The sequence below is a fragment of the Leptodactylus fuscus genome, chromosome 3 (genome assembly GCF_031893055.1).
Source record: "Leptodactylus fuscus isolate aLepFus1 chromosome 3, aLepFus1.hap2, whole genome shotgun sequence".
In the NCBI taxonomy this organism is placed as follows: domain Eukaryota; kingdom Metazoa; phylum Chordata; class Amphibia; order Anura; family Leptodactylidae; genus Leptodactylus; species Leptodactylus fuscus.
In genome coordinates this window covers 160,573,938-160,718,116 of record NC_134267.1, presented here as the reverse complement: position 1 = coordinate 160,718,116, position 144,179 = coordinate 160,573,938, and positions in this window count along the sequence as shown.

Sequence of the window (144,179 nt, the reverse complement as noted above, 5' to 3'; positions counted from 1 at the left end):
TGAACATATAATTCGAATAACTTAATATATAAGGGCTAGTTCAAACGGGGCAAAATGGTCAGGATTTTGTGCTTTGTTTAGGGTAAGTTCACACTGGGTTTTTTGGACCATAACCTGAGGTGGTACAAAATACGGATAGCTGCGACTGGATGCCGGCGAAATGCACCGGCATCCAGTTGCGCACTCTGCTCCGGATTAGGCCCAAATGAATGAGCCTAGTTGGGAGGGAGTGTCTTCAGGCGGATGCTGCAAGGCGAAATTCCCTGAAGAATGAACATTTTGCTTCTTTTTCCAGGAGTCGGAACAAAACGGCTCCCGGAAAAAAGAACTGACCGGCTCCCATTGATTTAAATGGGAGCCATCTTTTTGGTCAGGATTTTGAGGCGGATACGGCCTCAAAATCTTGACCAAAAAACCCCATGTGAACTTACCCTTAGGCCGGGGCCCCACGGACATGGCGCGATTACAGTACTTGCAAAGTGGATGGGATTCATGCGAATCCCATCCCCACTTTGCAGAAGAAATTGCAGCGCGGACACGCTGCGATTTCCAAAACCGTTGAGCTTTGAAAATTGCAGCATGTCAATTATATCTACGGAAACACCAGTGGCTTCCCCGTAGATATAATTGTAACAGAAAGTCTGCAGAGGAAAACTTAGTGAACTTTCTGTTCTAAGTGCTGTGGGAAGAACCGCGATGCGTTCACACCACAGTTGTTCCCACAGCACTTTAGTGCTCTGTTTCCAGCCCGTGCTTTAAAGTCATAGCAAATGCCAGATGGATTTGGAATGGCAGACGCTTAAAATTGAAGAGCATTTCACTTGGAAGCAACACCTGACACTGATAAGAGATATAATAGGACGAATAATATATACAGAGCAGCCCTCACACAGTATTAGGGTCCACTCACATGGAGGAAAATGACGCTGTATTTGGCGCTGAATTTTCAGAGCTGAAAAAAAGCCTCCCATTGATTTCAATGGGTTTGGCTAGCTTTTTTTCCATTTACATAATTTTGCGCTACCTGAAAATTCAGCGCCATTTTCCTTTTTTGGGCACTGATGCTGAATCCACGTCATAATCCACATGGAATAAACACCTTCCCATAGAGCTCTATGGGTTCCACTTGCTTTATTTCTCCACTTGCAGAAAAAAAAGCTTCCTTCAGGTGGATTCTGCCTGCAAAAATCAATACAGTCAATGGGTGGCGTAAAATCCACATTGTGGATTTGGGCGTAGAATTGGCAAAAACCGTGCTAGCGTTTTTTCAGGGCCTATGCATTGTGCTGAAGGAAAAAAAATGCTCCACAAATCTCTTAGAAAAAACATTTCTCAATTCCTGAAGCAGATTTTTTCCTCACCAAAAAACTCAGTTCTAGCAGAAAAAAGAAACCATTGAAGTCAATGGGAGGCTTTTTTTTCAGCGCTGAAATTTCACACCAAATTCCTCACCATTTTCCTCTGTGTGAGTGGACACATACAGTACTATGACCTGAAGGAGCTGACATCTCAGTAATGAAAACAACCTCACAGGCAGACTTGTGTAGTTGCCCATAGCAACCAATCTGAGCTCAGCTTTCGATTTACCTCAGCAGCTTCAGTGATGAAAACTCCCTGTATAGTCAGCAATAATGACAGTCTTACTATCTGGCAGTTTTGTTTTTTTTCACAGGTCTCTGGGCTGTGGACTCTGCAGCTCCATAGACTTCTATAGAGCTGCAAAATTCACAGCTTTGTGCACACAGAAGTCTATGGAACCGCCAAATCCATGGCCCGGAGGCCCATGAAAAATACTGTAGTGTGCAAGCAGCCACTAAGAATACCAGGCATGTTTTGTTAGTGCATGTGTGTATGTGTGCACGCACGTGTGTGGTCCGTGTTTGTGTCTGTGCATGCATGTGATCCATGGGTACGTATGCATCTGTGCATACACGTGTGGTCCATGTACGTGTATGCATGTATGTGCACGTGTGATCCATGTATTTGTGTGTGTGCAGTGCAAGTGTCTATGCGTGCAGTAGTTGTGTGTGCTCTGTTCGTCCGTGTGTATAGTGTGCAGCCATCCGAGTGTGTTTGCATGCATGCGTGTGTGGTGTGCATGTGTTGTTTATGGGGTGGTGTTGTGGTATTTGTGGGGTGGTGTTTGTGGGCTGTTTGTGTGATGTTTATATGGTGTTTGTGTGTTGTGTGTGGTGGTGCGGCCCCTTTAGCAGCGACTCAGGCGCCGTCGCTATAATCCGCCCCTGTCAGTCACAACTGTTGTTTTCCCCTCAGCACTTTCACATTTCCCCATTATATGTATAGGGACTAACTTCGGGGGCCCAAATCTCATGACGGGGAGACGCTAGTGATATGTAACGTGCACAGTATTCTGCTCCTGTGGGTGGAGAGGGGGCGTGCCAAATTTCACCCAAATCAGGCGAGAACTGTGGATTTGTATAGAGCAGACTACAATAGAATTTGAGTTTTATATATATAGATTTCAGCAGTTATGTGAAATGTTATCACTTATAGATGAGTCTTTAATATTTAATATTAAATAAATTTAATTATACTTGTTCATGATTTAATAAAAATACAGTTTGATCAATGGAGAAATTTTCTATCTTCAGTGGGATTGAAGCAATGGTTAAGAACCTTCAATTTTTTTTAAAAGTGACTGTCCACCTTTTAGTACAATATTGTTTTTATATCCTACGTTTTATGTTGATTAAAGTCTTTATATACTCATCAGTCATAAAAAGAAAACCAATAAACCAATCACCAGTGAATAAAATAACGGATTATGTTGTGGTAACGGTACCTTTTAAGAGATGGGATATATTAAGCAGCAATGTGAACAGTGAGTTTTTGCAGTTGACGTGTTAAATGCAGAAAAAAATAGGCAAGAATAAGGATCTCAATGACTTTGACAAGGGTCAGATTGTGGTGACCAAGTAAGAGGTTCAGAGCATCGTTTGTGGTATTCCTTGAATGCAATGGTTAGTACATACCTCAAAAAGTCTATGGAAGAGACAAAAGGGCACTGGTGACTGAGATGTGTATGCTCAAGGCAAGGAAGCAAAAACTAGCTTGTCTACACAATCCCGAAGAAGAGATATTGTATAGAGATGAGCGAGTAGTGAAATACTCGAGATTTGAATATTCGATTCGAGTAGTCCTAAATAGAGATGAGCAAACACTAAAATGTCTGAGGTTCGATATCCGATTCGAACAGCCGCACACTGTTCGGCTGTTCGAACGGATTTCGAACCCCATTATAGTCTATGGGGGGAAATGCTCGTTTCAGGGGTAGGCAAAATTCGATACAATTATACTTACCAAGTCCACGAGTAACGGTCGGGCTGCATTCCCCTTGAAGTCTTCTCCCGGCGTCTTCCGGCTGGAATTCACTCTGCCTAGGCATCAGGGCCTAGGCAGAGCCGACTGCGCATGCGTGGTCGGCTCTGCCCAGCCCGACGCCTGAGCAGAGCCGACTGCGCATGCGAGGGCATGCCCGCGCATGCGCTGTCAGCTCTGCCTATGCCGGATGCCTAGGCAGAGTGAATTCCACCCGGAAGAAGACACAGCGCGGAGAAGACTTCGGAAAGGTAAGAGAAGAACCAGCGTTGATTGGCAGAATGTATAGCATTCTGCCAATCAATGCTGGTTCTGCATCGAACCTTAAACTTTGAACAGCTAATAGTGTTCGATCAAGTACGAGTATCTCGAATACCGTAGTATTCGATCGAACACCTACTCGATCGAACACTACTCGCTCATCTCTAGTCCTAAATATTCGACTACTCAATCGAATATCGAATCCATTATAGTCTATAGGAATAAAATGCTTGTTTCAGGGAAACCAAAATTAAACAAATGTGAGTCACCAAGTCCACGAGTAGCAGAGAGTGTTGAGGAGGAGCAAAGGAGAGTGCGGTACTTGAGCAGTCAGTACCGGGAACTATTTAGGGTGAGTAAAAGCAAAGCGGAAGGAGTCCAGGACCACATACAGAGAAAGAACCATACAAAGCAAGACACTGGCGTGGGGAGAATGATAGACCCGCAGGATAGTATTTTACCTTTGAGTAGTCATCTCCAGCATCCCTCCTGCAGAACCAGCGTTGATTGGCTGAATGCTATACAGTGTATAGCATTCGGCCAATCAACGCTGGTTCTGCAGGAGGCTTGTCTTTGACGATCAGAGTCTAAGATCGGACCACAATGAAGACTGCTCTAATGTTAGATATGTAGCCTTCATTATGGTCCAATCTTAGACTCCTCCTCGTCAAACCCGGCACCTTAGACTCCGCCTCATCAGCACATGGCACGGGGATACTGATAGACCCACAGGATAGTATTTTACCATTGAGTAGTAATCCCCAGCATCCCTCCTGCAGAACCAGCATTGATTGGCTGAATGCTATACAGTGTATAGCATTCGGCCAATCAATGCTGGTTCTGCAGGAGGCTCATCTTTGATGTGGCGGGGTCTAAGATCGGATCACAATGAAGACTGCTCTAATGTTAAATATGCAGTCCTCATTGTGCTCCAATCAAAGATGAGCCTCCTGCAGTACTATGCTTTGGATTGCTACTAAAAGGTAAAATACTATCCTGCGGGTCTATCATTGTCCCCACGCCGAGTCCTGCTCTGTATGGTTCTCTCTCTGTATGTGGGCCCGGACTCCTTCTGCTTTGCTTTTACTCATCCTGCAGAACCGGTGTTGATTGGCCGAATGCTATTCACTGTATAGCATTTGACCAATCAACGCTGGTTCTGAATTGAATAGCGAGTGGTATTCGATCGAGTATGAGTATTTCGAATACCGTAATATTCGATCGAATACCTACTCGATCGATTACTGCTCACTGATCTCTAATACTGTGGCATAAATTACTGAAAAGTTAATGCTAGTGATGAATGAAAGGTGACGCAAGAGTCTGCTCAGTATGGTGCTGCATAGCCACAGAAGGTCACAATGCCCATGGTGACCCCTATCCACCATCAAAAGTACCTACAATGGGCATATAAGCTTTACTAGTACTCTGAAAGAAGGTGTCCTGATCTAGTGAATTACTACTAGAAAAGAATGGCTCTTGGAGGGCACAAACAGACATAATCCATGTGTCATGTGTGCTGGTTTTCTCATAGACCCAACAAAGCAAACATTCATCTGCATGAAGAAATGGACTTTTGTTTTAAGTCTGATCAATATATATCTGCATAATGGTTGGAACTTCATTTCTCTATGAAGAGATCCACACACATTTTTTTCCCCATTAGAGGTGTTTTGTTTTTTCTAACTGCAACCACTACCAGGGAGAACTTACTAGTCTACTATACTGTATACTGCTTTATTATTGAGTTCAGTATATAACTGTATCCAGTACGTTCTCAGGTTTCACCTAGTGAAGGTTGAAGGCATCTGACATTATAATATTTATATCTATTGTATGTCTATGAAGGAGCGGCTCCTTTCCAAAATTAAGTTTCAACATCTATGGCTGTGGTTCTCAACCTTTCTAATGCCGTGACCCCGCAATACAGTTCCTCATGTTGCGGTGACCTCATTCAGTTTGGAACACGCATCCATAACGCTGTGCGTTCCAGCTGAATAGCGCTGCTGCAGACAGTAGCGCGGCTTCTCAGTGGCTAAAGCCATTAGAAATATGTATTTTCCGATGGCTTTAGGCATACCTCCCAACTTTTGAAGATTAGCAAGAGGGACAAAATATGCGAATTTAGCTCCGCCCACTTTTATTTTGACCCCACCCATTCTCATTCATTTTTCATGTGCTCCCACACAGTATAATCCTCCTACAGTTACACGTACATTATATGTCCCCCCCACCATCTCTCCCCAGTTTCATATAACCCCTTCATCTGCTCCCAGTTTCATGTCCCCCCTCCATCTCTGCCCCCAGTTTCATGTCCCCCCATCTCTGCCCCCAGTTTCATGTCCCCCATCTCTTCCCCAATTTCATGTCCCCCCCATCTCTGCCTCCAGTGTCAAGCCATACCCCCCTTCATCTGCCCACAGTTTCATGTCCGCCATCTGTTCCCCCAGTTTCATGTCCCCATCTGTTCCCCAGTTTCATGTTCCCCCATCTCTGCTCAGAGCTTCATGTCCCTCTATCTCTGCTCCCAGTGTCATGCCATCCCCCCCTTCATCTGCCCACAGTTTCATGTCCCTCCATCTCTGCCCCCAGTGTCATGCCGTCCCCCCTTCATCTGCCCACAGTTTCATGTCCCTCCATCTCTGCCCCAGTGTCATGCCGTTCCCCCCTTCATCTGCCCACAGTTTCATGTCCCTCCATCTCTGCCCCCAGTGTCATGCCACCCCCCCCCTTCATCTGCCCCTTCATTATGTTCCATCTTAATGTTTAAAACAAAAAAAACCACTTACACTCACCTTCCAACGCTCCACGCTCCTCGCTCACTCATATAGTTGTAGCCGTGATGTGACGTCATCACATCGCAGCTACACATACAGAAGCCGCAGCACAGCGTTAAAGCAGGAGCTGGCTGTGACAAATCCTGCTTTAATCACCTGTGTTTTCAACTCATCGGCGTCCTCCGGGCGCCGATCAGTTGAAACCGGGACATACCTCCCACCGACCGGGACGGTTGGGAGGTATGTGGCGACCCCTGTGTTTTGGTCGTTCGACCCCCGTCAGGGTCGCAACCCACAGATTGAGAACCGCTGATCTATGGGCATATACAATATCGTAAAATTCCCATAATCAGCACTGAATTTTGTAGACATTTATTTATTTATTTATAAAATCATTAATTTCTGGATATAATTTCAAACCTGTTTTTTTTTAAGAAATGGAGAAAGGGTCATAGATTATTATTAATATAGAATTATTTTTAATTGAATATTTAGTAATAAAAATCTGCATTTCTTTTCCCTTAAATGAGTATTTTTTTACATGATAGGTAACATTGCATCAAGCAATACAACCAAAGCATACAACTGAAAATAACATCCTGCAGTGAAAATCTGTAAAATGTCAGTGACTCGAAACCACATGCTGTACATCTTTCCATGTTCAACTCAAATCTTATGTTTCAAGTGTCAAGGGAATAAGAAACGTTTAGGAAAAAGTGAGTGGTCCATAAAATCAAGGGCTGCCAAAGAACCATGCAAAATGAGACAAGAGCAGTGGCTTTGGGATTTAGTAAGGTGGAGGTCATAGAATACTCTGGTGATGGCTCTTTTAGCTCACTGAGAAGGGTGAAATTCTCACTAGTAAGGTCTGTCTGTACATAGCCTATATGGTGGAAAAAGCCATCAACTAGGAAACAACACATAGTAAACCAATATTACAACAAGCTAGCGATGACCAAGGTGATGGATGATATCAAATTGTATGGCCAGAGCTCTAGAGAACATGTTTTTTGCTGTAAAAATACACAATTTACAATGTTATTCATATCAAAATAAAATCCAGACATTTACAGTATTCTTTTGACCTAATGAATGTGCCTGTTCCCAAAGGTTTAGATTTTATGTTCATGAATTCTGCAATGATTTATGACTATAGCAACATATAATGAGCACCGGGCCACAACCGAGGTCATTATGGTGCTTACTGGACCTGTAATGACAGAACTGACATGTCTGTCACATAGTAATACAGCCTGGGGGATTATCTGTTTACATATTTTATGAAGCAATGGAACACCAAGCTACCATCCAAACCAATTCATTTCTATAAAATACTGAGTTTGGAATGTTTATTTACTGTGAGTTTTATAAGTCATCTCAGCCCAATAACAATTGAGTAGCCAATATGGGTCATAAAAAAATCAATGCAAGTAACGCAAGATTTATTGTTTAAAGCATAACTAAACTTTGATTTTTTTTTTATTTTCTGGCAGCATTTGTATCAATCATTTTTTTAATATATTCTTTTAACAGATTTTGGTTTCTGTCTGTAAAATTCTACAGTTTTTTGTTCTTTCCCTGGGTTCTTTATTGAGAACTATACACTTCTTTCACTAGGAGTAAGGTGGTGGGCTCTTTGCAATGGAAGGAAGGTGTGGATGGGGGATATCTCAGGCACTATCAAACCTAGAACATATTCTGCTTGCTTTATTTCCAAAGATATCACCGACGTTTTATTCAACTGGTGATCCCTTCTTTATATGTCACAGCTAGAAAAGGTGCCATATAAAAGTAGAGAGTCTGATCGTTCTTATGATACATAGAAGCATTGTTCTATGTTTTAACCCCTTCCTAACATGTGTCATAGTAGTAAGATGCTGCTTGGTAGGACTACCATAGTAATAGTGCAGCGTGGTGGGTAAGGGTCACCATACCAACAGCAGACCTTATTTACTCATCACCAAGCAAGAAGGGGGGGGGAGGGGGCGGGGGCTCAACCTACCCTGCATGTTTAATCGCTGCAAAGGGCTCTCTTCAATTCAGACTAGTCATTCGCAATATAGGGATTACATTACACTACAGATCTACTAAAGCAGCTAATGTGGGGCTCTGGGGCGTCAAGTGAAGGTGACTGCTGTACTCTAACAGCATGTCACCATTAGGTGCCCCACATCGACTTGGGGGTACTGTGGGGGCTGAGGGAGACTTTTGGGGAGTCAGCTAATGGTGAGTGCTGTACCCTAACAGCATATCAACTTTAGTTGACCTCTAATAGACGATTGCTGTGATTTGTCTTCAGGTTTTGTTGGATTTTTTTTAAACACAAGCTGCCTCATAGAATTCTCTTTCTCTCTTGCTATATATATATGTATATAGAAATATATATCTCTTATATATCTCCTTGACCTCTGATTAGTGACACGCATCACTGATTGCTGTTCGTGAATAATTTTTGGCACACGGTTTTTGTTTTGTAACGAAATAATCTAAGGCTAAGGCCTCACGTAGCAGAAATGCAGCTTTTTTGTTGGGGTTTTTCAAGCCAAAGACAAGAGTGGATTGAGCAGAAGTTATAAGTATAAGTAAAAAAATATATATATATATATATATATATATATATATATATATATATATATATATATAATTCCTCTTGTAGACATTCTTGGCTTTGGCTAAAGAAAAAAGCAACAAAATCTGCAACAAAAAAGCTGCACTTCTACTACGTGGGGCCTTAGCCTTAGATTGGTTAGCAGCAGTTAGATAAAGATAGATAGATAGATAGATAGATAGATAGATAGATAGATAGATAGATAAAGAAATATATATATATATTATGCATGACAATCATGTGTGAGTGCCCAACCTGTTTTATTTAAGACTTTCCCATCTGTTAGGTTTAAGTATACAGCCTGGACCCGGATTAAATGCCATCACTCAGTGCCACACTAAACATGGGCATTAATCCTCTCAATGCTTTAGTCAAAGATGACTGAGGTACCATCTTTCTGGTGATGCATGGATACTGCCATTTTGCCATCCATTGCAACAACAGCCAAATCTTTTAGGCTTTTCAGCAATAAAAGTCTATTACAGGTCTGTAGTAGAAGTATAGCAATGTTATAATGCATTGCAATGCATAATCATTGTAGTATATTGTATTAGTGAACAGTCGCCTTAGAGTTCAAGCTTCTAAGGGGTCTTAAAAAAAAATCTTCAATTGTTGGCCTAGATAGGTCAACAATTATTAAGCTTGGAAAACTTCCATATTATTTCCAAATTTGCACAAGTATCAGGGGGTTACCTCTAGTTTATATACAGAACCTTTATGATTATTATGTGTTAAATTGGTTCACAAAAGGATCTTCCAGGGGGCCCAGACTCCAGATTGAAGTGTACTATAGACTATTTCCTTTGTTGGTGGATGGTCCCCCAAAATCATTTCATCTTCTGGACCAAAGAAACCTCAGTCTAGAACTGATCATTCTATTCTAATCTTATAAACCAAAGACTTGACTTCTGACCAATCCTTAGTTTAGGGCTACACAGAGACATTAGTAGCTTTATTGATTGATTTTAACTATTGGATCTATAATGACTTCATCATGTCAATATCTTTGAATGTGTTTCATTATACTGTATATCAAGTTCAGATGCATGCACTCACATGTTGGTATGCAGCATTCGGGATCAAATTTGTAAGTCGAAATCTTTTAACTTTAAATTCTGGTATCATCCCTCAGCATGTCGAAATGGTTAAAAGTTTCATTTATAGCATCTTATTCAATAGTGTATTTGTTTATTTCATAAAACATAAAAGGAATAAAATCTACAAATTGATTCTGCTGAGCTCTTGGGTTGTAATACATTCGTGAATTTTCACAAATGCATTATGAATTTTTATGGGGACCTTTCATAAGTGATCTCCTTGAGATGAAGACAAAGTTTTTCACAGGATATTCCTTGAGGACAAACTGCATAAAATATTATCATGAATGATGGAACCATCATATTGATTTATTGCTGTATGCACTGGCATTAAGCAAAATGTAGGTTACAGCAAGTGATGGAAAAACTTTCATTAATCAAAGGCATATGAGTGAAAGTAAGTGGATTTCTATGATTGCCCCATCAATTGTATACAGATATGTAAAAATATACTATGAAGAGTGCAACAACTAAAATGACTGACTCTAACATTGCCTGGTATAATAGTACAGCATACAACACATAACTAAAGTAACATCAAAGAAGACTATAATATACTAAAATTATGTTCTATTATACTAGACTGTGTACAAGTGTTAGGCAATTGTAGATAATATGCTACAAAGTAAAATTGCTTTCAAAAGTAGACGTGTTAAAGCTGCTCTATCGTTGGGAAAAGTTATTGTTAACTAATCACATCGTTGCATAGCCTTTAGAAAGGCTATTCCACACCTACCTTTTGTATGTAAATCACCTCAGTGGTTTTTGAATGAGCCCCCTTTTATACATATGCAAATTAGCCCCTTGGTGCACCCCGGAAGTCTCATCATGCACCCCTCTGCACTCATCAATATTTGGTGTGACCACCCTTTGCCTTCTTATCAGCACCCGTTCTTCAAGGTACACTTGCGCACAGATTTTGAGGGAACTTGGAAGGGAAATTGTTCCATACATCTTGGAGAAGAAAGCACAGATATTCTGTAGATGTAGGCTTACTCAAATCTGTCTGTAATATAATTCCAGACAAACTCAACCGGACTCATCACTTCCGGGATTCTTCCTCCAAAGGGGGAGATTTTGATTTACTTTTTGTTTATTTACTTCATTTTGCTGATTGACAAAAATAAACTATTAACAGTTCTACTTTTTACAGCATTACTACTTAGCAGTAGAGATGAGCGAGTACCACTCACTATTCGAATGGAAAAGTTCGATGCAGAACCAGCATTGATTGGCCGAATGCTATACAGTCGGCCAAACAACGCTGGTTCTTCTCCTACCTTTAGAAGTCTTCTCCGTGCAGCTTTCCCGCGGCGTCTTCCGGCTCTGAATTCACTCTGCCAGGCATCGGGCCTGGGCAGAGCCGACTGCGCATGTCTGCTTGTAGTGCGGGCATGCGTAGTCGGCTCTGCCCAGGCCCGATGCTTGGCAGAGTGAATTCAGAGCCAGAAGACGCCGCGGGGACGCTGCACGGAGAAGACTTCTCGGAGGATACAGCCAGACCCTCACTCGTGGACTTGGTAAGTATGATTTTATCGAACGTTGCCTACCCCTGAAACGAGCATTTTCCCCCATAGACTATAATGGGGTTCAATATTTGATTCGAGTAGTCAAATGTTGAGGGGCTACTCGAAACAAATATCGAATCTTGAACATTTTACTGTTCACTCATCTCTACTTAGCAGCATTTTCTCCATTACATGCCTAAAACATTTGCACAATACTGTAGTTATCATGAGTAACAGACTTTTGTGTTCTACTTAACTCCTAAATTTCACATTAAAATTGGAAAATTCATCCCCTAAAATTTTAATAAGTCACATTCATAGCAGTAAGTATTAAGAAGGAGAATATACTGTCAATTCATGATCTTGGTGGTAGAACACGTTAGTATACAACTGATCTTGTCAGAGCAATTATGGCCAAGTATTTCTCGCTTACAGCTAGAGATAGTGTATGATGTAAACATGGAAGAGGTTACGGTGCTCAAAGAATCATTGCAACCTCTTCAAAGAACTGATCAGCAGGGTTCTTGTGTATTGGACCCTCACTGATCTTTTATTGATGACCCTTTTTGAGGATAGTTGATCAAAATAAAAATAAACTGGATGACCCCTTTAATAAGCCATTAACTATAGGTAAGATCAGGGATAATGTAAAAGGTTAGGGCTGATTATTATTTTCCCTGCTGTTCATACTCACAGTAGTAACCTTATTCCAATCAATACACCAAAAACATAGAACTGAAAGATCTAGGTTTAACTTGTAGAATTTTCTAATGTTCTATAACCAGTTATTTCTCTGTGATAAGCTTTTATGTCAGGGGGAGTCACTGGTTCCTGCAACATGACGTATTATTATGTTGGAAAGATGGTTGTCCGGAGCTGAACTGGTGCCATTGGGACAGAAGTTCTGATGCAACATACAATTGACATCATGCTCTAATGGCTGTGAGTGGTGAAAACACTGTGGTTGTTTAACCCCATAGACTCTGGTTACTAATGACTGTGACGTCTAAGGGTCCATTTACATGGAGGAAAATGGTGAGGAATTTGGTGTGGAATTTCAGCGCTGAAAAAAAAAAGCCTCCCATTGACTTCACTGGGTTCCTTTTTTTCTGCTAAAAAACAAGCTTTGTGGAGCAGTATGTTGATGAAAGCACAAAAACAAATGATCTTGTAAAATAAAATATATTTATTATCCAAAACTAGTTCTAATAAAAATAAATAGGCCATTTCAATTTGATATCGATGCAATCGTAACTCATAGAATAAAGATAATATTTTATTTACCTTGACCACATAATCAATGCCTTAAAAATAAGTCCAACAAACAATGGTAAAATTGCTGTTTCTACTATTCCTCTCAAAAACTAATACTTTTTCAATATGTTTATTGCAAACAAATGATACCATTAAAGGTGTTTCCCAAGCTAAAAATATTGATGATCTGTCCTAAGGGTTAGTCATCATCACCAGATCCGTGGGGATCCAAAGTTTAGCACCCCCATCGATCACCTGTTTCCAGAATATGGAGCAAAAAGCAAGACTTCATAGAGCTACGTACTTCAATAGAAGAATAAAAAAATATATAAATTTGTAATGTGCAAATATAAGAACAAAACATGCCCTAAACCCCTTCTCACATTATCACATACATGTACATCACAAGATAGGGGGCACAGAAGCTGTGCCTGTCAATGACATCTTCCCTCCAGTACAAATGGCTCAGAAAATTCAGATCTCAGGATCTCACCCTTTCTGCAACACAATCTATGCAGATGACAAATTGAAACATAGAACAGATTCTGCCTCTTGCCGACCACTATGATAACCTTGAATTTTTTTTATTTTATTTTTTTGCAGGCAGCCATATTATCAAGTTCATACATTGATGGATACTGACATCTGAAACTGTAATTTAGAACTACTGAATACTAGTATTTAGCATTTTATTTTATGCACTGTTTCCGTCAAATGATACAATTATGATTTCCGAGTACACTTGAAGGGATGGACTCATTTGCATTTTTCATGGAAATGCAATTATGTTGTCTAATTGGGGTAGTAGAAATTATAAAACTATATAATTGATGCTTGTCTTTTCTCATGTAAAGATCATTACCGTTGAGAGTTTTTTGTGACACTTAGAAAATACATCATCATAGTGTTTGTATGACATTCAATTTTCTGCATCTGTAATTTGAAATCAGAAGGACTTTAAAGTAGACATTTACTTCACAGAATTTCCATATGGAACACTTTTAACTCGCCGTATAATACATTAAATGAGGATTTCTTCTGAATTACGTTCTGAGATTAGAAAGTAGCGTGCTTAATCTATAAGAGTTTAATATATGTATTTTAGTCTGCTTAATTTTGTTTAATTTATTTTGTATTGTTTCATTACAATAAAGCTTCACTGGTAAAAACTTCCAAAGTCTGAAATAGGTTGTGAAGTATTGGTTTTACTGATGTTTAGATTCGGTTTTATTCCATACCCTGAAATCTGGAGGTTCTTCTATACGGTTTCCTTTTTTATTTTTAGGGTCAGTGCACACAGAGTTTTTTGGCGCTGATTTTGATGCCAAAGAAACAAATTATGAATTGGAAAAAAGTTGAGTTTTATTTTTATTACATTTACTGTGCTGTTACCTTCATTCTGTAGGTCAGGATGCATACAGTGATAGCAAATTTTTACTTTTTTTTAATTGTGTTTTTAATACCTCTAGGGAGTTCAGTGTTTTTTGGAATGTAACACCATTTTGGTCACTTTGTATTCAATTTTCTTTGTGGTCAGAAAAAAAGGCAATTTGGGCATTTTGATTATAATAATTAAATAATTATTTATTTCTCTAAATTTCACAATATGGGGTAAATAGTTTTAGATTTTAATATTCTGGTATTTTTCGATATGATGATCCATAATACAGATACGACTAAATTTAACACTAGATAGACAAACCTACGGGGATTAAACGTGCATCCTTAGATTGTACATGCCATAGACTACAATACTATAGTATCGCAGTATGTGTGTTAGGGAATGGCAGACGATAATTCCCCAGAAGCTGCTGGTGAACCCTGGAGGGAGGGGCACAAGGGACAGTGAGCCCTAAACTGAAGCCCCCCGCTTTCCCTTCCTATTGTCAGACCCTATTCTAGGTAATAGGCGACAATCCCTCCCTGAATACGTGAAACACAAAACGCAGACAAGACGAACAACAACAAAGGGAGGTCAGCCAGTCAGGGTTCGGTAACAGGAGAGCGATGCAGTGCCAAAACGGAGTCCAAAAGAATTGTCAGTAGGGAAGCCAGAGGTCAAGGATTAGAATACAAGTAATATAACAGCAAGAAAAACCAGAAAGCTAGAGGCAATAACCGGCACCAGTGTGACTGTGAGCAAAGACTAAATAGGGGAGGAAGAACCCGCCCTGAACCTGATAGGAAGGAAAGCTGTCAATCACTGAATGGACAGAGGGAACAAGGGCAGAAGACGGGTGCGGTGCAAATCCAATTAGAACACTAGAGCCGTGTTCACACAGTGCAACTAAAAACTTTAAGCAGATTATCAAACTGCACACGCCACCTGCGCCGCAGCACGCGAGCAGAGGGTGGCGCAGAGGCCCGAACAGGCAGAGATGTTACAATGTGGTAAAATCACCAGGATACTATTAAGCCTTGCTACTAGCAGGACTTAATGGTAAGTTGGCATTGGCAGGTTTAAAAGCCTTCACAAGGTTTCTGGCTGTTATAGCAACCAAACAGTTTCCACAGTCTCACCCCAGGGAAAGTCTTTGACACTGTTGTATCCTCCTTAGTGTGTGTAAATGGGACGTTATACTGTTTTTTGTCAGGAAAAAGAGTGCTATGCTGTAGGAGGGAGCATGTCAAAAGTTTGCTATGGGTCCCAGTCTTTGCTAGTTACACCCCTGCCACTGAGAATATAATGGCGGATGCAGATGCGCCGCTGCTAAATTAATTGAAATGGGAGTGCATGAGATAGCTGAGTGCTGTACTATGACTATTTCCAGATGGATCCAGAGAATTGCTATGATTTTATCTCTGATAGCAGCTGTAACATATTTCTCTTCTCTTCTGTTGTCAGTGCAGTAATAGTTCAATACTGTGTGCTATTACTGAAGCTGTTGTTATGGAATAAGAGAACGGTGACAGTAGGTATAGTACACGAGAGGGCAGCAAGTTACTGCAGGCACTGAGTGTGGTGCAGGTGACGCTCTAGCACAGGGCCTTCTGATGCCCATAAGTAACTTTTGTCTTTATGCAGTTACCTCATTGTTTAAAATTCCCCTATACTGTGTATTCATGTACTATTGGTAAGGTTTACATGTTTCTAATAAGAAAAAGAAACTACACTTGAATGCATAGAATCAGATCTTAGGATCATACAATGTTTAATATACTTTGTTTCAATTCCTCAGCATTCTCTGGATACAGTCATATGAAAAAGTTTGGGCACCCCTATTAATCTTAATCATTTTTAGTTCTAAATATTTTGGTGTTGGCAACAGCCATTTCAGTTTGATATATCTAATAACTGATGGACACAGTAATATTTCAGGATTGAAATGAGGTTTATTGTACTAACAGAAAATGTGCAATATGCATTAAACCAAAATTTGACCAGTGCAAAAGTATGGGCACCTCAACAGAAAAGTGACATTAATATTTAGTAGATCCTCCTTTTGCAAAGATAACAGCCTCTAGTCGCTTCCTGTAGCTTTTAATCAGTTCCTGGATCCTGGATGAAGGGATTTTGGACCATTCCTCTTTACAAAACAATTCAAGTTCAGTTAAGTTAGATGGTCGCCGAGCATGGACAGCCCACTTCAAATCATCCCACAGATGTTCAATGATATTCAGGTCTGGGGACTGGGATGGCCCTTCCAGAACATTGTAATTGTTCCTCTACATGAATGCCTGAGTCGATTTGGAGCGGTGTTTTGGATAATTGTCTTACTGATATATCCATCCCCGGCGTAACTTCAACTTCGTCACTGATTCTTGAACATTATTCTCAAAAATCTGCTAATACTGAGTGGAATCCATGCGACCCTCAACTTTAACAAGATTCCCAGTGCCGGCATTGGCCACACAGCTCCAAAGCATGATGGAACCTCCACCAAATTTTACAGTGGGTAGCAAGTGTTTTTCTTGGAATGCTGTTTTTTTGGACGCCATGCATAAAGCCTTTTTGTATGACCAAACAACTCAATCTTTGTTTCATCAGTCCACAGGACCTTCTTCCAAAATGAAGCTGGCTTGTCCAAATGTGCTTTTGCATACCTCAGGCGACTCTGTTTGTGGCATGCTTGCAGAAACGGCTTCTTTCTCATCACTCTCCCATACAGCTTCTCCTTGTGCAAAGTGCGCTGTATTGTTGACCGATGCACAGTGACACCATCTGCAGCAAGATGATGCTGCAGCTCTTTGGAGGTGGTCTGTGGATTGTCCTTGACTCTTCTCACCATTCTTCTTCTCTGCCTTTCTGATATTTTTCTTGGCCTGCCACTTCTGGGCTTAACAAGAACTGTCCCCGTGGTCTTCCATTTCCTTACTATGTTCCTCAGTGGAAACTGACAGGTTAAATCTTTGAGACAACTTTTTGTATCCTTCCCCTGAACAACTATGTTGAACAATCTTTGTTTTCAGATCATTTGAGAGCGGGCTGTCCATGCTCGGTGACCATCAAACTTAACTGAACTTGAATTGTTTTGTAAAGAGGAATGGTCCAAAATACCTTCATCCAGGATCCAGGAACTGATTAAAAGCTACAGGAAGCGACTAGAGGCCGTTATCTTTGCAAAAGGAGGATCTACTAAATATTAAGGTCACTTTTCTGTTGAGGTGCCCATACTTTTGCACCAGTCAAATTTTGGTTTAATGCATATTGCATATTTTCTGTTAGTACAATAAACCTCATTTCAATCCTGAAATATTACTGTGTCCATCAGTTATTAGATATATCATACTGACATGGCTGCTGCAAACACCAAAATATTTAGAACTAAAAATGATTAAGATTAATAGGGGTGCCCAAACTTTTTCATAGGACTGTAGTTATTTGCTACAGATTAAGTCAAGATCAATCTAGCATACATTGACATGCCACATAGGCTTATATACTCAGTCTTGCCTAAACTGGATACCACTATATCCATTTTCCAGAAGAGAACAGAACGAGCTATATAAAAATGTGTTAAACCCATTAATGGAAACAAAAAAGTTTCTACTCCGCCTACACCGCTCTTCACCACGCTTTGTCCATTTTCACAAAAAGTTGCAAAGGATGTGGAACAAGAAAAGTCTGTGGACCAAAGTTGTAGCATGTTAACACCCCTGTACTCATTGAGGGGTTAATAAATCCCCTTCATTGTCAAAAAAAAGCCTATAAATAAGTTTAATATAAATCCTATATTATTTTTTGGTGATTAATGTTGTGTATAAACAAGAAGATGCCATGAGATTCAAACCATGGGTTACATGAAAAAGTGCTGCGGGAAAATCTGTGATGCGTTGCTGTCATGGTTTTTCTCGCAGCGCTTTTTTGTTGCGGCCTGCTACGTGGGGGCCTTAGCCTAAAACGGCCCTTTGTACTGGGAGAGGGGGTGTTGATATTTTATACTATTTTTAAACTGCATGAGTCACCTAACAAGTTCCATTTAAAACAATCTTATATGTTGTCCTTAATAGTATCTAAAACATACAAAAAATCCTGAGGGATAAACACAAATAAAATTACCTTCAGTAAAAAATTTGGTAAAAAAGTGTTAAGTTGACATGGAAGTTCAGACTTACCATTTCATGAATAATCATAACAATGAATATTAATATAGCAATATAGATAAAAATAATTTACAATAACTTAAGCATTATAACACTGCATAAAAAGGAGCATTAGACTGCAAAATTACATATAACAGTGCACTAAAATGAAAATTAATTCAGCACAATAAATGAGCATTGATACTACACAGTAAGATTAATTAGCATGATAAAACGAGAATTAATAGTGCATAATAAAGACATTATTAATACCGAACAATACAAGGAGTATCTATAACATACACATATATTAGGTAACATGAACATGAATACTGTACAATTATATTACTGGATTATTAATACTTCATAACACAATAAGCTTTAATATTGCACAAAACAATATACTGTATTGTAAAAGAAGCTTTACTATCAGACAATTAATACTACATACATGTTTATACGATATTATAAAGACCAAGAATTTATTTTATAAGGGAATTGGCTACATGCTACGTAAACATATATACACGATATAGCAGAAGTATTGGACGCTTACTGTACACATTACACATTTTTTTATATCCTACTCTAAATCCCTAGGCAATATTCTAAAGCTGGTTTACTTTTTACAGCCCAAATCAGACTTTCTACAAGATTTTGGAGTATGTCTGTGGGAAAGTTTGCTTATTCATCCAGAAGAGCATTTGTGAAGTCAGACACTGACTTTTGGCGAGAGGGCCTGGCTCACTTCCCAAAGGTGTTTAGTTCGTCCATTAGTGTATTTGATATGGTTATGGTCAGAGCTCTGTGCAGGCTAGTCAATATTTTCCAGATCAAACTCACCCAGTCATGCCTTAATGGATCTTATATGTGTATTTTTTACTATTAAAAAAAAAAAAAAAAACTCTACTGGAATTTCCCTGTAATAACTTTCTAATTTAGAGAGATTGTCCAGTTTTAAAACAATAAAGCTGGCTGCACACGACTGTGTGCTAACCAGCTGCAGTAAATTGCACGGTGGCACATGGGGGACACATGGAAGCCAAGCTTCCTCAGCCCCTTTTCATTCAATGAATAAGAGCTGCGGACAGGAATAGGATCTGTTCCATATTTTGCGGCCTGGACCATCAGTCGCAAATGTGACCGTGTAATTCATGGTCATGTGCACGGGCTCATAATAGTCCAGATATATCAGCCCCAGGTTTCTGACATATGTGTGGTCCAGGGTGGATCTGGAGTAGGCCTAAGCACAGGTGTAGATCCTTCATTACTGAGCCAGAAAAAGGGTGCAGCTCCTGCATTTCAGGGCAGTTCCATGAAGTGAAAGGAGGTGTATGGTTCTGTCCTGTAACCCTGAGTCCGGTGAGACAATATTGCATTTGTTTTGTTCGTGTGGCTGGAAGTAAGCCACATGTATAGTTAGGTTATGAGTTCTGTTTAGTTAGTTGCTCACAGGTACTGTGAGGTATATATTTTGTTTTTGCCTGAAGTTAAGGTTGTATTTTGTTTTGTTTATTTATTTATGTGCCTGAAGTGAAGATTTATTTTTTTTCCTTTTTTTTTCTAAATAAACTAGCGTGCAGCACATTTTGTGTCCCTGCCTTGACTATTTGGGTCTGCACCATTACTTCTACTGATCTATATTCCTCACACTGGATAAAAAACGCTGTGTCTTTTCTAATTCTGAGCAGCTACTTTGACCACTTGGAGACAATAGAAACAAAGTAGAAGTTTTAAAATGTTGACACACATAACATTTAGACATCTGTAAATGAAAGGTTTCGGAAACTAGGGCTACTTTTCCAGTAATGGCACAGTGCAAATCCCAGTGAAAGGAACTTATCAGATCAAAAATGAGCTTTTCTGGCTAAACATTGGTCCTACAGCTATAATTAATACATACAGTTATCCAGATGAATGATCCAAGAAACTAAATCTGATTACATTTCATTGTGTCCCAATGTCCCGTGGTTCTACTAATAATGGGTTGGTGTCTATGAGAAAAAGAAGGAAAACAGAATGTTCCTTAATAGTTAAATTTGTTTTTTTGTTTTTTTTAACTAGATTGTTTCTAAGGGTTTAAGTGTTTGATAAGGGATCTTTATGTGATTATTATCATTCTAAATAGCTAAGGAGCAATAAATCGAGTTTTGTGTAGTAATATCTCAACAGCTCAAGTTAAAGATCAGGCAGCGCTCACCACTGACGGAATGATCTACGTTGTATGTGGGGTGCATTAGATTATTATTGACATGTATTTCACGTAAAGATGGAGTGTCACAAATAGTGTATGCCTGCACTGACAATGCAGTAACACCTCAGTGATTCATCCATCATAACAGAGCTCTCATTACAGTCACTCAGCCATATCTTGTATATATGAGAGACTCTTCATTATTTCCTGTTTAGCAGTGACTGCAATTGGATGAACCAATCATTCAGGCAATCTGTGTAGTGTGATATTCTGAAATATGTGTCCATAAATAGTGCACATACTTCATTTTTGCCTTTAGGCTCTTTATTAAAACACATTTTTGTCGATGTGATGATCTTGTGACATCATGTCACACATGCAACACTGATCTTGAGTTTTCTATTTCAATATTCTATCCATTTACAAATGTACAATTGTGTATTTGACTAGTTGGTATGCAGAGCTAGTAGTGTTAGATATACAGTCAGAAGCCAGTTGGTGCAAAATGCGAGATGCTGTGGGCCTTGCCTATCACCCACTATTAATCACTACTGGGCACCCAACATACTGCTACTTCTCAGCCAATGCCAAAGACAACATGCATGGTATAAATGACTGAAGAACACATTGAAGATTGAGATTATAAAAAGGTTAAAAGTAAGCAGTAGTCGCTTAAAGGAAATGTTCATCTTCGCAACCATTCTTATGCTCCAATGCATCTACAATAGAAAATAGTAATAAATAAATGTGTCAAATTTGCTAATAGTCTTGATTATTAATATTTTACCCTTTTCTGTTTACAGACTTATACGGCCCCTAGAAATAATCATCCCAATACTTAGGCCTTGTTCACACGTCAGCATGTTAGTCATTGTTTTGTCTTAGGAACTGTATGCTAAAAACCAGGATCAGGTGCAAAACAAAGATCAGGTGCAAATATTTCAAGTCTAAGGGTCCTTGCATACGGCAAGTTCTGTTCATGAGATCCCAAAAAGCCTGATTGCTAGAGTAATGAACTGATATGGCTGATCAATCCACTCAAGAGATCACTGTATCATAACTTGACTATGATGCAGTAACTACTATGCATAGAGCAGAGTTCAGTTCGGGTACTACAGCCCATGCACGGACGGTATTCCACAGACAGGATTCGTCATATGAAAAGACCCTAAAGGCTTATTCACACATTCCTGAAAAACACACATGTAATGCATATTTTTGCGACATACCTCACACATCCATTTTGACAACACATTCAATCCAATGTGTCTATTTACATGTCCATTTTTTTGACTGTCCGTTTTTCATGGCTGTCAAAAAAACTGACATGTGAACAACCCATTGAGTTTCATGGGTTCTACAATGTCTATGTCATGGCAGTTTCACATTGTGACATGGCCATTATTTATTACCATATGGATACGTTCTGTCTGTGCACTTACATGGACAGACACGTCCATTTTATTATGGACGTTAGGTCAGTGAAAAATGGCAAGGCCATGTGCCTAAGGCCGAAGCAATCTCTACTACTATTCTTAATATTCAAAAGAGCAAGGTCATCATTTGGTTTTGGTGCACTCTGCCTACAAGTTGTGCTCTAAAGCTGGCCATGTGAATAGCCTGTTTGGTGACATACTGAGTACCTAAGGAAGAAACACATACTGTTTATGGAATGACCTATGTTCCGTTCCTGCATACTATGAAGACATAGCTGCTGATGTCACCCAGGAGATTGGAAAACGGATGGAAAATAGACCAGGCAACGCAGTGGAGCTGTGAAGATGTGCGGAAGTTGTTTATGAGATGTTTATTATTTTTCCGCAACTTCCCAGGGCTTCTGATTATTTTACTCTGGGGTCTAAAGAGATATAAATAACACTTCTGGTTCAGCCCGAACTGAAACTTGCAGGCAAACCTCATGAATATTTGTAAGATGAATCTCAAAAGGTTAGCTCATCATTAATAGAAAAACAGTTTGGTGTAGCTGAAGCCATGATTCTTAGGTTGGTAATATTTTACCACAGTGCAAAAGGTGTAGCAAGGTTTAACTGATATTACAGGCATATCATGCTTCAGTATGAGCTTATCAAAGAACCAGTGGAAAGCTACATCTGTACAATATTGTTTATATTAAAAGGGGTTTAAAGTTAGTACCTGGACCCCCACAGATGAACTTGCTGAAGCGCCTGCGGTGCTCAGTTGGGTGACACTTCCCCTTCACAGACCAGTGCCAGCATGTTTATTCATCGTGTATGTTCAGGAGTGAAAGTAGCTGAGCTACAATTTCTAAACTAAATAACCCTAAGGGTCCATTCACATGGAGGAAAATGGTGAGGAATTTGTTGTGGAATATCAGCGCTGAAAAAAAGCCTCCCATTGACTTTAATGGGAAGCTTTTTCTGGTTGCAGAAAAAGGAACCCATTAGGGTCCATTCACATGGAGTAAACGTGCGCTCATTTTGGTACAATACACGTGTAAAGAATACATGTGTAAAAATAAGACTCCCATTGACTTCAACAAAAATTTTTACATGTGTAAAAAAGGCCCCAGAAAACGCAGCGCAATTCATTACTCCGTGTGAATGGACCCTTAAAGTCAATGAGAGGCTTTTTTTCAGTGCTGAAATTCCACACCAAATTCCTTACCACTTTCCTCTGTGTGAATGGACCCTAAGGCTAGATGAACAAGACTGCGGTGCAAAATGGCCATGGAAATATCCATTTTTCAAGGTCTTATTACAAAATGGCCCTAGAAATATCAAATTTTCAAGGTTGTATTGCAAAATGGTCATGGAAATATAAATTTTTCATGCTTGTATTGCACCCGTGGTGCAGCCATTTACATGGATCCCCCATACATTTCAGTGTATGGAGGGATCTGTGAAAACAGCAGAAAAAAAGGACATGGCCTAAATTTTGTTGGTCTGTCACCATGGATCGTCAAAATAACGGTCATGACAATAGCTCCCTTTCACTGATATTAATACTGCCATGTCACGTCGATTAGAAAAATGGACTTCACACTTCCGTTTTCACTGTCGTGTGAATCCTTAGGCACACAACAGTGACGTTTTTGATGGATCTAACGTGTTTTGTTTTTTTTATGGTTTGCATCAATTTTACATCAGTTCCTTTCCATTTTTCCATTTTTGATGGCTGAGTGTCTTCAGTTTTGCATCGGTTTTTAATAGAGATGAGCGAACAGTAAAATGTTCAACGTTCCTTATTCGTTTCAAGTAGCCCCTTAATATTCGACTACTCGAATCGAATATCGAACCCTATTATAGTCTATGGGGGGAAAATGCTTGTTTCAGGAGTAGGCAACGTTTGATCAAATTATACTTACCAAGTCCACGAGTGAGGGTTGGGCTGGATCCTCCGAGCAGTCTTCTCCTTGCAGCGTCCCTACGGCATCTTCTGGCTCTTCATTCACTCTGCAAGGCATCGGGCCTGGGCAGAGCCGACTGCGCATACCCGCACTACAAGCGGACATGCGCAGTCGGCTTTGCGCAGGCCCGATGCCTGGCAGAGTGAATGAAGAGCCGGAAGACGCCGCGGGGAATCTGCACGTAGAAGACTTCTAAAGGTAGGAGAAGAACCAGCGTTGATTGGCCGACTGTATAGCATTCGGCCAATCAATGCTGGTTCTACATCGAACTTTTACATTCGAACAGCGAGTGGTACTCGATCGAGTACGAGTATTTCGAATACCGCAGTATTCGATCAAATACCTACTCGATCGAGTACTACTCGCTCATCTCTAGTTTTAACTGTAAGTAAAACGCCAGATGAATTTTATTGGTCTTTCTATTGGGTCCATGTCCATGAAAACAGACAAAGATAGTCAAGGTTAGCTTTTTGACGGCCAATAAAAACTGAACAATAGAATGACGTGAATGAAGATTTTACTATTAAGTACATAATTATAATTATACATTTTATTACTTCAACCAAAACTGATAAACTTACATTTGTCTGCCTTCAACTTAATTTACCAAAATTCTGCATATGCTGTTTTCCTGTTATTTCTAAATACATTGATTCTAACCATTCTTCTTGTCAAAGGAATGTGTTCCCACGCAGTCTTGTACTGTGAGCATCGATGGGATACAGCTTTGACTGGTAATACCCACTTGCCAATTTATTAATACATTTCTAAGGTGAATAACACAGGAATGGCACAGGGCTGAGTGATACAAATGCTGCTCTGGAATTGTAATTTCTTGGGGAATATGATGACTTGGTATATACTAAGACATGTCAAGAAAGGTGACAGATGCTCTTTAATGCTATACTTGTTTCTCTTAACTTTTGACATATCAGAACTTTGCTAGTGGTGAATTACTACAATATATTACTATTCAATGCAATTAAGATATTTAAATATGATGACGCAGATGTCAAAATTGTGATTTGTAAATGATATCTTCCTGCGGGCTTCAAACATACAATTATGTAATATCAATGATAAAAATATTCCATAAGCAATACAATAGATTAAAGCATTTAGGGCAGGTAATTTAATGCATATGAGAAATGTTTAATATTTGTGAATAGGGAAACATAGTACCTATATTATTTTCTTGTTGCATTAGAGCTGTACATGGGGCCAATATGGATGCACACAGAGTTTATATAGCAGAGCAGCTCACATAGACAATGGAAACATACTGTAAGCTCTCTATAAGCAACTGCATGGTCACTCTGGATGATATTGTGTTACATAAACTGCTGCACTCCCTTTATTTTAGCAATCTGTACACAGAGTGTTTAGGTGAATGCATTTTTAAGGTACATTGGTAGTATAACTTACTTTATGCATCAAACGTAAAGCCACTTTTAGGCCAGGGCTGCGTTTTCAATTACCTGCAATATGGATAGGATTCCCACAATCCACGCATTGCAGAAAAAAATCTGCCGCAGAAATGCTGCAGTTAAAAAAAACTATTGGAAATTGCAGTATGTCAATTATACCTACGGAATTGCTAGCTTTTCCGCATAGGTATAATATTGGCAGAAAGTCCGCAGAGCTTTTCTCCAGGGCCGCACCTCTAATGAGGTGGAGTGAGGCGGCCGCCTCAGGTGGCACTTTCAGAGTTTTTACTTAAACTAGTCCAGACCAGGGACGCTCTGAAAACAAACCGAGTGGTCCTATCCTGCGCTAGTTTGGACCTCTGCATCTGAGCGCAAGTGGTGTCATAACGCTGCCTGCGCTCATACACTGACATTTTTTGCCGAGTGAAGAGGAGGCGGTGCAGAAGCAGCAGCAGCAAGGGATCGCAAAGTTAGGTAAATAAGAATACTTTAGGTTTTTTTTATTTAATAGGCTGGATTATCCACGGCAGGTAGTGACCTATTTACCTACCTCCCCAGGCCTGCTCATGACTGGCCTCCCACTTCCCCTTCTGCTAAAGGATGTGGAGGGCGGCTGTAAGAAGGCCCAGACCGCGATCCCCAACCACCGCTTATCAGACCCCCAAGTATAATAATCAGAGCCCCTGGGGAGGGGAGGGAACATAATAAACAGTGTTACTCACCTCGCCTTGATCTGGTGTTAATCCTAGCAGGCTTCAGGCCCATATGGTTATGTACCAGATCACGTGATGTCTGAGACATTACCATAAAAGCCCGAAGCCAGCTAGGAGTAACTGGCTGTTACTGCTAGCACAGGCTTCCGGCCTCTATGGTAATGTCCCAGATGTCACGTGGTCTGGGACATTACCATACAGGCCCGAAGCCTGCTAGGAGTAACACTGGATCCCCAAGAGGTAAGTGACACTGTTTATTATGTTACTTCACCTCCTAGGGGTCTCTGATTATTATACTTGGGAGTTTGAAAGACCCCTGAGTATAATAATAGTTCAGGGGTGGGCCACTGTGTGGCATAATAGAGTTGGGTGGGCAATTTTGGGGCATAATACAGGTTGCAGGGGCCACTGTGGTCCCTGCCTGTTGTAGACGATCAAAAGAAAAACCATATCAACTGAAGACCAGGGGGGAAAGCGTCTTTGGATCTGGGGGGCTAGGTTCACCACTGCTTTCCTCTGCAATTTTTGTGAAAAACACTGAGGAAAAAAAACACAATGCATTTCCACCGCAGTCCCTTCTGCAGCGTTTTTGCAGCAGCTTGCTCTGCTACATGGGGCCTTAGCGTTAGACAGTAATTTATGATTATGGAAGCATACCTTAATTCTCAATCCCTACAATAAAATAACATACAGGATGTCAATAAAACCTATAGAAATGCTGTTGGTTTCCCTATAGGAATAATTGAAGCAGAAAGTCTGCAGATGACTTTCTGTGAAAAGCACTACATGAAAAACCATGATGCGTTTCCGCCACAGTTTTTCCCGCAGTGCTTTTCTTCTGTGGCCTGCTCCGTGGGGCCTTAGCCTCATATACCATTGATACTACTTAAAAGAATGTACTTAAAGTGGACCTTTCACTACCCGCACCAACTCCAACTAGAGATGAGCGAACACTAAAATGTTCGAGGTTCGAAATTCGATTCGAACAGCTGCTCAATGTTCGTGTGTTCGAACGGGTTTCGAACCCCATTATAGTCTATGGGGAACAGATACTCGTTAAGGGGGAAACCCAAATCCGTGTCTGGAGGGTCACCAAGTCCACTATGACACCCCAGGAAATGATGCCAACACCTCTGGAATGACACTGGGACAGCAGGGGAAGCATGCCTGGGGGCATCTAACACACCAAAGACCCTCTATTACCCCAACATCACTGCCTAACAACTACACACTTTCCACATTCAAAAAAACCTCTATCAAAGTGGGAAAATACCTGGAAACCTTCTTTACTCCCCAAATGGATGGACACAAACCCCAATTTAAGCTCAACAAACAGTAACAACCACCCCTTTAAATCACGTTCCCCATGACAACCACAAATGGAATAGGCAATGGGAATTCCAAAAGCCCTCACCCTTAACTGTCATTTTGAGTGTGTGTGTGTGTGTGTGTGTGTGTGTGTGTGTGTGTGTGTGATGTGGTAAGACCTTCCAAAATTCACTTTTCTAGCCCTTAACATGAGCCCTTCCAAACAAAGTTACATGACCTTAAGCTGAGCTACCAGCAGAGATTGAGGCCCTTGGCATGAGTAGAGCCTTGCACCAGCAGTGTTTTTGGCACTTAGGGTGAGTTGAGCCTTGTACCAGCGTGTGTCCCTTAACATCAGGCGGGCCCTAAGTTCTGCGCTTTGCACAAAAGTTCCACATTAACTAGGCTGAATGGTACAAAGATTAGTAGGCCCGAGAACCAGGAACAGGTCTTGCAATGGCTGTCGGATAACGCTTAAAGCACATTGTCCACCAGCCAGTCAGCCTCTACCTCCTCTTACCCAACAGTCTTGTCCTCCTTCCACCCAAAATTCCCAATCTTCTCAGAACAATAACCCCAACTGTCCCTGCTCCCCAGAGCTGTTCTCCCTTCCTTTGACTGTACCGCAACCTGCCCCTCCATTTCGCGATTCCACGGACCTAACAGACGAGTATCTGTGTCCAGATGCTCAAACACTAGAGTCTCCTCCATTCCATCTCCGGTCGATTTGGTGGCGGATGACCAGCAACCCACCCTCATCGACGACGATGAGACGCAGTTGCTGTCAGGGCAGCCAGTTGACATGCGCATTGTGCAGGAGGAGGAGGCGAGACAGGAGTTGGAAGAGGAGGTGGTGGACGACGAGGACACCGACCCCACCTGGACAAGGCAGATGTCAAGCTGGGAAAGTAGTGTGGATGTTGAGGCAGGTGCAGCACCAAAAAGGGTAGCTAGAGGCAGAGACATGTCCAGAGGCAGAGGTCAGCTGCTTTGCCGAAGCCAGGCCAGACCCGGAATGTCCGAAGATGTTCCCTTTTGTACCCAGCCCAGAAAAACTCCCCCATCGAGGGCACGTTTCTTGAAGGTGTAGAGTTTTTTCAAGGAATGCGCCGAGGACAGATATAGTGTCGTCTACACAATTTGCCTCTCGAAATCGAGTAGGGGCCCTGAGAAGAGCAACCTGTCCACCACTTCAATGCACCGTCATTTGGAATCCAAGCAATGGAATCAGTGGCAGGCAGCAACGGCAGGACAAACGTCGCCCGCCGTTCATGCCACTGCCTCTGCTCACAGTGCTGGCGATGCACTCCAGAGGACGAGCCAGGACATCACTTCATCTGCCTCCGCCACTTTGTTGACTTCTCCCTCATCCTCCCCTGTTTCTGTCTTATCTCCTTCTCCTGCACCATCAAAGGCACCATCAGGCGCTTCTTTACAACAACCCACCATCTCTCAGACATTGGAGCGCCGGCAGAAATACACCGCTAACCACCCACCCACGCAAGCCTAGAACGCCAACATCGCTAAACTGCTGGCCCAGGAGAGGTTGGCGTTCCGGCTTGTTGAAACTCCCGCCTTCCCGGACCTGATGGCAACTGTGGCACCTCACTATGCCGTCCCTAGCCGTCTCAACTTCTCCCGGTGTGGCGTCCCCGCCTTGCACCAGCACGTGTCACTCAACATCAGGTGGGCCCTTAGTTCCGCGCTTTGCTGCAAGGTCCACTTGACCACCGACACTTGGACAAGCGCCTGTGGTCAGGGATGCTGCAGTGCTTATCTTTAATGACAGGCAGGGTGAATGTGGTGGAGTCTGTTCCTCGGGTGCAAACTGGGGTGGCCTATCTCCTCTCCCAGGCCAAAATTCATGGCAGGAGTAGACTGAAACCCTACGACGCTGCAACCTCCACCACAGCTACTAGCGGCAAACGCTAAAACACTGGTGTGGGGAGACGTCAGCAGGCGGTGCTGAAGCTCATCAGCTTGGGGGACAGACAGCACAGTGCCTCCGAGGTCAGGGATGCCATCCTGGCTGAGATGGCATTTTTTTTTCCCTGCTACACCTGGGGCCTGGCATTTTTACGCCTGTGATAATGGCTGGAACCTGGTAGCGGCTCTGGAGCTTGCCAGCCTCCAACACGTTCCATGTTTGGCCCACGTCTAACCTAGTGGTGCAAAGTTTTTTAAAAACATACCCAAATGTACCGAAGCTACTGTTGAAAATGCGGCGCTTGTGCGCCCACTTTTGCAAGTGCACAGGAGTCGCTGCTAGCCTAAAAACACTCTAGCAAGGCCTACATCTGTCCAAACACAGGCTGTTGTCCGTCATTCACACACGCTGAAACCCTACAATACCATATCTTGAGCAGGGTGTGTGAGCTGCACAGACCTTTGATGGAGTTCCATCTACAAAACCCAAGGGTTCCTCAAAGTCAGCAACCAAAGTTTCTGCACCATGAGTTTCCAGGGGTGGCAGAGTTATGGCTAGGGGAAGAGGCATGGATAGGGATGATGTCTAGGGGCAAAAGCAGTGTGGATGTGGAGGCAAGCTAAGCAGGAAAAACTGGGGGTACAAGCTAAGGCATGGACTGGGGTGATGTCTAGGGGCAAAAGCAGTGTGGATGTGGAGGCAAGCTAAGCAGGAAAAACTGGGGATACAAGCTAAGGCATGGACTGGGGTGATGTCTAGGGGCAAAAGCAGTGTGGATGTGGAGGCAAGCTAAGCAGGAAAAACTGGGGGTACAAGCTAAGGCATGGACTGGGGTGATGTCTAGGGGCAAAAGCAGTGTGGATGTGGAGGCAAGCAAAGCAGGGAAAATGGTGGCTAGAGGCAAAGGGATGTCCATAGGCAGCAAGGGCAAAGATGCAAAACTCTCCCGTTTCAAGAATTTTCCTGACTTGTTTCCCCACAAAACATTCCTGGGAGGAGGGCTGAAACACCACCCTCCTCCTCCTCCGCTGTTAGATTTACCCCAGCTACGAGCTGAAAACGCTGCAACACTGGTGTGGGGAGACGTCAGCAGGCTGGGCTGAAGCTCATCAGCTTGGGAGACGGACAGCACACTGCCTCTGAGGTCAGGGATGCCATCCTGGATGAGATGGCAATTTGTTTATCCCCGCTGCCCCTGGGGCCAGGTTTTTTAGCTTGTTGGAGGGCTCTGGAGCTTGCCAGCCTCCAACACGTTCCATGCCTGGCCCACATGTTCAATGTAGTGGTGCAATGATTTTTAAAAACATACCCCAAATTAGCTGAGCTAAGGGTGAAAGTGCGGCACTTGGACACCCACTTTCCCAAGTCTACAGTACCTGGAGCTAGCCGCAATACACTCCAGCAAGGCCTACATCTGCCTGAAGCACCTACTGTTGTGCGAGGTCACCACACGCTCTAACCCTAGATACCGTATGTTCAGCAGGGTGTGTGAGCAGCAGAGACCTTTGATGGAGTACCAGCTACAAAACCCAAGGGTTCCTCAGAGTCAGCTCCCTCACTTTCTGCACCATGAGTTTCCATGGGTGGCAGACTTATGGCTAGAGGCACAGGCATGGATAGGGGTGATGTGTAGGGGCAAAAGCAGTGTGGATGTGGAGGCAAGCTAAGCAGCAAAAACTGGGGGTACAAGCAGCCGGTGACATCATCACTGACAAGCACAGCTGTCTGTCAGCTGACAGGCTGACTTTCACCAAAATGAACAGACAATGGATAGACTCATCATATACATGTCAGTTACATGACAAATTTAGTGCAATTTGCAAGTCCAAGATGGTTTGGAGATCTGCGGAGAGGAATCTCACCACCTCTTGCGGGTGCCGTCATTTGGAAGGCAAGCCCTGGGCTCAGTGGGTGAGAGCAAGCGCAGGATAATCGTCGTTTGGCCTGGCGGCCACTGCCTCTTCCACTGTTGACAGGGCTGGCGCTGCAGTCCAGACCAGGAGCCAGGACACCTCCACATCTGCCTCTGACACTTTGGGGAGTTCACCCTTATCCTCACCTTTTCCTGCCATTTCTCCTTTTGCCCGCGCCATCATGCGCCTCTTCCCAGCAACTCCCCATCTCCCAAGCCTTTCATTTCATGCTAAAGTACAGCGCAACCCACCCACATGCCCAAGGCTTCAACGGCCTCATCTCAAGAAATCTGGCCCAGGAGATGTTGGAATCCCGGCTGGGGGACACTCTGCCCTTTTTGGGCAGAGTGTCTACTGCGCCACCGCACTGTGCCGTCCACACCAGCACTTTCCCCCAAACATGAGGCGGTCCCTAAATTCAGCGCTTAGCCCTAAAGTTCCATGTGACCAGTTACGAATGGACAAGTGCATGCGGACAGGGACGCTACCTTTCAATTTGGGCACAGTGGTTGAATGTAGTTGAGGCGTGGACCGGGTCGCAAAATGTGGTGGCCTGACTTGTCTCCCCACACAACATTCCTGGGAGGAGGGCTGAAACACCACCCTCCTCCGCTGTTAAATTGACCCCAGCTACGAGCTGGAAACGCTGCAACACTGGTGTGGGGAGACGTCAGCGGGCCGTGCTGAAGCTCATCAGCTTGGGGGCCAGACAGCACACTGCCTACAAAGTGAGTCATGCCATCCTCGATGAGACGGCAATGTGGTTTTTGCCACTGCACCTGGGCCCAGGCATGTTGTCATGTGTGATAATGGCCGTAACCTGGGATTGGCTCTGTAGCTTGGCAGCCTGCAACATATTCCATGCCTGGGCCACGTTTTTAACTCATTGCTGCTAATCTTTTGAAAAAGGTACCCCAATGTTCCTGAGCTACTGGTGAAAGTGTGGCGCTTGTGCGGATAGTTTTTAAAGTGTATAGTTGCCGCTGCTAGCCTCTATGCACTCCTACAACGCCTGTACCTGCTGGAACAACGGCTGTTGTGCGACGTCTCCACACTGCTGGCACTAAACATATCATGTGTTGAGCAGAGTGTGTGAGCAGCACAGACCTTTGATGTAGTTCCAACTCCAAAACCCTCGGGTTCGTCAAAGTCAACTCCCTCAGTTGCTCAACCATGAGTGGCCATGGGTGGCAGACTTATGTGAAATCCCATCCCATCCATTGCACTGGACACGAAACATTAGCATGCGCTCAGCACAACTTCGGATATGGCAGATGCGTTAAGCAGGGTGCAGGGTACAACACAGACCAGGCCCGAGCACCAGGAACAGGTGTTAGAAATACTGCAGCATCTGCCATTTCCTTCCAATTTTGGGGTTTTGGACCCGCCACCGACTTGTCTGGACCTAAGTGGGGATCATGAGACACAGTTGCCATCAAGGCAAGCTGTGGTCATGTGCGGTTTGCAGTAAGGGGGCAGTGCGCAATTGGAAGAGGAGTTGGTGGATGACGAGGCCACCGACCCCACATGGACAGGGGTGATGTCTAGGGGCTAAAGCAGTGTAGATGTAGAGGGAAGCTAAATCAACAAAAAACCTGGGTAGAAGCAAAGGCATAAACTGGGGTGATGTTTAGGGGTGAAAGCAGAGTAGATGTGGAGGGAAGCTAAGCAGCAAAAACAGTGGGTAGAAGCAAAGGCATGCAAAACTCTACCCTGTTGGAAGACTTATTCCTAGGTCTGGAACACGTTAATGGCCCCCCTGGACAAATTACTGCCACTCAGGGGCCTAGTGTCACCAGGAGGGACAAGTATAGGCGCATGTTGTGGGAATACCTGGCCGACACCAGCTCTGTCCTCTCTGATCCCTCTGTGCTCTACAGCCTAAACTTATTTTCTCATCTTTTTTTCTGAACTGCACATCTCTTGCCTGCTTCCTTTGGGATCTTAGAAATGGTGGTCCACTTCCACAGATGGTAACTTCAATAGACAGTGTAACGGGAGTAGCTGAGGGATCGCTGTCTTAACCACTTTTTGGCACAAAATTAACTTCCAAAGCCAAATATGGTGCAAGTATATGATGCAAGGACACCTACACACCTATCTCTGACACATTGGGGAGTTCACCCTCATGCGCCCTTTTGGCCTGCACCATCATGCGCCTCTTCCCAGCCACTCCACATTTCCCAAGCTTTTCATTGCAGGCAGAAGTACAATACAACCCACCCCCATGCCCAAGCCTGTAACAGCCTCATCGATAAACTGCTGGCCCTGGAGATGTTGGTGTTTGTTTATGCTTCTGGAGACCCAGGCCTTCCGTCAGCAGATGGCAGCTGGGGCACCTCCCTATGCTGGGCCTAGCCGTTACTACTTCTCTTGGTGTGCTGTCTCTGCCTTGCGCCTGCATGTGTCCCATAACATCAGTCGGGCCCAGAGCTCTGCGCTTTGCTGCAAGGTCCACTTGACCACCGACACATGGACAAGCGCCTGTGGTCAGGGATGCTGCAGTGCTTATCTTTAATGACAGGCAGGGTGAATGTGGTGGAGTCTGTTCCCCGGGTGCAAACTGGGGTGGCCTATCTCCTCTCCCAGGCCATGGCAGGAGTAGACTGAAACCCTACGAAGCTGCAACCTCCACCCCAGCTACTAGCGGAAAACACTGTAACACTGGCATGGGGAGATGTCAGTAGGCCGTGCTGAAACTGATCAGCTTGGGGGACAGACAGCACAGTGCCTCCGAGGTCAGGGATGCCATCCTGGCTGAGATGGCATTTTTTTTTCCCTGCTACACCTGGGGCCTGGCATTTTTGCGCCTGTGATAATGGCTGGAACCTGGTAGCAGATCTGGAGCTTGCCAGACTCAAACACGGTCCACGCATGGCCCACGTTTTCCAACTTGTTGGTGCCATGTTTCTTTGAAACCTACACCATTGTGCCTGATATACAGGTCAAAGTGGGGCCATTTTCGTAAGTGAGAACTAGCCTCTGCTAGGCAGAAAACATTCAGAGCACACTCCTCTCATCTTTGCACCGTTGGCTGGCGGAGGAAGACGAGGGGGTTGGAGTGGCATCTGATGTCCCTATCCCACACGAGGCTAGAGGGTGCACTTCAGTGCATCCCATTGCTTCACCACAAATGGTGTGAAGGGGAGTGGAAAATGGAGGAAATGGAGAGTGACCCTTACAGTTGGGGCCAGCAAAGGCATGCCAAGTAACACACTGGCACACATGGCTGACTTCATCTTGGGTTGCTTTTCAACACATATTTCACATCATGAAGAACAAATAATACTGGATTTTTTCAAGCCTCGAACCCCGGTCTAGGTCTAATGTCTGTTCCTTTCTTATATTAGGGGAGAGGGAAAAAAAATTACTTCAGTGATACGTTTAGCGTACATAGACTGACTATTAATGTGTATCCCACTTAGTGTTGTTAGGGTTACACACCGTCACAACCTGGCTAAAGCTTCTATAGCTGTTAATAAAGTCAACATAACTTTACGGTATCCAAAAAGACAGCTGGTACCGACAGAGAGCAAGACAAATGTCACCCAAAGCTGTGAGCTCTGAACACCCACAGTGACTTTGGCGTCATCATCATTATAAGGGAGTGGGTGGTAATAAATAACTTGGCAGTGCCTAAAACCCAAAAAGCTTATACAACTATATTTACATTAAGATACACAAATGAAACTTTTTAGTAGCAGGTCATGAGACAAGCTGATAAGCTCTTCCTTTGTGCAGTGCTATTTGAAAGTTAAACGCTGCCTTTATTTTAATTCTGGAGAAGGTGCAGACATTAGATTTAGAACATGTTGTCTTCATTGTCCAAATCCTCTATATAGGTAACGCGTTTTTCGGGCCGAGCTGTCTGGGAACGAGCTGGTGCAGCACTGACAACCTGGGTGAATATGGCAAGAGCCTGAGATGTAGGGTGAATGAATCCCCAAATTATTTGTGGAATTCCCAGTGAGACAATGGCACTGTATACCAGTAGTAAAAATTGTGGGTGCACATAACCCCCATATATTCTTTGAATTCCCAGTCAGACAATGGCACTGTATACCAGTATTAAAAATTGTGGGTGCACGTAACCCCCATATATTCTTTGAATTCCCAGTCAGACAATGGCACTGTATACCAGTAGTAAAAATTGTGGGTGCACATAACCCCCATATATTCTTTGAATTCCCAGTCAGACAATGGCACTGTATACCAGTATTAAAAATTGTGGGTGCACATAACCCCCATATATTCTTTGAATTCCCAGTCAGACAATGGCACTGTATACCAGTAGTAAAAATTGTGGGTGCACATAACCCCCATATATTCTTTGAATTCCCAGTCAGACAATGGCACTGTATACCAGTATTAAAAATTGTGGGTGCACATAACCCCCATATATTCTTTGAATTCCCAGTCAGACAATGGCACTGTATACCAGTAGTAAAAATTGTGGGTGCACATAACCCCCATATATTCTTTGAATTCCCAGTCAGACAATGGCACTGTATACCAGTATTAAAAATTGTGGGTGCACATAACCCCCATATATTCTTTGAATTCCCAGTCAGACAATGGCACTGTATACCAGTATTAAAAATTGTGGGTGCACATAACCCCCATATATTCTTTGAATTCCCAGTGAGACAAAGGAACTGTATAGCAGTATTAAAAATTGTGGGTGCACGTAACCCCCATATATTCTTTGAATTCCCAGTCAGACAATGGCACTGTATACCAGTAGTAAAAATTGTGGGTGCACATAACCCCCATATATTCTTTGAATTCCCAGTCAGACAATGGCACTGTATACCAGTATTAAAAATTGTGGGTGCACATAACCCCCATATATTCTTTGAATTCCCAGTCAGACAATGGCACTGTATACCAGTATTAAAAATTGTGGGTGCACATAACCCCCATATATTCTTTGAATTCCCAGTGAGACAAAGGAACTGTATAGCAGTATTAAAAATTGTGGGTGCACGTAACCCCCATATATTCTTTGAATTCCCAGTCAGACAATGGCACTGTATACCAGTAGTAAAAATTGTGGGTGCACATAACCCCCATATATTCTTTGAATTCCCAGTCAGACAATGGCACTGTATACCAGTATTAAAAATTGTGGGTGCACATAACCCCCATATATTCTTTGAATTCCCAGTCAGACAATGGCACTGTATACCAGTATTAAAAATTGTGGGTGCACATAACCCCCATATATTCTTTGAATTCCCAGTGAGACAAAGGAACTGTATAGCAGTATTAAAAATTGTGGGTGCACGTAACCCCCATATATTCTTTGAATTCCCAGTCAGACAATGGCACTGTATACCAGTATTAAAAATTGTGGGTGCACGTAACCCCCATATATTCTTTGAATTCCCAGTCAGACAATGGCACTATATACCAGTATTAAAAATTGTGGGTGCACATAACCCCCATATATTCTTTGAATTCCCAGTCAGACAATGGCACTGTATAGCAGTATTAAAAATTGTGGGTGCACATAACCCCCATATATTCTTTGAATTCCCAGTGAGACAATGGCACTGTATACCAGTAGCAAAAATTGTGGGTGTATATAGCCCCAATTCTATTGCTAGGGGACTTGCAGGGTATTTCTGAGGTGAAGGTGGGGGGGCACACCGTTGGAACGGGGATTTGGGGTGTATATATGGGGTATACGGGAATACACTGTCAGTGTGTTCCATTCAGGATCCTGGGAAAGCTGGGTTGCGGCGATTGAGCCCGTCAGTGCCACGTTACACTGACAAGCTTCTCCCTGGAATTGAAGTTATATGTAAGCCCAATATATTCTTTGAATTCCCAGTGAGACAATGGCACTATATGGCAGTAGCAAAAATAGTGGGTGTATATAGCCCCAATTCTATTGCTAGGGGACTTGCAGGGTATTTCTGGGGTGAAGGTGGGGGGGCACACCGTTGGAACGGGTATCGGGGGTATATATCGGGTATACGGGAATACACTGACAGTGTATTCCATTCAGGATCCTGGGAAAGCTGGGTTGCGGCGATTGAGCCCGTCAGTGCCACGTTACACTGACAAGCTTCTCCCTGGAATTTAGCTCTTATAAGAGCTGTTGGTTGTCTTCTCCTTCCTATCCTAGCCTGTCCCTGCCTACCCAGAATCTAAGCCCTAGCTAGCTGGACGGAAACCTCCGTCCTCGGTGAATTGCAAGCTCAGAATGACGCGAAGCTGGGCGTCGCTGTTCTTTTAAATTAGAGGTCACATGTTTTCGGCAGCCAATGGGTTTTGCCTACTTTTTTCAACGTCACCGGTGTCGTAGTTCCTGTCCCACCTACCCTGCGCTGTTATTGGAGCAAAAAAGGCGCCAGGGAAGGTGGGAGGGGAATCGAGTAATGGCGCACTTTACCACGCGGTGTTCGATTCGATTCGAACATGCCGAACAGCCTAATATCCGATCGAACATGAGTTCGATAGAACACTGTTCGCTCATCTCTAACTCCAACTCTTTGAATCCTTCAATCTGTGAAACTCGCCATTCTGGAGTAGTTGGATATTGTTTTTTTTCTCTAGCTCTTACCATCCCTAAGAAATCAATGCTGTTAGCTTCAGTACAATTATGCTCTTTCCCATCAACCCAAGATCGCTCACCTGACAGTTAAGCGTCTTATTGCAGTGATTGCTTGGGAATTGGGAGGGCTAGAAAAAAATTCCAGCTGTGACAAAATCAGTGGCACAATGCCTGTTAAAGAATGTAAAGCATTTGGGGAAGTGGTGAAAGGTCTTTATAAAGGCAACTTAAATCCTGCCATAAATCCTTTGTATCACTTTGCCCCTGAATAATTTAGCTTTCTTATTTTTAAATCCATCCACCCATTGAAAAGATATGGCACATAGAAGCTTATATATAAACTAACTATGATTCTTCAAGTGGGCGGTAAGCGTTTATTCTCTCAGAGAAATACACAAGATTACTTCCCACTTAGAAAATCAGAGCCAGCTTACAGATAAGCTTCTATAGACCATGTATTTTGAATGGATAAACAGATTTAAAAAGAAAAAAAAACCTCTAAATTGTTCAGGGACACAGCAAGTCAATGATGTAACACATTTAACAATTTGTACTTGGTGACAAGTCCCTTTAACTCCTTTCAGTTAAGCCATTTTTTTTTTCATTTTTATACCCCCACACACACACACACACACACACACACACACACCTTCCAAAAGACATAACTTTTTTTTTTTATTTTTTTTTTATTTTTTTTTTTTTTTTATAGATCCACATAGGCGTTTATTTATTATGGAACAAATTGTACTTTATAATTTTACCATCTAATATTCCCTAAGGTGTAGTAGGAAGCTGGAATTTTTTTTTAGAATGGAATTGGAAAAGGCTGCAATTGCACTATTTTCTTATAGGTTTTATTTTTACATTGTTTACTAGGCAGCAAAAAGACCATGTCACCTCAATTCTGTGAGTCGGTACAATAATGGCAATACCAAATATATTTAAGATTTTATAGGTTTTAATTAGAGATGAGCGAACACTAAAATGTTCGAGGTTCGAAATTCGATTCGAACAGCCGCTCAATGTTCGTGTGTTCGAACGGGTTTCGAACCCCATTATAGTCTATGGGGAACAGATACTCGTTAAGGGGGAAACCCAAATCCGTGTCTGGAGGGTCACCAAGTCCACTATGACACCCCAGGAAATGATGCCAACACCTCTGGAATGACACTGGGACAGCAGGGGAAGCATGTCTGGGGGCATCTAACACACCAAAGACCCTCTATTACCCCAACATCACTGCCTAACAACTACACACTTTACACACTCAATACCACCTCTCTGACAGTAGGAAAACACCTTGAAACATGTGTATTTGGCACTTGCAGTGAGGAGAGCTTGTCACCAGCAGTGAATTTGGCCCTTGTAGTAAGTTGAGGTTGGCACCAACATTTGTTTTGAAAATCAGGGTGGATTGAGCCTCTAACCAGCAGAGTTTGGGCAAATTCATGGTGGAGGGAGCCTCTAAAAACCCCAGTTTGGACCAATTCATGGTGGAGGGAGCCTCTAAAAACCCCAGTTTGGACCAATTCATGGTGGAGGGAGACTCTAAAAACCCCAGTTTGGACCAATTCATGGTGGAGGGAGCCTCTAACCAGCCCAGTTTGGACCAATTCATGGTGGAGGGAGCCTCTAAAAAACCCAGTTTGGACCAATTCATGGTGGAGGGAGCCTCTAACCAGCCCAGTTTGGACCAATTCATGATGGAGGGAGCCTCTAAGCAGTCCAGTTTGGGCAAATTCATGGTGGAGGAAGCCTCTAACCAGCCCAGTTTGGGCAAATTCATGGTGGAGGGAGTCTCTAAAAAACCCATTTTGGACCAATTCATGGTGGAGGGAGCCTCTAAAACCCCAGTTTGGACCAATTCATGATGGAGGGAGCCTCTAAACAGCCCAGTTTGGGCAAATTCATGGTGGAGGGAGCCTCTAACCAGCCCAGTTTGGGCAAATTCATGGTGGAGGGAGCCTCTAACCAGCCAGTTTGGACCAATTCATGGTGGAGGGAGCCTCTAACCAGCCCAGTTTGGACCAATTCATGGTGGAGGGAGCCTCTAACCAGCCCAGTTTGGACCAATTCATGGTGGAGGGAGCCTCTAGAAAACCCAGTTTGGACCAATTCATGGTGGAGGGAGCCTCTAAAAACCCCAGTTTGGACCAATTCATGATGGAGGGAGCCTCTAAACAGCCCAGTTTGGGCAAATTCATGGTGGAGGGAGCCTCTAACCAGCCCAGTTTGGGCAAATTCATGGTGGAGGGAGCCTCTAACCAGCCAGTTTGGACCAATTCATGGTGGAGGGAGCCTCTAACCAGCCCAGTTTGGACCAATTCATGGTGGAGGGAGCCTCTAAAACCCCCAGTTTGGACCAATTCCTGGTGGAGGGAGCCTCTAAACAGCCCAGTTTGGGCAAATTCATGGTGGAGGGAGCCTCTAACCAGCCCAGTTTGGGCAAATTTATGGTGGAGAGAGCCTCTAACCAGCCCAGTTTGGACCAATTCATGGTGGAGGGAGCCTCTAACCAGCCCAGTTTGGATCAATTCATGGTGGAGGGAGCCTCTAAAAAACCCAGTTTGGACCAATTCATGGTGGAGGGAGCCTCTAGAAAACCCAGTTTGGACCAATTCATGGTGGAGGGAGCCTCTAAAAACCCCAGTTTGGACCAATTCATGATGGAGGGAGCCTCTAAACAGCCCAGTTTGGGCAAATTCATGGTGGAGGGAGCCTCTAACCAGCCCAGTTTGGGCAAATTCATGGTGGAGGGAGCCTCTAAAAACCCCAGTTTGGACCAATTCATGGTGGAGGGAGCCTCTAACCAGCCCAGTTTGGACCAATTCATGATGGAGGGAGCCTCTAAACAGCCCAGTTTGGGCAAATTCATGGTGGAGGGAGCCTCTAAAAACCCCAGTTTGGACCAATTCATGATGGAGGGAGCCTCTAAAAACCCCCAGTTTGGACCAATTCATGGTGGAGGGAGCCTCTAAAAACCCCAGTTTGGACCAATTCCTGGTGGAGGGAGCCTCTAAACAGCCCAGTTTGGGCAAATTCATGGTGGAGGGAGCCTCTAAACAGCCCAGTTTGGGCAAATTCATGGTGGAGGGAGCCTCTAACCAGCCCAGTTTGGGCAAATTCATGGTGGAGAGAGCCTCTAACCAGCAGAGTTTGTGGAAATCAGGGTGGAGGGAGCCTCTAACCAGCAGAGTTGTGGGAAAGCAGGGTGGAGGGAGCCTCTAACCAGCAGAGTTGGTGGAAATCAGGGTGGAGGGAGCCTCTAACCAGCAGAGTTGTGGGAAAGCAGGGTGGAGGGAGCCTCTAACCAGCAGAGTTGTGGGAAAGCAGGGTGGAGGGAGCCTCTAACCAGCAGAGTTGGTGGAAATCAGGGTGGAGGGAGCCTCTAACCAGCAGAGTTGGGGGAAATCAGGGTGGAGGGAGCCTAGTATTAGCAGAATTGTGCAACGCTTATGGTGGATGAGTATGAGGATGCGGAGGAATTGGAGAGGTTGAGTACAGACATGGAGTTTCATGTTGGGGTGCTTTACACAGGTGGGCACAAAAATGAAGGCTCTATCCAGTGGTGGTTCATTTTTATCAAAGTGAGCCGGTCGGCACTCTCAGCTGACAGACGGGTGCGCTTGTCAGTGATGATGCCACCGGCTGCACTGAACACCCTCTCAGATAGGACGCTGGCGGCAGGACAGGACAGCACCTCCAAGGCATATAGGGCAAGTTCAAGCCACAGGTCCAACTTCGACACCCAATACGTGTAGGGCGCAGAGGGGTCGGAGAGGACAGGGCTGTGGTCGGAAAGGTATTCCCGCAACATGCGCCTATACTTCTCACGCCTGGTGACACTAGGACCCTCCGTGGCGGCACTTTGGCGAGGGGGTGCCATCAAGGTGTCCCAGACCTTAGACAGTGTGCCCCTCGTTTGTGTGGACCGGTGAGAACTTGGTTGCCTACTGGAGGAACTGCCCTCCCTGCCGCCAACATCACATGCTGGAAACATCTCCATCATATTCTGCACCAATTGCCTGTGGCAAGCATTGATGCGATTGGCCCTCCCCTCTACCGGAATAAAAGACGAGATGTTGTTTTTATACCGGGGGTCAAGGATAGCAAAGATCCAGTACTGGTTGTCCTCCATGATTTTGACAATACGCTTGTCGGTTGTAAAGCACCCCAACATGAACTCAGCCATGTCTGCCACAGTGTTAGTTGGCATGACTCCTCTGGCCCCACCGGAAAGTTCAATCTCCATTTCCTCCTCATCCTCCATGTCTACCCATCCGCGCTGCAACAATGGGACGATTCGAAGTTGCCCGGAAGCCTCCTGTATCACCATCACATCATCGGACAACTCTTCTTCCTCCTCCTCCTCCTCCTCCTCCTCCTCCTCCTCCTCCTCCTCCATTAAACGCGATGAAGCGGCCAGATGTGTGGATCTACTCTCCAGCTGTGACGGATCGGATGCTATCCCTAACTCCTCTGTGTGATCTGAGTTATCCCTGATGTCAATCAGGGATTCTCTCAGAACACACAAGAGCGGGATTGTAAGGCTCACCATCGCATCCTCAGAGCTCACCCTCCTTGTGGACTCCTCAAAGACCCGTAGGATGTCACAAAGGTCTCTCATCCATGGCCACTCATGGATGTGAAACTGAGGCAGCTGACTTTGTGGCACCCTAGGGTTTTGTAGCTGGTATTCCATCAAAGGTCTCTGCTGCTCAACCACTCTATTCAACATCTGAAACGTTGAGTTCCAGCGTGTGGGAACGTCGCACAAAAGCCGGTGTTGTGGCACATGCAGGCGTTGCTGGAGAGATTTTAAGCTAGCAGCGGCTACTGTCGACTTGCGAAAGTGGGCGCACATGCGCCGCACTTTCACCAGTAGCTCTGGAACATTGGGGTAGCTCTTTAGGAAACGTTGCACCACTAGGTTGAAGACGTGGGCCAGGCATGGAACATGTTGGAGTCCGGCAAGCTCCAGAGCTGCTACCAGGTTCCGGCCGTTATCACAAACGACCATGCCTGGGCCCAGGTGCAGCGGCTCAAACCATATTGCCGTCTCATCGAGGAGGGCATCCCTCACCTCGGAGGCAGTGTGCTGTCTGTCCCCCAAGCTGATCAGCTTCAGCACAGCCTGCTGACGTCTAACTGGGGGTCAATCTAACAGCGCCTGCTGGGGTCAATCTAACAGCGGAGGAGGAGGAGGCGGTGGCGGAGGAGGAGGCGGGTGGCGGAGGAGGAGGCGGTAGAGGAGGAGGAGGGGGGTGTTCTTCTCGTGTCCCTGCCAGGAATGTTAGGCGGGGAGACGAGGTACACCGGGCCAGTTTGGGAAGCAGTCCCAGCCTCAACTACATTCACCCAGTGTGCCGTCAGTGAAATGTAGCGTCCCTGTCCGCATGCACTTGTCCACGCGTCGGTGGTCAAGTGGACCTTTGTGCAAAGCGCGGAACTAAGGGCCCGCCTGATGTTGAGTGACACGTGCTGGTGCAAGGCGGGGACGGCACACCGGGAGAAGTAGTGACGGCTAGGGACGGCATAGCGAGGTGCCGCAGTTGCCATCAGGTCCAGGAAGGCGGGAGTTTCAACAAGCCGGAACGCCAACATCTCCTGGGCCAGCAGTTTAGCGATGTTGGCGTTCAAGGCTTGCGCGTGTGGGTGGTTAGCAGTGTATTTCTGCCGCCGCTCCAATGTCTGAGAGATGGTGGGTTGTTGTAAAGAAGCATCTGATGGTGCCTTTGATGGTGCAAGAGAAGGAAATAAGACAGGAACAGGGGAGGATGAGGGAGAAGTCAACAAAGTGGCGGAGGCAGATGAAGTGGTGTCCTGGCTCGTCCTCTGGAGTGCATCGTCAGCACAGTCAGCAGTGGCAGTGGCAGAGGCAGAGGCAGTGGCAGAGGCAGTGGCAGTGGCGTGAACGGCAGGCGGCCTTTGTCCTGTCGTTGCTGCCTGCCACTGATTCCAGTGCTTGGATTCCAAATGACGGCGCATTGAAGTGGTGGACAGGTTGCTCTTCTCAGAGCCCCTAATCAATTTCGAGAGGCAAATTGTGCAGACAACACTATATCTGTCCTCGGCGCATTCCTTGAAAAAACTCCACACCTTCGAGAAACGTGCCCTCGAGGTAGGAGTTTTTCGGGGCTGGGTACGAACTGGAACATCTTGGGAGATTCCAGGTGTGGCCTGGCTTCGCCTAAGCTGCTGACCTCTGCCTCTGCCTCTAGCTACCCTTTTTGGTGCTGCACCTGCCTCAACATCCACATTACTTTCCCCGCTTGACATCCCCCCCTGTCCAGGTCGGGTCAGTGTCCTCATCATCCACCACTTCCTCTTCCAACTCCTGTCTCATCTCCTCCTCCCGCACAATGCGCCGGTCAACTGGATGCCCTGACGGCAACTGTGTCACATCATCGTCGATGAGGGTGGGTTGCTGGTCATCCACCACCAAATCGAACGGAGATGGAGGAGACTCTAGTGTTTGAGCATCTGGACACAGATGCTCCTCTGTTAGGTTCGTGGAATCGTGACGTGGAGAGGCAGGTTGAGGGACAATGAAAGGAGCGGAGAACAGCTCTGGGGAGCAGGGACAGTTGGGGTTATTGTTCTGTGAAGCTTGGGAATTTTGGGAGGAAGGAGGACAAGACTGTTGGGTAATAGGAGGAGAGGAGGCAGAGTCTGACTGGCTGCTGGACAATGTGCTGTAAGCGTTCTCTGACAGCCATTGCAAGACCTGTTCCTGGTTCTCGGGCCTACTAAGGTTTGTACCCTGCAGTTTAGTTAATGTGGCAAGCAACCCTGGCACTGTGGAGTGGCACAATGCTTGCTGCCCCACAGGAGTAGGCACGGGACGCCCTGTGGCTTCACTGCTACCTTGCTCCCCAGAACCATTCCCCCGACCTCGCCCACGGCCTCATCCACGTCCCTTTCCGGGAGCCTTGCGCATTTTGAATTCCCAGTTAGAAATTGGCACTATATACCAGTAGCAAAAATTGTGGGTGCACGTAACCCCAATATATTCTTTGAATTACCAGTCAGAAACTGGCACTATATGGCAGTAGCAAGAAATGAGGGTATTTGTAACCCCAATATATTCTTTGAATTCCCAGTCAGAAACTGGCACTATATGGCAGTAGCAAGAAATGAGGGTATTTGTAACCCCAATATATTCTTTGAATTCCCAGTCAGACAATGGCACTATATACCAGTAGCAAGAAATGAGGGTATTTGTAACCCCAATATATTCTTTGAATTCCCAGTCAGACAATGGCATTATATACCAGTAGCAAGAAATGAGGGTATTTATAACCCCAATATATTCTTTGAATTCCCAGTCAGACAATGGCACTATATGGCAGTAGCAAGAAATGAGGGTATTTATAACCCCAATATATTCTTTGAATTACCAGTCAGAAACTGGCACTATATGGCAGTAGCAAGAAATGAGGGTATTTGTAACCCCAATATATTCTTTGAATTCCCAGTCAGACAATGGCACTATGTACCAGTAGCAAGAAATGAGGGTATTTATAACCCCAATATATTCTTTGAATTCCCAGTCAGACAATGGCACTATATACCAGTAGCAAGAAATGAGGGTATTTGTAACCCCAATATATTCTTTGAATTCCCAGTCAGACAATGGCACTATATACCAGTAGCAAGAAATGAGGGTATTTATAACCCCAATATATTCTTTGAATTCCCAGTCAGACAATGGCACTATATACCAGTAGCAAGAAATGAGGGTATTTATAACCCCAATATATTCTTTGAATTCCCAGTCAGAAACTGGCACTATATGGCAGTAGCAAGAAATGAGGGTATTTGTAACCCCAATATATTCTTTGAATTCCCAGTCAGACAATGGCACTATGTACCAGTAGCAAGAAATGAGGGTATTTATAACCCCAATATATTCTTTGAATTCCCAGTCAGACAATGGCACTATATACCAGTAGCAAGAAATGAGGGTATTTGTAACCCCAATATATTCTTTGAATTCCCAGTCAGACAATGGCACTATATACCAGTAGCAAGAAATGAGGGTATTTATAACCCCAATATATTCTTTGAATTCCCAGTCAGACAATGGCACTATATACCAGTAGCAAGAAATGAGGGTATTTATAACCCCAATATATTCTTTGAATTCCCAGTCAGAAACTGGCACTATATGGCAGTAGCAAGAAATGAGGGTATTTATAACCCCAATATATTCTTTGAATTCCCAGTCAGACAATGGCACTATATACCAGTAGCAAGAAATGAGGGTATTTATAACCCCAATATATTCTTTGAATTCCCAGTCAGAAACTGGCACTATATGGCAGTAGCAAGAAATGAGGGTATTTATAACCCCAATATATTCTTTGAATTACCAGTCAGAAACTGGCACTATATGGCAGTAGCAAGAAATGAGGGTATTTGTAACCCCAATATATTCTTTGAATTCCCAGTCAGACAATGGCACTATATACCAGTAGCAAAAATTGTGGGTGCACGTAACCCCAATATATTCTTTGAATTACCAGTCAGAAACTGGCACTATATGGCAGTAGCAAGAAATGAGGGTATTTGTAACCCCAATATATTCTTTGAATTCCCAGTCAGACAATGGCACTATATGGCAGTAGCAAGAAATGAGGGTATTTATAACCCCAATATATTCTTTGAATTACCAGTCAGAAACTGGCACTATATGGCAGTAGCAAGAAATGAGGGTATTTGTAACCCCAATATATTCTTTGAATTCCCAGTCAGACAATGGCACTATATACCAGTAGCAAGAAATGAGGGTATTTATAACCCCAATATATTCTTTGAATTCCCAGTCAGACAATGGCACTATATACCAGTAGCAAGAAATGAGGGTATTTATAACCCCAATATATTCTTTGAATTCCCAGTCAGAAACTGGCACTATATGGCAGTAGCAAGAAATGAGGGTATTTATAACCCCAATATATTCTTTGAATTACCAGTCAGAAACTGGCACTATATGGCAGTAGCAAGAAATGAGGGTATTTGTAACCCCAATATATTCTTTGAATTCCCAGTCAGACAATGGCACTATATACCAGTAGCAAAAATTGTGGGTGCACGTAACCCCAATATATTCTTTGAATTACCAGTCAGAAACTGGCACTATATGGCAGTAGCAAGAAATGAGGGTATTTGTAACCCCAATATATTCTTTGAATTCCCAGTCAGACAATGGCACTATATACCAGTAGCAGGAAATGAGGGTATTTGTAACCCCAATATATTCTTTGAATTCCCAGTCAGACAATGGCACTATATGGCAGTAGCAAAAATAGTGGGTGTATATAGCCCCAATTCTATTGCTAGGGGACTTGCAGTGTATTTCTGGGGTGAAGGTGGGGGGGCACACCGTTGGAACGGGTATCGGGGGTATATATCGGGTATACGGGAATACACTGTCAGTGTATTCCATTCAGGATCTGGGGAAAGCTGGGTTGCGGCGATTGAGCCCGTCAGTGCCACGTTACACTGACAAGCTTCTCCCTGGAATTTAGCTCTTACAAGAGCTGTTGTGGTTGTCTTCTCCTTCCTATCCTAGCCTGTCCCTGCCTACCCAGAATCTAAGCCCTAGCTAGCTGGACGGAAACCTCCGTCCCCGGTGAATTGCAAGCTCAGAATGACGCGAAGCTGGGCGTCGCTGTTCTTTTAAATTAGAGGTCACATGTTTTCGGCAGCCAATGGGTTTTGCCTACTTTTTTCAACGTCACCGGTGTCGTAGTTCCTGTCCCACCTACCCTGCGCTGTTATTGGAGCAAAAAAGGCGCCAGGGAAGGTGGGAGGGGAATCGAGTAATGGCGCACTTTACCACGCAGTGTTCGATTCGATTCGAACATGCCGAACAGCCTAATATCCGATCGAACATGAGTTCGATAGAACACTGTTCGCTCATCTCTAATTTTAATGCCTTTACAAAAGTTCCAAATTTTGGAATAATAAATATTTGAGTTGCCATATTCTTACATCCATAAGTATAGGATAAATCTTTTTATATATTCATAGGTAGTGGATTTCTCAACGCAGGGATACCTAATGTGTTTCTATATTTTATGTCTAATATTATATATAGTGTTTTTTTGAATGTTTATCTTTATGCCCCCTAGAGGACTTTAATTCAATACAATATATTGCAATGGCAATGCTAATGTATTGCAGTATATTGTAAAATCCACTGACTGCCTATGGCAATGTGCAATAAAAGCACAGTTATGGCAGACCTAGGAGCCTACAATAATTTTACAGTTGTCATGTTGATAGAGCATCGACCCCCAATTTAATTCCAGGGGATGGCGATACCATTCAATATAACTGTACCTGCATACCCGGGTTTTTCAGATGCCTCATACATTTGTGTTCAGTGAAATGAAGATTCCCATTGTGCACCAGAATTGCGCCAGCCCAAGCCTCTTAATAATTCTGGTGTGTTTAGTGCGGTGGCGGAATGAACTAAGACTTAGGCCCGGTTAACATCTGCATTTGGTAATCAGTTCAAGGAATCTGCATAGGGACCCCCAAATGGACTACTGAACGCATTGGCAAGCGGTGAGCAGTGAAAGCACACAGACCTCAGAGACTAGAACGGGGTCCGTGTGCTCACCACGCAGAAAGCACATGGACCCCATTCTAGTGTATGGGGTCTGTGTGCTTTCACTGCTCACTGCTTGCAATGCGTTCGGTAGTCTGTTCGGGGGTCCCCATGCGGACTCCTCGAACGCAGATGTGAACCAGGCCTTAGTGTTGGAAATACCCTGAACTGTATTTGTTTTCAGAACAGTATTTTTTTTGTTTAGCAGAAACATTTCTATTAATATATTTTCTTTACATGGTGCGATAGTTTGTCTGTTCCTTCTGTTGAGGTTAGTACATGGATTTGCTAGAGCACACATTTCTACAGCAACACAGAACCATTTAAAATTAAAGACAGAGTAAAACTCCTACTTTGAATTCTTCCTCATCCATATGTATTCTCCACGTCTGATGTGAGAACTTCATGGAGAGTAATTAATTCAAGATATTTACTTTGGATTGCTGTTTATGTTACCCTGTTTTATTGTGCATTATGTTTGCCAACATATGGACATGATGCTGGCACTATTTAGAAGTGCAGCTCTCTTTTTAATAGCTTGAGTTTGATGGCGATGCATAATTTGCTTGCCATTTTATGACTTTCATGAAATTCCTTGCTATAAAATTTCTTGACAAATAAACACAGTCATTTCAATGATGACCATAAATAATTATCTTAATCAATGGAAATTATGTTGAAACTAGGCAAATAAAGTTGTAAAAAGCTGCTCTTTTCAGAAGTGAAATGTCATAGTCTCTTCTGCAAAACAATGGACAGCTGCCTAAAATAAAAGATTCGGTATTAGGAGGGGGATAGTTTATATGTTTTTGCATTTTCTAAAGATTATATTGTAGACTTGCGTTGGGTATTATAAATTATTAGAGATGAGCGAACAGTGTTCTATCGAACTCATGTTCGATCGGATATTAGGCTGTTCGGCATGTTCGAATCGAATCGAACACCGCGTGGTAAAGTGCGCCATTACTCGATTCCCCTCCCACCTTCCCTGGCGCCTTTTTTGCTCCAATAACAGCGCAGGGTAGGTGGGACAGGAACTACGACACCGGTGACGTTGAAAAAAGTAGGCAAAACCCATTGGCTGCCGAAAACATGTGACCTCTAATTTAAAAGAACAGCGACGCCCAGCTTCGCGTCATTCTGAGCTTGCAATTCACCGAGGACGGAGGTTTCCGTCCAGCTAGCTAGGGCTTAGATTCTGGGTAGGCAGGGACAGGCTAGGATAGGAAGGAGAAGACAACCAACAGCTCTTGTAAGAGCTAAATTCCAGGGAGAAGCTTGTCAGTGTAACGTGGCACTGACGGGCTCAATCGCCGCAACCCAGCTTTCCCAGGATCCTGAATGGAATACACTGTCAGTGTATTCCCGTATACCCGATATATACCCCGATACCCGTTCCAACGGTGTGCCCCCCCACCTTCACCCCAGAAATACCCTGCAAGTCCCCTAGCAATAGAATTGGGGCTATATACACCCACAATTTTTACTACTGGTATACAGTGCCATTGTCTGACTGGGAATTCAAAGAATATATTGGGAATACAAATACCCTCATTTCTTGCTACTGCCATATAGTGCCAGTTTCTGACTGGTAATTCAAAGAATATATTGGGGTTACGTGCACCCACAATTTTTACTACTGGTATACAGTGCCATTGTCTGACTGGGAATTCAAAGAATATATTGGGAATACAAATACCCTCATTTCTTGCTACTGCCATATAGTGCCAGTGTCTGACTGGGAATTCAAAGAATATATTGGGGTTACGTGCACCCACAATTTTTACTACTGGTATACAGTGCCATTGTCTGACTGGGAATTCAAAGAATATATTGGGAATACAAATACCCTCATTTCTTGCTACTGCCATATAGTGCCAGTGTCTGACTGGGAATTCAAAGAATATATTGGGGTTACGTGCACCCACAATTTTTACTACTGGTATACAGTGCCATTGTCTGACTGGGAATTCAAAGAATATATTGGGAATACAAATACCCTCATTTCTTGCTACTGCCATATAGTGCCAGTGTCTGACTGGGAATTCAAAGAATATATTGGGGTTACGTGCACCCACAATTTTTACTACTGGTATACAGTGCCATTGTCTGACTGGGAATTCAAAGAATATATTGGGAATACAAATACCCTCATTTCTTGCTACTGCCATATAGTGCCAGTGTCTGACTGGGAATTCAAAGAATATATTGGGGTTACGTGCACCCACAATTTTTACTACTGGTATACAGTGCCATTGTCTGACTGGGAATTCAAAGAATATATTGGGAATACAAATACCCTCATTTCTTGCTACTGCCATGTAGTGCCAGTGTCTGACTGGGAATTCAAAGAATATATTGGGGTTACGTGCACCCACAATTTTTACTACTGGTATACAGTGCCATTGTCTGACTGGGAATTCAAAGAATATATTGGGAATACAAATACCCTCATTTCTTGCTACTGCCATATAGTGCCAGTGTCTGACTGGGAATTCAAAGAATATATTGGGGTTACGTGCACCCACAATTTTTACTACTGGTATACAGTGCCATTGTCTGACTGGGAATTCAAAGAATATATTGGGAATACAAATACCCTCATTTCTTGCTACTGCCATATAGTGCCAGTGTCTGACTGGGAATTCAAAGAATATATTGGGAATACAAATACCCTCATTTCTTGCTACTGCCATATAGTGCCAGTGTCTGACTGGGAATTCAAAGAATATATTGGGGTTACGTGCACCCACAATTTTTACTACTGGTATACAGTGCCATTGTCTGACTGGGAATTCAAAGAATATATTGGGGTTATAAATACCCTCATTTCTTGCTACTGCCATATAGTGCCAGTTTCTGACTGGTAATTCAAAGAATATATTGGGGTTACGTGCACCCACAATTTTTACTACTGGTATACAGTGCCATTGTCTGACTGGGAATTCAAAGAGTATATTGGGAATACAAATACCCTCATTTCTTGCTACTGCCATATAGTGCCAGTTTCTGACTGGTAATTCAAAGAATATATTGGGGTTACGTGCACCCACAATTTTTACTACTGGTATACAGTGCCATTGTCTGACTGGGAATTCAAAGAGTATATTGGGAATACAAATACCCTCATTTCTTGCTACTGCCATATAGTGCCAGTTTCTGACTGGTAATTCAAAGAATATATTGGGGTTACGTGCACCCACAATTTTTACTACTGGTATACAGTGCCATTGTCTGACTGGGAATTCAAAGAATATATTGGGAATACAAATACCCTCATTTCTTGCTACTGCCATATAGTGCCAGTGTCCGACTGGGAATTCAAAGAATATATTGGGGTTACGTGCACCCACAATTTTTACTACTGGTATACAGTGCCATTGTCTGACTGGGAATTCAAAGAGTATATTGGGAATACAAATACCCTCATTTCTTGCTACTGCCATATAGTGCCAGTTTCTGACTGGTAATTCAAAGAATATATTGGGGTTAAGTGCACCCACAATTTTTACTACTGGTATACAGTGCCATTGTCTGACTGGGAATTCAAAGAGTATATTGGGAATACAAATACCCTCATTTCTTGCTACTGCCATATAGTGCCAGTTTCTGACTGGTAATTCAAAGAATATATTGGGGTTACGTGCACCCACAATTTTTACTACTGGTATACAGTGCCATTGTCTGACTGGAAATTCAAAGAATATATTGGGAATACAAATACCCTCATTTCTTGCTACTGCCATATAGTGCCAGTGTCTGACTGGGAATTCAAAGAATATATTGGGGTTACGTGCACCCACAATTTTTACTACTGGTATACAGTGCCATTGTCTGACTGGGAATTCAAAGAATATATTGGGGTTATAAATACCCTCATTTCTTGCTACTGCCATATAGTGCCAGTTTCTGACTGGTAATTCAAAGAATATATTGGGGTTACGTGCACCCACAATTTTTACTACTGGTATACAGTGCCATTGTCTGACTGGGAATTCAAAGAGTATATTGGGAATACAAATACCCTCATTTCTTGCTACTGCCATATAGTGCCAGTTTCTGACTGGTAATTCAAAGAATATATTGGGGTTACGTGCACCCACAATTTTTACTACTGGTATACAGTGCCATTGTCTGACTGGGAATTCAAAGAATATATTGGGAATACAAATACCCTCATTTCTTGCTACTGCCATATAGTGCCAGTGTCTGACTGGGAATTCAAAGAATATATTGGGGTTACGTGCACCCACAATTTTTACTACTGGTATACAGTGCCATTGTCTGACTGGGAATTCAAAGAATATATTGGGAATACAAATACCCTCATTTCTTGCTACTGCCATATAGTGCCAGTGTCTGACTGGGAATTCAAAGAATATATTGGGGTTACGTGCACCCACAATTTTTACTACTGGTATACAGTGCCATTGTCTGACTGGGAATTCAAAGAATATATTGGGAATACAAATACCCTCATTTCTTGCTACTGCCATATAGTGCCAGTGTCTGACTGGGAATTCAAAGAATATATTGGGGTTACGTGCACCCACAATTTTTACTACTGGTATACAGTGCCATTGTCTGACTGGGAATTCAAAGAATATATTGGGAATACAAATACCCTCATTTCTTGCTACTGCCATATAGTGCCAGTGTCTGACTGGGAATTCAAAGAATATATTGGGGTTACGTGCACCCACAATTTTTACTACTGGTATACAGTGCCATTGTCTGACTGGGAATTCAAAGAATATATTGGGAATACAAATACCCTCATTTCTTGCTACTGCCATATAGTGCCAGTGTCTGACTGGGAATTCAAAGAATATATTGGGGTTACGTGCACCCACAATTTTTACTACTGGTATACAGTGCCATTGTCTGACTGGGAATTCAAAGAATATATTGGGAATACAAATACCCTCATTTCTTGCTACTGCCATATAGTGCCAGTGTCTGACTGGGAATTCAAAGAATATATTGGGAATACAAATACCCTCATTTCTTGCTACTGCCATATAGTGCCAGTGTCTGACTGGGAATTCAAAGAATATATTGGGGTTACGTGCACCCACAATTTTTACTACTGGTATACAGTGCCATTGTCTGACTGGGAATTCAAAGAATATATTGGGAATACAAATACCCTCATTTCTTGCTACTGCCATATAGTGCCAGTGTCTGACTGGGAATTCAAAGAATATATTGGGGTTACGTGCACCCACAATTTTTACTACTGGTATACAGTGCCATTGTCTGACTGGGAATTCAAAGAATATATTGGGAATACAAATACCCTCATTTCTTGCTACTGCCATATAGTGCCAGTGTCTGACTGGGAATTCAAAGAATATATTGGGGTTACGTGCACCCACAATTTTTACTACTGATATACAGTGCCATTGTCTGACTGGGAATTCAAAGAATATATTGGGGTTATAAATACCCTCATTTCTTGCTACTGCCATATAGTGCCAGTTTCTGACTGGTAATTCAAAGAATATATTGGGGTTACGTGCACCCACAATTTTTACTACTGGTATACAGTGCCATTGTCTGACTGGGAATTCAAAGAATATATTGGGAATACAAATACCCTCATTTCTTGCTACTGCCATATAGTGCCAGTGTCTGACTGGGAATTCAAAGAATATATTGGGGTTACGTGCACCCACAATTTTTACTACTGGTATACAGTGCCAATTTCTAACTAGGAATTCAAAATGCGCAAGGCTCCCGGAAAGGGACGTGGACGAGGCCGTGGGCGAGGTCGGGGGAATGGTTCTGGGGAGCAAGGTAGCAGTGAAGCCACAGGGCGTCCCGTGCCTACTCCTGTGGGGCAGCAAGCATTGCGCCACTCCACAGTGCCAGGGTTGCTTGCCACATTAACTAAACTGCAGGGTACAAACCTTAGTAGGCCCGAGAACCAGGAACAGGTCTTGCAATGGCTGTCAGAGAACGCTTACAGCACATTGTCCAGCAGCCAGTCAGACTCTGCCTCCTCTCCTCCTATTACCCAACAGTCTTGTCTTCCTTCCTCCCAAAATTCCGAAGCTTTACAGAACAATAACCCAAACTGTCCCTGCTCCCCAGAGCTGTTCTCCGCTCCTTTCATTGTCCCTCAACCTGCCTCTCCACGTCACGATTCCACGAACCTAACAGAGGAGCATCTGTGTCCAGATGCTCAAACACTAGAGTCTCCTCCATCTCCGTTCGATTTGGTGGTGGATGACCAGCAACCCACCCTCATCGACGATGATGTGACGCAGTTGCCGTCAGGGCATCCAGTTGACTGGCGCATTGTGCGGGAGGAGGAGATGAGACAGGAGTTGGAAGAGGAAGTGGTGGATGATGAGGACACTGACCCGACCTGGACAGGGGGGATGTCAAGCGGGGAAAGTAGTGTGGATGTTGAGGCAGGTGCAGCACCAAAAAGGGTAGCTAGAGGCAGAGGCAGAGGTCAGCAGCTTAGGCGAAGCCAGGCCACACCCGGAATCTCCCAAGATGTTCCAGTTCGTACCCAGCCCCGAAAAACTCCCACCTCGAGGGCACGTTTCTCGAAGGTGTGGAGTTTTTTCAAGGAATGCGCCGAGGACAGATATAGTGTTGTCTGCACAATTTGCCTCTCGAAATTGATTAGGGGCTCTGAGAAGAGCAACCTGTCCACCACTTCAATGCGCCGTCATTTGGAATCCAAGCACTGGAATCAGTGGCAGGCAGCAACGGCAGGACAAAGGCCGCCTGCCGTTCACGCCACTGCCACTGCCTCTGCCTCTGCCACTGCCACTGCTGACTGTGCTGGCGATGCACTCCAGAGGACGAGCCAGGACACCACTTCATCTGCCTCCGCCACTTTGTTGACTTCTACCTCATCCTCCCCTGGTCCTGTCTTATCTCCTTCTCCTGCACCATCAAAGGCACCATCAGGCGTTTCTTTACAACAACCCACCATCTCTCAGACATTGGAGCGGCGGCAGAAATACACTGCTAACCACCCACACGCGCAAGCCTTGAACGCCAACATCGCTAAACTGCTGGCCCAGGAGATGTTGGTGTTCCGGCTTGTTGAAACTCCCGCCTTCCTGGACCTGATGGCAACTGCGGCACCTCGCTATGCCGTCCCTAGCCGTCACTACTTCTCCCGGTGTGCCGTCCCCGCCTTGCACCAGCACGTGTCACTCAACATCAGGCGGGCCCTTAGTTCCGCGCTTTGCACAAAGGTCCACTTGACCACCGACGCGTGGACAAGTGCATGCGGACAGGGACGCTACATTTCACTGACGGCACACTGGGTGAATGTAGTTGAGGCTGGGACTGCTTCCCAAACTGGCCCGGTGTACCTCGTCTCCCCGCCTAACATTCCTGGCAGGGACACGAGAAGAACACCCCCCTCCTCCTCCTCCTCTACCGCCTCCTCCTCCGCCACCGCCTCCTCCTCCGCCACCGCCTCCTCCTCCGCTGTTAGATTGACCCCAGCTACGAGTTGGAAACGTTGCAGCACTGGCGTTGGTAGACGTCAGCAGGCTGTGCTGAAGCTGATCAGCTTGGGGGACAGACAGCACACTGCCTCCGAGGTGAGGGATGCCCTCCTCGATGAGACGGCAATATGGTTTGAGCCGCTGCACCTGGGCCCAGGCATGGTCGTTTGTGATAACGGCCGGAACCTGGTAGCAGCTCTGGAGCTTGCCGGACTCCAACATGTTCCATGCCTGGCCCACGTCTTCAACCTAGTGGTGCAACGTTTCCTAAAGAGCTACCCCAATGTTCCAGAGCTACTGGTGAAAGTGCGGCGCATGTGCGCCCACTTTCGCAAGTCGACAGTAGCCGCTGCTAGCTTAAAATCTCTCCAGCAACGCCTGCATGTGCCACAACACCGGCTTTTGTGCGACGTCCCCACACGCTGGAACTCAACGTTTCAGATGTTGAATAGAGTGGTTGAGCAGCAGAGACCTTTGATGGAATACCAGCTACAAAACCCTAGGGTGCCACAAAGTCAGCTGCCTCAGTTTCACATCCATGAGTGGCCATGGATGAGAGACCTTTGTGACATCCTACGGGTCTTTGAGGAGTCCACAAGGAGGGTGAGCTCTGAGGATGCGATGGTGAGCCTTACAATCCCGCTCTTGTGTGTTCTGAGAGAATCCCTGATTGACATCAGGGATAACTCAGATCACACAGAGGAGTTAGGGATAGCATCCGATCCGTCACAGCTGGAGAGTAGGTCCACACATCTGTCCGCTTCACTGCGTTTAATGGAGGAGGAGGAGGAGGAGGAGGAGGAGGAAGAAGAGTTGTCCGATGATGTGATGGTGATACAGGAGGCTTCCGGGCAACTTCGAATCGTCCCATTGTTGCAGCGCGGATGGGTAGACATGGAGGATGAGGAGGAAATGGAGATTGAACTTTCCGGTGGGGCCAGAGGAGTCATGCCAACTAACACTGTGGCAGACATGGCTGAGTTCATGTTGGGGTGCTTTACAACCGACAAGCGTATTGTCAAAATCATGGAGGACAACCAGTACTGGATCTTTGCTATCCTTGACCCCCGGTATAAAAACAACATCTCGTCTTTTATTCCGGTAGAGGGGAGGGCCAATCGCATCAATGCTTGCCACAGGCAATTGGTGCAGAATATGATGGAGATGTTTCCAGCATGTGACAGTGGCGGCAGGGAGGGCAGTTCCTCCAGTAGGCAACCAAGTTCTCACCGGTCCACACAAACGAGGGGCACACTGTCTAAGGTCTGGGACACCTTGATGGCACCCCCTCGCCAAAGTGCCGCCACGGAGGGTCCTAGTGTCACCAGGCGTGAGAAGTATAGGCGCATGTTGCGGGAATACCTTTCCGACCACAGCCCTGTCCTCTCCGACCCCTCTGCGCCCTACACGTATTGGGTGTCGAAGTTGGACCTGTGGCTTGAACTTGCCCTATATGCCTTGGAGGTGCTGTCCTGTCCTGCCGCCAGCGTCCTATCTGAGAGGGTGTTCAGTGCAGCCGGTGGCATCATCACTGACAAGCGCACCCGTCTGTCAGCTGAGAGTGCCGACCGGCTCACTTTGATAAAAATGAACCACCACTGGGTAGAGCCGTCATTTTTGTGCCCACCTGTGTAAAGCACCCCAACATGAAACTCCATGTCTGTACTCAACCTCTCCAATTCCTCCGCATCCTCATACTCATCCACCATAAGCGTTGCACAATTCTGCTAATACTAGGCTCCCTCCAACATGATTTCCCCCAACTCTGCTGGTTAGAGGCTCCCTCCACCCTGATTTCCACCAACTCTGCTGGTTAGAGGCTCCCTCCACCCTGCTTTCCCACAACTCTGCTGGTTAGAGGCTCCTTCCACCATGAATTTGCCCAAACTGGGCTGTTTAGAGGCTCCCTCCACCATGAATTGGTCCAAACTGGGCTGGTTAGAGGCTCCCTCCACCATTAATTGGTCCAAACTGGGCTGGTTAGAGGCTCCCTCCACAATTAATTGGTCCAAACTGGGCTAATTAGAGGCTCCCTCCACCATGAATTGGTCCAAACTGGGTTTTTTAGAGGCTCCCTCCACCATGAATTGGTCCAAACTGGGCTGGTTAGAGGCTCCCTCCACCATTAATTGGTCCAAACTGGGCTGGTTAGAGGCTCCCTCCACAATTAATTGGTCCAAACTGGGCTAATTAGAGGCTCCCTCCACCATGAATTGGTCCAAACTGGGTTTTTTAGAGGCTCCCTCCACCATGAATTTGCCCAAACTGGGCTGTTTAGAGGCTCCCTCCACCATGAATTGGTCCAAACTGGGCTGGTTAGAGGCTCCCTCCACCATGAATTTCCCAAAACTTGGCTGTTTAGAGGCTCCCTCCACCATTAATTGGTCCAAACTGGGCTGGTTAGAGGCTCCCTCCACCATGAATTTGCCCAAACTGGGCTGTTTAGAGGCTCCCTCCACCATGAATTTGCCCAAACTGGGCTGTTTAGAGGCTCCCTCCACCATTAATTGGTCCAAACTGGGCTGGTTAGAGGCTCCCTCCACCATGAATTTGCCCAAACTGGGCTGTTTAGAGGCTCCCTCCACCATGAATTGGTCCAAACTGGGTTTTTTAGAGGCTCCCTCCACCATGAATTGGTCCAAACTGGGCTGGTTAGAGGCTCCCTCCACCATGAATTTCCCAAAACTTGGCTGTTTAGAGGCTCCCTCCACCATGAATTGGTCCAAACTGGGCTGGTTAGAGGCTCCCTCCACCATTAATTGGTCCAAACTGGGCTGGTTAGAGGCTCCCTCCACCATGAATTTGCCCAAACTGGGCTGTTTAGAGGCTCCCTCCACCATGAATTTGCCCAAACTGGGCTGGTTGGAGGCTCCCTCCACCATGAATTGGTCCAAACGGGTTTTTAGAGGCTCCCTTCACCATGAATTGGTCCAAACTTGGCTGTTTAGAGGCTCCCTCCACCATGAATTGGTCCAAACTGGGTTTTTTAGAGGCTCCCTCCACCATGAATTGGTCCAAACTGGGCTGGTTAGAGGCTCCCTCCACCATGAATTTCCCAAAACTTGGCTGTTTAGAGGCTCCCTCCACCATGAATTGGTCCAAACTGGGCTGGTTAGAGGCTCCCTCCACCATTAATTGGTCCAAACTGGGCTGGTTAGAGGCTCCCTCCACCATGAATTTGCCCAAACTGGGCTGTTTAGAGGCTCCCTCCACCATGAATTTGCCCAAACTGGGCTGGTTAGAGGCTCCCTCCACCATGAATTGGTCCAAACGGGTTTTTAGAGGCTCCCTTCACCATGAATTGGTCCAAACTTGGCTGTTTAGAGGCTCCCTCCACCATGAATTGGTCCAAACTGGGGTGGTTAGAGGCTCCCTCCACCATTAATTGGTCCAAACTGGGCTGGTTAGAGGCTCCCTCCACCATGAATTTGCCCAAACTGGGCTGTTTAGAGGCTCCCTCCACCATGAATTTGCCCAAACTGGGCTGGTTAGAGGCTCCCTCCACCATGAATTGGTCCAAACGGGTTTTTAGAGGCTCCCTTCACCATGAATTGGTCCAAACTTGGCTGTTTAGAGGCTCCCTCCACCATGAATTGGTCCAAACTGGGGTGGTTAGAGGCTCCCTCCACCATTAATTGGTCCAAACTGGGCTGGTTAGAGGCTCCCTCCACCATGAATTTGCCCAAACTGGGCTGGTTAGAGGCTCCCTCCACCATGAATTGGTCCAAACTGGGGTGGTTAGAGGCTCCCTCCACCATTAATTGGTCCAAACTGGGCTGGTTAGAGGCTCCCTCCACCATTAATTGGTCCAAACTGGGCTGGTTAGAGGCTCCCTCCACCATGAATTTGCCCAAACTGGGCTGGTTAGAGGCTCCCTCCACCATGAATTGGTCCAAACTGGGTTTTTTAGAGGCTCCCTCCACCATGAATTTGCCCAAACTGGGCTGGTTAGAGGCTCCCTCCACCATGAATTGGTCCAAACTGGGGTTTTTAGAGGCTCCCTCCACCATGAATTTGCCCAAACTCTGCTGGTTAGAGGCTCAATCCACCCTGATTTTCAAAACAAATGTTGGTGCCAACCTCAACTTACTACAAGGGCCAAATTCACTGCTGGTGACAAGCTCTCCTCACTGCAAGTGCCAAATACACATGTTTCAAGGTGTTTTCCTACTGTCAGAGAGGTGGTATTGAGTGTGTAAAGTGTGTAGTTGTTAGGCTGTGATGTTGGGGTAATAGAGGGTCTTTGGTGTGTTAGATGCCCCCAGACATGCTTCCCCTGCTGTCCCAGTGTCATTCCAGAGGTGTTGGCATCATTTCCTGGGGTGTCATAGTGGACTTGGTGACCCTCCAGACACGGATTTGGGTTTCCCCCTTAACGAGTATCTGTTCCCCATAGACTATAATGGGGTTCGAAACCCGTTCGAACACACGAACATTGAGCGGCTGTTCGAATCGAATTTCGAACCTCGAACATTTTAGTGTTCGCTCATCTCTATAAATTATATATTATTCCATACCATAAATCACAAAGGATATCTGCAACTATTAAAATATAGCAGGTTACAGGGCAAAGACTTAATGTTATTGATAAATATGATGTATGGGGTGAATGCCAAATTTATGAAGTACCAGCATTATTTTATCTGATCTGTCCAAATGTTTCATAAATAGTGGATGGTGCTTTAGAGTCACACTCAGTTTTTTTTTGCTATATATGACCTAGCCTTAGCCTTGCCATATTCTACAAAACAGCATGCAGGGGCGTAACTACCATAGAGGCAGTGGAGGCGGCTGCTACAGGGCCCGGGCCATTAGGGGGCCCGGTGACAGCCGCTACCGCTGCGTTTTTGTTTTTTTTTAAATAGGCCGTTACGGGCCCTATTCACTTGCCGGTCCTGGCTGGGCTGGGATCGGTAAGTGACACTGCGGGCCCCACAAATACTATCATTATACTCGAGGGTCTTTGCAGACCCCCGAGTATAATGATCAGTGGATCGGAAGAGGTAAGGGAACATAACAAACAGTGTTACTTACCTCTTCACGATCCTGCCACGCCTCCTTTCTGACGTCTCTGACGTCACATGAACCCGGCCTGCGTCCTGGGTCATGTGACGTCTGACGTCATTTCATAAGGACGCCAGCGGAGAGGACAGCCTAGGAGCCGGAGACAGGTAAGAAACAGTAATTTTTTATGTTTTTATTCCCACGGGTCTCCGATTATTATATTCTGGGGTCTGAAAAGACCCTAGAGTATAATAATTGTTTATGGGTGACCACTATGGGGTATAATACTGTGTGCAGGGGCCACTATGGGGGATAATACTGTGTGGAGGGGTCAGTAAGGGACATAATATTGTGTGCAGGGGCCAGTAAGGGACATAATATTGTGTGCAGGGGCCAGTAAGGGACATAATACTGTGTGCAGGGGACACTATGGGGGATAATACTGTGTGCAGGGGCCACTAAGGGACATAATACTGAGTGCAGGGGACACTAATGGACATAATACTGTGTGTAGGAGCCACTATGGGGGATAATACTGTGTGCAGAGGACACTATGGGACATAATACTGTGTGCAGGGGCCACTATGGGGGATAATACTGTGTGCAGGAGCCACTATGGGGGATAATACTGTGTGCAGAGGACACTATGGGACATAATACTGTGTGCAGGGCTTACTGAGGGACATGATAGAGTGCGGAGGAGGGGGTCGGTCGAGGTCTTCGACGTCGGTGTCGGTTGTTGGGGGGGGGGCATGTCAAAAGTTCGCCACAGGGCCCCGCCATTCCTAGTTACGCCACTGACAGCATGAATACTTTTTCGCTGGAACAGCCCTACATGGACTATGTGGCATTAATAAATATCCCTAGTTTGCCTGAAACCTCAAATCAGTTGAGGTTAGACATTTTATTAAAGATGTGGATCAATGTTTTGGCTAAGGGCCCACATAAAGAGCAGAAGCCAAAAAACACTGGAAAAGACTGTGGCCGAACCGCATTTTTTTTTTTTTTTTTCACAGAAAGTCTCCGGTGCCTCTATTATACCTGTATGCAATATGCCAGTGTTTTCGTAGGTATAATTGACAAGCTGTTTTTGAAATAGCAGCTCTCCTGCTTCAGATTTTTTTCTGCAATGTGTGGATAGGATAAGCCAGAATCCCATACATTTTACAGGTACTCTGAAACACAGTGTTTTTCCAACATGGGGCCATGTATAGTTTTAATTTTCTATGCACATGTTTAAAGGGGTTGTCCATGAAAAAATGGACAGACCTTTTAACTTTTAAATCAGCCAGGGGCATTTAAAAAAAATTAAAATATGCATACTCACCTGTCCCAGATGCTCCGGTGTCCTCCCATGCATTCTGGTTATTCTGCTCAAGTGGCTTCTCCTGGGTCTCTTCCAGAGTGACGTGACCACTGAGGCCAATCAGTAGCCTCAGCAGGCCTTAGTAAAAGGACTTATGATGTCATAGGTAGTGACATTGCAGGCCCTATGCTGATTGGCCATAGCGGTCAGGTGACCATTGAGGCCAATCAGCAGCTTCAGCAGAACTCTGGAAGAGACCTGGGAGGAGCTGCCAGAGCAGAAGAACCAGAACAAGCGGGAGGACAACAAAGTATCGAGGACAGGTGAGTGGGATTTTTTTTTTTTTTCAATGCCCCTGACTGATTTAAAAGTTAAAAGGGTTTTCCATTTTTGCCTGGACAATCCCTTTAAACAAGTGCATAGAAAATGAAATCTGTCCAGTTACAGTTCTCCCCCGAACAGTGTATGCTATTGTACTATGCACCTATTACAGTGTCAGAATCAAATTGTGCATGCAGTACCTGCAAGAGTACTGCACTAAGGACCCAACATTTGGCTTCCCATCATAATAAGCAGTTTGTCTTAGATAACTTTAGCTGAGAGACTTGCATATCACCTGTGCCATGTATCTGTGTATAATTTATATGTATACATTTATAGTTTACATACATGAAAAGCTCAGCTACAGTATATAGAATTACAATACCATTTTTTTAAGCCAAAAGCAGTCAAATTTACAGTATCAGGGGGTCAGTTGAATTTAACTGCTATAACACCACCTGATATGCATAATAAGTTAAATAAATATGAACAGCTTGCCTGGTTTTATTAATAACTTTCAAATGCCCTTGGCACATTTTCAGCAAGGAAATCAATTACAAGAATGTCTTAAGAATGCTAGACAGCATCAAAGCAATATTAGTAAACACAGTAATAAAAAAAAAGACGCAGAACACATGTCCTGCTTACTAACACTAATGCTAATAGAATCAGACGTTCTATAATGGAAGCCATTGCATTACCAATCTGGCTACAACACACCCCTTAAAAATAAAAGTCATCGGACACCACTGCTGTCAATGTTGAGGCCATGTCATCTGTTGGTAGCTTGTCACTGGCTGAATTGGTGTTATTTCTATGGACAACACAAATGTTGCGGCAAAATCACGGCCACAAAATAACGCGGCGTATACGATCCCGGCTCCCATTGAAATCAATGGGAGCGTATACGGTGCTCAAAGTCTCACACGCCGTATACGTGCCACATCACGCGGCACGTTACTCCGTGTGAACTCCCCCTTAAGGATGGAATTTCCATCATATATCTGTTACTTATTAAATGTTAGGGTAACAGTTGCAGATCTGAGCCAAAAGTGAGAACCAGTACTATATGTGTGTCCAACACCCCCCAGGCCGTACCAAAACCAACTCCACAATGGTGTTCACCAGAGCCCCAGATAGTACGTATGGACTTTTGCACTGCTGGGCAGAGCGGTACAGGTCGGGAAATGCCAAACACACAGCGCACAACAAATTATGGTAAACCAGACACTGAGATCTCTTACCAGCAGATGTTTTGGGTAGCGGAGTAGGTCCAGGGATCCAGTAGGGCGAGGCAGGTAGACAGCAGGTGGCAGCAGAGAGTAAAAGCATAGTTGTACGGTCCAGTTCACCAACAAGAGGGCAATGCAGTAGAATGGGAAATCCAAAGGGAACATTAGGCAGGCTGAGTCAGTAACAGGAGCAGTAGAGCAGTACAAAATTGTGTTCAGGAAGCAGAGGTCTAGAGGCAAGCCAATGTCATAGACAGGAGCAGGAACAGTACAAAATCAGGAGGCAAATGCAAGGTCAGAGGTCAAGGCAAGGGATCAGAAACACAGACAATCAGATGACAAGAGAAACACTCACTGCCAGGACATGCTGACTGTGGTCTGGAGCCAGAGCCCTCCTTAAATAGACTCCTGCTTGCCACTAGGCCGAAAACCGGAAGTCCCCTGTCTGGCTCAGGAGGAGACCTGCAATCACCGCACAATGCTGTGAAAGTTCTGGTCTGCCTCCTGAGACTCAGAAGTGGGGGACTTGGGAGTACAGACAGGAGAGGGCCAGCAGTAGTGTGATGGCAGTGTCCTAAACTAAAAGAGTTTTAGAAGGAAGTTTATGAACTGATTTCTCAAGTAAGAAATATCTCCCTTAGTCATAGACAGGAAATGGCTTTGTTAAAGAGGACCTTTCACTTCCGCGGGCACATGCGGTGACGCTGCCATGATGCTGAGCGGCGAAGTACTGGGGGGGGGGGCGTTTCTCAGCACTCAACATCACCGCTGAGTGGTAAGGAACGCCCTCTCGTAATAGTACAGAGCAATAGACACTACTGTGAGGAAGGCTGTTCCTGACTGACTGTCAGAAACACCCTTCTGTCCCTAAAGAGCTATAGTAACGGCACCGATAGCTCTTCACCGGGGGCACAGAACGGAAAAGCCAATAGTGCGCTGAATTCAGCGCACTGTCTGCTTTCTACAGTGTATTACACTGCATGTGCCCGAGAATGTGAAAGGTTCTCTTTAAATATGTTATCTGAATAAATCACTCCAGAATATTGGTCTATGGTCTATCAGGACCTATAAGTATCTGGGCGTGATCCTCAACAATAAACTAGACTGGGCTGATCACCTGGAGGCGCTGCACAGAAAGGGCCACAGCAGACTCTACCTGCTCAGGAGGCTGAGGGCCTTCGGAGTCCGGGGGACACTTCTTAGGGCCTTCTTCAACTCTGTGGTTGCCTCAGCCATCTTTTTCGGTGTGGCCTGCTGGGGAAGCAGTATATCAATCAGGGACAGAAATAGACTTGACAGGCTGATCAGGAGGGCCAGCTCTGTCCTGAGGAGCCCCTTGGACCCAGTACAGGTGGTGGGTGACAGAAGGATACTGTCTGTGGTGACCTCCATGCGGGAGAACAAATCCCACCCCATGTATGGGACCCTGCTGGGACTTGGCAGCACTGTAAGCGACCGTCTGCTTCACCCCAAGTGTGAGAAGGAGCGCTATCGCAGGTCCTTCCTTCCAATCGTGACCAGGCTATATAATCTACATCAGACCAAGCGAAGATCACTCCGCACAGAGAACTAATGATTATGACAATGACCATGAGGTCTTCCTCTTTCTCTTCCGTTTTTCCTTAGCTGCTATGGACTCCTAGAATATCTTTCTCTTCTCAGCATATGTGTGTCTACGTCTGTAATATATTACTGTGTATTATCCTGTATCTGTATTACTATGCTGCTGTAACATGCTGAAATTTCCCTAATGTGGGACTATTAAAGAACTATCTTATCTTAGCTTATGATACAGTATATGGTCTTCAATATATTTTAGGGCGCAATAATTTGTTTTCCAAAAATGGGTAGATCAGAACTAACACCCAAAGTAACGTAATAGGTTGAATCAACCCTGAATCAACATATGTCCTATGAACTCTCACTGGCATGGGATTACTGGGTTTCTGAACAGAATATATTCCTTTGGTAGTCTTGGATGTGGAATATGTATCCTTAAGAATATGATGGTTATTGATCAATATTAGGTTAGCTAGGTATTAAATGTATAATGTATTACTCCTCCAATTTTATATTTTATTAACTTTTTTATGTATGTTTTTCCTATGTTGTATTTTTTTGGATTATTATTACTTAAAATAAAAGAATATATATGATAACTTGTCATGAAACCATGAAAGGCCACTTAACTTGTGATACACATATTTGGGCATAGTATAAGGCGGAGATCACTCAGCACAGAAACCTAAATGATCCTGAGTCTTTCTTTTTTCCTTCCTAGTTGCTATGACTCCTAGTATCTCTTTCTATCTGCTATGAGCTTGTAAGTGTTCTTTCTTGAAATATATTAGACAATAATTGGGCAATATTATAATTATATTACAATTATAATTGGGCAATATTATCTATGCTGCTGTAACACACTGAATTTCCCCATGGTGGAACTAATAAAAGATTAACTTATCTTATCTTAAAACACATCTGCCTATTTGAAGCTTATTCATTTTGAACTCGACACCCAAATTCCGATATTTGTAAAGATCAGAAGACCCTTTTAGAATAAATGTCCCTTTAACACAATTTTAACAACCTTAAGATTATCAAAAACCTCTGCTGATTAATATTTTTAATATAGAAGAAAACCTTTCCAACAGACCATCATTTTGATGAAATGATCCCCTTATCTAGATCATATTTCATTTAACTGATTTTCAGTTCCACCATATATTATGCATATTGCCCCTTTGAGAAAACCGTTCTCTAGAAGGCAACTGTCAATGTATTTTTGTCATGAAGATGGGTCATTTTATCTTTTCAATAGTCACATCTCTGATTTTCCTAAAGTGGGAACACGCCAAAGAAGTTTTTAATGTTAGCTAATTGTGATAACTTCTACTAATAATAATTGATATAGACAGAGGGGATGTAATAATGGGAGAAGCAAAGAATGATACAGCTTCATATATAAAAAATGCAAAATGGAAAGATATATTGCCTGTTTAATTTCTATCTTATGTTTGTAGCACAATATGGCCGTGACAGTTAGATGCTTTGGCAGATTGATTTACAAAGATCAGTAGACCAATATTTTGCTCTACTAATGCAATCTTGTATAGACATATGTTGTATTGTGACTCTCTGCTACTTACATGTTTGGCATTTAAATTAAATCATGGACAATAAAAACGCTTGATGAGTCTAAAAGGGAAATGTATGAGGCAGATTGAGTGGAATTTGCATAATTAAAAGTTAAATTAGGTATTAAAAAGAGTTCAGATTTTAAATGTAAAGTGAATTTCAAACCTTCACATGAACTTTGCAATATAAATCAATCCAAATGTCTAGGAAATAAGAAATAATACTGGTTGCTTCTGGTTTTCTCTTTTTTATATATATAGTTGTAGCTGGAATGAAATGAGGAATTAAAGATGGAAAGAAATTATATTGACTCATCTCTGAATTATGGTTGTATTAGCAACACGTTCTAATGTCCAGATTACACAAATTATACAGACATAGATGATGTCAGCAATGCATAAGCACCATTTATCTCTTGCAGCAGAAACTGTCTGTTGTAGATTCGCCCAAACAGAAGGGACCGCAAATGTGGGTGACTTCAGACTGACTAAGGAAATTGCTTGTTGGGCAATTCCCTAGTGCTGCTGAAACAATGGAAGAAAGGAAAGACAGAGAGAGTGAGCCCTAAACTCGACCTACCCCTGTCCATAACGGCTTGCCACTTTGTCCTTGTGACAGGAGCAACTTGGCAACAGTCCCTTCTCTCAATAAGTGTACACAGTACAAGACAAGACAAACAACACCGAAGAGGCATCAGCAAGCCAAGAGTTAAAGCCAGAGAAAAAAAAAAAGTACAAAATCATAATCCAAAGAGTAGTCACAAGGGAAGCCAAAGGTCAGAGGACAATAATACAATAGTAGCAGAAAGAGGAGTTTAGCAAGGACAAAGTCCAAGGACAGAGTCACAATAGCCAGCAAGCCTATGTGGGCTGATGACCTGTATATAGGAAGCCAAAGACCTGCCCTAGGCTTGACTGGCAGATAGACTGTCATCACACAGCCAAGTCTAAGATTAACCACTTCTGGACTGCCCATAGACTATATATGTCCAGAAGTTGATAGCTTGTCTGCAAGGACGCACCAGTATGTCCAATCAGAACATAGCAGCTGCATGAGATTGTGCAGCTGCTGAAACTGAGATCCAGCTGTAACTTCAGCCGGAGCTCCGAGAGAGAAGGCAGGGAAAGTAACATCACACTTTCCTGTACGATCAAATAGCTCTGCCTACACATGATGTCATCAAAGGTCCTTTAGTTTACTCTCATCTATCACAGGAGTCCCTCTGCCTCCCCCTTCCCACCTGGCAGCACCACACACAGTCAGCACCAGGTAGCCCAGTGGGCCCCTTCAGGAGTTTGAGACACCGGCACTTGCCCACGTTTGCCGGGTGCTGACATCGGCCCTGACGGCTTTATTCAAATAAAGTAGACCGGGATTTGGTCAGGATCCATGTAGTGCACATCAGACACAGTATACACCACAAACACATCAGACACACACAAAAAAACAGAAATGCATATACAACAGATGTACATGGAAGACCCACATTAGAGAAGTAAAGCACACACAATTGACACCCGCATGAACACAGCAAACAAACTGCACATATTGCAGTTCACAACTCTCATAATGTAAAATGTGCAACTATCAATACACTATCACACACTAACAAAGCTGTTGGAACAAAGCTGTCAGGACATTGCTAGCGTCTAACCATGATGCAGTTTAACATATGGCTTGTAAATGAACCTAAAGGTGTCAATATATTAGGCATAACTACTGAACTATAGCCAAATCTGTATATAAAGATAGAGGTATTAAATACGCGGAAATAATTAAACCTAGCACATTTATTCAAGTACAGACTGTTACAATAAACTTCTAAAGTAACATACTTTATACATATTGTAGGTTACATTTAACACCCACAAAAAGTGTTAAGATTGCTTAATGTTTCCAGATTGTGCTAACATTATTCTCAGAAGTAAATTGCTTGAAAATGTCTGTAAACTCAGAAGAGGCTTCAGAAACAGTATTACAATTTGTAATTTTTATCATAAGATTACACTGAACACTAATGAAGCTTTACTGATATCACACAATCTGGATGTGCAAATGAGAACCAATCACATTAAAACAGCAGAATTAACTTTTTAATACCAAGGAAGTGGCACTTCAGAAAGTACATTCTAATTAGCTCTTCTGATAACTTGGGCATCTCGCTGTCACTTTATACAGGTTCTCTCTACTTGTCAATAGAATTCATGAAAATTTGTACTTTTCTTCATTACTGTTTTTGTCTATAATAAGTGACAGCTACAGCTACAAGATGAAGGATGTTTTAATTGCTGATTCGTGCCATGTTGGAGGATTCCTATTTCATATGCAGGATCATAAACCAGGCACATCCTGTGGCAAGTCATGGACCTCAACATCTATCTATCTATCTATCTATCTATCTATCTATCTGTCTGTCTGTCTGTCTGTCTGTCTGTCTGTCTGTCTGTCTATCTATCTACAGTATCTATCTATCTATCTATCTGTCTGTCTGTCTGTCTGTCTGTCTGTCTGTCTATCTATCTACAGTATCTGTCTGTCTGTCTGTCTGTCTGTCTGTCTATCTATCTATCTACAGTATCTATCTATCTATCTATCTGTCTGTCTGTCTGTCTGTCTGTCTGTCTATCTATCTATCTACAGTATCTATCTATCTATCTATCTATCTGTCTGTCTGTCTGTCTGTCTGTCTGTCTGTCTATCTATCTATCTATCTATCTACAGTATCTATCTATCTATCTATCTATCTGTCTGTCTGTCTGTCTGTCTGTCTGTCTGTCTGTCTGTCTGTCTATCTACAGTATCTATCTATCTGTCTGTCTGTCTGTCTGTCTGTCTGTCTGTCTATCTATCTATCTACAGTATCTATCTATCTATCTATCTATCTATCTATCTATCTATCTATCTGTCTGTCTGTCTGTCTGTCTGTCTGTCTGTCTGTCTGTCTATCTATCTATCTATCTACAGTATCTATCTATCTATCTATCTATCTATCTATCTATCTATCTATCTATCTATCTGTCTGTCTGTCTGTCTGTCTGTCTGTCTGTCTGTCTGTCTGTCTGTCTATCTATCTATCTACAGTATCTATCTATCTATCTATCTATCTATCTATCTATCTATGTACTCATTTACGCCACAAATGTAGGGTAAATGTTAGAGAATGTGACTCCACATTGTGGTAAAGAGAGCATAACGAAAAATTCAAAAAAATTTTAGGCCACAAAAGTGAATTGCAGGTCTAGTGAATCTGCCCTAATACTTAACTACCTAAATATTACTAATCTACTCTTATAAAGGGTAATTTATTAAGACATTTCCTATTCCAATCTTAATTGGATTATTAGGTTTCTAATATTGATGGTCTAGTCTTAGGATAGGCCATAAATATCAGATCTGACAAGTATATTATAGTAAAAACCTCAAGCAATTTCTCAAGTATCATACATTATCATGGGTATTTTTTCACTCCCAGGGCTTTTCCACCCATCTTATTTCCAACTAGTAGAGTGTTGTGGCAAAACAGCCATGAGTAATTTCAGTACAGGGAAGCAATAAGTCCTCCTTGGTGCAAAAGGGGAATTTGTTTTAGTCCCACCTTTTGGAAGGTAGCTTTCTATATATTAGTGCATGGCTTTCCTAAAACCTAGCTGCATAATCTTGGAATAAAGTGAAGCCAAAATATCTCTTTGAAAAGGTAGAGGGACCCAACTGCAGATAGGCATTGATCTATGAGGAGTTACCTTTCAATAGATGGTGCTAGGACAAGTTTCCTTTTTCCAACAAAGCAACATTTAATCCCTTCCCACTTTCTTCTTTGACTGCCCACCTTCCAAAAGCCATAACTTTTTATGTTGCCATTCATAGACCCACATAAGGGCTTAATGTTTGTTGAGACAAACTGTTCTTCATAATGGTACAATTGAATATTCTGTATAATGTACTAGGACGCTATTTTCCCAGCTATGTGAGTATGCACTCATTGGTCTGTTTACTGGTGGGTTGGGCCTCAATTCCTCATGTGTTCATGATTATGCTCCCTATATAAACCCATTACTTATGTCAGAGTCTGTCCCCCTGACGAAGTTGTAAGGGTGAAATGAGCGTCGTGGCGCGTCTCCATGTGGTAGGTACATGTAATATGCATTTTCAATTTTAATAGGGTCTTTTGGTTCTTATTAGAGATGAGCGAGTAGTATTCGATCGAGTAGGTGTTCGATCGAATACTATGGTATTCGAAATACTCGTACTCGATCGAGTACCACTCGCTGTTCGAATGTAAAAGTTTGATGCAGAACCAGCATTGATTGGCCGAATGCTATACAGTCAGCCAATCAATGCTGGTTCTTCTCCTACCTTTAGAAGTCTTCTCCGTGCAGCTTCCCCGCAGCGTCTTCCGGCTCTTCATTCACTCTGCCAGGCATCGCGATGCCTGGCAGAGTGAATTCAGAGCCGGAAGACGCTGCGGAGACCCTGCAAGGAGAAGACTGCACGGAGGATCCAGCCCGACCCTCACTTGTGGACTTGGTAAGTATACAGTAATTTGATCGAACGTTGCCTACCCCTGAAACAAGCATTTTTTCCCCATAGACTATAATAGGGTTCGATATTCGATTCGAGTAGTCGAATATTGAGGGGCAACTCGAAACTAATATCGAACTTCGAACATTTTACTGTTCGCTCATCTCTAGTGCTTATGTATTATCTATTACATTGTTTGGCTGACTTGTAGCACTTGTAGCACTCATCCATCCGTCGCAACCTTCTATCTTCTGCCTAAAGTGCATAAGAATATCACCTGTCCACCTGGACGTCCCATTGTATCAGGTAATTCAAGCCTGTGCGAACCTATTTGCAGATATCTGGATTTTTATTTGAAACCACTCGTTGAGACACTTCCTTCCTTTATTAGGGACACAACCGACTTTCTATCTAAAATAGATGGTATACACTTGGAACAAAATATGCTTATGGTAACATGTGACGTTGAGTCACTCTATACCTCAATACGTCATCATGATGGTATGGAAGCAGTACAAGCATTCCTCACTATGTCTAATTTTGATGTTAAGTTGGGTAAGTTCCTTTTGGATTTATTACAATTTTCTTTGACTCACAATTTTTTCACTTTTAAGGAAGGATTTTATTTACAGTCACAAGGCACTGCTATGGGGGCTTCTTGTGCACCAGCTTACGCAAATTTATTTTTGGGGTTTTGGGAACGTACACTTTTCTTTTCTGAACCACCACCCTTTATTGAACAAGTGCACTTTTGGGGTCGTTTTATCGACGATATTTTTATTATTTGGCAGGGGGATGTTCAGGAACTGGATTTTTTCTTTAATTTTCTCAACTCTAATAACAAAAATATTTTTCTCACATACAAATATAGTTCTAGTGAATTGGAATTTTTGGACGTTAAATTGAGGGTTGCGACGGATGGATGCATAGAGACAGACGTGTACCGGAAGGAAACTTCCACTAACTCCTTATTGCATGCAAGATCTTCACATCCTAAAAATCTTATTAAGAACATCCCAGTAGGACAATTTTTACGAACTCGCAGATTATGCTCCACGGATGAGGCCTTCTTGGGATCATCTCGCCAATTGGGAGATCGTTTCCGTAACCGAGGCTATTGTGAGAAGGATATAATAAAAGGTTTTCGATGTGCTGCCACCACCAATCGGAGGGATACATTTCAAAAAAGGAGGAAGAACTCTGAACCCGATAGCTTAGTACGGTATATTACCAATTATTCTTCACGAAATTTTGAATTGAATAAAATATTAAGGAAACATTGGCATCTATTGGTACAGGATCCCGTTATTGGCTCTTATGTTAAGTCCAACCCTACGGTGACATATCGCCGTAGCCGGAATTTATGTGATTCTCTTGTACATAGTCATTATCAAGCTTCCCCCCAACCCTATATATTTGGTACTGGACCACCAGCTAACGGTTGTAAGCCTTGTGGCAATTGTATAGCTTGTCCCAATGTGGATAATTGTAACACATTTTGGAATTTTGACAAATCCAAGACATATTCCATCAGGTTTTCATTGAATTTTCAATCATCAGGGGTTGTCTATTTCTTATTTTGTCCTTGTGATCTTATCTATGTTGGTTTAACATCTAGGGAGCTTAGACGACGCATAAGGGAACATGTGTTGGGCATAGATAATGCGCGTACCAATGAGGATGTTCATATGTTAAAAACTGTACCAAAACACTTTAAAATCCATCACAACTGCGATTCCACCCTTCTTCGTGTTCGAGCAATCGATCAAGTTCTTATTAGTACTCGTTCAGGCAATTGGCGCCAAATATTGGCCCAGAAAGAATGCCAATGGATCTTCCGTTTGAATACAGTCCATCCAAATGGATTGAATGAAGCTATGAGTTTTGCTCCCTTTTTATAAAAAAATTTTCTTCGGTGCGATTCTGTTTTTATCTTCATGGTTCTCTGGTCAGCAATCTATTAAATTATTAATGTATAAATAATTTTTCTATCTTTACCCTGTTTCTTACTTTTTCACAGTGTTTAATCTTTATTTGGATTACACATGTGTTTCATTATTATTATTTGCATATTTGACACTTTTTTCATTATAGGTAATTCTTTCAAAACATGTAATATATTATTTCATATTTTTCGTTATTTAGCACTATGCACCTTCTTTCACTATACACTCTCTTTATTATTTATTTATTTTGCATTCTCTTTTTTGTTTGTTTTGTGTCTATGAGTATTTGTTTATATTTTTTGTCACCATTCACACTGTGCGTCTTGTCCCTTGTTTTTCATGTTATTTGTGGGTTTTTGTCTTACTCTATGTATCTATGTCCCTATTTTAGCACCTTCTCAGTGTGCTTTTTTAGGGTCATATTGTATACATTCTATTGAGATATCTCATAAATCTTGTCTCTCCTCTTGTGATCTATTATCTTTACGGTTTCCAAATGGCCATATGTGGGCATGTTGTCCACTCGGCAGCGTCATTCCATATTTCTTCACCGTAGGCGCGCATGCGCATTTGTTTCTTAGTGTCTTTGACTGGATCGTTCTTTTGGTGATGCGCGCATGCGCATTGGATCTCTCTTCCATGACGCTTCACTGTGAATCTCGCGATATTTTTCTAACATCGCGCATGCGTGCGCATAGACTTCGGTCCGGCAATGCCGCTGACACCAATGATTCTCGCAATGCTTTTCTAAGTATCGCGCATGCGCGCGTACGCATTTTACTCGGCAGCACCACTGACACCAATGATTATTTTGCCACAATGGCCAATCAAAGAGTTTTGAGTTATACTATATAAAGCCCACTATAACAGGGTAAACGATATCCCCTGACGAAGCCTGTGCGAGGCGAAACGCGCGTCGGGTGTCCAGGTCCTGTGGGTAGGCATTGGCTACTATTTATTTATCTTTCCAGTCTGGTTTTATGTTGGTTATATTCATTGTTTACACTGGTGGATTCCTGTGCCATGTTTTATATTTTATGATGCATAGGGGTGTGTTCCCTTGGGGTATATTATAATCACTATTCAGCACTAGATACCTTTGCCTGTATATTTTGCACAGTGTTCATTTATATTTTATCACTGTTACTTTTTTATCCTGTCTGGTCAGTTTATTTAATGCCTTATCAATATATTTGTGCCACCCACTACCTGGTTATCATTATTATCAATATCTGTCTGGGGTTGTTCCTCACTTTTTAATTAATTATTATATGAAATTATTTGCAGCAACTGTTGTTGTTTTTGTATTTTTAATAAATATTTATTGTACTCGTTATCATCCTGTCTTTTTTAGACACTATTTTAATTTTACTCATTTTTGGATGTGTATTTAACCTAGCCTTTTTTGCATATATTCTTTTTGTAGCACTTGTGTATACACCACCCTAGAATGCAGGCTGAGTCTTTGTAGCCATCCATATGTATTTTCTGATTTGTTGCACCTTGCTCTGTAGTCCCAAAGAAATGTTTGGTCATTTATGACATTTATTCCACATGTTGTTATTTGGAGGCATTTGGGTTCCCCCTTTCTTTATTGTGTACTGCATATCATTCTTTTCATGTTATGTCTTTATAACTGTAATAAAATCAGTTATTTTTATGGTGATTCTGTCTTTTGACATTGTTTTCATATGTTTATGGTGAATCTGCCATTTGTAGTGCCTTGTGTTGCTATTTGTTTGCAATAGTTTCCATTTTTTTTAAGTTTTAACCTGTTAAAAGATCCAAAACTTTGTAAAAAAAATGTTTTTTCTTAGAATATTTTGACACCTGTAACTTTTTTATATTTTGGATTTATGTGGGGACACACAGAGCATCTTTTTTTGCGGGGATCAGATGTATTATTATTTTTTTTTTTACTTTTTAGTTGTACCATTTTGGGGAATGTATATTGCTTTAGATGTAATGTAATAAAAGTTAATGCCAGAAAGCCATGGAGCCTTCAATAGGCTCCTGGCTGTTATGGCAATGGATCACCAGCCCTGGATCTCATTCTGGGGATTGGTGTTCTTCTTGAAAATGGGAAAATAACACCTCTGTCAGCTTTGACTGCACAGGCACCAGGGACCTTAATGCCTGCGATCAGTATGGACAGTGTGATCGAGTTTCAGGTAATGAATGCATAAAGATGTATAGTGGGCCCCCATAATGAATTTTACTGATTGGCCCTAGGCACCCCAGTCTGACACTGTTTCTAGCACATAACTAAACCTGATAATAAGCCCAAAATTTATTAAGAGATATGTGACTCTTATGGGGCATTCATATGGAGTAACGCCGGGCGTTTATCACAGCCGTACACGCCGGCGTTACGGCAGACTGCCGAACACTTCCCATTCACTTCAATGGGAGCGCTCGTAACAGCGGCGTTTACAAGTGCTCCCATTAAAGTGAATGGGAAGTGTTCGGCAGTCTGCTGTAACGCCGGCGTGTACGGCTGTGATACACACCCGGTGTTACTCTGTGTGAATGCCCCCTTAGAGGGAAGCTTCACAAGGATATTGTGTCCAAAGCAACACCATTACCTGACCAGTCATCTCTTGAAGTGTCCAGTGATGATGTTCTTTATTGCTCATGTAAATGCCCTATGTTGCTGAAAATATACTTTAATAATAGTTTGCTTCATATGCAAATGACCTGTCTTAATTCAAGGAGGAGGAGCTGCTGAGTCATCAAGTCAAGTCGATGCGCAGAAATAATGATCTATCGAATATTATTGAGATCCCTGTGGGCAGGGATTATCAACATGAACCATACCGGGAATTGAACATATTTGCCCATATCCAAGATCCAAGTGATGATATTGCCTGTCCTCATAGATGTCAATCGAGATGAATAGGGCAGGACTTAGATTTGGCAAGCTTCACTACAGTGCATAGTTTTTCCATCTCCTTTAATCAGCTCATTTGCATAAGAAGTGAGTTATGATTAAAGTTCATGTTTAGCAAAATGGATCCTCTGCTTGGGCAATAAAGAAAATTGCTGGACACTTAAGAAAACTGGTCAGGTAGTAGTGTTGATTTATAGAGAAATATTCTTGTTGTTGGTTCCCTGTAAATTCAGTTCATCTCATTTCATTGGGGCCTTTTACAAAGGCGGGTGTATAAAATGGCAGTCTTAGTAAACTGGCGTCACTGGTGCTGCACAAAATGCCGGCAAGCATTCTGAGACTGGGTTTACATGGCGATTTTTTTTGTTGTTGTTGTTGTTAAAGAACTGCGTGCAATTTTAACTACAGTAATGAGTAGCACATTACTATACATTTAACATGTTTGGTAACAACTAGCACACTGAAAACCTCTGGTGTACTAGCTTATAGGTGACATGTATAGCAACATCTGCTACTTATTACTGTAATTAGAAACAACATGCTGTTCTTCAGAAAAAAAAAAAAACACTGTGTAAGTCTGGCCTTATTATGTTTTTTTTTTGTTTTGTTTTTTAAACATTTAGGTTGGTTCTTCTCCTACCTTTAGAAGTCTTCTCCGTGCAGCATCCCCGCGGCATCTTCTGGCTCTGAATTCACTCTGCCAGGCATCGGGCCTGGGCAGAGCCAACTCCGTATGCTTGCACTATAAGCGGGCATGCGCAGTCGGCTCTGCCCAGGCCCGATGCCTGGCAGAGTGAATTCAGACCCGGAGGACGCCGCGGGGAATCCGCACGGAGAAGACTTCTAAAGGTAGGAGAAGAACCAGCGTTGATTGGCCAACTGTATAGCATTCAGCCAATCAATGCTGGTTCTGCATCGAACCTTTCCATTCGAATAGCGAGTGGTACTCGATCGAGTATGAGTATTTCGAATACCGTAGTATTCGATCGAATACCTACTCGATCGAATACTACTCGCTCATCTCTATTAATAATGTATTCATATTTATTAATAAAATTTTGTATCTTTTAGTCACTTAGTCTCATGTTGAGTACTCCTTTCCAATTTTTTGGTTTTGTTTGTTGTGTTACATAACAAAATGTGCACAAAACAAATCCCGGGTGTAAGGTCCGGGCATGTAAATTCGGCTATACCTATAAGAAATGAAAGACACCTTCTGACAACATTTGTTAAACCATTGTGTACAAGGTTATACAGCGTTCAGATGTCTCCAAATGACAATGACATCTTGAAAGTATAAAATGGTTTCATAATCTTTTGTGCAGCCAGTTTTCTATGTTCTTTGCAGCAAAGTGTTTGTAAACTGTTAATCCATGTTGAGAAACCTTGCTTTAATTTAGTCTGACAATGCAACAGAGATATCAATGTATCTGAATGCACTTCCTCGCTTTATTTATGCCTTCTGCAACTGTGTAACGCTGATGGCATGTTAGCTGTATGGAATAAACCGCTACACTTTAACAGAATGTTCAACACTGTTTCAACTTAGTCTGCCAGGAACTTTTTTTTAATTCTATCAATTCCCACAGAGACTTATTACCGAACTGAGATTGAAGGAGGTAATTAATTCAGGATGGCTCATATAGGTTTTGATGCACTGGAGAATTTCTGTATGCCCGCTGGAGTGTGAAAATAACGTTGTGGAGATGAGTAACTAGAGTAAGGACGAAATGACAAGACAGCCTTTGTACACAAATCATAGTATACATATAGAAGAACACAAACAGAAGATTTCTTGTCTTGAACTTTTCCAATTAAGAAATATGTAAATATGGCGATGTTTTCACCTTCTGCAGTAAATGAGGCTATGGCGTTCCGATCATCTGACTGGATAGTCAAGGAATAATTCAGAGAACTTCATTTAGTGATATCTGCTGTCAAAACTTCATGCTCTGTAAAATCTTACATCAACGTATATTTCGAGTCTTTTTACTGCCTTTAGAATAAAATCAACTTCTCTCCTGATATTTGACATAACTTTAAGCTTAACTTATATCAAATCTTTAGAATTCAATGCTATTAGTTGTTAAACCAAACTTATGGACTTATTTACATTTTGGAAAATAAATTGGAATTTGAGGTGGACATTTACCTTGGACGTTTACCTTCATTTTTTGCATAAGACTCACTGTGGCAGCTGAATACGTCTAATCGAGGAAGTGCCATGGCTGAACTAGCCACAGGCAAGCTGGAGCAGAGTACTTAGTTCCATATCCTTTTCTGATCTCTGCCTCTCATTGAAACTAATAGGAGGCAGAATCAGGGTGGAATTTGCTGCTGCTCTTGGGTTGAAATCAGTGGTAAATCCCCTTGTGTGAACAGGGCTTTGGGTCATTTGGCTAGTTAATTGGGAAAGAGAAAAATAAACATTTAGTTTTCAACAATTTTTTTTTAGAGAGGTGTAGAGATAAGGTAAATTATCAAGCTAGGCTATTTTCTTATGATCTTTAACTTTTTATAGTGAGGTAAATGCACCATAGACTGGACAAGGATTGGTAAAAAGACATCTTATCTAATTCTTGTAATTCACTAAAATATTCAGTACACAATGATATCTTGCCACAAGTTTTCAAGGCCAGGTTCATTTTCGTTACACTGAGAGATACTAGTACAGGTTATTGTGAATGTAATTGACATCATTTTACAGTGTGCAGGAATTTTGTTTATATTATTACATAGATTTACAACAATTATAATTGGAAATGTAATTTTTTATTTTTCATAGACGGATACACACTTTGTACTAACTCTCTGAAGACAGGCATAAATGAAAGTAGAACTCTAACATGATGTAAATTGTTGTGAAGGTAATTTTCATACTGGTGGCCATATTTGTGATGAACTAGAGATAGGTGACCCCCCTTCAAAAAAAAATTGTTTCACTTTGTGACCTTTGGTTGAGTAAAGGAGCTATCCTAATTAAAATTGTATGATATTCCCCCATAGGCAGATCAAAACTCCTCTATACTTCCCCACACACTGTATAACACCCCCTTTACTGGCCCCCCCCCACACATAATATGTAGAGATGAGCAAGTACTATTCGAAATGGCCGTTTTGAACAGCACGCACCCATAGGAATGAATGGACGCAGCCGGCACACAGTGGGTTAAGCGGCCGGCCGCAGGCAAAGTCAGCGTGCCGGCAGCTTCCATTCATTCCTATGGGTGCGTGCTATTCGAAACCACCGTTTCGAATAGTACTCACTCATCTCTAATAATATGGCCTCTTTTTTTGTTCCCCCCACAAAAAACATACCTCCTCTAATTTTGGTTCCCACATAGTATATAGTCCTTTTTTCCCCCACATAGTATATGGTCCCATTTTATATTTGGCCTTCACTCTTTTGGCAGTCTTTGGCCCACACACAGTGATATGTTAAGCTGCTACCTAATGGTTTATTGCAATAGGTTGCAGCTGATAATTTACTCACGCTCCTGACCTGACTGAGCCTCTGCTGCCACCACCAGGGTGCGCTGTACCTGATGCTAAAGACACCAGGACATATGTCCTGGCATTCTTCAACGTTGTGATGTAATGTGCAGCACTGCCTAGAGGTGGTAGCAGAGGTCAACCTGGATAGGTGTGTGGATGGTGAGTAAATTGGATGGGTGAGTAAGTTGCATTAATCCAATAGGCAGCAGTCAATTAAAAAATAATTCTGCCCCCAAGTTTGTGCCATGAGGCTCCATTTGAGGCTATCGCCTCAGGTCGCTTCCTGGCAGATGTGACCCTGCCTCTGTCTTCTAGTCCTCCACTATCTTAATAGCAATACTGTAAGAGTCTTTAACTGTCACAGTAATGAATAAGAATAGAAAAATTGACCAATCTACACGAGACATTGGGACACAATAATGAAAGCCATCATCAATGCCCATAGCAACCAATCACAGTGTGACTTTCATTTCTCAGAAGTTTAACAAAATGAAAGCTGAGCTGTATGGCACATGGAAAATCTGTTTTGCCCTTTCTTGCCATGAAATTGGAATAAATCCAAATATTCTCTATTTGCAGGCATATTCCTATCTGATGTCAAGAAGAGCACATCACTTGTCTATGCCAAACAATCACAAAATGCCAGTATAAATTCGATTCCATTATGTAGAATTTCTAAACTAAGGTCACTAAGGTGAAGCAGAATAAAAATGTTACACATAGAAACTATAGTAAGGTAAGAATTCTGAATGCAGTAAATTTCTTATCATTTTTAGGATTTTGTGTGCTTGATTAGTTTAACAATTAGTGCCCTTGTACCTTGCAACACTGCGCAGAAACGGTCACAGACATACACTAGGGACGTGTCCATGTCATCACTGTGGTCCAATTAAGGACTCTGTGGTTACCCCGGGCAAATTACATCACAGAAAAACACTGGAGGCAAGGAGGCCCAAAAGAAGTAATTGAAGGTGAGTATACATATATATTTTTTTTTTTTTTAACCTCCCCTTGGCCTCTACTTATTATGCTCTGTGATAAAAAACAATTTGGAACATTTGGTTTGAATTCATTTTGTTGCACATCGATTCATCCATCTTTAATGGGAAACTCTTTACATCCATGTTGTCTGTTTCATAGTGTCTTTGCAATGCAATTGCAGCTTAAGACGATTGACTTCTATCAAGTGGAGGATGGCACAAACAGTCCTGTGCCTGCAGCTTCCTGGTACTGACTACTGTTTAAGTTCACTACATTGCCAGGCTTTCAGGTCTTCCTAATCCCCCTTCCTCTCTGACATGAAAAGTAGGGTGCTCCTGCTCTAATGCAGGAGGAAGAGACAAGATTAGAGCATCTGCTATATGGGCTCTGGCAGCTTACAATGTACCTCCAGTTATAAACAACCTTGCATAAATGAATAATACAGGTGAATATAGGAAACTTTGTAATATATCTTCTTAAAGGGAATCTGTCAGTGTAATTTAGGACAATAAACCACCCACAGGTTCTTATTTACCTGGGCTTTAGTGCCCCAAAATTGCCATATTATAATGCAATCCATAGCCACATTAAAATTAAAAAACTTTTGGGGAAGTGGCCAGATGCTTAAGTGAGAGGATGTGTAACACACCAGCTCAGTCTCCTAGGACCTTACAGTGGACAATTTGCTCATATCTAACAACTTTCCTGGCATTAAAGAACTCACCTTATAAATAAAGATGAAAAGAGCATGGAAAAAATCTCCTGCTCCATCCTAACTCTGCCCATGGCTCATGATGGTGCTGGCTCCCACTATTGATGAAGAGACCTTGTTTACACATCTCATAGTAAGCAATGACTCTTCTTTCAGACCCTTAACTAAATCTCCAATAAGCCCACTCCTAAGCTACTCTCCTGTTTTGCACAATTTAAACAGAGCAAAAATGACTACCTCACCTCATTCTTCCCCAGCCAGAACTGCCTACGAGCCACATGAAAGAGATCCTGACAACCTGATATCTACAGGAGAAATGCTTAACAACCTAAAGGACTCTTTCAATAATGATATTCATGCTGCCCTTTCCACCATTAATGCTGATTTAATGGAAATCGGAGAATGTACATTTGAAAAATAATAAGGAGGAGTTTGTAGCGGCACATAACTTGGTGAACTAAAGTTATTGAACATAATGTTGTTGCCATTAAACTCAAATTAGCTGAATTAGAGAACCGTTGTAGACAGTGCAAGATTAGATACCACAACTTATCAGAAAACATTGGTGATGCTCAGTTGCGTGAGATTCTAACTGAACTGTTTGTTGCTCTAATTCCTGATGCACAGGATAGCGACGCTAATTCACAGGGTTCATAGAGTTCCCAAAGCAAAATCTATTCTTACAAGTGTTCCTAGGGATTTCGTAGGAAATATAAAAACAAAAAACTTGAGAGTCTTCAGTAGTTGATACCTTTTTTAATGGCTAACTAATAATGATGACAGATTGCAACGTTTCAAGGCTCTCGGCTTCTTCTTCAGGTATATCTAAAAACAATTTCTTAAGGATGCATATTTATGTACAGAGGGACACATAGGAATAGAATTCTAGGAGGGAGGGTGGAAGAAGGTTATTGGTTATTCATCAGTTTGCAATGTTCTTATCAGTTCACAGTATAAAAACAAAAAACTTGAGAGTCTTCAGTAGTTAAGAACATTGCAAACTGATGAATTGTTTATTTGTATGTACCAATAACCAATAACCTTCTTCCACCCTCCCTCCTAGAATTCTATTCCTGAGTGTCCTTTTGTACATAAATATGCATCCTTCAGAAATTGTTTTTAGATATACCTGAAGAAGAAGCCCAGAGCTTAGAAACGTTGTAATCTGTCATCATTATTAGTTAGCCATTAAAAAAGATATCAACTACTGAAGACTCTCAAGTTTTTTTGTTTTTATATTTCCTACCCACTGGCTAACACGGTACAAAAACAAACATTTTCCATATAGGGATGTCGTAGTGAGATTTCACTTTTTCACTTTAAAGAATCACTTATGAAAATAGTCATCTTGCCAGATGCATTACTGGAATGTTTTTAAAAAGTAGCACTATATTCATGTGCAACTCTGGCCAGGAGATGGGAGTTCTTGTTGCTCACTAAAATTCTATGGGACAATTACATCTCATATAAATGGGGCTACCTGATAAAACTGGTTGTCTCCAAAAATCACGCAACACTTGTCTTGAGAACACATAAAGTCAATCTACAATCACGGGAAGTGGATAAATCACCACCTAGGGAAAAACCTGCACTTGTAATGCAGGAATGGTCACTAGTGGATCACTCCCAAGAGGAGAAAATGCTTAGATACAAGATCACGTATTTCTTACTTTTCTGAGTTATTTACAGATCTAATAACCCACCTGATCCAGATTCTGGTACTAGGTGCCTGTGAATATACTATAGGTCCTAAGATTCTGGTGTAAATAGTAACTGTATGTTCTTTACCTCCCTGTTGCCCATTTATACTTCCCTCAATACATATAGATTATTTAGTGGTGTGATATTATTATTCTCTGACGGCGTCACATAGAACCTAGACTGCTATAACCCTAATCCTAATTCAGGTTTTTGTTTATGTGTTTCACAAAGAAGTGCCCCTAAAAACAAAATGTGTTAAAACATAACTTTTAATAAATTGCTTAAAATATAAAGAGAGGACAGAACGGCCTCTGTAAGGTTTAAAAATGTATTGTGGTGTATCAACCAACACTGAAAGATTTGGGTCAAAAATCACCCCTGTATATTAGGAATGGTGGTGAAAAGGTAAATTGTATTGAGGGAATCTCTGCTGTTAAATTCACTCACAGCCCAGGTGTTTTATAGACTGAGAGTCTATTGTAAATCACACATTATTCACACTGACTGCCCATATAAGCTCAGTGGCAGACTAGATACGTAATAACTGTGTATGCATGTATGCATTTGACTAGATACAAATTAACTTTGTCTGCATACATACAATAGACCACACACCTAGTTGTTGTATATGTGTCTTAACATCCTAGATCCTAGTCCCTACTCAGAACAACGCCCATTCCTATCAACATACACTGGGGTTCCTTGTATTGCCATAGAGCCCTAAAGTATAGGTAGATCTAATTTGTAACTTTAAAAGTCTTTGAGTAGTGGTTCTGATTGTTTCTCCACTCTATAGGCTGTTTCAGTACGTGGTCCAGGTTGTTTCCCCATTAAGTGAACTGTCTCTACGTGTTTCTTTGTATCACTATATCATCAGGAGACAAGTTAGATATAGAAGTGCGATGAATGCAGTCAAAACTGTAGTTCCCGAGACCCGGATGGTGGGTCCAAGTACTTGTTAAAGGCCGACCTTGCCGACCCACCATCAGGGTCCCGGGAACTACGTTCACACTTTTGGCTTGAGAAAGCACCCATCGGGCGTGAAACGGCTGTCGCCTTGCCGTATGTGCGGTCACTCCCTCCCTATTTGTTGTACTAATGTTTTCCAAATAAAGGATCAAGATTTTAAGAAAACACTTCGTCTAGGTGAGTGCCCCCCGTATTTCTATTTTTCTTTTTCTATGCTATATATTTTTTCTTGGGAAGAAGAGCACCACTCAGGAGGTTTATATGTGACCATTAATGCATATCAGTATATAGCAATACAGTGTGAATATGCCTCTATGATATAGTGATGGTGCCACTTTTTCTCTTGTCCGTTCTATTTTTTCAGTCTATAAAACACCTGGGATGTGAGTGAATTTAAGAGCAGAGATTCCCTCACTACAATTTCCCTGTTCACCACCATTCCTAATATACAGGGGGGGATTTTTTGACCCTAATCTTTCAGTGTTGGTTGATACACCACACTACATTTTTAAACCTTACAGGGGCCATTCCGTCCTGCCCTTTATATATTAAGCAATTTATTAAAAGTTATGTTTTAACACATTTTGTTTTGGGGGGCACTTATTTGTGAAATTTAAAATTTTGGTAGTCCCAGATCCAGTGTTATTTTTGTTTATATGTTATATGTTGTTATACTTATTGTGGTTGGATCTCTTGGTGTTGCTTTGATATATTTTGGGATGTATCTCTTAGCGTTCCCTTACATCTTGATAAATGGTATTTGAGATCACCTCTCTAAATGTTAACGGCTTAAATAGTCCCTTTAAACGATCCTTCTTGTGGAAAGAAATTAAGAAACATAAATGCGACATTATCTGCACTCAAGAAACGCATCTAAATGAAAATGATTCCTTTCGATTAAAACATAAAGACTTTCCATTTATGTATTTTGCACATGCAATGCTTAAGAAAAAGGACTTAGTCTTAGTCTTGAAAAACTCTATTGCCTTTACATATATAAATGCTCACATAGATAATGAAGGATGATTTATCATCCTTGTAGCTCTACTTAATAATATTCCTTACACTAATGTGTCTCTTTATGTACCCAAGTCCTACCAAATTGCTTTTTTTTTTTTTTGAAGTTTTTGAAAACATCTCAGAGATTAGACAGGTTCTTTGGTTGTTTGTGGAAATGTAACGTCTCTGCCTATTTGGGTCACTGCACCACCCTCTGCTGCGGCGCACTAAAGAAATAACTCAATTAGACATACCTGATGCTATTGGATCATAGAAACCCCATAAATCTCCTGGTCCTTATTAATAAATATTATAAGAAATGTAATATGTTCCTAGCTCACATCTTTAAAAAGGTATATGACCAAATAATACCCAATAAATCTTTCCCCCTGAGATGCTTCAAGTTCTTATTGACTTACACTTCCTAAATCTGAAAAAGCGAGTGATGTCCATCAGAATTTCAGGCTATTTCGCTCATTAACACCAATTTCAAGATGTTATACTCCAAACTTGTAGATGCTCTCCATCTTCTAATAAAAAACGACCAAGTAAGCTTTATCAAGAGAAGTCAGTTGGTGGACAGTACTAGACGTTTTATTGATTTAATGGAGGTGTTGGGCTCCTGTCAGATTCCTTCTCTGCTCTTGTCTTTGGATGCAAAGAAGGTGTTTGACAGGGTACACTGGGGATATCTAGAATCTATATTGCAGAAATTTGAGTTTGAGGGTAATTTTTTACATGCCACCAGGGCATTATATTCATGTTCTAACACCAGGATTTATGTCAGAGACCTTTAAGATTTCGAATGGCACAAGGCAATGCCCAATGTGCCTTTTAAGTTTTGGATTACTGATGGAACCCTTTGCAGAGTATATATGCAGCTCGTCTCAAATATTGTATATTGTGGTAAAAGGAAAAGAGAATTGCATAGGATTGTTCATAGATGATTAGAGATGAGCGAACACTAAAATGTTCGAGGTTCGAAATTCGATTCGAACAGCCGCTCAATGTTCGTGTGTTCGAACGGGTTTCGAACCCCATTATAGTCTATGGGGAACAGATACTCGTTAAGGGGGAAACCCAAATCCGTGTCTGGAGGGTCACCAAGTCCACTAAGACAACCCAGGAAATGATGCCAACACCTCTGGAATGACACTGGGACAGCAGGGGAAGCATGTCTGGGGGCATCTAACACACCAAAGACCCTCTATTACCCCAACATCACTGCCTAACAACTACACACTTTACACACTCAATACCACCTCTCTGACAGTAGGAAAACACCTTGAAACATGTGTATTTGGCACTTGCAGTGAGGAGAGCTTGTCACCAGCAGTGAATTTGGCCCTTGTAGTAAGTTGAGGTTGGCACCAACATTTGTTTTGAAAATCAGGGTGGATTGAGCCTCTAACCAGCAGAGTTTGGGCAAATTCATGGTGGAGGGAGCCTCTAAAAACCCCAGTTTGGACCAATTCATGGTGGAGGGAGCCTCTAAAAACCCCAGTTTGGACCAATTCATGGTGGAGGGAGCCTCTAAAAAACCCAGTTTGGACCAATTCATGGTGGAGGGAGCCTCTAAACAGCCCAGTTTGGACCAATTCATGGTGGAGGGAGCCTCTAAACAGCCCAGTTTGGGCAAATTCATGGTGGAGGGAGCCTCTAACCAGCCCAGTTTGGGCAAATTCATGGTGGAGGGAGCCTCTAAAAACCCCCGTTTGGACCAATTCATGGTGGAGGGAGCCTCTAAACAGCCCAGTTTGGGCAAATTCATGGTGGAGGGAGCCTCTAACCAGCCCAGTTTGGACCAATTCATGGTGGAGGGAGCCTCTAAAAACCCCAGTTTGGACCAATTCATGGTGGAGGGAGCCTCTAAACAGCCCAGTTTGGGCAAATTCATGGTGGAGGGAGCCTCTAAAAACCCCCAGTTTGGACCAATTCATGGTGGAGGGAGCCTCTAAAAACCCCAGTTTGGACCAAATCATGGTGGAGGGAGCCTCTAAACAGCTCAGTTTGGGCAAATTCATGGTGGAGGGAGCCTCTAAAAACCCCAGTTTGGACCAATTCATGGTGGAGGGAGCCTCTAAAAACCCCAGTTTGGACCAATTCATGGTGGAGGGAGCCTCTAAAAACCCCAGTTTGGACCAGTTCATGGTGGAGGGAGCCTCTAAACAGCCCAGTTTGGGCAAATTCATGGTGGAGGGAGCCTCTAAAAACCCCCAGTTTGGACCAATTCATGGTGGAGGGAGCCTCTAAAAACCCCAGTTTGGACCAATTCATGGTGGAGGGAGCCTCTAAACAGCCCAGTTTGGGCAAATTCATGGTGGAGGGAGCCTCTAAACAGGCCAGTTTGGGCAAATTCATGGTGGAGGGAGCCTCTAAAAACCCCAGTTTGGACCAATTAATGGTGGAGGGAGCCTCTAAACAGCCCAGTTTGGACCAATTCATGGTGGAGGGAGCCTCTAAAAACCCCAGTTTGGACCAATTCATGGTGGAGGGAGCCTCTAAAAACCCCAGTTTGGACCAATTCATGATGGAGGGAGCCTCTAAACAGCCCAGTTTGGGCAAATTCATGGTGGAGGGAGCCTCTAAACAGCCCAGTTTGGGCAAATTCATGGTGGAGGGAGCCTCTAACCAGCCCAGTTTGGACCAATTCATGGTGGAGGGAGCCTCTAAAAACCCCAGTTTGGACCAATTCATGGTGGAGGGAGCCTCTAAACAGCCCAGTTTGGGCAAATTCATGGTGGAGGGAGCCTCTAAAAACCCCCAGTTTGGACCAATTCATGGTGGAGGGAGCCTCTAAAAACCCCAGTTTGGACCAAATCATGGTGGAGGGAGCCTCTAAACAGCCCAGTTTGGGCAAATTCATGGTGGAGGGAGCCTCTAAAAACCCCAGTTTGGACCAATTCATGGTGGAGGGAGCCTCTAAAAACCCCAGTTTGGACCAATTCATGGTGGAGGGAGCCTCTAAAAACCCCAGTTTGGACCAGTTCATGGTGGAGGGAGCCTCTAAACAGCCCAGATTGGGCAAATTCATGTTGGAGGGAGCCTATAAAAACCCCCAGTTTGGACCAATTCATGGTGGAGGGAGCCTCTAAAAACCCCAGTTTGGACCAATTCATGGTGGAGGGAGCCTCTAAACAGCCCAGTTTGGGCAAATTCATGGTGGAGGGAGCCTCTAAACAGGCCAGTTTGGGCAAATTCATGGTGGAGGGAGCCTCTAAAAACCCCAGTTTGGACCAATTCATGGTGGAGGGAGCCTCTAAACAGCCCAGTTTGGACCAATTCATGGTGGAGGGAGCCTCTAAAAACCCCAGTTTGGACCAATTCATGGTGGAGGGAGCCTCTAAAAACCCCAGTTTGGACCAATTCATGATGGAGGGAGCCTCTAAACAGCCCAGTTTGGACCAATTCATGGTGGAGGGAGCCTCTAAAAACCCCAGTTTGGACCAATTCATGGTGGAGGGAGCCTCTAAAAACCCCAGTTTGGACCAATTCATGATGGAGGGAGCCTCTAAACAGCCCAGTTTGGACCAATTCATGGTGGAGAGAGCCTCTAAAAACCCCAGTTTGGACCAATTCATGGTGGAGGGAGCCTCTAAACAGGCCAGTTTGGGCAAATTCATGGTGGAGGGAGCCTCTAAACAGGCCAGTTTGGGCAAATTCATGGTGGAGGGAGCCTCTAACCAGCCCAGTTTGGACCAATTCATGGTGGAATGAGCCTCTAAAAACCCCAGTTTGGACCAATTCATGGTGGAGGGAGCCTCTAAACAGGCCAGTTTGGGCAAATTAATGGTGGAGGGAGCCTCTAAAAACCCCAGTTTGGACCAATTCATGGTGGAGGGAGCCTCTAAACAGCCCAGTTTGGACCAATTCATGGTGGAGGGAGCCTCTAAAAACCCCAGTTTGGACCAATTCATGGTGGAGGGAGCCTCTAAACAGCCCAGTTTGGACCAATTCATGGTGGAGAGAGCCTCTAAAAACCCCAGTTTGGACCAATTCATGGTGGAGGGAGCCTCTAAACAGCCCAGTTTGGACCAATTCATGGTGGAGGGAGCCTCTAAAAACCCCAGTTTGGACCAATTCATGGTGGAGGGAGCCGCTAAACAGCCCAGTTTGGACCAATTCATGGTGGAGGGAGCCTCTAACCAGCAGAGTTGGTGGAAATCAGGGTGGAGGGAGCCTCTAACCAGCAGAGTTGTGGGAAAGCAGGGTGGAGGGAGCCTCTAACCAGCAGAGTTGGGGGAAATCAGGGTGGAGGGAGCCTAGTATTAGCAGAATTGTGCAACGCTTATGGTGGATGAGTATGAGGATGCGGAGGAATTGGAGAGGTTGAGTACAGACATGGAGTTTCATGTTGGGGTGCTTTACACAGGTGGGCCCAAAAATGAAGGCTCTATCCAGTGGTGGTTCATTTTTATCAAAGTGAGCCGGTCGGCACTCTCAGCTGACAGACGGGTGCGCTTGTCAGTGATGATGCCACCGGCTGCACTGAACACCCTCTCAGATAGGACGCTGGCGGCAGGACAGGACAGCACCTCCAAGGCATATAGGGCAAGTTCAAGCCACAGGTCCAACTTCGACACTCAATACGTGTAGGGCGCAGAGGGGTCGGAGAGGACAGGGCTGTGGTCGGAAAGGTATTCCCGCAACATGCGCCTATACTTCTCACGCCTGGTGACACTAGGACCCTCCGTGGCGGCACTTTGGCGAGGGGGTGCCATCAAGGTGTCCCAGACCTTAGACAGTGTGCCCCTCGTTTGTGTGGACCGGTGAGAACTTGGTTGCCTACTGGAGGAACTGCCCTCCCTGCCGCCAACGTCACATGCTGGAAACATCTCCATCATATTCTGCACCAATTGCCTGTGGCAAGCATTGATGCGATTGGCCCTCCCCTCTACCGGAATAAAAGACGAGATGTTGTTTTTATACCGGGGGTCAAGGATAGCAAAGATCCAGTACTGGTTGTCCTCCATGATTTTGACAATACGCTTGTCGGTTGTAAAGCACCCCAACATGAACTCAGCCATGTCTGCCACAGTGTTAGTTGGCATGACTCCTCTGGCCCCACCGGAAAGTTCAATCTCCATTTCCTCCTCATCCTCCATGTCTACCCATCCGCGCTGCAACAATGGGACGATTCGAAGTTGCCCGGAAGCCTCCTGTATCACCATCACATCATCGGACAACTCTTCTTCCTCCTCCTCCTCCTCCTCCTCCTCCTCCATTAAACGCGATGAAGCGGACAGATGTGTGGACCTACTCTCCAGCTGTGACGGATCGGATGCTATCCCTAACTCCTCTGTGTGATCTGAGTTATCCCTGATGTCAATCAGGGATTCTCTCAGAACACACAAGAGCGGGATTGTAAGGCTCACCATCGCATCCTCAGAGCTCACCCTCCTTGTGGACTCCTCAAAGACCCGTAGGATGTCACAAAGGTCTCTCATCCATGGCCACTCATGGATGTGAAACTGAGGCAGCTGACTTTGTGGCACCCTAGGGTTTTGTAGCTGGTATTCCATCAAAGGTCTCTGCTGCTCAACCACTCTATTCAACATCTGAAACGTTGAGTTCCAGCGTGTGGGGACGTCGCACAAAAGCCGGTGTTGTGGCACATGCAGGCGTTGCTGGAGAGATTTTAAGCTAGCAGCGGCTACTGTCGACTTGCGAAAGTGGGCGCACATGCGCCGCACTTTCACCAGTAGCTCTGGAACATTGGGGTAGCTCTTTAGGAAACGTTGCACCACTAGGTTGAAGACGTGGGCCAGGCATGGAACATGTTGGAGTCCGGCAAGCTCCAGAGCTGCTACCAGGTTCCGGCCGTTATCACAAACGACCATGCCTGGGCCCAGGTGCAGCGGCTCAAACCATATTGCCGTCTCATCGAGGAGGGCATCCCTCACCTCGGAGGCAGTGTGCTGTCTGTCCCCCAAGCTGATCAGCTTCAGCACAGCCTGCTGACGTCTACCAACGCCAGTGCTGCAACGTTTACAACTCGTAGCTGGGGTCAATCTAACAGCGGAGGAGGAGGCGGTGGCGGAGGAGGAGGCGGTGGCGGAGGAGGAGGCGGTAGAGGAGGAGGAGGAGGGGGGTGTTCTTCTCGTGTCCCTGCCAGGAATGTTAGGCGGGGAGACGAGGTACACCGGGCCAGTTTGGGAAGCAGTCCCAGCCTCAACTACATTCACCCAGTGTGCCGTCAGTGAAATGTAGCGTCCCTGTCCGCATGCACTTGTCCACGTGTCGGTGGTCAAGTGGACCTTTGTGCAAAGCGCGGAACTAAGGGCCCGCCTGATGTTGAGTGACACGTGCTGGTGCAAGGCGGGGACGGCACACCGGGAGAAGTAGTGACGGCTAGGGACGGCATAGCGAGGTGCCGCAGTTGCCATCAGGTCCAGGAAGGCGGGAGTTTCAACAAGCCAGAACGCCAACATCTCCTGGGCCAGCAGTTTAGCGATGTTGGCGTTCAAGGCTTGCGCGTGTGGGTGGTTAGCAGTGTATTTCTGCCGCCGCTCCAATGTCTGAGAGATGGTGGGTTGTTGTAAAGAAGCGCCTGATGGTGCCTTTGATGGTGCAGGAGAAGGAGATAAGACAGGAACAGGGGAGGATGAGGGAGAAGTCAACAAAGTGGCGGAGGCAGATGAAGTGGTGTCCTGGCTCGTCCTCTGGAGTGCATCGCCAGCACAGTCAGCAGTGGCAGTGGCAGAGGCAGAGGCAGTGGCAGAGGCAGTGGCAGTGGCGTGAACGGCAGGCGGCCTTTGTCCTGCCGTTGCTGCCTGCCACTGATTCCAGTGCTTGGATTCCAAATGACGGCGCATTGAAGTGGTGGACAGGTTGCTCTTCTCAGAGCCCGTAATCAATTTCGAGAGGCAAATTGTGCAGACAACACTATATCTGTCCTCGGCGCATTCCTTGAAAAAACTCCACACCTTCGAGAAACATGCCCTCGAGGTGGGAGTTTTTCGGGGCTGGGTACGAACTGGAACATCTTGGGAGATTCCGGGTGTGGCCTGGCTTCGCCTAAGCTGCTGACCTCTGCCTCTGCCTCTAGCTACCCTTTTTGGTGCTGCACTTGCCTCAACATCCACACTACTTTCCCCGCTTGACATCCCCCCTGTCCCGGTCGGGTCAGTGTCCTCATCATCCACCACTTCCTCTTCCAACTCCTGTCTCATCTCCTCCTCCCGCACAATGCGCCGGTCAACTGGATGCCCTGACGGCAACTGCGTCACATCATCGTCGATGAGGGTGGGTTGCTGGTCATCCACCACCAAATCGAACGGAGATGGAGGAGACTCTAGTGTTTGAGCATCTGGACACAGATGCTCCTCTGTTAGGTTCGTGGAATCGTGACGTGGAGAGGCAGGTTGAGGGACAATAAAAGGAGCGGAGAACAGCTCTGGGGAGCAGGGACATTTGGGGTTATTGTTCTGTGAAGCTTGGGAATTTTGGGAGGAAGGAGGACAAGACTGTTGGGTAATAGGAGGAGAGGAGGCAGAGTCTGACTGGCTGCTGGACAATGTGCTGTAAGCGTTCTCTGACAGCCATTGCAAGACCTGTTCCTGGTTCTCGGGCCTACTAAGGTTTGTACCCTGCAGTTTAGTTAATGTGGCAAGCAACCCTGGCACTGTGGAGTGGCGCAATGCTTGCTGCCCCACAGGAGTAGGCACGGGACGCCCTGTGGCTTCACTGCTACCTTGCTCCCCAGAATCATTCCCCCGACCTCGCCCACGGCCTCGTCCACGTCCCTTTCCGGGAGCCTTGCACATTTTGAATTCCCAGTTAGAAATTGGCACTATATACCAGTAGTAAAAATTGTGGGTGCACGTAACCCCAATATATTCTTTGAATTCCCAGTCAGAAACTGGCACTGTATACCAGTAGTAAAAATTGTGGGTGCACGTAACCCCAATATATTCTTTGAATTCCCAGTCAGACAATGGCACTATATACCAGTAGCAAGAAATGAGGGTATTTATAACCCCAATATATTCTTTGAATTCCCAGTCAGACAATGGCACTGTATACCAGTAGTAAAAATTGTGGGTGCACGTAACCCCAATATATTCTTTGAATTACCAGTCAGAAACTGGCACTATATGGCAGTAGCAAGAAATGAGGGTATTTGTAACCCCAATATATTCTTTGAATTCCCAGTCAGAAACTGGCACTGTATATCAGTAGTAAAAATTGTGGGTGCACGTAACCCCAATATATTCTTTGAATTCCCAGTCAGACAATGGCACTATATACCAGTAGCAAGAAATGAGGGTATTTATAACCCCAATATATTCTTTGAATTCCCAGTCAGACAATGGCACTGTATACCAGTAGTAAAAATTGTGGGTGCACGTAACCCCAATATATTCTTTGAATTCCCAGTCAGACAATGGCACTGTATACCAGTAGTAAAAATTGTGGGTGCACGTAACCCCAATATATTCTTTGAATTCCCAGTCAGACAATGGCACTATATATCAGTAGTAAAAATTGTGGGTGCACGTAACCCCAATATATTCTTTGAATTCCCAGTCAGACAATGGCACTGTATACCAGTAGTAAAAATTGTGGGTGCACGTAACCCCAATATATTCTTTGAATTCCCAGTCGGAAACTGGCACTATATGGCAGTAGCAAGAAATGAGGGTATTTATAACCCCAATATATTCTTTGAATTCCCAGTCAGACAATGGCACTGTATACCAGTAGTAAAAATTGTGGGTGCACGTAACCCCAATATATTCTTTGAATTACCAGTCAGAAACTGGCACTATATGGCAGTAGCAAGAAATGAGGGTATTTATAACCCCAATATATTCTTTGAATTCCCAGTCAGACAATGGCACTGTATACCAGTAGTAAAAATTGTGGGTGCACGTAACCCCAATATATTCTTTGAATTACCAGTCAGAAACTGGCACTATATGGCAGTAGCAAGAAATGAGGGTATTTGTAACCCCAATATATTCTTTGAATTCCCAGTCAGAAACTGGCACTGTATACCAGTAGTAAAAATTGTGGGTGCACGTAACCCCAATATATTCTTTGAATTCCCAGTCAGACAATGGCACTATATACCAGTAGCAAGAAATGAGGGTATTTATAACCCCAATATATTCTTTGAATTCCCAGTCAGACAATGGCACTGTATACCAGTAGTAAAAATTGTGGGTGCACGTAACCCCAATATATTCTTTGAATTCCCAGTCAGACAATGGCACTGTATACCAGTAGTAAAAATTGTGGGTGCACGTAACCCCAATATATTCTTTGAATTCCCAGTCAGACAATGGCACTATATATCAGTAGTAAAAATTGTGGGTGCACGTAACCCCAATATATTCTTTGAATTCCCAGTCAGACAATGGCACTGTATACCAGTAGTAAAAATTGTGGGTGCACGTAACCCCAATATATTCTTTGAATTCCCAGTCCGAAACTGGCACTATATGGCAGTAGCAAGAAATGAGGGTATTTATAACCCCAATATATTCTTTGAATTCCCAGTCAGACAATGGCACTGTATACCAGTAGTAAAAATTGTGGGTGCACGTAACCCCAATATATTCTTTGAATTACCAGTCAGAAACTGGCACTATATGGCAGTAGCAAGAAATGAGGGTATTTATAACCCCAATATATTCTTTGAATTCCCAGTCAGACAATGGCACTGTATACCAGTAGTAAAAATTGTGGGTGCACGTAACCCCAATATATTCTTTGAATTCCCAGTCAGACAATGGCACTGTATACCAGTAGTAAAAATTGTGGGTGCACGTAACCCCAATATATTCTTTGAATTCCCAGTCAGACAATGGCACTATATACCAGTAGCAAGAAATGAGGGTATTTATAACCCCAATATATTCTTTGAATTCCCAGTCAGACAATGGCACTGTATACCAGTAGTAAAAATTGTGGGTGCACGTAACCCCAATATATTCTTTGAATTCCCAGTCAGACAATGGCACTATATACCAGTAGCAAGAAATGAGGGTATTTATAACCCCAATATATTCTTTGAATTCCCAGTCAGACAATGGCACTGTATACCAGTAGTAAAAATTGTGGGTGCACGTAACCCCAATATATTCTTTGAATTCCCAGTCAGAAACTGGCACTATATGGCAGTAGCAAGAAATGAGGGTATTTATAACCCCAATATATTCTTTGAATTCCCAGTCAGACAATGGCACTGTATACCAGTAGTAAAAATTGTGGGTGCACGTAACCCCAATATATTCTTTGAATTACCAGTCAGAAACTGGCACTATATGGCAGTAGCAAGAAATGAGGGTATTTGTAACCCCAATATATTCTTTGAATTCCCAGTCAGAAACTGGCACTGTATACCAGTAGTAAAAATTGTGGGTGCATGTAACCCCAATATATTCTTTGAATTACCAGTCAGAAACTGGCACTATATGGCAGTAGCAAGAAATGAGGGTATTTGTAACCCCAATATATTCTTTGAATTCCCAGTCAGAAACTGGCACTGTATACCAGTAGTAAAAATTGTGGGTGCACGTAACCCCAATATATTCTTTGAATTCCCAGTCAGACAATGGCACTATATGGCAGTAGCAAGAAATGAGGGTATTTGTATTCCCAATATATTCTTTGAATTCCCAGTCAGACAATGGCACTGTATACCAGTAGTAAAAATTGTGGGTGCACGTAACCCCAATATATTCTTTGAATTCCCAGTCAGAAACTGGCACTATATGGCAGTAGCAAGAAATGAGGGTATTTATAACCCCAATATATTCTTTGAATTCCCAGTCAGACAATGGCACTGTATACCAGTAGTAAAAATTGTGGGTGCACGTAACCCCAATATATTCTTTGAATTCCCAGTCAGAAACTGGCACTATATGGCAGTAGCAAGAAATGAGGGTATTTATAACCCCAATATATTCTTTGAATTCCCAGTCAGACAATGGCACTGTATACCAGTAGTAAAAATTGTGGGTGCACATAACCCCAATATATTCTTTGAATTCCCAGTCAGAAACTGGCACTGTATACCAGTAGTAAAAATTGTGGGTGCACGTAACCCCAATATATTCTTTGAATTCCCAGTCAGACAATGGCACTATATACCAGTAGCAAGAAATGAGGGTATTTATAACCCCAATATATTCTTTGAATTCCCAGTCAGACAATGGCACTGTATACCAGTAGTAAAAATTGTGGGTGCACGTAACCCCAATATATTCTTTGAATTCCCAGTCAGACAATGGCACTATATACCAGTAGCAAGAATTGTGGGTGTATATAGCCCCAATTCTATTGCTAGGGGACTTGCAGGGTATTTCTGAGGTGAAGGTGGGGGGGCACACCGTTGGAACGGTGATTTGGGGTGTATATATGGGGTATACGGGAATACACTGTCAGTGTGTTCCATTCAGGATCCTGGGAAAGCTGGGTTGCGGCGATTGAGCCCGTCAGTGCCACGTTACACTGACAAGCTTCTCCCTGGAATTGAAGTTATATGTAAGCCCAATATATTCTTTGAATTCCCAGTGAGACAATGGCACTATATGGCAGTAGCAAAAATAGTGGGTGTATATAGCCCCAATTCTATTGCTAGGGGACTTGCAGGGTATTTCTGGGGTGAAGGTGGGGGGGGCACACCGTTGGAACGGGTATCGGGGTATATATCGGGTATACGGGAATACACTGACAGTGTATTCCATTCAGGATCCTGGGAAAGCTGGGTTGCGGCGATTGAGCCCGTCAGTGCCACGTTACACTGACAAGCTTCTCCCTGGAATTTAGCTCTTATAAGAGCTGTTGGTTGTCTTCTCCTTCCTATCCTAGCCTGTCCCTGCCTACCCAGAATCTAAGCCCTAGCTAGCTGGACGGAAACCTCCGTCCTCGGTGAATTGCAAGCTCAGAATGACGCGAACCTGGGCGGCGCTGTTCTTTTAAATTAGAGGTCACATGTTTTCGGCAGCCAATGGGTTTTGCCTACTTTTCTCAACGTCACCGGTGTCGTAGTTCCTGTCCTACCCTGCGCTGTTATTGGAGCAAAAAAGGCGCCAGGGAAGGTGGGAGGGGAATCGAGTAATGGCGCACTTTACCACGCGATGTTCGATTCGATTCGAACATGCCGAACAGCCTAATATCCGATCGAACATGAGTTCGATAGAACACTGTTCGCTCATCTCTATAGATGATGTCTTAATAGCACCCTGTTTCATCTCTCCCTACTGTATTAGAGATTATCAAAATTTCAGCCTTGCTTCCTACTACATGATAAACACTTCCAAGTCCCAAATCATTAATATGAGTATAAAAAAAAAAACTCTTTAGTTGAAGAATTAAAATCTAAATATAATTTCACTTGGGTCTGAGTTTTCGCATACTATTTAGATACGATCCTTACGTTTCTTGTATCCAAATAATTAGATAGCAATCTATAGTCCAACCTCAAGGGTGAATGGAATGATCTGAAACTTTTTTGGGATTTCTTGGTTTGATAAAACTGCAGCCATTTTCATTATACCAAAGCTCTTATACTTGTTTCACAATATCCCTATATCCTTACCTTTGTCATATTACAATCATTTTTATGGGGCAAATGGAGAGCTAGTGTTAAAGCAGAGATATTATACCATCCACTTACTAAAGATGGACTAAACTCCCCCTCTATTTTACAATATTACAGAAAGACAATTATGGATCAGCTAAGGTCTTTATGGCATTATGATAAAACAAAAAGCTGGGACATTAAGCCATGCTTCATTGGACCAAACTAAAATCAGTCTATTATTTAAATTCTGGAAGGCAAAGATTGAAAATATAAAAAAGTTGATGAACCACAGAGATCAACGTACTTTGTATCCATAAATGGTTAAAATTTACATTTGATCTAATTGTTTCATAAAAGTTTGAATGCTTATTATGTCCCAATTATTGTGTGCAGTCTCATATAAATCACTATGGAGTTCTGCAAGCTTAATCACAACCTTCTGTTACAAACAGTATGGCTGATACATAATAGGTTAAAGGATTTCAGTGCCGCAATTTACACACGGGAATTGTGTTATGCAAGTCTTTTCCTAATACCTTTTAAAGTTCACAGACATGCAAAGGGAATTCAGATTGTCAGGTTTTGTTTCTCAAAAAGATATTTGCAATATGCTTGAAGAAATAAATTCCCCTGCTTATTTAAGCAAGAAACTAAGTTCAAAATAGTACATGAAACAATATTTCCAAGAACAGAACTATCTATAATACATTTCAGTCATGGAGAAGCCAGAAACATTGAAATATTTGTAAGATTTTTAAGCTTGGCATTGCCCCGAAACAGGGGCAAAGCTAAAAAGGCTGGGATCCACAGCGTAATATACAAAAGCATCCCTTTGACTTCAATGGGTCCCTTTTTCTGCTAGCAGAAAAAGGATCCCATTGAAGTCAATGGGAGGCTTTTTTTTCAGCGCTGAAATTCCACACCAAATTACTCACCATTTTCCTCTGTGTGAATGGACCCTTAATTAGTTTTCCAAGATGTCTGGAACAACCTCCCTGCCGAGTAACTGTGTACAAGTGTACCTAGTTGAATTGCTACTGTTTTGATGGCAAAGGATGGTCTCACCAAATATTGATTTGATTTAGATTTTTCTTTTGCTCATTCACTTTTGCTCTTTGCATCATTGCAGTTTTGGTGCTGAAATGCTATTTAGGCTCTACAGTAATGTCACTGTATATACAGTATAAAATGAATTCATTGCTTAAAGACCACAGGCCCCGCTATGACTTGGCAATTTTAATTAATCAAACAGTGTTTTGGCATACATCTGCATGTATGGCTAACTTTATATATGCCTGTATATGTATAGAAGGAGGAGGTAGTGAAATACACTGCAAAGGGTGTAATAGGTGGAGAAAGATGAGTTAGATGATGCAAGTCTGGCTGAAGTGGCGTACTGAGCAGGAAAAGACGATGCAAGAAAGGTCAACTGGGCAAGGATGAAAACTGCTAGAAGGTGCTGTGGGTAGATGCTGGGAACAGTTATGTTCATGTTTCAGTTCAGGGAGTCTGCTTGGACCCCTTGAACAAAAACCTATAAAAAGCTAAGGAAACCTGAGGACCACATAGACTATAATGGGGTCCTTGTGGTCTCCGCTCGGTTTCCGAACGAAACATGAGAGAGAGAAGTCCTGCAAGCAAACTCTTCTTTTATGTGTATATGTTTTCGTTTGGAGGGTCCCCAAAAAACCTGAACGCAGATGTGAATCGAACCAGGCCTCAGCCAGGAAGTATATCAACAGACGGTAAATTTGAGGACTGCAAAAATAAAAAGTATTCTGCTATCTTTACTCATTCATATAACAAGCATTTAAAGTCTTGTTTTTTTTTCTTTCTTATTTTACATGTAAAAAACAAAACAAAACATTAACCCCTCATAAATAGATTTTATCTACCTTTCAACGTAAAAGAAAAATATCTTCCTCCCAGCTTCACCTGAATTCTGGAAATATACAAATAAATTGCAGTTTTATACACCAGAATGTTTCCTGTAACTGTCGGAATGCGAATGTAGTACTAGAGCTTGAAGGCAGTAGCAACAATAGTAAAGATACCGCAGTCCAAAAACGTTATCATGGAAATAAATATTAGTATTGCAGTATATTCCACACTATAATAATCTTAACTGAAGCCAAAGATACAGTCCTATGAAAAAGTTTGGGCACCCCTATTAATCTTAATCATTTTTAGTTCTAAATATTTTGGTATTTGCAACAGCCATTTCAGTTTGATATATCTAATAACTGATGGACACAGTAATATTTCAGGATTGAAATGAGGTTTATTGTACTAACAGAAAATGTGCAATATGCATTAAACCAAAATTTGACCGGTGCAAAAGTATGGGCACCTCAACAGAAAAGTGACATTAATATTTAGTAGATCCTCCTTTTGCAAAGATAACAGCCTCTAGTCGCTTCCTGTAGCTTTTAATCAGTTCCTGGATCCTGGATAAAGGTATTTTGGACAAACAATTCAAGTTCAGTTAAGTTAGATGGTGGCCGAGCATGGACAGCCCGCTTCAAATCATCCCACAGATGTTCAATGATATTCAGGTCTGGGGACTGGGATGGCCATTCCAGAACATTGTAATTGTTCCTCTGCATGAATGCCTGAGGATTTGGAGCGGTGTTTTGGATCATTGTCTTGCTGAAATATCCATCCCCGGCGTAACTTCAACTTCGTCACTGATTCTTGAACATTATTCTCAAGAATCTGCTGATACTGAGTGGAATCCATGCGACTCTCAACTTTAACAAGATTCCCGATGCCGGCATTGGCCACACAGCCCCAAAGCATGATGGAACCTCCACCAAATTTTACAGTGGGTAGCATGTGTTTTTCTTGGAATGCTGTTTCTTTTTGGACGCCATGCATAACGCCTTTTTTTTATAACCAAACAACTCAATTTTTGTTTCCAAAATGAAGCTGCCTTGTCCAAATGTGCTTTTTCATACCTCAGGCAACTCTATTTGTGGCGTACGTGCAGAAACGGCTTCTTTCTCATCACTCTCCCATACAGCTTCTATTTGTGCAAAGTGCGCTGTATAGTTGACCGATGCACAGTGACACCATCTGCAGCAAGATGATGCTGCAGCTCTTTGGAGGTGGTCTGTGGATTGTCCTTGACTGTTCTCACCATTCTTCTTCTCTGCCTTTCTGATATTTTTCTTGGCCTGCCACTTCTGGGCTTAACAAGAACTGTCCCTGTGGTCTTCCATTTCCTTACTATGTTCCTCACAGTGGAAACTGACAGGTTAAATCTCTGAGACAACGTTTTGTATCCTTCCCCTGAACAACTATGTTGAACAATCTTTGTTTTCAGATCATTTGAGAGCGGGCTGTCCATGTTCGGCGACCATCAAACTTAACTGAACTTGAATTGTTTTGTAGAAAGAAATGGTCCAAAATCCCTTCATCCAGGATCCAGGAACTGATTAAAAGCTACAGGAAGCAACTAGAGGCTGTTATCTTTGCAAAAGGAGGATGTACTAAATATTAATGTCACTTTTCTGTTGAGGTGCCCATATTTTTGCACCGGTCAAATTTTGGTTTAATGCATATTGCGCATTTTCTGTTAGTACAATAAACCTCATTTCAATCCTGAAATATTACTGTGTCCATCAGTTATTAGATATATCAAACTGAAATGGCTGCTGCAAACACCAAAATATTTAGAACTAAAAATGATTAAGATTAATAGGGGTGCCCAAACTTTTTCATAGGACTGTATTTGTAGTTTTCCCTAATTTTATGTTGTCATTTCTGCTGTGTTTAATATTTTGTCATGTATATTTTTAGTGTCAGTAACCTGTTTGTAAGAATTTCTCCAGAGGCTCTGTAAACATAAAATGGATGTATCAGGGAATAGAAGCACTAAGGAATAGAAGCACTAAGGTAAGCCAATCAAAAAGACACAGCTAAAAAAAGACTGCATGAAGTTTACCACAAATTTTGACTATTCTTGGTTTTAGTAATTAGGACTTAATTGCAATTATTCTTATTCTATATTTATTTAATCATGAACATTATGTGTATCAGCTGGAAGACTCCTGTACCCAGGCCTTGTTCTTACAGCAGTATGTTAACACATCAGGTTCAGCTTTAATTTGTTATACTAAATTCCTTTGTTTTACAAAATAGGTATGCCAATTTTCACAGCAGTAATGTAAGGCATACAAGAAGAAAGACTACAGACCCAAATACTAACATTAAAGTATATAGATATATTAAAGATACATTCATCTCAAATACTGTAATAAGCTCAATATTCTTTGCTATGAGTATCTTTGGAATCAGATAAGTTGTCTGTGGTCTGGACTGGTTTGAACTAGTAAGTCTGTGAACAATGTGATAGGAGGACAAAGAAATATATAGCACAATACACAAATGAGGAATTTATCCTTCCCAACTCCAAACATGGCAAATGGACTAAGTCAGAACATCCATTCTATACTTTGATATTTTTACTTTCAAGAAAGGCATTCAGGCACCCCTTGAACATGGACAAGTTGTCAGTCACCGCTCTTATAGAGATGAGCTAGTATATTCAATTGAATACTTCCCCTGCATAGTTTTTGGTATAAAAAAAAAGCACCAGGGAAGGTGGAAGGGGAAACGAATGTTTACCGTGTGGTACTCGACCAAGTACACCAATAACTATGCAAAGGGAGGTATTCGATCGATTACTACTATTCGATCGAATACTACTCGCTCATCTCTACGCTCTTACTGTAAAGAAGTCCATCCTATTACTATGGTAATAACCATTTTCCTCTAAACATATCATTATTATTATTATTATTATTATTATTTATATAGCACCATTAGTTCCATGCTGCTTTACATTATTATATGAATTCCATGGTGCTGTACATTATTACATTAATCCCATGGTGCTTTACATTTGAGGGTTTACATACAGTACACAAAATATACAAACAAATATAATACTAACAGTGACCGATTGCTACAGTGGGATAGAGGGCCCTGCCCACAAGGGCTTAAAATCTATGAGGGAAGAGGGATAGAGACAGAAGGTGAGGGGAAAGGCTGTTCATATGGTGGTGTGGTGACAGTAGTGTTATTGGGGGTTGTAGGCCTTCCTGAATAGAGGATGTCCCCTTTCATGGTTGCAGGTATGCACACAAAGAGATTATTAGAAAGATTTCTGTACTTCCTTTTACATATTTGTATATTGTAATTAGGTCACCCACGAATAACACCAAGTTTGTCTTTTTCTTTTAATCCACCCATCCAGTTACATGTTATTGTTTGTGGTTGTGGTGGTAGGAGCGTTGGTTGTCATGATGGTAGAGGCTAGAGATAGAACCTCTCAACGTTTGTTTCGTTTCAGGTGACTTGGGTCCCAGATTTTTTCGATTTATGAAACACAACTTAAATTGGCTTGAAACATAGTTTATGACACTCTCAGGCTCCTAGCAACTTATTTAACTGGTGTCTATCTATCTAAGGCCTCATTCACATCAGCGTTCATATACCGTCTGGGAGAGTTCGCATGAGGACCCCCCCCCCCTTCCCGAACAGAATACTGAACCGCAACTGCAAGTGGTGTGCCAGTGGAAGCACACGGACCACATAGACTATAACAGGGTCTGTGTGTTTGTCCCCAGACCTCTGCAGAGTTCATGTGTACTGGAAAGTAGTTCACAATCTACTTTCCTGTCTGCATGATTTGGGCAGGTGGTGCGTGGCCACCACACGGACCCCATTATAGTCTATGGGTCCGTGTGCTTTCACTGGCACACTGCTTGCAACTGTGTTCGGTATTCCATTCAGGGGGTCCCCATGCGGACTCCCCAAATGGAATACCGAACGCAGATGTGAATGAAGGGTCAGACAAGCACAGATAAGTAAACGTGACATGTATATCTATGGGTAAACAGATAGTAAGCAGTACATATGCTGCAACCCGAATGGAAGGAACTCGAAGATGCGTGTAATAGTGATGGTGATGATGTCACAGGTTAGGCCGAGTACACTCAACTGAACTGTTCCTGCGCAGCTCTCCAGCTGGATACACTGGTTAGGGAGGCTTGCATGGTACCTGATGGTGGTGTTAGTTGTTCCCCGGGGCATTTCCAGTTGGAGAGGAGCCCTCTCTTACCCTTGTGCCTTGTGATGATGTTTGGAAGGGCCCTGATGGTAAGCAGGATCATTTCAAGAGACAGTGGTGTAGTTGAATCAAAGTGAACTTTACTCAAGGAATTCAGTGTACTTGTGAATTTGTGCAACCTCTCAATAGGCGTACTAGTCTCCAACTGTTAGGCTACACCCAGGCTATGGCATGGGATGTGCCATTTCCTCCTCTACTTCATTACAAGTTCTCCCTAACCAGAAGCAAACTCAAGAATAGCTGCTGGGGTCATTACCGGGGGAATAAATACAAGCCTGAAAGGCTCGGCAAGGGCTTCAACTTGGAGACTGCATGTACTCTGCTGATACATAGTTACATAGTAGATGACGTTGGATAAAGATATCAATTCATCAAGTCCAACCTATAACCCTATAATCCCCTACAGTGTTGGGGCAGTGTTAGAGCAAAGCATGATTCCACTGTGTAATGTATAGCACCTAGGAGAGTTAACTTTCCAGACTCTTGTAACTGCTGGAGCTTGTGAAGTCTGTCATCATTGACCCCACCCAGTCATACAGATCCTGACTATGCATATATAGGACAACAAGAAGGAAAAAAAGCCAGCTGCATTCAAGGACGGTAACTGAAAAATCCACGGTGATTCCTTAAAATTTAACTTTTATTACGTAGAAAAATAAAAACCGTTACATAGTAACTGCAGAGTTAGGCTGGTCGTACAAGGCGACGCGTTTCGGGGCTACCATGCCCCTTCATCTCGGCTCAACAATACAGTGTAACTGACCACTATATAAACACAAACGGCACATACCAAACTCCTCCCCTTAATTAAAACTTTAACCCTTTATGATATTGCAAATTTACATACATTATTATAGTCAATCAAATTAACATGACATAAAGAGCAGTGTAATATTCTACAAACAGTTATCTTGATGGGAATAAATATATAAACTTCACCGTGTATAAACTGCATAAACCACATACAAATCGCATTATATATATATTTCGATATATTACCACTATCTGATCATAGTTTGAACATTTGACTTTCTAGACAAAACAACATCAATAAGATGTTGTAATGCCAGCCTCCATCTAATATAATCCAATTTATATACCTAATGTTCATAATGTACATATGATGAGTTACTGTTTGTCTATTAAAATGTTCATAAGAAAAATATGGCATACAACATCAGTAAACTCCTATAATAACACCATTAATATTTTATATTTATATTTAACTCATACCTTCATACAATGGTAGTATTAAGGTCTTGTTATTCACCCGATATGATGAACTACTGATTACTTCCACTAGTCAATCTACCGGAACCTAACATGAAGTTTCTATGTAAAAGGGAAACAACAAGCCTTGCTATAGAATCACGTGACTGCATAATGGTCACATGATCGGAATTCATATAAACAATGGACACATACGAATCAAAGTACCACCTCACCACCACAAACAGAAACAACTGAAACAACTTTTTTCCTTCTTGTTGTCCTATATTTCCGGGTAGAGGTTCACCCGCTCAGCCGAAGTCTCTTCATAGGACATTGAAATTACAAGCTATATGGTGAGCTGAACTATATATTTTTTTCTTCTACTGTTATGCATATATACACAAACACAGATTCATCCTTAAATTTTGTTAAAGATCTCAGTTTGCCAAATAAATTCAATATGATATTATGAGATGTCAGTAAAAGTTTACTAGCCATGCTCGAGCATCTTGCCACCCTACCAGTCCTACTAATTCTACTGCACTAAGACTGGAAAACAAATGTTTAGTTTATGAAAAGTGAACATTCTTGGCACTGCAGCACTGGTCGGGCAGGAAGTGGGTTAGCCGCTATGTCTTGTCCATATGGCCATCAATGTTTTACAGTCTTCAGAACATTGCATGTACTATTACATTACATTACTATTATTATTGTACATTACATGTACTATCGAATACTACTCGCTCATCTCTAATTGTGACCAGTGTTAGGAAAAAGACAGCCACCATCTTGGGCCTATTCCACCCCACCACTACCACACCACTCTGCCTGGGGTGTTGCACAATTCTACCTATGCATATGCCTCTGTGCTTCATTGTTCCATCACAGTTTAGAAGATTAAACCTGAGCTCGGATTTGCTATTTTAGACAACACAGATAACATTTTTTGCAAATATTATAACACTTCAATGTTAACCAGTCACCAACACAAATGACTTTAATAGCACTTTGTCCTAGATTTTGTTATTGTATTTATGACTAGATACTGGTGTAAATGTGACATATCTTTGGCACAATGTGGTACATTTAGTTTGGGCTAACATTTTTCAACTTGCTAGACATGTGGGTGTTGATTCTTAGAAAAAGGGGGTGTGATTAAATGTGTCATGATACTCCAAATATGGGTTGTTAAATTCTGGCTTTGGTAAACCATCTAAATGGTTGTGTAAACAACAGATGTTCTAACGATAGACAATCCAATGATACACCAGATATAACAGCCAACATCAGGTCATCACGATAAATCTGGTGCATGTTCAGACTGCCTGAGTGTAGACTTTTGAATTATTAGTAAATCTGGACCACTGTATTGCTTATCTTGTACTGGTTATAATATGGAGATGTGTTCACAGCTAACATGCTTATTAACAGACATAATGTACTCTGTAAGGGCTCATTCACACTACGTATACGGCAGCTTATTCTGAACGTAAAACACGTTCAGAATCAGCGGCGTATAAAGCAGTTCCCATTCATTTCTATGGGAGCCGGCATGCGAGCGCTCCCCATAGAAATGAATGGGCTGCTTTTTTCACTATGAGCAGTCCCATTGAAGTAAATGGGAAGCGCTGCGTGTAGGGCTCGGCATGAGCAGAGCTTGCCGTACACGCGGGCACTTCCCATTCACTTCAATGGGAGCGCTTGTAGTGAAAAAAGCAGCCCATTCATTTCAATGGGGAGCGCTCGTATGCCGGCTCCCATAGAAATGAATGGGAACTGCTTTATACGCCGCTGATTCTGAACGTGTTTTACGTTCAGAATAAGCTGCCGTATACATAGTGTGAATGAGCCCTAACAGTTCAGCCAAGCTCCTTTATCACAACAGCAAAGTCTATGCACACTTTGAGCCAGCAGAAAATATAGGGAAAACTTAGGTCTGATGCCTGTATAAATGTACATGCAACTGTAGACTACAAACTTGTAAAGAATTATATGTAAAAGTTATTCCACTGTTATGCATATTAAAAGTATCAGAAAAACAATGTTTATAATGTACCACCAATAATGATGGATAGGTCACTTGCCAGAGGTGTAACAGAAGAAGACACAGCTGGTTGAGCAGGTGGTCCAGTTTCCCAGGCAACAGTCCAATGCCAGTAGTCACTCCTACAAAGGAGCTTGTCTTGGCAACTGGACCACCTGCTCTCCTGGTGGGAGAAGCGGCTAGCAACAATTACTGGAACCTACAGTAAAGGTCCCAAACTATTGCCACACTATGATACTCATGAAATAACTCCGGTAGTTCTTTATCTCATCTTCATTTATCATTTTTCACGAAAATAGAATGGCAACCTTTTTTAAAATTCTTTTAACCATCTAACTTAAATTATTTTACTGTAAAACAAATCAAAATGTTATTCTCACCCCTTATAAGGAATGAAAAACAGTTGGCTTGTTGGAAATAACACACTATACAACGTTATTATAGCTTGCGGCTATATTGAGGAATACATCGCTCTCATTTTTGAATGACAAAAAAGGAAATCAGATTTTTATGTTGTCTTTTCCTACAGAAAGGAAATATTTAATATTTATCAGTCTATGCAGTTCTGGGATTTGAAGTACGAATTGGCTTGTCTGGGAAAACTCTCTTAGTGCTACATCATCCTACATCACTTACTGCTCCGTATCAATTGAAAAAAAAAATTCAAAATTTATTGTAGTAAATGAAAAGTCAAAGAGAGTAAACAAGTATTATTCAGTCTGGTGCTGTGTTTTATCATAATCTATGCCCACTGCCTCGGGGTTGTGGTTGACTCAGACCTTTCCTTCACCCCCCATATTGAATCACTTGCACGCTCATATCACCTCCACCTGAAAAACATCTCCAGAATACGCCCTTTCCTTACCAGAGATACACTAAAGACACTTATTGTCTCTCTGATTCATTCTCGCCTTGACTACTTAAACTCCTTACTAATTGGTCTTCCCCTTACAAAATTCTCCCCTCTACAATCTATTCTGAATGCAGCGGCCAGGCTCATCTATCAGTCTAGACCAGGGGTGGGCAATTTATTTTCCCATGGGGCCTCATAAGAAATTGAAGCTATGCTAGAGGGCCGCGCCACGGCAAATTTAGCCCCACCCACTTCTACATTGACTCCGCCCATTCCCAATCATCTTTTCATGTGCCCCCACAAAAAAGTATAATCCTCCTACAGTCACCCGTACATTATATGCCCCCACATTATAATGTTCCCTTCCAACTGCCCCACAGTATTAAGCCCCTCTCCTGGTGCCCCAGTTTAAACTGGTGGAAACTAGAGGAGACATGAAGCTGGGGCAGCTGGAGGGGGACATTAAACAGTGGGGGTAGTTGGAGAGGGGCAATAAATTGACAGCTGGAGCGGGACATGAAACTGGGTGAAACTAGAGGGGGACATTAAAATTGGGAAGCTGGAAGCAGACATTAAACTGTAGGGGTAGCTGGAGGGTGACATTAAACTGGGGGCAACTAGAGGCAGACAGGTCCCCCTCCACCTACCTACATGGTTTACTGCCCCCTCCAGTTGTCACCATTTTAATGTCCCCCCAGTTTAAGTGCCCTCTTCATCTACCCCGTTTCATGCCCCCCCTCCATGTCTCCCTCAGTTTCATATCCCCCTTCATTTGCCCCATTTCATGCCCTCCCTCCATCTCTCCCCCAGTTTCATGTCCCTCCTTCCATTTGCCATCTCTGCCCTAGTATAACATTCCCCTTCCATCTCTTCCCCTAGGTTACTGAGACACACACATACAGATAGACAGACACATATAGATACACACACATACAGACAGACACATACACATACAGACAGGCAGACACATATAGATACACACACACACACACACATACAGACAGACACACACATACAGACACACATACAGACAGACAGACACATATAGACACACACACTCCCCCCTGCATCTCACATTCCCAGTACCTTATGACACACACCACATGTCTCCATCTTCCTGCACTGTCCTGCCGGCACTAAGACACGCCCCCCCTAGACACGCCTCCCTAGTCAAGCTGTGCGGGCCGGACTGAATCAGTCAGAGGGCCAGATATGGCCCGGGGGCCGTACTTTGCCCAGGTCTGGTCTAGACGCTACAGCGATGCCTCTGGTCTGTGCCAGTTGCTACATTGGCTGCCTATTCATTATAGAATACAATATAAACTTATTATCCTCATCCATAAGGCTCTCCATAATGTTGCACCTCCCTACATTTCCTCCCTCATCTCTGTCTACTGCCCAACCCGTGCTCTCCATTCACTCAATGACCTAAGACTTACATCATCTATTATCAGAACCTCCACACTCATATACAAGACTTTTCCTGAGTTACACCACTTCTCTGCAATGCTCTACCCCGGACAATCAGATTAACTCCTAAATTTCTACAGATTCAAGTCTAAATACAAACTAAATACACATCTTTTAAGACAGGCCTATCACAATTCCTAATGTAAACCCTTCCATACCTTAATTAAAATCCCCAAAATTTCACCCTCCTCTGTTCCAGGTCCCACATTACCCCACATGATATGATGCCATTTCAGGCTAACTTTATATGTCCAAGCAACATCCACATGTTAACCACTTCCGGACCGTCCATAGACTATAAACGTGCAGGAAGTGGTTGCCTAGTTCTGACAGGACGTACTGGTACATTCAATCAGAACACAGCAGCTGCATGGAGATCGTGCAGCTGCTGAAGCTGGGAGCCAGCTGTAACTTCAGCCGGAGCTCCCAGAGAGATGGCAGGGAAGGTTTATTCCCTTCCCTGCCTTCTCGATCGCTATGTATACAGCGTTCAATGTGTGCTGTATACACGGCTATGAGCGCCGCCATGATGCGGCCGCCCTCTGACCCGGCGGTCACGTGATCCGCCGGGCTCAGTGTCTTACAAGAGCTGCTGGGTCCTACAGGACGCAGATCAGCTCTGTAAGTGTAAAGAACAGTGTGCAGGAGGCTGGATTCCTCCTGCAACTGAGGCTAAATGTACCAGCCCCAGTTATAGAAGAAATCAGCCTCCCTAACAAAAAAAAGTGATCAGATGTCCCCAAAGGTCTCTTATGTCCTTATGGGGACACAATCGGAAAATAAAATAAAAATAAAATATAATAAAAAAGTTTAAAAAATGAAAATAAAATAATTTTAAAAAATAAATAAAATAATATGCTAATAAAACACCATTATTAAAGGTTATAGCCCCACCCCCGGACAACACCATACAAAATAAAAATTACTGTAACAGAGAGGAAAAACTATTTTATAAAGTTTTCAGTAGCACTTTGTGTTATTAAATAAAAATAAATAATAAAGTGAAAACCAGACACAATTTTCCTCCTATTATGTTTATATTTTCCCGGATATAAAAAAAACTAAAACACAATCGAAAATGAAAACAACATAAAAATAATGCCCTGTGTGTCCCCGAAAAAAGACACACAAATTAGTTGAATGAGACATATATGAGAAAAAATGTTACATCCCTCAAAACCGCACATACAAAAAAAAAAAAAAAACCGAAAATGTGTCTGGTGACAGCTCATACAGTTTTATGTTTGTGTAATGACAGTAACCTCTATTACAAAATTGTCTGACCACTGTATAAGCAATGCTACCTCCAATAGTGCCCCTGCTACCTCTGTGTCACCCCCTCTACCTCATAGATTGTAAGCTCTTGTGAACATGGCCCTCAGTCCCACTGTGTGAAGTGACAATCTCTTTGTAATGTATCTTTTTGAACCCTACAAATTGTACAGTGCTGCGGAATATGCTGGCATTATATAAATAAAATTTATTAATATTATATTATGTAAACCTAAATTATCGACTTGCTTATGTAACTATATCCATGTTTGTAATTATTCCAAAAAATAATAGGCACCAATCTGTAGTTTCTGAAAAAATTGAGGATACTTTATTTACCCATACTAGCATTCAATGTTGCTTATATTGAATATTTCTTATGCATATGATTGGAAACATTTCCTGCTAGTATGCATCAATAAGGTAGAAGTTACACTTTTTTTTTTTTTTTTTTTCTTCAATTATTGCATACTGGGACTATTGCCTATTCCCTGAAGCTGACACCCTCCCTAGGTTTACTGGTGCTGTCTATTGTATAGTTTTTCTATATTCATGCTTGAAGATACAAGAGTACACATATATACAACTTAATTACTAGAATCATAAGGGATGCTGTGCAATGCTGGCAGCTCTTCTCTTAAAATTAGAGATGCTCAGAAAAAAAATGTTATTTTCCTAACATCAAATATGCTCCTGTGTGTGCAGAGGGACCTATTTATAAGCTCTGGTCACAGCCAACATACCTGTTTCTGCAGCTGCATGTGTAAATTTACTCGGTGACAGATCTTGACAGATGATACAAAGATAAAAAAAAATGCCCTGTTGTCTTGGAAATGTAATTTTATTTCTTCCATTACTGTATAACCTGCAGCTTCCAGTCATTACTGGCATTTCTGCCCTAAGCTAGAATGGTGCAGATGTCTACTTAAATTAGTGTATTACAAGCTGGGCTCGCTACTATTCCTTATTTTATTGTTATGCAATTAATAAACATTGTCCTACTCAATATACACCTGCACATGAAGAAACACCTTTACAATATAGCAAAATCCAGAATAGTTACAATATTATGATAAAATATTTATATATGGTTAGGTTTACATCTGTGCCAAAGTATTTGTGTAGGGCTAGGTCTACATCTGAGCTAATGAGGCGTGAGGGCATCTATACTGTAGCCAAGAGTAGCGATGCGCTGTAGAAGTCTACACGCATGCGCATGACGTCAGCCATAGGCGTGTAGCGATCAACCAATGAGCAGGTTTCAGTGCCTCACGGTAGTAGCCAAATGAATTTGTTTGTTAGCACCCACTGTGCATGATTAGAAGGGTGTGCACGTAAACTGTGATGGATTGGTCTAGCTTGATCCGGTGGGGCGTGGCTAGGTCTTTAAATAGGATTGGAATGGCAGGGCGCTTCACCACTGACGGTGGAGCAGTCCAGCTGGTGGTCAGACTACTCCACCACTAATTTACTTACAACAGCAGTTTTTACTGCTCCTTCTGTGAGATTGACTCATGCATCTAGACTCTAATGAATCTTTCACCAAGATGAAACACATAGGTTGATTGTCATAGTTATTTAAATGTGTGAAGAGGTGCTTTGAAGAGAGGCTGAGTTCCTGTGACTAGTGGCGGTTTTGTTACCTCCTCTAGGTAGGAAAAGGAGGATACACCTGCCTTACATTTGTCTGGTCTCAGGTTTGATTTTTTATTATCAGTCCCAAAGCACAAGCTTCGTTTCAGTATCAGTGTCCTCTAATGGGATAGAGCTTTTTCCCTTCAGTGTATATATTAGGGACTTTGCATCAAGTATATCAGTGACTCCCAGGTCCACATCTGCACCGAAATCACTGTTAGAGACTCTGTATGGAGGCTTTTCTCTGCCAGTTTCAATATAAAAATTACAGAAACCAGATGGATCACAATAAAGTCATCACATCACATTAATGGATCACATTAAAGATGTGAACCTAGTCTACATCTACATTAACACTGTTGTTTGGTAGTTTACACTTATTTCCTCATATAATTTAACCCTAGAACGCGTACCCATAGAAATCTACACATTCACGCACCTGGGGCCTTTTAGGCCTGTTTACAATTATCATGGAATAACTAAAAAAAAATACTTTTCAAAGTTTATTGCAAAGTAAGGATGCATTCCCACTAGCGCTGGGGTCCACCAGGACGGGATTCCGTAATGGATCTGACCTCCTGGTGACCCCAGCTAAGGCTGGCGGACGCATACCTGGGGCCTCGCAGGCCTGCCAGGTTACCTGTTTTCTATTTTCTGTAAAATTACTTTAGTTAGATTTTTGAAACTCTAGGTAATCCTCAGGTATATAGTTGTTAGTAATTTCCAGTTGTTCATTATGTTACAGGCATTTCGGTATAACAACCTTTTTTTGGGACTACCCCATATTCACGCACCAGGGGCCTTTTAGGCCTGTACTAGGTTTACATGTGATACTCAGTCTTTTTGTCTGTATTGTTGCTGGGGAAGAACTTTTATGACTCTGCTATTGCTGGGAAGAGTGTGGGGGGAGGGGGAAGGGGAGGGGGCACCAGGAGCCCCCTCCCTTCCCTCCGCCCTCCCCTTCCCCCACACTCTTCCCAGCAATAGCAGAGTCATAAAAGTTCTTCCCCAGCAACAATACAGACAAAAAGACTGAGTATCACATGTAAAACTAGTACACTTCCCATTCACTTCAATGTGAGCGCTCATAACAGCGGCGTTTATGAGCGCTCCCATTGAAGTGAATGGGAAGTGTTTGGCAGTCTGCCGTAACGCAGGCATGTACGGCTGTGATACACGCCCGGCGTTACTCTGTGTGAATGCCCCCTTAGTTTGCATCGTTTGCATTTTTTTGCTTGCCAAAAAACACTAAAATATTATTTATTAAATAACTATTAAAGACAAATGCTCACAAATAGTATATATGAATCCAGCTTACTCAAAGTTATGTTGGAGAGGATGTGGACAACCTGGAAACCTTCTTCATATGTGAGGGTGTTGACCCTTTGTTCTTGCTTTCTGGTCTGTCATCGCATGTCTTCTATAGTGGTCATGTCTTCTATAGTGGGGGTCAGTTTTCCAATGTCTCCTTGACTGGCACTCTGTTTCTTGGACACAAACCTGCTCCCTGATGGATTGGAGGTGGTACTTAGCCAGGTTATCTTATACACCAGAGGTATGATTGCATGTCAGTGACGATTCATACTCTACTTGACAGCGGCAGAACATATTCAGCATTTGCACCAAGCCTATACCCTTGAAAGAATATTGGCATATAGAGGTGGCCGTGTCCCCAGTTTTAGTTCTAGGTAGGCTCTGTGGACTGATGACCACGCTTTGGCACAAGCTCCCATCCCAAGCCACTCTCGACCCTCCTTTCAAATTGCTCTTTGATTTAGACCCACTAGTCCTTACTGGGTTTTGTCCTTGGGGTTAAGTTAATTTCTATAAGGTATTGAGCAATTGAGTTTTTGTGTTTTTCCCCTCCCTCTTCTTCCAAGGTTCCCCTGCCCTTGTTTCTTGAACATCTTCATGTTTATTCTTTTTCATTATGCAGCAGATTTTCATGACATCCTGTAGAGTATGGCTCACTAGTATTTTAGGATGGCTGTGATGCAATTTATTGTCATATGCACTCTCCTCCAGATTTTGTATGATGTACTTCTGCTTTGCTAAAACTCTGCATTCACTGTTTGTATTTGTTTTCCCATCTTTTTTTACTAAAAATGTTTCAATAAAAAATTTAAATTAAAAAAAAAATATCAAAGGCTCAAATAGCCAACCAAAAATAATGTCCAACAAAAATGTTTCAGGCTACTAGCAGGTGGAAGATAGACAACCAACCAAAAATAAGCAACCTAAAGTATATGCGTAAATGCATGGGTTCCTTTTAGACTATACCAAGCCCTAAAGAAATCTGTGTCCTCACTATACACATAAAATATCCACAAGAAAAGCAATTGTGAGTATGACACTTAGTATAAAAGGAATATATTACACATCCAATCTTGGTCAATAAACTTGTCATAATTTTTATTTATTACATCATATACATATATAAAAGATGGACATTGAAAGGAGAATCTACAAATACAAACTGACTGGGTAAAAAGTGAAGTGCAACAGATGGTATGTGGTCCCTTTAAGTATTTACATACAATGGAATGCACATGGATTAAGCTAATGCCAGAAAGGAGCTCAGCATTGGAGTCCTTTATACACCGTGTGTGGACATTATATACACATAGCAATAGTATCAATAGCCGCTGAGGTATATATCATGATTGGCCACTAAGTGATACACATTACCACAACAGCTCAAAGAGAATGCTAAAAGTTTAAAGTTACCATGTGGTCCAATATATGTCTCCTATCCATTAAAGTAATAGCATTGATACACACACATTGGTGACTATAACAACATAGGTTCACATACTGTATATCCCATACCATTATATACAAGTTTAATAGCACTGTGGCTTACCCATGTTGACAATATAGGAGGTATACAAGTCGGGACAGGCACTCACTCCCCAGTACCTGACGCACGTTTCGGCTTTGCAGCCTTCGTCAGGAGGAACATAGTGCCAGGACACTGATGCAAAGTTGTACCTAGGGTAGGACCTTATTCAACTTCTGCAGCAAGAAAGCTTATGTCCCAAGCACCACTTAAAAATATATTAGCCTCGGGTCCCACCTAGGCTGGTAAGTATGATAAAATACACTCTTAAGTATGCATATAATATACCTAGCACATTTCTTCAGTTGCACAAGCATTAGCTCTGGGGTTTGGGGGAATGAAACACGATATCACGCTAAAATGCCAATTCATTCAGTGTAAATACACATAAATATAATCACTATATAGCTGATTAAGCAGCGGTAGAAAAGTAGGCCAGTAGAAATGTGTTAAATTTATTATTTGCAAATTTAAGAGTGTATTTTTTCATACTTAGCAACCTAGGTGGAAGTCAAGATTAATATGTTTTTGAGTGATGGGTAAGATTGGGACACAGGTTTCCTTTCTGCAGAGCTTGAATAAGGATTTACCCTAAGTATACCTTTGCGGCAGTGTACTAACTCTACATTCAGCCCCCTAGTAACCGCATACATTTCTGTAGGACAGTTATTTTTAGCTGGCTATTTCAGCCCTCGTTTTTAATGGTTATTTGTTATACTACTTTTGTCTAGCTGTATTTTTGGGAGAAATAAATAGCCTTTTAGAGACTTTTTCCTTTTTTGTGTAGATTTGGTTACATATGGAAAGGTCTATAGTAGTATACTATAGGTTGTATATTTTAAGACTGGCTGGGAACTATGTCAATTTTTATAGAACACCTTGTTTATTGGAGCATAGCTCTGATCATTCTGTGCTTGTGGTTTCATGAATATTTAGAACTGGCAGTACTGACGAGACACACTATATAAGGGAATTGCTAGTTAGGCAATACCGTAGTACTGCTGTTGGAACAATGGATCCCTAATATGAACCCCCCACTGCCCTTGCCTACTTGCCTCACTGCCCTAGGAGGCAGAGGACAACTGGTCGACAAAGCCCTTCCTAGATAAATGTGGCACACAGAACAAGACTAGTCAAACAATACAGACGAGGAGTCAGCAAGCCAAGGTTCAAAGCCAGAGAGACAAAGCAGTACAAAATCGCAATCTGAAGAGTAATCAGAAGGAAAGCCAAAAGTCAGAGGTCAGTAATACAATAGTAGCATAAAGAGGAGCTTATCAGGGACAAAGTTTAAGGACAGAGTTACAATAGCCAGCAAACCTATGTGGGCTAATGGCTTGTATATAGGAAGTCCAAGATCCGCCCCAGACTTGATTAGCAGACAGGCTGTCAATCACACAGGCAGTGCTAAGATTAACTACTTGAAGAACAGAGGGAAACAAGGTGCACGAGATGAGTGTGGTGGAAATTGAATCAGAGAGGAGGGTAATAGAGCAGTGTTCACACAGAGCAACAAAAAACTCTAAGCAAAGAATCAAACTGAACACGGCCCCTGCGCTGCAGCGTGCTAGCAGAGGGTGGTGCAGAGACTCGAACAGGCAGAGATGTTACACAGTATCTTTTTTTTTTTTTTTGGGGGGGGTGCATGTTAGTATCAGAAGGTACTAGTTATTTAGTTTAGATGGTTTTATACTTATTTCTAATTTATATACTGGGAAAAAAATGTTTTATACATTGTCCCAATGAAGTTACTATAAAAAATTTTATGCAGATTAAATAAAAAAAACTGAGAATACATATTCCAATCATACTGTACTACAAACATCTATAAATTACTTTGATTTTTTTTTTTTTATTCTGAGGTTACATATTGTATGTAATCATGATCAATATTATTGATGGCTGGATGTAATAATGCAGGGCACAGAAGCTCCAGTGAGCAATGCCACACTAGTATTTTCTATCTGATACTATTTGGATCCTTTGAAAGCAAAGCTAAATGTTTCTGATGGCTTTATAGATCTCTATCCCAATGTGAGTTGCTAAGCTAAGCCTCCGAAGATACCTTTGCTATCCATTTAAAATTGCTTCTTCATTATCCACCTACTACTGTGTTTTCAGTGGATTACAGCAGCTTTCTCTCAGTTAATATTGATTTTTTTTCTAATTTAATGCATATTACACAGTGACTCATTGTGTAACAGTAGAAGGGATTACATTATTATCAATGTTATCTTCATACTAACTTGGGGTTAGTGCATGAAAGCCAATGTGTGGCAGATCAGGCGGCTACAAGTGGATGCTCATTACTTATTCAGAGTTCTTGCTCGCTGTGCAATATTTTATAGAAAAACAAATTGTCTTTGTTGTGCTTTAAACTGGTAGAATGATTTTTAAGAGTCGAATGATAATAAGACTACTCATCCTCCCGGAACCGATGGCAACACATCCGAGACAAAAAATACCTTGATATAGACAATGAATGCCAAATCAATACTGAAGAGGAATGTGTTAAGCATCATTCATTTATGAATGTGGTGGACTGTGATGTACATCATTTCAGAGACACCCGTTTCTAGAAAGAGCTCAAAGCAGATGTGCCGTATAGCTTTATTCACTTGGCCTATTCTAAACATCTGATATTCCCATTGGGTTGGTTGGATAGAAGTAAATTACATTTCTGTGGATAAGAATGTCAGGTTAGTTCATCACTTTTCAAAACACCAAAAGATATATCATCTGGTTCAGTAAATCTCCTGTGCATTAAGTACCCAGGACTCTCTTCTGAAACGTGATTAAGTATACACTATATTTTATCTCTGCTGAAATGACAAATGACGGCCCAGGTTTAACATGTTTATTTCTAACTACAGTAATATTTACAAAGGTTACAATCATTATTTTGCAGTTACTGAGATAAAATACTCTGTTAAATAGGCTCCAGTAAAATCGTCCTAGACATTTCTCCCATGAGTATTTCCTGCAAATTTCAATGTTTAATTAGATCAATTGCTATAGCAAATGCAGCACCGACATTAAGCGAAGATAAAAGCCAATTATTGTATTGCGATACATCTCGAAAGCCAAATCTAAAAAAAGTAATGAGAAAACACTTTAAGTTTTACTTTAATACTTTTTCATTCTTTCAGCTCCTACTTTGAAATTATTTTCGAAAGTAAAATTGAAGAACATTTTCACAGTCTTAAACACTAAGAATGTAATGTAATAAGTGCAATTGATATAAGTGTCATCCAACTTTACTTACTTAAATTACTTCAATGATGTAATACTTTCTTTAAAGTATACAGGTGAGAATGATCAACTTTTCAGGGCTGTTGCATACACTGTAAATAGGACCATTGCCTTTTTGATCGCAATTATGTAAATTAGGATTTTTAGCTAAATTTTACATTTCAGTTACCGCCATAATTTATAGCCCATACACAAATTGGTCTGCTCACGTAAATGCTCTTCTGGGTGAATGGGCAAAAATACCTATAATCTGGTAGATGCATTGTCCCAGAAGAATGAAAGTTCAAATGTGACAATCAACTCCATATTAATGTCTCTTGATTTAAAGGGGCTCTATCATTAGGAAAACTTTAGAAAGGCTATTCCAAATGTACCTTTTGTATGTTAATCCCCTCAGTAGTTTTTGAATGAGCCCGTTTTTATTAATATGCTAATTAGCCTCCAGCGAGCACTGGAAGTCTCAGTGGGCACTGTCTCTTCTGTGTGTACAGTACAGGCTGCTGCTGATGATGACTCATCAGTAGAGATGAGCAAACAGTAAAATGTTCGAGATTTGATATTCGTTTCGAGTAGCCCCTCAATATTCGACTACTCGAATCGAATATCGAACCCTATTATACTCTATGGGGGGAAAATGAGTGAGAGTCGGGCTGGATCCTCCGAGAAGTCTTCTCCATGCAGCATCCCCACGACATCTTCCGGCTCTGAATTCACTCTACCAGGCATCAGGCCTGGGCAGAGCCGACTGCGCATGCCCGCACTACAAGCAGGCATGCGCAGTTGGCTCTGCCCAGGCCCAATGCCTGGCAGAGTGAATGAAGAGCCGGAAGACGCCACGGGGAAGCTGCACGGAGAAGACTTCTAAAGGTAGGAGAACAACCAGCGTTGATTGGCCGACTGTATAGCATTCGGCCAATCAATGCTGGTTCTGCATTGAACTTTTCCATTCGAATAGCGAGTGGTACTCGATCGAGTACGAGTATTTCGAATACCGTAATATTCGATTGAAAACCTACTCGATCGAATACTACTCGCTCATCTCTACTCATCAGCCTTCCCTCTCTCACACACACAGTAGAGAGTGCTCGCTGAGAATTCCAGGGTGCATGCTGGAGGCTAATTAGCATATTAATAAAAATGGGCTCATTCAAATACTACTGAGGGGATAAACATACAAAAGGTATGTCTGGAATAGCCTTTCTAAAGGCTATGCAAGTATATGTTTAGTTAAAAATGAGTTTTCCCAATGATAGAATCCCTTTAAATAAGACGTCATAAAAGTTCCTGTAGGTGTAGGTGTGCAAATACCTGCATGTAATACCTATATAATGTATAGCAGCAATTCAATTCTAAGTTCATGCATTCATTGTTTGCATATTCTTAGCACATTTTACAACCTTCTGTTGGGTCCTTTCATCATTTGTGATTATTTGATAAATAGACAGAGGTTATCCTGCCTGGACAACCCCTCTAACCACTTGCTGTTGTATCCATTTTCATTTATTAATCTCAGATTTTCAAAGTCCATAACTTTTTTATTGTTCTGTTCACAGAGCTGAATGAAGGCTTACTTTGTGCCAGGTAAATATACTTCATAAAATTACCATTTAATAATATGTGTGATGTACTGGGAAGCTGCAAAAAAATCCTATTCATTTCTTTTTATCGTATTCACTGTACAGTAAAAATTGCATGTTCCTTGTATTGTTTCCATGTACAGACCTGTGTATTTTCTCTCTTTTTTTGCAGCACAAGATGTAGTTTTTGTTTATACTAGTTTGGGGAATGTCCAGAATTTTTTTTTTTTTTTTATATATACTTTATTTTGAGCAAGGTTTTACAATTTTCCATGAGAAAGTGTCAGTATCAAGGCAGAAATAATACAAAATTACAAAATTGTATAATAATGTAGTCGAGACATATGATAAACAAAGAACAAAATATGAGAGCCTAGTAAACGCAAAAAGGCAATAAGGGAATAGTGCAATAATGTAATATAACACATTGAAAGTATGAGAACAACAGCTCCTGTATTTCAGTAGTTGGTATTCCAAGTAATTGGGTGGAAGGAAGAGGGGGGGGGGAGGTAAGCACATAAAAGGGAGAGTAGAAGTATGAAAGAAAACGGGAAGACGGAGATGGAAAAAGGTCAATCAGCCAGTATCAGTTGTCTTAGGTAGCGACGACTATCAACAAAGGAAAGCCATGGAGACCATAATTTGAGGTAGCGATCATGGGTCCTGTTGGTCCAACTCACAATTTCCTCGAATTTAGAGAGTTGAAACACTTTCTCCAACCAGAGTTTGATCGAGGGTGGGCGTTGTTGTAACCAGAAGAGGAATAAGGATTTTTGCCGCTTCCAAGAGAATGGTTGGTAAGTCTTTTGAGGAAGGACAAAACTCATTCTGCGGTAGAGATAGAAGCACCAGTTCTGGAGTCAAAGGGGGGCAATGTCCAACGATAAGTGAGATATGTGATTCGACTTGTTCCCAGAACGGTCGTATCTTTTCACATGACCACCATACATGTAAATGAGAGCCGGGAAGCGTTTTACAGCGCCAACAAAGGTCTGAGTCAGTAAGATTGTGTCTGTGTAGCCATACAGGCGTTCTATGCCATCTCGCCAGGAGCTTGTAGTGCATTTCTTGGAATCTGACGCATGTAGAGAAGCCATGGGAATTGGAAAGGATGGAGGCAATTTCAGAATCGTCAAAAGTATGGTTCAATTCAGCCTCCCATGCTGCTAAATAGGGTGGTTTCTCCATCACTTCATCAGTTTGAAGAAATTTACGACAAATAGAAATGGAAATAGGTACAACTTCTGCTTTTTTAAGAGAACGTTCAAAAGGCGTAAATTTCCTGCAGGGGGAGTATAGCTTGAGAAGACAGAGGAGAGATGACCGTATTCTGGCGTGGTGCAGAAAGTTCAGAGGTGTGTCAGGTATTAAGGCTTGAAGGTCCGTGAGAGGGAGGAATGTCCAGAATTTTGATCACTTTTTATTACATTTTTTAGGGAGCAGTAAACATGCAATTTTTTTAAAAAAAACTTTTATGGTGTTTGCTTTATGGGATAAATATTTAATATTTTTTGATAGTTTGGACAGTTTTTGCAACCTACTACTTTTTTTTTTTTTTACTTGAACCTGCGGTCATTATTTTGCTTTTACCATAGACTACAATACTGTGTTATAGTCTCTTGACCAATTCCCTATGTAACTATCGAAGTCAGCTTCAATAGTTTTATTACTGTGACAGGCCTGGGAGTCTTCAGAAGGCTCCTGATTGTCATAGTAACCAGACAGCTTCTTCAATATCATCACTGGAAACTATGCCAACAACAAAATCATAAGCGGATGGGGGGGGGGGGCACCAAGAAAGGACAGGGATTGCCAGCCACAGATACTTAATGGCGCAATCAGAGAGGAATGTAATTGTAAACATTACTGCCAGATATACACTGGGTAAGACAGAGGGGATTCGACAACTATGGCAACCATTCTGCTTCTGAGTGGGTGCCATATTTAAGCTGCAATGCGACACGTCCATAAACTTATGTGACTTGTTCCACCTATTAAAGACCCAACATTATAAATGTAAACAAAGATGTAGACCCCCATTGTTTGCCATAACATTTTTTTGCATGATCCTGAAAATCTTATAAATCCTACAGAGGACAAATGTGTTCACCTATTGAACTGCTCCATATCTAGCTGGATGCAGGGGGTAGGGCTTAGCCAAGGAGTTGTGGCTTAAGAATCTTTCTGTCCCACAGCAGACAAGGGACAACATGAAGGCTCTTGGTCTAGTCAGCTAGGCGCGGGATAGTGAGGTCCAAGATATGGACATGGCTGAGCTCCTTGGACAGAGAGATACAGGTGTGCAGTGGCGGCCAAAAAAAAAGCACCATTTCACAAAATGTAATGATTGTAGCGAATGATTGTCTTTTTCCATTTCTATCCTCTTCTCTCCTGGATGAGTATTTGGCAATTTTGTACATGTCACCTGACATTTTTCAGTCGATTTCGAAGTAGAAGGTATATATATCATCTGCAGGGACTCAATTTATACGCATCACATACACTTGACAAAATCCACCGGTGGTGCATTTTTTTTGGCCCCACTGTAGTTTTGTGATACGGCATATTACAAAATTCCCACTAACATAGAAATTGAATGAACAAAACTCATTATCATGAAATAAACATTCTTTTAGTGATTGCTACATCTGTAATAATCTTAACTTTAGATGAGCGAGTAGTATTCGATCCAGTAGGTATTCGATCGAATACTACAGTATTCAAAATGCTCATACTCCATCGAATATTACTCGCTATTCGAATGGAAAAATTCGATGCATAACCAGCGTTGATTGGCCGAATGCTATACAGTCAGCCAATCAACGCTAGTTCTTCTCCTACCTTTAGAAATCTTCTCCGCGCAGCGTCCCCGCGGCGTCTTCTGTCTCTGAATTCACTCTGCTAGGCATCGGGCCTGGGCAGAGCTGACTGCGCATGCCCGCACTACAAGAAAATGGCCACTTTGACTGTAAGCGGCAATTTCCTTGTAGTGCGGGCATGCGCAGTCGACTCTGCCCAGGCCCGATGCCTGGCAGAGTGAATTCAGAGCCGGAAGACGCTGTGGGGACGCTGCTCGGAGAAGACTTATCGGAGAATCCAGCCAGACCCTCACTCGTGGACTTAGTAAGTTCAATTTGATCTAATGTTGCCTACCCCTGAAACGAGCATTTATTCCCCATAGAGTATAATAGGATTCGATATTTGATTCGAGTAGTCGAATATTGAGGGGATACTCGAAACTAATATTGAATATTGAATATTTAACTACTCGCTCATCTCTAGTCTTAACTATTATTGTCACTTTTTACTCTCTAATCAGATATATATTTCATAGTTTTAATTGTAGGGATGTGCGCAGGAAAGAAGAAGATTGATGAACAAAGCACTGGAATATTTTTTCTGTATTTTTTATATTTAGAATTTCTTTAACAGGAATCCAGCCAGTACAGTGGAGTAGCTGTTAGTATATCTTATTAGGTACAGTATCTTCTAGGAAGCCCCTTTTCGAGTTACAGTAGATCAAACTGCTCCTAGAAATGGTTGCTTTAAAGGGAATATTTTTGTGTTACAAACTAAAAACAAGAAATAGTGGAAAATGCGGAAGTAAAACACCATTATAATGTTAGAGTTCCCTACATGCTGGATTATAGTAATTTCAGAACTAGACATAGTGCTAGAATAATTGATTGATTTGGGTATTGAAAATAACACAGAGAAGCATAAATCAAGAATTTTACAAATCATTCAAAAACTTGAACTTGCTGTAAAGAGCACTTCTCTCCTTTCTGCTCAAACAGAATACTCTTTGGCTCTGTAGGGAATTATATGACAGATAAATTAATCATAATACAAGCTACAGAGAAAGTCAAGGGTCTTACTTAAACACAGGGAACAGTACATGGCTGAGGGTTTAGTACATTGTGTGATATTATGTTAGGGCTAGTAAACCTTGAAACCCATACATAAACCTGCAAGACAGCTTCCACATTGTAATGTGCTGTAATTCTTAACTTTTACTTACATTTCTTGAAAATGTTTCCGAAATCACGTACTATTGGAAACGCATACATTTCCATGCCTGTCTGATTTATAGACACTGTACATTTCTAATGGGATTCAGCTAGCTGAAGGACTGAATTATATGTTTTTGCTTACAATGTTTGCTGCAAAATCCATTCCTATTGAATTCTATGGATCTTTCTTAAAATAAAGTATAATGATGTCAAGATTGTTTTGTCAAAATTTAGATATTTCCAATAGGAAGTGGACGGAATTCACAGTTTACTACTGGAAGTCTTTTGGGTCTTAAATGACCAAAGTGTTTTACGTGAATTGTTATAACAGCTATAACATGTTTAATGTTTAGTCTATTTAATTGATCTTTGAGTCCTTTCTTGTAAAACATATATGACTATTACATTAAAATATTTGACTTTAAACAGTTTTATGTCACTAAAAATGCAATAGGATCTATAACTGTATTGTCCACCATTTATGTTGATATATAGAACTGGCCTTTGGTTAAAGTTAGCTGGAGATTTTTTTTATTATAGTTGCTTTTTTATTCATTTTTACGCTATATTTTCACTGTATCTAGTGCTAACATAACCAGTTATATCAGTTAACCAAAAAGAAAGAAACAAGCCGAAATGTTAACAGGGCAACATGTTTGAAAACAATAGTAAAAAGGCTTAAAACAACAAGGCTCTTAGTGGTTGTGCAGAAGGCATATCCGAGTGTATGGTGTAAGCAGATGAATGCTCCATGATCCCACGTCACTGGGAACTTCGATAGACAGTCAAAAATACAGTATGTGCAATGAACCAACCAAAGAATAGACATCACATAGGACTGGGCTTCCAATTAATTATGGCAGGTAATGTGGAATCCGTCTTCTTGTCACAGTATACAGTTTAGTGGTTTTATCTCCTGAACAGATCGTATGATTCAAGATACCTTTGGCACCTTCTAGAGATTCGGTATCTGCCTGCCATACTTTTATTGGAGGTCCGATCCTTTGTGATGTTGATTCTTTGGTTTAGAGACAGTTACATGAGACAGCTAACAGATTTGTTAATATGAGTTGTGCTATTAAAGTCTATTAAAAAGCTTTATAGAAATACTGTAGTTATACTTTTTAATTTTAGGGTGGGAATGAAATAATATTTAGGTATCATATTAGCTAGTTAGGATGCTGTGGATGTACTACAATCTAAGGTCATAGGGCAATTCCTAATAGATGGTTACTTTTCTTATTTCCTACAAAATACAGTATACTTGGCAACCTCTTTGAAGCAACCTTCTAAAATGGCATTAAGAATTACAGAACCTAAGTTATTTAAAAAACTTAGCCATATAATTCTGGCATTGTGAGACATGCGTTATACTTGGACCCTAGTACAAAATCTAGAACAGGGTCTCCCACCACTCAGAAACCCAACTTTACAATTATATCATGCAATAGAGGTGCCTCTGGGCTCCTGAAGTTTAAGGGTCTGGGTGTGATTTCCCAATGCTATGCCTCTGAATTTAGTAACTGAAAATCATTAATAGAAAAATCTGGTCTAGATCAGGGTTTTGTCAATAGGGGGTGACAAGGTTTAATTTTAAATGATGCTGGGAGGTTGGAGATAGCACCATCTTTAGATGAATATATACACCCTAGTGATCATACTGGCAAATACTTTCCTCGGCTATGTCATTGTGAACCCTTGGAGTTACCAGTGGAATTACACAGGTATTAGTTTTGGACCTACTTCTTTTGAATATGTTAAGAAATGCCCTTATAGAGACTTTCTAGAATTTGGTTCTGCTGTGGATACTTACCCCATCCCCCTCCACCAAGTATATTTTAATTTTTTTTTTCCATAGGCCATTAACTAACATGTATCTGGTCTTGTCCAGCAGAAGACATCCATCTTTTAAATTTACTATGTTCTATTTGAATCATTGTATCTGGTGGACCCAAGCATTACAGGTACTTTAAAGTAACAAATCAATGTGAACACCACCAACATGACTTTTAACAAACTAGACCTCTAGCGTATTCTAGTAGTGGTCCTCTGGTAAAGCTTGACATGACTGGTGTCAAAACTGTCTATTGAAGGGCAAACTTTCCAAAGTTGGTTTGACCACACCAACATTATGTGCCCACATCAGGGCACATAAAAGATGTTGGCCTTTTTTTCACACACAGCTCAGTGAGTTTAGTGGAGAAAAATCTAAAATGGCATTTTCTCCAAATATACGACTTGGTGACTATTTGCCTGGTGGATGCCAATTGATAAACATACCTAAACATAGCTAACACAGAAAACGTACCTTACAGATTTAATGTCTTGGGGCAGAAGGTCAGGTTCTGTCCTTTACTTATGATATTCAGGACCAGGATCAGAAAATGTTAGTGCAGATTGCTTGTCTCATCTACCAGCACCTGATCCTGGCTTTGATGAGGATGTGGAAGGGATTTCATTAACCATAGCACACCTTATTGATAGTACAAAGGAATAGTTCAAAACAAGATGCCATCATCCTGAGAAAATTCTCACCTCTGCTCCCATATTTCAGAGTACAATATTAATTTAACTGAACTGGCATATGAAACACCCTAAGAATTTTTTTTTTTTTTTTTTAAATCAATACTCATGTGACCTATATCTTCTGGTGGCCAGGAACGGATGTTGATGTAGAAGCCACCATTGAATCACCTGTCAGATGCACAATAAGACTGCAGTTACACATACAACATTATTGCACCATTGCAGTTAGTTCTGTTGCCCTACAACTGAATGGGAAAAGCTGGCTTATCATATTATGAGACCATTGGAGAATTGACTTCCAGATTGTTGCTATGCAATAACATTAGTTGATTACTACAGTGAATAGATAGAGGTCGCCTTCACTACCCATGCCACATCTGCCTCTGTTATTACGCTTCTTTCTCCAGTCTTCAGCAGAGAAAGTAATCCTAAGGAGTTGATCTCAGATAATGACCTCAATTTACTTCCATAATATTTACATCCTTTGTGACAGAGAGATATTTCCCATACAGAATGTTTTCTGGTTATTATCCCCAGGCAAATAGAGACATTTAACAATACTTAAAGAGAATCTTTCATGTCCTCATGCATATGTGGTTTTGCATACAGCTAGAAAGCTGACTGCGTTGAATTCCACTAGATTTCTTTCCCACTAACAGAATTTTCCTCTAGTGGAAAAAAAAAGCTGGCCGCACCCATTGAAGTCAATGGGAGGCTTTATTTTCAGCGTGGGAAATTCCACACCAAATTCCTCACCATTTTCCTCCATGTGAATGGACCCTTAGACTCTATCAGCTGGAGCAGTGTAAGATTTTAGGTAACTTGCTTTCTAATCTGCCAGTTCCTGCAGTGTATTTGGAAACCCATTAATGTCGGGGCCTCATGGGCAAATCGCGGTGTTTTACAGTCAGGGCAAAGTTGATGGGATTCTAGCAGATCCCATGCCCACTTTGCGGTAAAAACTGTGGTGTGGACATGCCGAGATTTCCAAAACCGACACGGTTTCCCCATAGGTATAATTGTAACAGAAAGTCACTGTCAGCAGATGAAGCCTCTGTGAACTTTCTGTCGAAAACACTGCAGGAAGAACAGCGATGAATTGTAGTCATAGTTTTCCTGCAGCGCTTTTTGCTGTGGGACACAGCTTTTATTGTTGTAGATTTTGTTACGTTTTTTTGAGTTAAAGCCAGGAGAAGATTGAGCAGAACAGAGAAATATAAGATTCCTAGATACTTTCCATTCCTTCTGTATCCATAGTTGGCTTTGGCTCAAAAAAACGCAACAAAAAGTGCAACAAAAAAGCTGTGTTTCTGCAAGGTGGGGTCTAAGCCTATAAAGCAATTTCACTATTGGGAATTGCTCAAAAGGCAATTCCATAATTTCATTACACAAAAATAGCTTTAAAAAAAAAAAATTTTGCAACTAGAAGTTGTAGTCATGGCACCCTTAGGCTGCATTCACACGGAGTTGCTTTGGTCAGGAATTTGATCAGGAAAATGACTCAAATTACTCCTCCACAAAAAGCTGGACCAAATTCCTGACCAAAACAACTCCGTGTGAATGCAGCCTTAGGGTCCATTCACTCGGAGGAAATTGGCGCCGATTCTGGCACGATGAATGAAAAAAAGGCAATGGTGCCGCACACTCACAAATTTAGAAAGTGTGGTGCAGACGTCAAAGGGTCCTTCGACCCCACAATCAGATTAATCAAAAAATGTTGTCGCACACACAGGTTTTGTTGCCAAAAAGGGAAATAAATTTATTTACAACACCGTGTACATCATTTGTTGTGCCTTTGGACATAGGGGTCGCAGTAATAAGAAAAAGACTAATAGATCACAATAGTTGACGTTTCAGTCGTGTAGACCTTCATCTGAACTGATCTATAGTGTGAATACAAGGCATGTAGGATGCGTCCCATAACTATTGTGATCTATTAGTCTTTTTCATATTACTGCGACCCCTATGTCCAAAGGCACAACAAATGATGTACACGGTGTTGTAAATAAATTTATTTCCCTTTTTGGCAACAAAACCTGTGTGTGCGACAACATTTTTTGATTGATTCTGGCACGATAACTCGCGTAAGAAAAAAGCCTCCCATTGATTTCAATGTGTTCCGTGCGGAAAACGGAACCCATTGAATTCAATGGGAGCTTTTTTCAGGACTGATTCTTACGCTAGTTATCGTGCCAGAATCAGCACCACTTTCCTCTAAGGATCGCAATATGACTCCATTCTCTAACATTAGTGAAAGAGTGGCACCGTGATCTTTGTGATGGGAGCCACAACCAAGGTCAGCATGTAGCCCCATCCTTAGTAAGGACTGATTCACATGCTCAGCAGACGTGTGATGTCCAATCACAGGGTAATTAATGGGGTAGGTAAGTTTGTAATATAAAAAGATAAGAAACAGTATAGACATGTTTTTTTCCTTTTCATCACAAGGAGTACATTTAAGTTTATCCAACATTTTGAGCACATAGAATATTTTACATTGCAGAATTCTGGTATCGGGATGTAATCCCTGTCTTTCACCCGCAGAGTTCTTCTAATTTAAGCGTGTGCTGCCTTTTACATTTAAATTGGCAGACATCAGTGATCAAATTAAATTGGTTGCCCTTAGCAACCAACAGGCTTACGAGACCGCATAGTCTCGTCAGGAAACAAAGTGGCCATCACGCCATGGAGGATATAATTAGGTCCTGACTGTAATGTATCATGGCAGCACCCGGAGTAAATTAGTATCTCCCAGAGTAGAAGGCAGTTACACAAGGGTGAAGACAATTTCATTTCTATCCTGTTTAGCAAGTGTTCTTGTGCACGGTGACATCAGCAAAACCTGCAGTAAGGAATAAATGTTTCTTCCCACAACACGGCCTTATGCAACATTGACCCTCATGACGGCCATCAACATTTAATATTCTGAGATGGAATCTTTTCCCAAAGTGATGGAGGGGAAGGAGCAGCAGGGAATAAAAACGAGGTGGAAGGTTATTTGTCTCCTGACAATCACCAGCACAACTAGGGAAAGAAAAAGGAGCAAGCTGACAACAAATGACATTTCTATCAGTCATGCTGTTCCTCTGCCTACACAGCCATTGTCAAGAAATCCAAAATGCAAGTAGGGAAGGTCACCATAGAAACAAACATCTCTCAAGGGGAGCAGGCAGTCCTTGTGATCGGATATATGATTAAATGTGCCTGTCTTTAATGTCCATCTCAACTCAGATGGATAAATACAAGATGATATATACAGTACAGAGCACGCCGCCAATTTGTGCTATATATCAATGCATTAATCTTACAATTTCAACACATTTGTCTCTGATTTGTGCCGAACCAAGTGACCCAGTTAAAATACAAACCAACATAAAGTAATAACTAATGTACAAATACATGTGGGGTCAAGATGTGGCACCATTAGGATGTTCCAATGCCCAAATCTTTTTGCTTATGACTTGAATATAATATATAAAATATAGAAACTTCATGCGTTGCTATATAGAATGACATGTACTATATATACATGTGTCTTACTTTCCTCAGAACACTCAGTGTGACACCATGTCACTGATTGAGGGTTATTCCCAAAGGCACAGCGCAGAAGGATTGCTACTAGCATGGGAGAATTAAGTTTTCATTCTTTTCCCAAGACTTGAATTGTCTATTTGAGTTTTCCCTTTTTATAGAAAATAATCAAAATATGACTAATAGAATTAATTTATAACCTTATACGCATGACTTCTAGGCAGGGGTGAACCTACCCTCTCTGGAGTTTGAGGCAACCTATAGAAAAGGTAATAAAACATACCCAACTTGGCGATTTTTAGTTCCGTCATGTATCCCCCTCCCAATTAAAAATGTAGCCCCCATCTGATGGTCCTTTTTACTGGCCCCCAAAGTACATTATTCTCTTTACTAAAACTCTTAAAGTATAACGCCCCTTTACCAATTCGCATAGAATACTTCCCTCTTTATTGGCTCTCACACAGTATACAGCCCCATTTGTGGGTTCTCACACAGTATATTGTCCCACACATGATATTGCCTCCTCTTTTTGCCCCCCACATACTCATACGTTAGATTCTCACACATTTTGGGGGTTCATCACCCACAAATTATCATCCTATTATACTCTGGGGCCTGCTCAGACCGTAGCGTTTAATAGGGAGAATTGCAGGAGAGGTCAGTCCTCTCCTGGGGATCTTTTCTCTGCTTAGCAGTCTTCAATGTCTTCTTCTGGCATATGATGGCACAAGCCCCAGCATCACCATTGAGGCCTAATCACAGGCCTCAGCAGTGACTCCAGGTCACGTGACATCAGATGGAGGACTGAAGAGGAGAGGTGAGTTTTTTGTGTTTACAAGTCTCTCCTGGTGACACATAAGTTTCCGCTAACTATTGGATTATTCCAACAGGTAGTGGCCAGCATTTTACTAATCCCCACTTCTCTTGCTTCTACTGTACCTTCATATGTCTTCAATTTAATACAAATGTATCCAGAGGATTTACTGTCCATGTTTGAATGAATTGTGTGCTACAGAGCTAATTTCATTTAGATGTATTATTTGTATTATAACCCCATACTATAAGGCTTTCCAGTCCACCATATGCTGGTACAAACAGTGCCAAGAGCTCTATTTATTTCATAGTATATTCTCTGTAGAGTAGTTCTTATGAACTTTCTCAGTCAGATTTACTATCACTGTCTCAAATGAAGACTTGGTCTTTCCCTTTATGAATACAGAGACCAATGTAAAACTTAGTTTTACTTGACATCATTGACTACTATAGTGCTATAGTTTACTGTCACACCACTGACCCTCAATGTGTATGTACCCCAATTGGGCTGAATGGATAATTTAAAAAGATGTATCAAATAGACCTGAAGAAGATGAAATATATAATCTATACATACTATTTAACCTGTTGTCCTATCACTCAGGGCGGGTTCACATCTGCTCCCGGTCTCTGCTTTAGCCAATCCGGTGGGTTTCTGTCTTCTGACCCTAGAAACTGGACAGGGGACGGAAACCTGGCAGTCAGTTTTCAAACCCATTTACTTGAAAGTGACCACCCGTGTGCATCTTCTGCCTGTCCGCAGCGAAACAGTTTTTTTTTTTTTTTACCGGAAACAAAGTCCTGCATGTCAGACTTTGTGTCTGGCTAAAAAAAAACTGTTTTGCCGCGGACAGGCAGGAGATGCATACGGGCGGTCACTTTGCAAACCCATTCAAGTGAATGGGTTTGAAAACTGACTGCCAGGTTTCCGTCCCCTGTCCAGTTTCTCGGGCAGAAGATGGAAACCTGCTGGATTGGCTAAAGCGGACACCGGGCACAGATGTGAACCCACCCTAACCCTTCTTCGTGTACCCATTAGAGCATCTATCAAAGTCAGAGTAAATAGCAACCCTCATATATACACCCGTTTAGTTTAAACTGTGTTTTGTATTGTATTGATGGACGGCTCAATGCAGCTGTCACAGTGGGCTGACAGGTTTATTTTCTTTTGCTCTGTAGGCTTACTTTATTACTGATCTGCCCTACTTATAAAGGGAACAATTCTGACAGTTCATTATATTTTAGAATTTCTAATGATACAAATCCCTAATATTATCCCTATGAGGCATCAAACCAGAGAAAACATCTGATAGTTATGCTGTACGCCTGCTAGGACTTGTAAATGACAAGGCTTATGAAGCATTACAAGCAGTGGCATAACTAGGAATTGTTGGGCCCCAAGGAGAACATTTAACATGACCCCCCATGCAGAAACCGCATTCTTCACACTCTATTTTGCCCAATAGTGGCCCCTGCACACACTATTATGCCCCATAGTTGCCCCTGCACACAGTATTATGCCCCATAGTGGCTGTGCACACAGTAGTATACCCCCATAGTGGCCCCTGCACACAGTATTATGCCCCATTTTGGACCACCCATGAGCAATTATTATACTCTGGGGTCTTTTCAGACGCCAGAGAATAATGATCGGAGACCCTGGGGAGGATACAAACATAAAAAACACTTACCTCTCCCGAGCTCTGGTGCACTCCCCACCACTTTTGGCCATTTTCAGTGTTGGACAAGACGTCACACGAGCCAGGCCTGCGTTGCAACACATAAAGACGCCGGCTTGGCCTGCATGATGTATGGGACATCACTTAATAGGCCCGAAGCCTGCTGGAATGCAGAAGAAGTAAATAACAGTGTTTTTTATGTTCCTTCACCTCCCCTGGCCCTCTGATCATTATAATCTGGGCTCTGAAAAGACCCCAAAGTATAATGATAGCAGTATGGGTTGGAGTTGCGGGCCCGTGGCCTTACTTATCAATCCCCTCTCCTGATTACAGCTACCTCCGCTTCCAGAGAAGAGGAAGTGCAAACAGTTGTGAGTAGGAGTGGGGATCGGTAAGTAAATTGGGCAGGTAACGTCCTATTAAAAAGAAAAAAAAACTTCATGGGCCCACCGGGCTCCCTAATGTCCTGGACCCTGTGGAAGGAATAGGAAGCTATGTTTCTGTTATAGAATTTTGGTAGGTGTATTTCTCTGAAGGATCTCTTGATGGTAAGAAGACAATATTGTTGGGGTTTATCTCTGTAGCAGAATGTGCAGTTGGCTACCAGAAACACAGGCACAGGCTCACTTCTGTTATCAGTTTATTAAAATAAGCTAGCAAAATATGGTCTTTTTCACGCAGCCACATAGTACACACGTGTGGCGTCACCATTTTCAGACAGGCCTATTACATTTCTTAATGTAAACACTTCTACAGTTAAAATCCCTAAAAGGAACCCTCCTTTAACCACTTCAGCATCAGGCCAATTTGTGGTCCAGGACTAGACACATTTTTTTTTGTATGTGCGGTTTTGAGGGCTGTAACATTTTTCTCGTATGTCTCTTTCAACTAATTTCTGCATCTTTTTTCAGGGACACATAGGGCTTTATTTTTATGTTGTTTTTATTTTCGAATGTGTTTTATTTATTTTTTATCTGGGAAAATATAAACATAATAGGAGGGAAATTGTGTCTGGTTTTCACTTTATTATTTTTTTTTATTTAATAACACAAAGTGCTACTGAAAAACTTTATAATACAGTTTTTCCTCTCCGTTACAGTAATTTTTATTTTGTATGGTGTTGTCGGGGGTGGGGATATAACCTTTAATAACGGCGTTTTATTAGCGTATTACTTTATTTTATTTTTTTTAATTATTTTATTTACTTTTTTAAACATTTTTATTATATATATATATATATATATATATATATATATATATATATATATATATACACACTCACCGGCCACTTTATTAGGTACACCATGCTAGTAACGGGTTGGACCCCCTTTTGCCTTCAGAACTGCCTCAATTCTTCGTGGCATAGATTCAACAAGGTGCTGGAAGCATTCCTCAGAGATTTTGGTCCATATTGACATGATGGCATCACACAGTTGCCGCAGATTTGTCGGCTGCACATCCATGATGCGAATCTCCCGTTCCACCACATCCCAAAGATGCTCTATTGGATTGAGATCTGGTGACTGTGGAGGCCATTGGAGTACAGTGAACTCATTGTCATGTTCAAGAAACCAGTCTGAGATGATTCCAGCTTTATGACATGGCGTATTATCCTGCTGAAAGTAGCCATCAGATGTTGGGTACATTGTGGTCATAAAGGGATGGACATGGTCAGCAACAATACTCAGGTAGGCTTTGGCGTTGCAACGATGCTCAATTGGTACCAAGGGGCCCAAAGAGTGCCAAGAAAATATTCCCCACACCATGACACCACCACCACCAGCCTGAACCGTTGATACAAGGCAGGATGGATCCATGCTTTCATGTTGTTGACGCCAAATTCTGACCCTACCATCCGAATGTCGCAGCAGAAATCGAGACTCATCAGACCAGGCAACGTTTTTCCAATCTTCAATTGTCCAATTTCGATGAGCTTGTGCAAACTGTAGCCTCAGTTTCCTGTTCTTAGCTGAAAGGAGTGGCACCCGGTGTGGTCTTCTGCTGCTGTAGCCCATCTGCCTCAAAGTTCGACGTACTGTGCGTTCAGAGATGCTCTTCTGGCTACCTTGGTTGTAACGGGTGGCTATTTGAGTCACTGTTGCCTTTCTATCAGCTCGAACCAGTCTGGCCATTCTCCTCTGACCTCTGGCATCAACAACGCATTTCCGCCCTCAGAACTGCCGCTCACTGGATGTTTTTTCTTTTTCGGACCATTCTCTGTAAACCCTAGAGATGGTTGTGTGTGAAAATCCCAATAGATCAGCAGTTTCTGAAATACTCAGACCAGCCCTTCTGGCACCAACAACCATGCCACGTTCAAAGGCACTCAAATCACCTTTCTTCCCCATACTGATGCTCGGTTTGAACTGCAGGAGATTGTCTTGACCATGTCTACATGCCTAAATGCACTGAGTTGCCGCCATGTGATTGGCTGATTAGAAATTAAGTGTTAACTAGCAGTTGGACAGGTGTACCTAATAAAGTGGCCGGTGAGTGTATATATATATACACTCACCGGCCACCAGCCACTTTTTTCAGATTGTGTCCCCATAAGGTCATAAAATACCTTTGGGGATGTCTGATCACTTTTTTCTTTGTTAGAGAGGCTGATTTCTCCTATAATTGGGGCTGGTACATTTAGCCTCAGTTGCAGGAGGAATCCAGCCTCCTGCACACTGTTCTTTACACTGACAGAGCTGATCTGGGTCCTGTAGGACCCAGCAGCTCTTGTAAGACTTTGACACCGGTGGATCACGTGACCGCCGGGTCAGTGGGCGGCCCCATCATGGCGGTGCCCATAGTCGGGTGCCCATAGTCGTTTATACACAGCGATCGAGAAGGCAGGGAAGGAATAAACCTTCCCTGCCTTCTCTCTGGGAGCTACGGCTGAAGTTACAGCCGGCTCCCAGCTTCAGCCGCTGCATGATTTTGTGCAGCTGCTATATTCTGACTGGACGTACTGGCACGTCCTGTTAGAACAAGGCAACCATTTCCCAGACGTTTATAGTCCTTGGACGGTCTGGAAGTGGTTAATCATGCACCCATATTACCCCACAGAATATGATGTCGTTTCAGACTAACTTTATATGTCCAGGCTTCAACTGCACATTAAAGGACACGGCTCATACAGCTTTATATATGTGTAATGAAAGTCACTTCTATCACAGAAACGGACGAACCACTGTATAAGCAATGCTGCCTCCGATGCCGCCCCTGCTACCTCTTGTGTCACCCCCCCACATCTCATAAATTGTAAACTCTTGCGAGCAGGGCCCTCAGTCCCATTGTGTGAAGTGACTATTTCTTTGTAATGTATCTTTTTGTCTGTATTTGAACCCTACAAACTGTACAGTGCTGCGGAATATGTTGGCACTATATAGATAAAATGTATTATCATTATTATTATTATTATTATTAATAATATTATTAATATTTTTTCAAATATGTTTTCCATCAATGAAGGTCTATGGGTCTGTGAGAAAAACAACAAATGAAATCTGTGTGTTATCCATTTTTTATGGTCCCAGAGACATACAAATATGATAAAAGTGCAAATACTCTCCCAAAAAATGTCACTTTTTTTTGCATAGTTTAAATTTATGGCTCAAATAAATGTTACTGGCACAAAACTTATGTGCATTTTAACCCTTTAGCAAACTAACAATTTAGCCCTCTCTTTATTCCAGCCTCATAACTCATAATTTTATTTCAACATAGCTTTATTTCCTGGGTACCTAAGACTTTGTGATCAGTTTTATTACTTTTTGTTTTTGAGACGTGAGATGAACATAGAACATCTTTCTGGCATCTAAATTTTAAGGTTTTTGGCATTTATCATGTAGAATAAATAATGTATTAATTTTATTTTAGCACTTTTGGATGTGTCATTACCAGTTGTGTGTGTTTTTTAACAAGTGAAAAAAAGTCTATTTTTACTTTTTTCTTAAAAGGATTTAAGTACTGCAGTCAGTATACGGCAAGTATGTTTTCTACTTGATAAAGGGGAGGGTCATAAATAAAAGTTAATGGTGCTGAAGTGACAGGGACAGAAGAATAAAAACCTCATTCTCCTTTCCCTGCAGATTTTTAGTTTGAAAACAAGACCAAGGCTGGTTCTGGAGTACATTAGCGTTTGCTAATCCGTTCGGGAAGTCCGCATGGGGACCCCCCAAATGGACTACTGAACGCATTTGCAAGCAGTGTGCAGCGAAAGCACACAGACCCCATAGACTATAATAGGGTCTGTGTGCTTGCCGCGAGATCTCCCCCGAACAGAATACCAACGCAGATGTGAACGAGACCTTAGAGCCATTTAAAGTGATTGCTCCCTCTGTAACCTCCTCGAATTTATCAAATTTATTAATTTTTGCTTGGTGCTTTGGATCACTGAAATCAATTAGTTACCCAGGTGAGCCCAATTAAAGGAAATCAAAAAGCGCTCTGGAAAGACCATGACAGAAATTACAACACATTTTTTTTTCCCACAGCGCTTTCACAGAGAGTCCACAGAGTTTCTGCCTCTATTATACCTGTATGGAAAACGCCAACATTTTCATAGGTGTAATTAACATGAACAGTGCTCACAAGCAGATATGGTTGCAGTGGGCCTAGACATAAGTCTCCAATGATCTCCTGATGGCTAAATCCAATGGTGACTTCTCTCCTTATTCTTCTGGACCTCTCAGAAGCATTTTACACTGTTGACCATCAACTCCTCCTCACTATGCTCCGCTCAGTCGGTCTCAACGACACTGCGCTCTCCTGGTTGTCCTCTTATCTTTCAGACCAGACTTTCAGTCTTCCAGACTTTCAGTGTAACATTTGCGGGCTCTGTTTCTTCCCCTCTTTCCCTTGCTGTTGGGGTAACTCAGGGCTCGGTCATAGGCCCCCTGCTCTTCTCTCTCTACACAGCCCCCATTGGACAAACCATCACCAGATTTGGCTTCCGGTATCATCTTTATGCTGATGACACCCAATTATACACATCTTCCCCTGACATCACCCCTGCACTCATACAGAACACCAGCGACTGTCTTTCTGCTGTCTAAAATGTCCTGTCTTCGCTCTATCTGAAACTAAATCTCTCCAAGACTGAACTACTACTGTTTCCACCATCTAATAGACCTATCCCTGATATATCCATTGCAATCTCAGGCCTTACTATAGCTCCTAGGCAGCTCCCTATATCCCTATATCCAATCACTCGCATGCTCATGTCACTTCCACATACATTAAATACATAAGATACATTAAAGACACTTATTGTTGCTCTGATTCATTCTCGTCTTGACTACTGTAACTCCTTACTAATCGGTCTTCCCCTCACTAAACTCTCCCCTCTACAATCTATTCTGAATGCAGCGGCCAGGCTCATCTATCATTATAGACACTACCAGGGTCGGACTGGCCCGCCGGAGTACCGGGGAATCCCCCGGTGGGCCCCAGCCTGGACTGTTAAGACCTCATTATGGGGCCCTACCGGACCTCCACTGCCTTTTTTTAATAGACAGTGGAGATTCGGTAAGGCGTCTGCCCAGGGCTGGTGTCAGCACCCGGGCAAGTCACTGTGTGAAGATTGAGAGACTCCGTGCTGCAGACTGTGAAGGACCTGTGATGATGTCATATGTGGGCGGGGCTACACGGATCGTATAGAACAGTGTAATGTTACACAGGAAGATGAATCGGCCGGGAACAGACTGATGGAGGAGAGAAGAGACAGCATGTGTAAGTAATAGGGGAGACATGGGGGGCAGGCTGTGTGAGTAATAGGGGAGACATGGAGGTGCAGGCTGTGTGAGTAATAGGGGAGACATGGGGGCAGGCTGTGTGAGCAAGAAGGGGGGATTGGGGGGGTTCAGGCTCTGGGGGGATGGGCACTGTGATCATATAATACTGTGTGTGTGTGTGGGGGTCACTGGTAAGCACATAATACTGTATGGGGGTCACTATGGAGCACGTAATACTGTTTGGGGGGTCACTATGGAGCACGTAATACTGTTTGGGGGGTCACTATGGAGCACGTAATACTGTTTGGGGGCCCCTGTGGAGCACATAATAATGTTTGGGGGTCACTATGGAGTACCTAATTCTGTTTGGGGGCCTCTGTGGTGCACATAATACTGTTTGGGGGGTCACTATGGAGCACGTAATACTGTTTGGGGCCCCTGTGGAGCATGTTGTACTGTCCCAGTATTGCTTACATGTGGGGCGCTGCGCTGCTTGCTCACCGTATTCTTGATAACTGCAGTTGTGGGTACTAAAGCTGTATCTCTTTCAGGTATCTGAGATATTGCTTTAGCGCCCATAACCGCCACTATCAAGAATTCGCTCTAGTAAGGGGATAGGGGGCGGACAAAAGTTTGTACCCAGGCCCACAAAACTTTAGTTACACCAGTGTCGGCTGCTCTGGGTCCAGGCACCGCCATTAATATACCTTATTTTTAACTACATGGACTGTGCTGATACACAGACGTCCTGCACTTGGATGTAAAGTGGGTGAATCCGTTCATCAGGATCCCAGGTAGGTGAGAATAACTCTTTTTTTTTAGCTTAGGTGTGAGTATTTTAATAGTACAAGGGAGGGGGAAATTATAATTATAAGGAGGGGGCATTATGGACATAAGGGGGGTCACTTATATAAGGGTTATTAGGGGACATTAGGAATACAAGGGGAGGTTATATTAGGAGGCATTATGAACATAAGGGGGTGGTCATTGATATTAGGGGTCATTAGGGGTGCAGTATTTGTCAGGGGGAATCAGGAGCATACTATGAGGGGGCAATTAATTGGGCTTTATTAAGACTAAGGCCTCACGTTGCAGACTGCAACAAAATAGCGCTGCAGGAAAAAACGCAGCAGCAACGCATTGTGTTTTTTTCCCGCAGCGCTTTTCACTTTCTGCTTCCATTACACCTATAGGGAAACCATCAGTGTTTTCGTAGGTATAATTGATATTCTGGCGATTTCCAAAACCCCAACGGTTTTGGAAATCGCAGCATATTCACTGCTCATAATTTTCCACAATGTGTGGATGGGATTTGCTAGAATCCCATTCACATTGCAGGAACTGTCGGGTTTTCCCGTGGTGTTTTCGCCACATGAGGCCCCATCCACACTTTGCGGTAAAATAAGGTACATGCTGTAATTTCCAAAGCAGTCTTGGTTTTAGAGTTAGACATTACAGCATGCCTACGGAAATTCTGGTGGTTTCAATATAATTGAAGCACAAAATACAGAGGAAAGCTCTGCAAACTTTCTGTGCAAGGGGCTGAAGGAAGAAACGTGATGCGTCATGGTCGCGTTTTTTCCCACAGCGCTTTTTTGCTGCAGGACACCACGTGGGGCCTTAGGCTTAAGGAGTTTTACAGTTCATTTATATTGATGATCTATCCTCAGAATAAATCATCAATAAGAGATAAGTGACCCCCTGATCAGCTGTATTAAGGGGCCATGGTGCCTGTGTATATCACATGCTGTCTGTTTATAGTGACCGTGTGGTGTGATTACAGCCTTGTCACATAGACGCTTATAGGACGAGGCTGTAGTTACATGACATGGCCACTATGAGATGTACGACACTATGTAAACAGAGAAGGGGTCACGGCGCTTGCACAGATGCCACGATTCACTCAAACAGCTGAGTCATCCCTCATTATTACACCTCAGCCACGGAAAACAAAACAAAGAGCAAAAACAAAACAAACAACACACTCGCCTGTCCCCAGCACCCTGTTGTCCTCCGCCTCTGTCTGTTCGGTCTCATGGCAACACCTCATTTCTGGAAATTCTGTACCCAATTCGTCTTAGTGGTCACATGAGGTGCAGGACTCCCAGCAAGAAGGTGCCGGCACGAGACTGAATGGACACTGGCGGAGGACAACGGGTTGCTGAGGACAGGTGAATATGCTTTTTTATTTTAAACCTCCCGCCCAGCACATGGGTTGCTCCAATTCCTGGACAATATCTTTAAAGAATTTATCCATGTTTCTAATACTGATGGCCTGTCCTTAGGATAGACCATCAATATTACATCTGTGATGATACAACAGCCAGGACCTCTGCAGATGAGCTTTTTCATTACAGTGCGGCTACAGGTAATGGTGACAATTCTAGGAGCCACGCTGCTCTCTTGCCATACAGGATGTAGCAGTGGGTTTAGGTAGTGCAGTGGTGCACATCGTATGGCGGGCGAGCAGCCGGCTCCTGATATTACCTTTAGCCATCCTGTCTCTGTACAACTCATCTACAGGGGTCCTAGCGGTGGGCCCCTAAAAATAATTCCACTGGTGGGCCCTAGACACCCCAGTCCGACCCTGGACACTACAGCGATGCCTCAGATATGTGCCACGTACTACATTGGCTGCCTGTTCGTTACAGAATACAATATAAAGTTATCATCCTCATCCACAAGGCTCTCCATAATACTGCACCTCCTCACCTTTCCTCCATCTCTGTCTACCGCCCAACCCGTGCTCTCTGTTCACTCAATGACCTAAGACTTACATCCTCTATTATCAGAACCTCCCACACTCGTATACAAGACTTCTCCCGAGTTGCACCACTTCTCTGCAATGCTCTATCCCGGACAATCAGATTAACCCCCACTCCCCTTCCGTACCTAATTAGAATCCCTAAAACGAACCCTCCTCTGTTCCTTCTCCCACATTACTCCACACAATATGATACCGTTTCAAGTTAACTTTATATATCCAAGCACCATCTGCATGTTAAAGGACACGACTAGTGACGGCTCATATAGTTTTATGTTTGTGTAATGACAGTAACCTCTATTACAAAATTGTCTGACCACTGTAAAACAATGCTACCTCTGATGTTGCCCCTGCTACCTCTTGTGTCACCCCCTCTACCTTCTAAATTGTAAGTTCCTGCAAGCAGGACCCTCAGTCCCATTGTGTGAAGTGACTATTTCTTTGTAATGTATTTTTTTGAACCCTACAAATTGTACAGTGCTGCACAATATGTTGGCGCTATATGAATAAAATGTATTATTATTATTATTATTATTATTATTATTAGCATACATAAAGACAAATTTTGAAACAGTCATGTTTACTGATCAGTGCTGTGCAACCCTGGATAATGCAGATGGATGGAATAGTGAATGGTTTGTTTTGGGCTACAATCAGGGGAAGAGAGCTGGTAGGGCAAAGACGAGCCTGCGGCAAATCAACGCTGGTTCTGCAGCAGGCTTCTCCTTGCTAGTCAGGAGAGCTGGCAGCTTGCTGTTACGAGGGAGCTTACTTTTTTGTCATATGAATGCATTGACCAGCTTGATTGGCCAGTGTACAGCATTCGGCCAATCAACGCTGTATGCTATAGTTTACTTGATCGAATACTACTAGCTATTCGCAGTAAATATTCGATTCAGAACCAACGTTGATTGGCCAAATGCTATACAGTGTATAGCATTCGGAAAATCAACGCTGGTTCTGCAGCAGGCTCACAATGGAGACTGCTGTGGTCCGAACTTAGACTCCGCCTCCTCACAGATGAGCCTCTGGCAGAACCAGCGTTGATTGGCCGAATGCTGTACACTGGCCAATCAACGTTGGTCAATTCATTCCTATGAGAAAAAGTCAGCTCCCTCGTAACAGCAGGCTGCTGCTCCTAGCAAGGACGAGCCTGCTGCAGAACCAGCGTTGATTTGCCGAATGCTATACACTGTATAGCATTTGGCCAATCAACGTTGGTTCTGAATCGAATATTTACTGCGAATAGCTAGTAGTATTCGATCAAGTAAACTATAGCATAGTATCAGACATAGATTGAGCCTTTGACCCCTTCTGTGTCAGTCTGCACTGACTTTAATGTAAACAACATGATTGATAATGTTATCTGTATTTTTTGCTTATTTTTGTAACAGAAGAAAGTCTTGCATACGTGAAAGATTCCATCATGTTTTTTACATTAGGGTGAATGCAGACAGACAACCAACCAGAGGTCCTCCATTTGCATCTGTCATTTAATGAATGAGAGCATTGAACATTTAATAATGGTAGTGTGAACCTAGCCTTACTTGGGCCTCTTTTATAAAGGCGCAAATGCACTTACTCTGGCATCATGATAAAGCTTGTCATGTCAAACAGCATTGAAATCACATATCCCAACATTTATCGAAGAATTGCGCTTATTTAATAAATATCCACTACAAAGAAGCAGAGGGAGAAAAAATGCAAAAATATCAAAGAAAAAAAGGATCAGATAATAAATAACCCCCATTGTATGTAAAATATGATGCATTATGTAGCAATCTCATGTAAGCCCTGTTTGCCAGCACTAGAGGCAGACTTCCAATGCAATTTGTATGATAGCATGCAATGTCCAGCAATACCATAAAGGACAGAGTGCATAAGTAGAGTCTTTATTTACTTAGCGTGTGTTCACTTTGTGCAGTTAGGTAAATAGACAGTATGCAGTATTTATATTTTGCAGGTGAGACATATTTATTAAACATGTTAAACAAAATAATCTGCACCAAAACCTGCATACAGCTTGTTCCGGTATTTATTACAGATGCCTTTAGGCTGGGGCCTATGTTTCGTAAACGCCACAATTTGCCTGTGGCATAAACACTGTGGAATAAATCGCAGCGTTTTACAATCAGAGCAAAGTTGATGGTATGCTAGTGAATTCCATGCCCACTTTGGGGTAAAGATAGCGCTGTGAACACGCTACAGTTTTGGAAGTACAAGCATGTTAATTACTAGAGATGAGTGAACAGTAAAATGTTCGAGATTCGATATTCATTTCGATTATCCCCTCAATATTCGACTACTCGAATCGAATATCGAACCCTATTATAGTCTATGGGGGGAAAATGCTCATTTCAGGGGTAGGCAACATTCGATCAAATTACACTTACCAAGTCCACGAGTGAGGGTCGGGCTGGATCCTCCGAAAAGTCTTCTCCTTGCAGTGTCCCCGCGGCATCTTCCGGCTCTGAATTCACTCTGCCAGGCATCGGGCCTGGGTAGAGCTGACTGCGCATGCCCGCACTACAAGAGGACATGCGCAGTCGGCTCTGGTAAGGCCCGATGCCTGGCAGAGTGAATTCAGAGCCGGAAGACGCCGCGGGGAAGCTGCACGGAGAAGACTTCTAAAGGTAGGAGAAGAACCAGCGTTGATTGGCTGACTGTATAGCATTCGGCCTATCAATGCTGGTTCTGCATCGAACTTTTACATTCGAATAGCGATTGGTACTCGATCGAGTACGAGTATTTCGAATACTGTAGTATTCGATCGAATACCTACTCGATTGAGTACTACTCGCTCATCTCTATTAATTACACCTACAGAAACGCAAGTGGATTCCCCATAAGTATAATTGAAACAGAAAGTCTGCAGAGGAAACGTCTGCAAACTTTCTGTCTAAAGCGCAGCAGGAAGCACACAGGTTCCAGTCCAAAAAACCCAGTGTGAACTTACCCTTAGGCTTAGGCCCCACATTGCAGAAACGCTGTTTCTTTTGTTGCAGATTTTGCTGTGGTTTTTTGAGCCAAACCTAGGAGTAATGAAAAAGGAATAGGAAATATATAGGAAGTTCTTATACTTCTACCTTCTGCTCAATCCACTCCTGGCTTTGACTCAAAATACCGCCACAAAATCTGCAACAAAAAAAGCTGCGTTTCTGCAACGTGGGGCTTCAGCCTAAGGCTAAA